The sequence below is a fragment of the Perna viridis genome, chromosome 5 (assembly GCF_037379345.1).
Source record: "Perna viridis isolate PV_CMFRI_1.1 ecotype Kerala chromosome 5, ASM3737934v1, whole genome shotgun sequence".
NCBI lineage: Eukaryota > Metazoa > Mollusca > Bivalvia > Mytilida > Mytilidae > Perna > Perna viridis.
Genome location: NC_142449.1, coordinates 11,379,716 through 11,499,367, shown reverse-complemented (window position 1 = coordinate 11,499,367; position 119,652 = coordinate 11,379,716). Strand labels below are relative to the sequence as shown.

The following is a 119,652-nucleotide window of genomic DNA, read 5'->3' as shown; positions in this document are numbered from 1 at the left end:
TAAGAGTTATATATGAAGACTATTGTAGTACTTACTTAACAACTGTTAATTAAATCATAATTACCAAGTTTAAAAATCAGAAGAATTAAAATGGTAGCAATAGAGGTGTATAAAGTTATTAATAAACAATGTCCATTATATCTACATGAACTTATTGAAATTAAAGATTAATCAATGGAACCATGGTTATCGTGGTTATCAAAACAATGTAATCCAGGGACAAAGACCACGGAAAACAGGCACGCACAACAAAGAACACAGAGCAACTAAAATCATACATACAAAGTAACAAAAGCAAATGAGCAACTCTGACTCCACTAAAAACTGAAAGCATGGACCAGGTGCGCCGGTAGGGTCAGCGTCATCTGCTCTTTTAGAAATGACAACATAGCAGATGTTCCCATGGTAAGGACAACCACCCATGGCCTACACTCTTTCAGATATGCAGAAGCCAAAATCTGGAACGAACTGTCGAATAAGATGAGGGAGGAAATGCCTTTGGATCAGTTTAAAAGTTTGATTAGTAATTGAGAGGGCAGTTCGTGTCAGTGTTCCTCCTGCAGATCTCAGTGAGTTGTAGATCATTTATTTATTTATCTTGTGTACTCTGGCTTTTATATTTGAAGGCATAACTTTTTATTTGTGTTTTAAATGCTTGAATTACTTTTAGTGTTTTATATAATAGTTATTGCATGAATGTTAGTTTATATGTTTTAACTTACAAACGTTGTGCTTAAAAACATTATTTATTCTTTGAATGATGTGCTTACTGTTTTATGTGTCTTATGTATTATGCTTGTCATATATGTATGTCGGATAAAAGCTCTACAGAGCTTATGTTGTATTGTTATATGTAAAACAGACTTTAAATAAATCTTGTATGGTTTTTATGTCAATAATAAGCATATATCGTTTTCCCTTACATCGGTTTTATTTTTGTTTTGTTTTTTTTTGTATATCAGTTTTGTTTTTTGTTTTGTTTTGTTTTTTTTTTTTTGTTTTGTTTTTTGTTTTTGTTTGTCTTTTGTTTTCTTTTAAATTTATAGTACAATAATAAAAAACGCATTTAGCTGTCATATTGATTTTTGTCCATAGAAGCATATATCCTTTTCCCTTCCAATACATTAGTCTTGCTAAAAACTATTCATCAGGCCAATAATTGCCACTTTGGTTAGTTGTGTTTATGATCAATATGGTTAAATATTATTTTAAAGACATTGACTATTCGTAGAAATGATATTACCAAAAAGTTTTGAAATAATAAAAAATATATAAAAACATTTAGACTAAACCTAGCCTCTGCTTACCAAAAGCATTGTGAACCGTCTTTAGTTTTTTTTATATATATATTGAAATCATCCTGACACTGACACAGTCAGTATTGCTGTTTATCTGCTTCAATTCCTGAATTAAAGGCTCAACAAAATCCATATCAACTTTTCTCTTTAAATTAAGAACAAAATTAAAATAAACAATGACAAAAATGGAAATGCGGAGCTTGGTATTGTGAGAACGTTTACGGAGTGATCTTGATCATCCCATCCAGATTGTACATTAATAATTCATATCAAGTCTTGTAGGCATACATTTAGATCTAGAGCATCTTTCAAGACTTGTAGAAATCCACAGTTTCAATAGATTCCAAGATAGGTTTTTTTTTTTCTTTTTTTTCTGACTCATGCTGTGCATTTAGTTTCATTAAGGTGTGCACGTTACAGTATCAGTCATCGGTAATAATTTTTTTTTAAAAATGGTGGACTGCTGTGAGTATGTCGTAATATATGCAACGCAAAAAAAAACCTGTCCTGAAATACCTGTAACTCCATTTCAACCAGCTCAGAAGTCAGACAATGCTGACCTAAATTTAACACAGGTTGTTTATCGGAATCTGCAGTAACACATATGCTTCATTCCTTATTGTACATGTAAAACTCCTCGGTGCTGAGATTGGATTGTTATTTTCCCGAGGAGTAAAAACACGTATAACACATTCCAAAATTTCCAAAATTTACATAGGATTGATTACTTTAGACGAATTACTCCCAATGTATGAAATGGAGTAGCTTTATGTTGTGTCAGAGCCTCACAATAGGATCTGCTCTCTGTGGTCATTTGAATGACACCTTCATCTATTTGATTAAACTGCTGGAGAGTTGAGCTTTTTTCCCAACCTGGGCAAATTTACATCTGTCGTTTATTGCATAGGAAAGCTATTTTCTCTTATACATTAAACCGGCTGTGTTAAATATATAAAAAATGTATTATAATATTTGTATCCTTAGTACAGTTTGGTCAGTATTTTGTTAAAGAAAAATGAAATAAAAAGTCCTGTATTTTGACGTTCACACAAAATAAATTCCATACAAAAATGCAAAGGAGAGACAAAAGTGAACACGCCTTCAATAGGAAGGCCTGAAGCTAATTGAATGAACAAATTAACTGTTTGACCAACTATGGTTGTTTCTTAGGTTGCATTCATTCATATTTTCATTCTCAGAACAAAATTGATACAAATGTATTTTGAATATCGTCCATGCATGGACTTCATATGAAAGAACTGATTTAAGATGATTATTTTAGCTCCTTATATGTCTACTTCATGCGTTTCCTATTTGTCACTTAAATTACTGGGAAATGTAAGTTTTTAGAGTCAAGTGCTTAATTTTAATTCCTGTGTGAAAAATGGTTAACTTTAAAGTGGTCAGTAACACAACAAAACGTACGATATTTTACTTAACCTAAAAAGCATATGGCAAGTTTAGCCATGTCAGGTTTCCATAATTCCATATAAAATATCTACCACTGCACTGAAATGAGCACATTTCTGAAATATAAAAAAAATGTAATGCAACTGTGACCATACTACAGGTTGTAACTTTAATTTATTTTGTAAAAAAACATACAGTTTATTTATGTCATGGAAAAATTCATTACAGAAAGTATTCTGATAGGGAAAAACCGGATTATTTCGTTTCTTTTTTTTTCGCAATATTTCAATACCTCATCATCATGTTGATATCTGTTTTATTTCATTTCTGATTGAGCTTAATTGTGAATATTATTTATGCATACCTTATAGCTATTTGTATTCATTAACATTTATATATGACTTTGCTATGTCTGTTTCTGACCTCCATATTATTGATAATGAATTTTCATAGTGTCGATAAATTTATTTCTATATACATTTTTTACATCCTGAACCTGGCGCGTCTTCCTCACGAAGTTTAAAACTTATTTTGAAGTTAGTGTCTTTTTGTTGAAATTGTATTTTAATTCAGTTATGTATTGTTCAAATCTTCTGTACGGTTTTGACTTCTGATTTTACCAATTTTGACAGGTGACAATTCCATGCTGCCTATTTGTATTGTAAAATACCGGAAATAATTAACCGTAATGGAAGCAGGGGGTTTAGCGTGCAATAAAACCTGATGGAATCCACCATTCCCATCGGAAATATGAACCGTCTAGAACCATTGCAATGGCACACTATGGCGTTTCTAACGATGGCCTTCTGTGGTGTCTAACGATGGCCCACTATGGTGTTTCTTACGTTGGCCTTAGTAATCCCAAATATATTTGTTGTAATAACTCCTACCTGTCCTTCTTTCGAAATGTACAAAAAAATTTTGTTCGTCTTGGAAAATAATGATCAGGAAATAATAACATTAACACAATACTATCTATTTGTATTTATTTTCATTGCTTTATTGGATGGTATAATTATCAAAATGATGGAATTTTTCTAACTGAGAGAAATGCTTGTTTGATCATACTTTATATAACTTAATTTTAGTAAGCCCAAGTAATGAATATTTCGCATAATTGTCGCCCACTTATATTCTGAAAAATACCATACTCTTCAAAACTTGTGAGGTTTATCTTCCAAAATATTCAATAATTTTGTATTTAATTACTGAAATACGTAAATATTAGATTTGTAATTGATAAGATAACAATCATTTATTTAATGTGTACTTTTAATTAGATTTCTGACATTAACTTGTTTTTTAACCTAATAAAGCTTCAATGTTTTGTTGAACTCATCCTAGCTCAAGGATTTCTTTGACTTTAATGCATTAAGGGTAATAACAAAATTACCTAACTGGTAAAATTCATGCAAAAGACAAAGTGTTTTCATTAATAACGACTGGCAATATGTTTAGATTTGTTTGGAAGCAAACAACCATGCAGAATAGATTAGAAGAGATAGACTTCACGGCATTGTTATATTTAGTACAGCATACCGACATACCAAGCCATGGTTAGTTAATGGGGAAAAAACCTATCTTGCCCAAATGAGAATCAACCATCTTAATTTGAATTATTTATATAACATTGATATACGGAGCAGTCCGGTATGTCTGCGCACCTAAGACTTGCAGTCTTTTATAAACATAAGCTCATGGTTAACTGTCCTTTAAAATGTCGAATACTAAATCTACATGCAATGATTTTTTTCAGGAAATCATTCTTTATAACCAGTGGCATTAGCAAATTTGATTTATTTGTTTTCTATATGACAAACATGCTGTTTTCTTGTAAACAATGAAAGTCCGGTCATTCTGCGCATGCATAGAATAAACACCTGGGTATGGATAATGAAATGATTATGAAATTTCAAATTAAGTTTTAAAAATTGTTCAGAACATTCATTGAACAAAGCAAACTGTTTTAGTTGATTTTAACCAATAAAAGTTGCAAAACAATGGGTTCGAATTGTAGTTGTTGTGATACGTTAGTGACAATGTGATTTTTAAGTGGAGCTAAATTTACGAGTTTCTTTTATTAAATGAACTGATTAGGCAGTTATAAGGTTTAATAACCAATTAATATATATCTATTGTAAATGTCTATGGTACAGTCACAAAATCAAGCTATTTATAAGATGCTCTGTGATGTAACACACAAGGGACAGTAGAAGTTATCAGTTTTAGATATGTGTTCCTCCTCGGTACAATACTTCAAATGGACCCACTTGAGACAGCAATCACACTGTGCCCAATTAACAATTTTAAGGCTTATATCCAGTCTCAGTTCATCTGGCTGACATTTTCCACACACAATGCAAGTTTCTGTACCCTCAAATTCTAGTTCATCACCATCCTCTAAAACATTTGAGTTCTTTTCAGAAGTTTTTGTTTTTGTTGACTTTGCAAGCCCCTTTCCTTTAGATTTGTTTTCTTTTGAAGACCCCTTCCTAAATTTTCCATTTGTTTTATTTTGAACTGATTTGTTTGCTTTTGACACTGCATTTGATGTTGATGGAATTTCTTTCTCAATGCTAGCATATGGTTTTTCAAATGGTTTTCTTTTCTTTTGAGCTGGTTCTTCTATCTCAGTTTGACTCAACTCATCATTTTTCTTTTCCCTCCTCTGTGTTTTATTTGATTTAGTTTTTTCCTTTTCTGTCTCCTTCTGGATCAGTAAGTCTCTGAATGTTTCTTCAGTAATTGCATAGGGAGGTACAAAAGTTGTTCTTTTCTTCTTGGGTTTCTAAGTTTGATCTGACTTTTCAAATGTTTTTACTTTTTGTGCAAACAGTACTTTGATGGACCTCATATCTGTACGTTCTTTCCTGCTAGGCTTGTTTGTTGATGACACTGAATTAATTTGTGGCACTGACCTTTTTGGCTGAACAGCCTCTGGGTTCAGTGGGAAAATCCCTGTCATACAGAAACCTGACATGATGTTTGCAACGATCATAGAACTGTTGTATTCAGTGTTAATGAATGAAGGTAGCTGATCACGTGTAATTACTGCATTAGGTTTCTCATGCATACGTTTGTGGAATTCAGTATTCAAACTTTTTTTGAATGGACTAAAGACGGACACGTCCAGGTGTTGCAACATATGAGAACTATGTGGAAGGAGAACAAATAGATGAACATTTAATTTCTTGAAAGATTCAATTATATCAATGGTGATGTGGGTAGAGTGCCCATCATACAATAGAATTAAAGGCCGTTGAGTGACATGGACAAGAAAATGGTTATTGAAAAAATCCAAGAAAATCTCAGTGTTAACCCATCCATTAGGAGATGTATTGTATTTGGTACCAGCCATTCCTTTGCTTACCAACTCATGTGTCAGACGCTGACCTTTATATATAATGTAAGGAGGTATGGTCTCACCAAGTGCGTTTAATGCAGCCACTAATGTTGTTGTTGATGACCTTCCTGAAGTAACAGCTAATACATCACGGCCACGACGAGAAAGTACTTTGGGTGGGGAATGGTGAAGAGAGATTCCAGTCTCATCAACATTCCAGATTTTTGAGGGTTGGTTTGCAAGACTGTATTCATCGAGAATACATTTCAACGCCTCAAAATACTTTGTAATATACTCAGCCTTGACATCATTTCTGACCTTTTCTCTTTTTTTAGGCTGGACCATTTTGACATTAGAATTTCGGGACAAAAAAACCATAAAACCAATGTTTAGTCGGAGCTTTGTTTCTTCCTTTTAAAGTGCACATATTAGCTGCCATTTCCATTATTTGCCATCGTGCATACCCATAACCTTTTTCTGCCATTGACACACAATGCCTTGCTAACTCAATCTCCTCTGCAGTTGTAAAAATGGTCGGACTACCCATTCTTAAGTTATCAACCCCTGTAATATTGTTTAATCGTAATATGAGTGTGCTCTCTGGGACACCATGTCTTCTAGCTGCACCTCTTATACTTTCTCCCCTAATTCTGACATCATCAAAAGCCTCTTTTAACATTTCTAAATTATAATTTGCTCTTTTTTTCTGTTGCATTGTCTAAAATTAAAAGAAATTAAAGAAACCATTTTTTTCTAAAAGTTTTTTTTTCATCAACATCAGTATTACTAACACATTGAAATCTTTCCGTTATTTACTACTTTAGAATGATGGTCTAACCAATCAGAATATAGCACTATCTAAGGTCAATGTCAAAGTAAAGCAGACGCTCTTGTGTGATGATGGCAGATAAAACTTTCGTTTATCTTTATATATGTTTAAATTTGGATATGGCAAATCATATCGTTCGGAGATTATTAAGAAAGGAACATGGTTTTGAGCTAATATTTGAAAATGTATAACAGGTAAGCGATTCTAAATCACATGTAGTGCATTGTTTACTAAGTCATCATTTCATGGGTCATTACACATAGGGAATCCCCTCTAATCCAGTCAATTTATCGACTTCTACATAATTTTAGAGATTTTTTTTAATTATTTTACTTACAAGTGGTATTGAAAGAACGAAACTTACCAAATATGTCTTGTATTCTTGATTGATATTTTGTTTTACGGATGAAAACAGGTGATTATCAATTTTCTATTTACGGATATGACGTCAGCGCAGACATACCGGATAGGCAGAGTTCGGGGAAAAGACTGTAATTGTATTTTGCTATGATTCCAAGCTGGAAAACGGGACATATATTTGAAATTTTAAAATGCGATTCAAGTGATTAAATGCCTTCCGTGTGTGGTGAACAAGTTACAGTAAATGTGTATAATTAGTTATTACATATAATAACTGAAATTTCAGTAAATATGCATGATTATTAAACCTCTCAGGATATAAATATAATTCCTAATTCTGACCAGTAATTATGTATAATAACTGATTTTCCCCCAAGTTTTCATACAAATTTACCGATCTGATTTTAGTAATTATAGAACATTATGAAATACTAGGTACCAAATATTAGATAAATCATTATTTCACTAAAATTTCTTCTTGACATTTGACAGATTTTCACTACAATCGAAGTAGAAAAAAAAATAATGAATTATAATGAACTGTCATGGACCCAACTTGACAAAGTTTATATTTGATATTTAATACTGTATCAACCCTACCATTCAACCTAAAATATGCAAGGAAAGTCATCGTCTTATTTTTATATTGCACTCCCAGTCCACGTTTTTTTTTAATTCCCAAAACAGAAAAAAAAAGTTAGCCTTGGTTAATTTTTCTTCAATTCTCTTATAAATTTAAAAATGAAAAATGATTTCTGCATAACACTTTAGCTATTATACAATTTACAATCGTATTTAAGTAATTAAATGTCATTTATTATTTACTGAAATCGTAGGTTTTAAGAGTAAAATCTCTGTTTATTAACCTATATATACTTACCTGCATCGAAACGTTTTTGCAATGTGCCCGGACCGTCTGTAGCATCTGTCCGAAATTTAAATATCCCGCCAATTACCTCCCTTGGATTACACAACTACATCCAGGTTATATCAGTTTTGTGAGGCAACTACAAATCTTATCAAGATTAGTTCAAACCCATAATAACCCAAGGCCTGAAGTGGAGGAGGGCGGGAGATGCAGGTAAGTATATATAGGTTAATGAACAGAGGTTTTAATCTTAAAACCTATGGTTTATGTCACTATATATACTTACCTGCATCGAAACTTTTTTGCAATACAAAGAATATGTAGCCTAACTGGGTTGTGGGCAGGCCTCCCTGACTACAAACATCCTGTACTGCAGACAAATAAGAAAGAAATTAGAACATATACAATATAGTATACATGTGTACAAAAAAGTTCCGTCGCATGAGAAACTACTCCATACGATAGAAAGGCATGCACCTTAAGTATAAACACTAACCTGATTAATACTTTTTTTTCAATCTGTCTGTTCTTTTAGCCGTTTCTAAGATAGCCATCTAGCAAAACGAGAATCCTTCTTCGGACATCTTTCATATAATATGATGTAAATGTACTTTCTGATTTCCAATGAGCTGTATTTATAATGTCTTGTATAGAAGCTCCATTGAAAAGAGCCCGAGAGGATGACAAGTTTCTAGTGTCATGGGCTCGCACATAAAACAGTGTTAAATTCAAATCCTCATGAATGTATTTCAGTAGAGAAACAATCCATCTAGCTAATGTATTTTTATGCAGCCTTAATGACTCCCTTTTCGTATGTCAGAAAAAGTGCATTAGTATCCTCCGACAGTCGTCTATCACTAGTTCGGTCGAAGTACATTTTCAAGGCTCTGTAAGGACAGAGCATCAAATCCTTTTCTTCTGTTGCGAAATTATTAAAGGATGGCATGTAAATAGGTCTCCATGGAATATTAAGTCTTGGAGTTTTAGAAATGAATTGCATGTTTGGTAACAAACGAATCCCATGATTTTCTAAACGAATATTACCATCTTTCACAGAAAGTGCATGTAGCTCACTAACTCTGGAAGCCGATACCAAAGCAACCACAAATATGGTTTTCCAAGTTAAAAATTTTAATTCTACATCTGCTAAAGGTTCAAAAGGGTGTTCACACAACCTCCAAAGGACAGAAGGCAGGTCCCAATTCGGAAGTAAGGGTTTTACAGTAGGATAAGTGTTGAACATGCCTTTAATCATTTTTGATAAATCTGAATTAGAACCAACTGTAGAATCTGGCCAACCTTAGTGAAAAAAACGCAATAGCAGACCTATACCCAATAATAGTAGCTATTTTAATTTTTTTTTACATTGAATAAATAAACTAAAAAATCTGCTACCTCTTCTACAGAAGCCTTATTAGAATTGATACACACCAATTTTTGAAAAAGTGTTTCCTAACTGCATATAAACGCCTGGTTGAAGCCCTTCTGGACTGATCGAAGCTTCGTTTGAAAATTTTCTTGCAGACTCTTCATTCCTGATATTTTGCATGCTGCTAGATTTAGTACTTGGGGTTTTGGATGTAAACTTTGACCCATGTTTTGACTTAGCAAATCTGGAATATTTGGCAGTTTTACGGGAATCTCTATTAGAAGTTCCAACAGTTGAGGAAACCAGGACTGATGAGGAGTCAAAGGAGCAGTCAGAATAAGAACACATTCTTCGTTCCTCACCTTCATTAGTACTTTATGAAGAAGAATAGGAGGTGGGAAAGCATACGCGAACATATTTCTCCACTGTACTGACAGGGCGTCGCTGTCTAACGCTTGGTTGTCTGAGTTAGGGCTGCAAAAAACAGGAAGTTGTTTGTTGAAGCGAGTTACAAATAGATCGACATTGGGTGTCCCCAAAATTTGAAATATTTGATTCACCACTGTCGTTTTCAAACTCCACTCCGTTATTCTTACTAGTGTGAGACTCCTGGATAATTTGTCTGTTAGGCAATTTTTCTTGCCTGGGATGTGGGCCGCAAATACTTTCACATGATTCTTTATGCACCATTGAATCATTTCCCATAGAAGAACACAAAGAGCTGGTGATTTCGTCCCCCTTCTTTGTTTATGTACGAAATTACTGTCGAGTTGTCGCACCTGATCAATACTCGTTTGTGTCGTAGCTGTAATTGAAACTCTATCAGGGCATTACAAACTGCTCTGAACTCCAAAACATTAATATGCGGTAGTTTGGACTGCTTTTACCATTGTCTTGAGACATGAAGTTGATTGAGATGAGCCCCCCTCCCCCCAATGGGAGGCATCCGTCCACAATACTACCGAGTGGGGCTCTGAATTGAGTGGCATTCCCTTGAAACAATTGTCTCTGAGCTTCCACCATTCCAGGTGCTCTAAATGTGTGAGTAAAACTAGGACCAAAAAGGCCAGAAGTTGGCTGCATGGGCGCCAGAAATACAGGAGATATAATTGAATTGGCCGCATATGAAGTCTGGCCATTGGAACAATATCTATGCATGATGTCATAAGGCCAAGCATTCTGAGAAACAAAGAAGCTGGGGCCTGATTCTTATCCGCTATTTCCTTTATAGCTTGCAGTAGCGCTAAAAACCTGTCCTCTGTAGGAACAACAATACCTTCCCTCAGATTGAACACTGCACCCAAGTAAGTTATTATCTGAGATGGAATTAATTGGGATTTCTCCACATTTATTAACAACCCTACATCTACTAGAGGATTTACTTTTTGTGACAACTGATGCTGTACTTGCATTGCAGACTGGTGTTTCAGTAAACAATCGTCCAGATACATGAAGATATGAATCTGTTGACTGCGCAAGTGGCCCCCCACAGCTGTCATCACCTTGGTAAAAATCCTTGGAGGTACTGCCAGACCAAATGGCATGGCTCGAAATTGAAAATGTTGACCCTATACCCAAAACCGGAGGTATTTGCAATGAGGAATGTAAACTGGGATATGAAGATAGTCATCCCTTAAATATATTAAGACACCCCAATCTCCCTCATTTAAAGCGAGAATTATGGAACGAAGAGTTTCCATCTTGAAATGTTCTTTTTTTTAGATACACATTCAAAGGTTTTAAATTGAGAATTGGACGTATCCCGCCGTCTTTCGTTGGAACTATGGAAAAGGTGCTGTAGAAGCCTTGCCTTCCTGGCCACATGGAACTTGTTCTATAGCCCCTTTTTCTCATAACTTTCCTACCTCTCCTAATATATCTGACATATGTGATTGATTGTGAACATGGGTTATCCTTACCCCTGTCTTTGGAGGCATATTTACAAATTGAAGACTTCATTCCTAGGATATAATTTTGAGAATCCAAGGATTTTGAGCTATCTGCTCCCATTTGTGCAATTTGTACATAACACCCTACCTGGGCTTGACCTTGATTCTTTTGTACAATGTTTATAATCATCTGTACCAATTCTACTTTTGGGAACGAAACTCCAACTGGGGGACTCCCTTTTCAGACCTATGTCTGTTGTAACCAGAACTCCCGTTTTTCTCATTTTTATTTCCACTTGTTTTGAACTTTTTGGAAACAACGTTTTCATCTTTATTAGTCTCATTATTAGAAGTTTTCCTTTTATTCTGACCAGACTTATTCATATTAGACTCAGAATTATTTTCTGGGACTTTAAATGTCTTCCTAAATGTAAGATGCTGTGTTTCTCTTGCATCACGAATATTGCATGCACTGTCATGCAAGATTTCAAAATATTTGCCACCGAACAATTTTGGACCCAAAGTTGACCGAGTTCTAACTTGTTTTCGGTACTCTTATTCTTCAAGGCCATTTCTTGTAAATGAACATCTCTTCTCGAGTTAACAGCATCAATCGACAAACGAGAAGCAACATCCGTCATTGCTCTAAAAACATGATATAAGGCCTTTGAAGCCTCAGTGCAGTCTTCCCCTTTTTCTAGCCGACTTAAGTAAGATGTAAGTAAAGTGTCATAATTAATCTCCCGTAAGAGTAATCTTGCTTCTCTACTTTTTCATTTCAGCATTATGTGCTAAAAGACTTTTATTCTTAAATCTGAAACCGTGCTTAAGAGCAACTGACTTCTTAGAGCCTTTAGGATAATTTGAAGTTGCTAAACCTTCCTCAACATTATCGTCTTAAGTTGGCACTGTACAGTATTTCTCATAATGGTCATCTTTAGCCCGATAGGCTCTAAGTGACCCCATAGTCTGAAATTCTCTATCAGCATTATGAATAGAATCTAAAATTAAACCATCTAAGGGGAGTCAAATTCTAGAAAATGATGACCTAGCTTTATTAGAGACATGGTCAGGCACATATGTTGTAAAACGCTCATTATCAGATCTACCGGAATCTAATGCATCAATATGTAAAACTGGTGCTACTTTAGACATGAACCCATACCATACCATGGTAAATTATTATTCCTATCGATTTCAGAAATATTGTCATTTAAATCAACTCTATGTGCCGGAGGACCTGTCTGGATAGATAACTGCTCCCCAAGAACAGAAGCATCCTGGGGATGTTCAGAAATTTCAGACTGTCCTGCATCTAACGATATTTGATTATTGCTTTCATCCCAAGAATTATCACCCGAATCATCATCAGAGGTAATATTTTCATATTGTGCTGATGGTGCCATCCGGTTAAATCTTTTATTTAATGCTGATGATTTAGGATCGGCATTTAGAGAGGAACTGATGTAGTCATCGTAGTATGTACATTAACTGTGTCAGAATTACCAGAAGTACCTGTAGTATTACTGACCTTGCCAGCATCCAAAATAGCTGAAACCCTTTGATCAATAAGTTTTTCTTATTTTTCCATACTTAGGTATGGATTAAACATGTTCATCCACATAAAAGGATTTCCTTGAGTTTGAGGTTGAACATTTAATATGTTGGTCATGCCAGGAAAAGGTGACCTACGGGCGCTATGTTCCCGAAAAGGAATTTGAAACCCCTTGACTAAGCCCTGTATTTCCCGAAAGGGAACTTATAATGGGCATTAAACCAGTACCTGAATTCCCCGAAAGGGGACTTTGACTGACGGCAGTAGGAGCTATAGCGCTGTCGTGACTGTTCATATCCTCGGACAAAACTCCTGCCGTATCCGACGTAACAGTCGCCGATTTCTTTCAATCATTTTCTCGATCTTTGAACGCTTTTCTGACGACCAAACTTTACAGATATGACAAGAAAATTCAGATTTACAGACTCGATGTCTGTAGCACTCCACGTGGTCGTCCAATGAGTTCATCTTGTTATCACATTTTACACATTGTTTGAAATCCGACATCGTAAAAAGATCAGTATGAAACGTATAAAATTCAACAAAATATAACAATCCAGTGACTTCTCTTCAAGAAAACACTTTGAACACTAGAAAAAATCCAAAAAACAAATCACACTGGCAAAGCTACAGACGGCATGATCGCTGCCCGAACAAAAACTGATATAACCCGGATGTAGTCGTGTAATCCAAGGGAGTGTGTAATTGGCGGGAGATTTAAATTTCGGGCAGATGCTACAGACGGTCCGGGCACATTGCAAAAAAGTTGCGATGCAGGTAAGTATATATAGTGACATAAACTTTCAGTAATTATAAACATGTAGATGATTCCTATTCATACACTTTTACTGTAACATATATATGCCACTTTGTATAATTTCAAGATCCATTCAATCATAGTTAAGTTCCTGTCTGGATGAAAATACTGGTTTATTGTCCCCAATTCCTACAGGTAGAACGGTACCATTTATTTCCCATAGACGACCATAGTAAAACTTTTGAAAAATTCACCTCTTTAAAACAATGACGGAGCTATTAACTGGCTTTTTTCCAGCCACATCTTCATTTCCCTAACTGAAATTATGAGCAAAGTCATAGCATAACCATAACCGTCTCGTTTCTTTGGTATATAAAGAGATCATGTTTGGGGTCAAAGTAACCCACCCCCACTTTTTTCTGCAAATGGCACATAAATTTGAAAAAAATCAAATTTATATAAAATGGTTTTCAAAAAATATAATGCAATTTTTACAAGTATAATAATGTTAGAGTCTGGAATTAATCAAGCATTTTGGGTATCAGCATAATTTGTCCAATCACAGTGTCCGGAGTATTTTACCCGAGTAGGGTACACGAAAGGCCAACCTAAAATAATGAGAAATAGCACCGTTTTACCTACAAGGTTCAAGTCAAAATCTCCAAGATTAATTAAAGTTTATTTTTGTCTGCAAACACGTCTTCCCCGTCCAACAAACTGTTCTGAGCAGAAATGAAGGCTATGCAGGTAAAGAAATAGTTTCCCAATTTTAGATTATTTTCAGTATGAATTTCTAGCTGTAAGTTATATTATAATATTGTTCTTGGCATCTTAATAATTATTATATAATACCTAAATCATTTTTAATGGAGTTCGTTGGCAAAGTAATTTGTGAGGATTTTTGGTAAATTTCTAAGTAAGGGGATCAAAATTTCCTAGTATTATGCACTACATATGATGTTCTTGCCACATCCCATGTTTCGTAAAATTTGGTTTAATAGTTTCAGAGAAGTTGTCTGACAATATAATTAGAGGATTTTTGGCAAATTCCTAAGTTCAAAGGGGCATAAATCCTACAAAAATTAGGTTATCAAAATTTCCTGGTAATATGCGCAACTACATATAATGTTCTTGCTACATATCAAGTTTCGAAAAATTCGGTTCAATAGTTTCAAAGGGGTTGCCCTTGAGAAAGTAAGTTATGAGAATTTTTACCAAAGTTACAAGTTCAAATGGGCATAACTCCTACAAAAAATTAGGGATCGAAATTTCCTGGTAATTTGCACTACAACTACAAATGATGTTCTTGCTACATACCAAATTTCATAAAATTTGGTTCTGTAGTTTCAGAGGAGTTGCCCTGATAAGGTAATTTAAGAGGATTTTCGGCAAATTTCTAAGTTCAAAGGGGCACTACTCCTACAAAAATCGGGGGGAATCAAAATTTCCTGGTAATATGCACAATTACAACTACATGTGATGTTCTTGAAACACACATTTCAAAATATTCAGTTCAATAGTTTCAGAGCAGTTGCGGTGACCAGGTAATTTATGAGGATTTTTTCCAAATATCTAAGTTCAAAGGAGCATAACTCCTACAAAAATTGAGGGATCAAAATTTCATGGTAATATTCACAATTTGGTTCAGTAGTTTCAGAGGAGTTGCCCTGACAAACTCAGTGACGGACAAATGGACACACAGACAAGTCAAACACAATGTCTCCTCAGCGATGTGGAGAAGAAATAATTCCAGCCTTCTTTTTGTGGTACGACACTTTGTGGTCCAATTTCGCAGAGATTCATCCATTTGTGACCTAATTAAATCTCCTATAAGCTTATATATTTCAAGGCCATGTAAAAATTCGAAACACACGAGCATTACTCATAACAAATCTCTGAACAACTTCCGTTGTACTGTACATCTTTGCATAATGAGAGGGATTCTTATACTCAACTTATTGTCTGGAAACCAGGACGACAGTATGATAACATTAAACGACAGCCAACAGTGCCATATTACATGAATAAAAAAGTCAACTCACAGGTGAATAGGTCTTAAAAGGCATTTTTTTTCCTAAAAATAAATCTGAAAATTTACCCTCAAGTGTTAATTGAGAATTTGGCGACTCAAATAGCACAAATATAAAAATCATAGAGACTAAGACCTCATGAGGCTAATCTGCACTTGTTTAACCTTAGCCCTTTGAAATTGAATCACAGTATTTATTTCAGTCAAGACAGAAAATGAAAAAAACAAAAGATCTACGCATAAAGCAACAGTTTGACGACTAGTCAACTAATTGGTATGGCTCTGTTTTCCATGTGTGGTCTTTGTCCCTGGATTACATTCTTTCGATTGCCTCAAGAATATTGGTTCCCTTGATCACTCTTTGAGAAAAGGAAAAGTAGAATTCACAATGCATGAGCATAATTCATAACAAATCCTTAAAGCAACCCCTGTTGTACATGCAATCAGAATACAACTTTCAAACATATTTTAGTAATCAGGACCAAGGTGGAGATTTCAGCATCTAAATAAACAAAAGCAATTTTGGACATAAAAAAGAATTAAAATTTTAACATATTTAATGATAAGATAAACAGCTTATATCTTAAGTCTTCTTACAGAATAATATTTGGAGTCAACTAGAATCAAAAAGTTGTCCTATTATTTAATTATAACCCTTATGAGTGGAAGAAAATCAATACGTAACAGAACTATAAAAGGCATAATTTAATATAGATAAAAAGTAAAATTCAACAAAAGTGTGTGTTTTCGTAATGTATTGTACAAAAGTCATATTTCCATGTAAAAAAATGTATGAGCATGAAAAAAGCACATGATCTTTATGAATAAAACGAAGTATGAAAGATGCTTTACTAACATAATTGAAGTTTTTCTTTTTTTTTTAAAATGAAACATGAAGATGCCATGAGCTTGTTTCATGGATTGAATGGACTTCAAGTAAGAGTCCTCAACAGTGCTGCCTGTAGGATGATTCTGACATTCCAGCACTTGTAACAAAAAGAACATATGTCTTGCGAGTCATCAAAATTTATGCTTTATATTATCTTCATCTTGTACTTCAATAACAGTGTCACTGTCCACTGACAACATAAAAACAAATTGTTCCGCATATTTTTATCTTCTGCCTCTTGGTGGACCCCTTCCTCGTCCTCTTCCACCTCTTCCTCCACGTCCTCCAAATCCACCCCCTCGACCTCCTCTCCCACGGCCACCTATTTAAGAGAAAACAAAGTTATACAGATCAATTTTACACTTTACTTTCTAGTTAGCACTTGGTTGTCCATACAATTACTTTTTGAAAACTTTTTAATCTTCATACAGTTTCAAAACATGAAGTTGAACCTTGTTAGGTTAAAAAAAATATATGTGTGTTTCCTATCACCCTTGAATTTTTAATCCAGGTAGGTAGGGAGGTTGAAACATTTTTTTAAAAAATCATTGCCTCGCTCAGAAACTTGCATGTGGAAATGGCAAATATATATCATTATATGTTGACAATTTTTAATTTTTATTGCCAGCTGGTCATGGCCAAAGCCAAGTTGTTTATCATGATCTCTGTCTTTATGACGTTTTTGACATTCATTTTTACATGGTAAAAAAAAGTTTAGAAGATTTTTTCATCAATCAAAACAGAAAAAAACAGCCAATTCAGGTACATTTTTTTAAAGGGGGTAATTTTCATCATATTCTTACAAAACTACAGGAAATTTTACAATTCTGGAGGTACCTTTCAGTGACTTAGAAGGGTAAAAGAACTTGGTACCGCCTCTTAATGAAAGGCCTTGTTAAGCATTGCTGTCTAAATTTTTTTTATTCATAATGAACATTGCGAAATATTTTAGTAAAATAAGCACTTACATTAGTTACATGTATGGTAATATTTTGGGAACAAGATCTCCAAAAATTCCAAATCCAATTTTAATGTGTCACAATTGCCAGAGGTAAGTTGTGAAGTCAAATAGATACTCAAATGTAAGTAAGATAGTACATTTTTGTTACAATAATGACATATTTCAACATAAATTTCTATATACAATTATTCTGTTCAATTCATACACCCAATCCATAGGGAATTATGACATTTCTCAATGGATTTAACAACTGACCCACTTTAATTTGAAATGAGCTGTGCAATACTAGTAAGCACTGACTGAGTTAAGTGCAGTTATTGCATAGTATATGCTGATAATTTTAAGTTAACTTCTTTTTACAAAATATAGTGAAAGTTAAACAAAAGAGTAATCAAGGGAACCAAGGTTATAGCGGTAACCAAAAGAATGTAATCCAGGGACAAAGACCAGACATGGAAAACAGACATACACAACAAAGAACATAAAGTAACTAAAATCATACATACAAAGTAACAAAAATAAATGACTCGGACTCCACTAAAAGCTGGGAGTATGGACCAGGTGCACCGGTAGGGAAAGCGTCCTCTGCTTTTCTAGAAACACCCACTGAATTGCTCATAAAAAGTCAAGTCCGGGGTAGACAAACGAGGAAAGGAAAACTATGAACCGTTGAATAAATCAGTTTTCATGGTGCTGATGGATACACCATAACGATCCACAAGTTCATGATGACGACCATAAAACTTCTGTAGTGATGACTTCAATCTTGTAGCAACATAACCCTGTTCCAGAAGCCTATTTGTTAGAGTTCTAGCGCGATACAAAAAGTCGGCGTAGTTTCAGCAAGCTCTGGCATAACGTATGAGTTGTGATATGAACACTCCACTAGCAGGAGCCGAAGGGATGTTGCCACAGATGAAAGGAAAGGTGACAATTCTGAATGAAAAGTCATCATGTTTGTCGTAAAGTTTTGTCAACAGTTTTCCTCTACCATCGATTTCTAAGTGTAGGTCAAGATATGAGGCATCTACGTGTACCATCTTTTTTGGAAAAAAAAACGATGTATAATGTTTTTAAGTCAGGATTTTAACTGAGTATGGGGAATAGAAGTATACAGTGTTGAAAAATCATAGGTTTTAATGCTATTATATTCAGATAATAGTCTTGAACTGATTGTCTCCAAAAGATTTCGAATTTTCAGGATCCACATTGAATTAATACCACTACGGGAGTAACAAAAGTTGTGGTAGGACTGCAGACCCTCTTTGACAGTTGTGAATATAGAAGTTAAAAGTATTGAAAGAGGTTTGGTGGAACATTTTGCAGATCCAGCTATGAAACATTGTTTGTACGGATTCTTTTGAAGTTTAGGAATCCAGTACATAGACAGTAAATCACAATCATCATCCTTAGTAGAGAGACCAAAAGAGGATAGCACAGATTTATGGTTTTCCACAATCTCTTCTATGGAGAGAGTGGTAGCAGTATAGGTCTTATCAGTGCTATTATTTTCTACGTCTACCTCTGAGAATAAACATTGGATATAAAACATTTTGCAGACAAAAACAATGTTGTTATGGGCTTTGTCTGCTGGTACGACAACATATTTGTCATGTATAGTAGAGAGTGTTTTTGCTACATCGGGGTCTTTGAAAACTGATGTAGCCTTGGCACTCAATGACCTACTTAAAACTTTCATTCATTTCAAAATTAAAGACCTCACGGCCTTTAACCACTCTGACAGAGAATCACGGTCTTCTTGTTCTCGTTTTATCCATTTTCTTGCATAGTCCTCGACAGCATCCATAAGAACTTTAAAAGTTATAATTCCAATTTATGGAGCGTGGTTCACGGTACTTGGGACCTTTAGAAAGGATATTACACAGAGAATCGTTTTCGATAATGGTTAAATCTCCCGTAACGACGTGACCAGAAGGACCATATTTGAATGGAGAGGTTTTGCAAGAACAGTCAGATGGTTTAGCCTTGAAGTCCTCAATCTTGAGGTTCTGCAATAGCCTTTTATAATTGAAAATTTTGGATGCAATGGGTGAAGTATAGGAATATGAAATAATTGGTATGGATTTGTCTTTGAAATATGGGGGAATTTTGTTGGTAACGTTTGTGTGATGGAGGATGTTAGCCAAATTAATTGCATCTATACCTTTGTTAACAAACGGTAGTGGAAGAAATGATCGTTGAATCAGTTATCTGATTAATTTTGTTAACTTTCTATTCCAAGAAAAACTGACAACAGAGCATGTTTTATTTCATTTATTAAATTTACTGCATGATTTTTTTAATTTTTTTTCAATATTAGTATGATTGGCACTTTTGTGCCACCGAGTCAATGTCAATGCTTGTAGATAAAAGACCTTTGTAGCTAGAGGCGTGAACTTTCAACATGAGTTAGTGTTCCATTGTACATGTTTCTGACAACCTTATTTTTTCTTTTAATTGTTGAAAGCATGTTACTAATTAGTAATTACCTCTATCCCTGCCACCTCTACCTCCCCTCCCTTTTGGTGTATCATCAATCAGTAGTGTATCAAGTGGCAGACTGTCAGGAAGTATGTAGTATCTAATGTTGTTACCACGGATACTTAGTGTATCAAGCTGTACTGGATCTTTGTTCTTCACTGTCATTTTTACAGATTTTAAATGTGTGTTCATACTGACATCAACACCTACGAAAAGATACAACACAGTTAAATTGTACTGAAAAGTAAGTTCTTAATTATGCATCAATGATTTTTTAAAATTATATTCTCAATATACATTCAATGATATAAAGACATGCTGTAAGTTTAGTTAATGCTTAACATTCAATATTTTACTGGATACCTAAACCTGAATTTTTTTTAATTGGACTGAATGAAGTTTTGATGGTCAACACTTTGTTGAAGCACTGACATTTAAGAGAAATATGATGATTATCAAAATCAAACTAGTCTTCCAGTAAATTATCATCATACTCCAGTCAAACTTCACTCGTTCGAACACAATTCAAAGTACCAAAATTTTTTAAAGCGAGCACAGCATTTTTAATGTCCACAAATCAACATAATCTTCCAAAAGCGAATGAAAAAGATCCATGAACTAACACAACTTCATAGGAAGTAAGCAATTTCTAACGATAAAGTCGAACTCTGACCGGCAACGAAAAAAATCCCGAAATATACAAATTTCAATTTCTCCAACTCCCGATAACTCTAACACATTTCAATGGTCCCTTGGAGTTCAAGCTACTGAGGTTTGACTGTAGTAGTATTTTACCTTTAATTTGCAGTCTATTTCACAGCTTAAATAGATTGGACAGGTATCTACAATCGTATCAATGTTAACTATGACCAAATTTATCAGAACAATCAAATGTCCAAAATAGGTTTTAAAGGGAGAAGAGCATAGGACTTAGATTTTCATTTACAAGGACCTTGACCATCAACCCTTTTCATTAACACTTTATTAAAGACTTCTGGTATAATTCCTAAAATGGACTAAAGATTGAAACTTCAAAACAACCAAACCTTCCACTCTTGAAAGAAAATTTGATCCACTGAACACTGATCAATTCAGTGTGTAAAAGCCTTCATGTAATTTCTCACCTGTAACTGTTCCATGGACTTGTGTTCCATTCTTCAATTCTATTGTAACCGTCTCATGTGAAAGTTTCATCAAAAACCTATAATAATTAAAAAAAAACAAAAAACATTTGAGTACATTTAATGAAAGTGGATGAAGCACATAAATGATCATGCATTATTAGAGCACAGAGTAAATGTAGTGTTCTAGGATTTTTGTTACCACAAGGAAACAACTTGCCCAAAATTTAAGTCAGTTTTCCAAACTAACTAAGTGCTACTCTGTATAAGAACAGTGTGGGAAACCACCGCTCGCCAAATACGAGTAGATGTGTAAATTGGCGAGTTTTCATTAGCTTACACTCGTCAATTTGGCGATTGTCATTTGATTGGTGAGTTCCAAGGAAAGTTAATCAGCCAACAGGTTATTTAGTTAAACATCCCTTAACATCATACATTAAAAATATGTTCCCTACATTCCAAAAAGTTTAGCCTGAATATGTCAAGTGAATTTTGGCATAATAAGCACAATTTTATTGACATATAAAGTATTGTTTACGATCTGCCATTTTAATTTCTGGTAGACAGGATGTACCAAAACCTAAGCGACGATCCCAATCTCATATTAGTCTTCAAACGAAATTATCATGGTAATTTATGATATGTTACCTTGCAAATTAGTTGTTTATTGTCAAAATAAAAATGAACAAGAAGCAAATGATAAACATTTTCTTGTTTCATAATGATGAATCTGTTGAAGTATAATTTTGTTTTTAAAATATGAGTTCAGAAATAGAGTACTTATTTTGTTACTGTAAAGTACATAAACTTCAACGGGAGGGAATATTCCAAAATGAAGAAGTTTTTGATAAATTTAAAAACTAATGAAAAGATGGCTGAAGAAAGAAAAAGAAAGGCAGAAGATAGTCAAATCCAAAAGAAAACAGTTGATAGCAGAGACAAAAAAAAAACACAAAAAAATTCAGCCAATTGAATTTCTATTTGGCTGGCAAGATCAATATTCCACTAGCCAGAATGGCAAGCTGGGGAAAAAATGGTTTCCCACACTGTAAGAATCAGGTAAAATGTGTGTAATACATTGTATGTGGCACATGAACAGTGTTCAAGGATTCCTATTTCCCGTTACCCCGGGCAAGTGAAATTTGGGTCAGGGAAAGTTAGGTACTTAGTTACATGTACACTTTCCCATGGCAAGTTGAAAACTTCATATGCTGTAAGGATTTGTTTTGTTAGGAAAGCAGTCTCTGACAGTGGGAAAATTAATTTTATATGGATTTTTCCCAAGGAAACCTCAATTTCTGAAAAATCCTAGAAAACTGGTGAAGAAAAAAAAAAAAGATTTTTGTTTGCATTATCCAAGTACATTGTATTTATACCTCATAATCTCCAGAAATATCCAACAAAGTTTTTGTAAAGTTTGTCCTTTAAGACATTGATAGGTCAAAATTAGTTGAAATCCACAATTGAAAATGGAGGGGAAATTTTCCCACACTTTTCTCCTATGTGAGCAGTCAAAATATATCTACATCACAGTGCTTCAAAATAATTCCAATAGCTTTTCAGTTGTTTCCTAGATGTACAAATATATTTGAGGCAAAAAAGAATAAATGGAGAAAAATGATGTGCCACCTGTTACCTGATTCTTACACAGAATAGTACTTTTATCATCAAAAATTAAATTTTTCTGTTTACATGTACCAGAGATGATTTTACAAGGTCAACAAACAAAGCAAAAATTTGCAAAATCAGAAGTAAATATACATTAAAAAAAGAATTGTAACAGTAAAATCCGGACTTGAAATACAAAAAATTAAGAAATCCATCCCTGAAGTACAAAGGGTACTGGATAGAGAGTGGAAAATACAAGGAATAGGCAATAATGTACTTGCTGTGTATGACATTAAAAGTACTAGGGCAGACTGAATCTTCGCAAAATGCTATTAGGCCAAAATGTCAAACATTTGTAAGACCGACAAAGACTGACAACGTCATTTTCATCAATCCTGTTATCTTTATGTTGTTTTTCCGACACAGTCGGTATAGTTTCGCTTTTTACCCTTTGACCTTAAAGACGATCTTCCACGGAAATGCAAGTCACCTGATCAAAATTCTGTTCCAGATTGGCCAAATACTGATAACTTAGTGGGGTTCGAAAAAAGGAATTGAAATTGTGTGCAATGCATTATTTCCTCATGAAAATTATAAGTAAAAAGAACAAATTTTACTGCATCGGCTATCTTTTTTTTTTAAGATAGCACTTGTTTAATTATGGCACTGTGTTGATTCAAATTGCATTTCTATATGATATTGCAGCCCCACTTAGAATCTTTCTGTTCTTATTGGAATTGTATCCAACACACCCCAGGCCCACAGACAAAAACAGTTTCATCTTCACTCGAAATTCTTGTCTCTAGGTTTGCCAGTCATGTTCATTTGTTTTCAGTCAATCGGCTGATCTGAAATTTACTGGGTCCCATCACTAGGATCAAGGAAAATGATTGTGTCCCCTGCACACTGCCTACAATTTCATTAAATTGTTTTTGACCCGAGAAAAGTTTTAACTTTTGCTTCTCATGTTTACTTTAGGGTAAACAGTGGTATCTATTTTCCAGTAGCCGACAATATTAACCTTTTCAAGTTTTCCAGTAATTTTTAATTAAAACTAAGACTCAAAAATAATTTTTTGTTGTAGTCCTTTCAATCAGAGATCTCAGAGATCGAAAAATCACCATGGCAATAGGGGTTGACCATCTTTTCTTTTTAGCCACCATCGAAAGTTTGAAGGTACCAGAAGTTTTGCATTTTTTTTTGGTTGTGCACTCATTTGCAATATGCAGTCTTTCTAAAATTTCATAAACTATGCATTTTTAATGATAAAAAATAAACTTAAATTTTGTTTAAACTTTAACCTTTAAGAATCTGAGAGAGAGAAAAATCATCATTATCAACTTTGTCAGTACACCAATCTATCCTTTCAAAGTTCTACTTCTTTTCATCTGAATAGGTACACGTTTGGTCAACTTAATGCAGGGAAATAAATACTGCTATTTTTCCTATACCAAATGGTTGAGACCATTGGTGCTTTTAAATGACGGATACATGTCTACAGAATCGAAAAAAATCCAGAAATTCTGAGATAGACCTACAGAATACTATGTGCCCACTGGGTCCACATGCCGCCCTTTTTTAGGCACCATGCTAGTTCTATAACATTAAACCATGCATTTTATGTTTATCTTTCATGTTTTCATCAGATATTTTCATTTTTTGTTTATTGTCAAAATGCGAGGTCTTATCATTGGACCTTAACTTCAAGGTGTAAAAATCAACTTTAAATTCAGACATTTTAGGAATATTTTTTCATCAAAACTATATAATTACAAGTAAAAGAAGTCAAATTTAACTCAACAAACCTTGTTTGGAAGATTATATTCCTGAATTAAAACACAAAGTGATCTGCCCTAGAAGCTGACATCTTATGTTATGGTTGGCTGCATTTTCAGATTCATATGGACAAACGAATTTTTATAATTTAAAGGTTGAAAGTTTTTTTTTTCATTCCAAACGCAATGATCACAAAAAAATTATGAAAACCTTCATTTTTTTTAAATTTTATTATACTACTTTCATACTCACTACATGATTTTCAAATATATTTTACCTTTGACAAAATGATGTGTGAATAAATTTCGTTGCGCAATTAAAAACCCTAAATATTTGCTGACCGCTATTCAGAAATGTGCTTCTCAGGACTTATCGATTCTGGTGTTCATAGAATCTTAAATGTGCTGATTTTAAAGCAAATCTGTATGTTTTTAGCGGAATTTCTGCATCTGGTGAGAAATTTAGTTTACGGCTACATCATTTAACTTTGAATTTCAATCATTCTTAAAAATTATTATTTGATATTACATTAAATCTAAACAAAAAATGAAAATATCATGAAAACATGAAAGATAAAATATGTGGTTTAATATTACAGAACTAGCGCCATGCATAAAATATTTGCACTAATAGCACAAGGGCATGGTCTTGAATGAACACTGAATGTGCTTCAATGTATATAGAGTTCATGTAAGAGGACAAGACATTTGATGCAATTGATTTTAGTAATTTTAGACATGTTATTTCTATTCCTTCTTATACATTTGTTTTTCATTTTTATTAATTATCAAAATTTGAAATGTTAGCTTCCTACATGTATTAAATGTATGAAGATGGAAGTTCCCAATTTAACATCTGTCTGCAAAAAAAAAACTTATTTGGATGACCAGAGCATACTTGTAATACTCAGACAATCAGTCTACATGTAAATAAACAGGGACTGGAACACACATTCTTTAAATATTATTGCTTTTTGTTGTATTTGATTAATTTTCATTGTATCTCCATTTATGGGGGAAATGATATTCATAAATTCATTTATATTCATAAATTTCTTTCGGCAATGATGCTTGGAATCCTTAGGCGGCGAGTTCTGACTTAGCCTTGGTTATTATGAACGGAGAAATCGGGTTTTATTCGAAGTGATAAACTTTGATCTTATTATTGCGCCTTTGAATGAATTCTGTAAAGGACAATTGTAACTGAACATCATGAATCACACAGAGTAACAGACGAAAGCGACATCCGACAAGCAAACCGGGTGACGATCAAAATGCTATGGCTAAGAGAACGCCAATCATTCTTGAAAAGACCCTTCGGACGAAAATATTGAGATCAGCATTTTAGCCAATTATCCTATTTCATCACTAACGGAAAGATGCAACATTGATTACCTTACAAGCTTCATGATTACATGGATTTGTATACCATGTACTGGAAAAAATGTAAACAATGGCGGTAATACCGGCGTATAGTAAACGTAGTTACTAGAACGCTTGAACGTTGGATATTAGGACGCATCATCATAAGCGCAACAAAGATATCAATATGAAGTATACACAACTCGGCTCAGAGAAAACTCGGCCTATAGGCCGATATCACATTAGAAATGAAATATATATATATATATATATATATATATATATCTATCTATCTATCTTTATTTCGCGTTCTATTTTACTAGTTCATGATGCTTGAATTCATGTTTTGAAATGGCATTTCTTATCCGAAACAACTATTTGGAAAAAAATGAATGTTACACCATTCATGAGCACCGTGACAAGTTGTCATACCCTTCAGTTTTTCTGAGACAAGTGCCAGTGTCTGACTCTTCAAGATAAAAAATACCGATCTATGCTCAATGCCATTCTTCCCTGTGACCCAAGAAAAGGTTGTCATGCTTTTTCATCAAAATCCTTTCAGTGGTTTTTAAAAGGCTCTCAATTTTGTGGGCATATGCTTTAGCTTTAAAATTGTACCCTCGAAATTATTTTAATTCTACTTAGAACTACAATTGGCCAGTGGCTGATCCTGGGCAGGTACAAGGGGTTAGCACCCCTTCTTTTTAATGGATAATTTTTCATTTTCACTAAAATTGACAAAAAAGGCAAATAATGCTCTAGCACCCCCTTTTCAGGGGCGGATCCAGGATTTTAGATTAGGGGACGCACAGTTAAAAAAATTTAGGTTAAATTTATTAAATATTCTTCTAGAGTGGATGCAATGTAGATATCTTTTGTGGTCGAGTTAGCGCGAAATAAAAGTTTCAACCTAAAACCGCCTAAATTTAAGGGGGCGCGCGCCCGCCACACCCCGCCTGAATCCGCCCCTGCTTTTTCTGAGGAAGCCCGACTGGCACACCTCCTTTTCAAAGTGTCTGGATCCGCCCTTGAGCTAGTTGAAAGAATTCTACGCTGAATTTCGTTTACAACAGACACAAGTATATGTACCAGGGAGAGGATCCAGAAATCGATAAAAGGGGGTTCTGAACTTGGAGGATCAGGATAGGCTATATATATATATCATGTATAATTCGTTCAATTTTGTCCAAATTTTGCACCAAATTAACAGAAATTTTCAAACAAAAGGGAAGGGGGTCCTTTTCCATGGAAACCTCCCTTCAGTTGGATGCTCCACTGTAGGCGACCAGTTTTTGAGTGCAATTTCAATTAACAGATGTATATCGATCTTCAGCGATAAAACACATTTTGTGCAGTGACGTTTTATCTCGATAATCCCAGACATCATTTGGTGACTATCTTCATCTTGCATACCCCAAAAAACTTGAGATAATGACACTGCAATCCATCGAAATTGACAATATTAAGTAAATGTGTCAACCCCTATTTATCATTTCCTTATAGGTAGTAAAATTCCACTGAGTGTTTCTGGCGTATGAAGTTGTTTTGTCTCTCAACTCATTTGCTTTTATAGTAGGTCATCATCTGCGAGTGACGTCATGATGCTTGAATGTGATTTTCGCGTTTTAGATATAATCAGCAATCTCCAGTTTACGGGTATCTATATTGGTGTCATTTTCGATTATCAGCGACGTCCAAATCATTGGCCTTCAAAATAGCACTTTATTGAAAGGTAACTATATAGACCAGTTTGCATCTTACCAACCGTATCATTTTAAGGGCTGTTGATCAATTGGTCGATTTTTTTTCTTACATTTTAATATCTACTTGTCAGCATTTATAGATCTTAATTATTACAGCTGTCAAGACACGCACTTTCACTGAGATTATTGAGGCTTAATCAAATCAAGTATATATGGCATGGACCTTTAGAAATAAACGTGTATTATATTGTTGTCTATTTGACATATATACTATACATATTCTCGTTATAAATGTGTGCCCCAATTAAGGATCTGTCATTGGGCCTGTGATGTTCCACGTTTCATAAATTGTGAAAAGGGAGCATTGTATGATTATGCTGATGATACAAATTTTTCACATTGTAGCAACAATGTAGATGATGTCATGATGAAAGAGTAATCAAGGTTATAGCAATAATCAAAAGAATGTAATCCAGGGACAAAGACCAGACATGGAAAACAGACATACACAACAAAGAACATAGAGTAACTAAAATCATACATACAAAGTAACAAAAGCAAGTGAACAATTCGGACTCCACTAAAAACTGGGAGCATGGACCAGGTGCACCGGTAGGGTAAGCGTCCTCTGCTTTTCTAGAAACACCCGCCGAGTTGCTCATAAAAAGTCAAGTCCATGGTAGACGAAAGAGGTAACAAATCAGTTTTCATGGCGCCGATAGATACACCGTTATAATATGGTTTACTGAAAATCGTATGCAATTAAACAAACCCGATAAATTTCAGGCAATTTCGATTGGCAGGAAACCCCGTGACAAAAATTCAAGTTTCATATCATAAGGGAATATGGTGGACTGCAGATCGAATTAAACTACTGTGTGTTACTTTTGGTTCTGAATAAATTTCAATTCTCATGTGACTCTCGGAATATAAAAAAGGTTTTTGTATGTTTAAACTGATCTGGAGTTGGCATGTCAGTTAACTGCTGTTCTCAGTTTGTACAATTGTGTAATTTATATTCAGTTTCTTTATTTCCATTGTATTAATGTTATTGTGCACAGTTTTTCCTAATTCTAAAGGGGGCTTGTGATCACACCAAAGTAATTTAACTCCGCCGCAATTTTTGTGCCTGTCCCAAGTTTGGAATTTCTGGCCTCTGTATGTCTTGTTTCGTTTTCACCTTTAGTTTATTTTATATGTTACTTGAGTATATAGGGGCAACTCTTTCGCTGTACATGTGTATAATGATATTTGGGGCCAGCTGCAGCCAGCCCTGCGGTATGAGGATTTCCTCGTCGTTCATTGAAGACCAATGAGTGACATTGGGCTGACATTTTCATCCCGATGGGGTTGTTGTCTCTTTGACATTTCTCGTTATATTCTCTGCAACTTAATGCTTTTGAACGCATTGAGAATAATTTGAGTAAACTGGGAAAGCTTACAATATATTATTAATTTATATTGTCGAATCTTAACTACTGCCCTTTAGTTTGGCATCTGTGTGGTGAAAATAACCCCCCAAAAAATAGAGAAAATACAAGAAAGAGTGGGCGCTATACACGTAAGTGAATGTATATGTATGATGTTTCATATAAGTGGAACACTGATACTAATGGCTTTAGAAATACTAATCCGTAAAACACTGGATTCTTTATTTGCAACTACAGTTGACAAAAACTAATGTTATAGTACTAAGAGCGATAACTAAGTCACTTTCATATCGAGCATTGTGCTTGAAAATGTAAAAGGGTTTACTTACTACAAACTAGAAATTCTTACCAAATAAATGTAAATATAAGTTTAAAATATATTCCAGATCTCATTATAACTCTTGGGAGTAATGTAATAACTATACTTCTTTATATAATCTATCAAGTCTATATCCCATTAACTCTCAAAATCAAAATGGAAAAAATAAAAAAACGTATAAAAATAACAAGAGAAGCGAACTAAGCTAATTAGTAAAACAATAAAAAGTGTAAAGTTCTCAATTCTTTACCATATGTTCGTAGTCTCTGGTTTGCTATATCTCGTGTCTATACCATATACCCATACAATGTTCTGATAAGGTCATGTGCAGAATAAAAATAAATATCAAAACTCAACGAAATGATCATGATTTAATACAAGTCTAATATGTTTAAATTTGTTTATATGTATTTAAAGATATCTAACTCATGCTGCATAAAACGTTGTATGTAACATTAGTTTTAAAGGTGTAAAGTTTAAATGGTTTAAGTAAGTTTTAAAAATAGTTTATAGTTTTAATATCATACAGAAGTGTGCCAGAATTTCCACCTGACCAATGAACCCAATGAAAATCAATATTTCCCAAAAAGTTCAACTAGGATCGCATATCATTAACATAACTAATGAGACAGTAATCAATAGCCCAAGCTACTAACCAAATCAAAACACCGAGGCACTGATAAACCAAAGATTCAATACAATAAATTTACTATACATATTATTAACCGCAATATAAAAATACATCGATGACAATACAATACGAAATTTAATCATTTCCTGCAGCATGTGGTAAGCGCCTCTATACCTATAAAAATAAACAAACTTCATGTGAAATATTAATTATTTACAGCTAATAAAACACTAATAAAAAATCTGATAGAATTAATCTACAACGGCAGTGGCGGACCCAGAGGGGGTTCAGGGGGTTGGCATCCCTCTTTTTATTGGAAAATTTGTCATTTTCATGTGTAAAATTGACAACAATGGCAAATAATGTCCCTCCTTTTCCTAAGTTACCTCTACTGGCATCCCCTCCCCCCACCCCACACACACACACACATACACTTTTCAGTGTCTGGATCTGGTCCTGAACGGAAGTTGTGTTTCATGGCATTAGAAGTCTTTAAGAAACTTCTATATGCTTAAATAATCTATTAGCTATAAAAAAAATAGTGCTTACTCTTTCAGATACATCAATAGGCTTCCAACTATCTTATACGGGAGGAAATAAGTTTTCATAATTTATTATCATAACTTGATAAGAAAATGGAATTGGAAATGGTGTGCGTGTTCTATCTGTCTCTAGAGACGGGTATTCCATGGGATTTTCCACATCATTTATCATTGGTGATTCTTTTAGATTTCATATCGATCTGCTTTGCTTATAAATACTTGCATGATAGCTAGTATTTCCAATTTGGTGTTCTTATACTGCTTTCAGTACTAATTTTAATAGAGTTTAAAATGTACCGACTTACTATAAAATTGACTTGACTTGGCTTGACTTTACCGGTATCTTGGGAAATCGCTCAACCTCTCGGAGCATGCACACGAGTTCACCCCGTTTTGTTTGGGGGGGTGGGGTGGGGAGGGGTGGGCATCCTCACAATGCCAACGAGGGTGTGTCGACTATTGTGACTCCCACGGACACAAGTTGACACAGAAGGCCTGACATTGTGATGATGTGGAGGTCTTGCTGTTCATCTAGTTTTTATTATTTTTCATTACTGAACTATAATTCAATTCCCTATACATACCCCCTTTTTATACAATGTCCGTCTTAAAGTTAACATTCTTAAAACTCAGAGGACTCAGACTACACTTTTAGCATAAAACGAAATATTTGTCACTAAATTCAATGAAGTTCAGTGTCGGATCCCCCTTTTCCTCGAAACATTTTGTTAATTTTGCATAGATTTTACATGCATGGGTATTTTTTGTCCATATACAACTGCAGCAATTGGATTAAGCACAAGTAATGAAGTCCTAAATCTCCTTGACTGCATAACTTAAATTACTTTACAACATATTATGTACACCTAACAGTACACATAATTATTTTCCACAAAACGTAGTGGGGAACATATTGTCCGAGACATTGGCTTCTGATTTTTCTTTTCAGTCATTACTATGATCATAAAACAACACTTGTGGTACTAATAAACCGAAAATAACAAATAAGCCATTATTTACTTAAACTGTTTTGACATTCCAAATTGTGTCAATTTTAGGCTATTTTTTTGGGGGGTGGATGGAATAAGGATACTTGTTTTGCATATATCTCAAAAACCTTCAATGATATAACGGTTGAAAACTTAGAACTAAGGATACCAACCAAAGCTGCACTCTTCGAAATTGAAAATTCTTGATTTGGAAAGAAAAAACACTGGTCATATTCATTTGTGTAACCCAGGTAAGGAAATTTCAATATATTTGACTATATATCCAGTTATCACATAACTATTAAAACATTTTTTTGTAAGTTGCTATCTATGAAATTTTTTTTTAATATCAGAATTGGGTACTTTCATACGCTTTGAACTTACTAAGTGGTTTTGAATATTATTCAATGTTTGGAAAACCCTAAAGACATACAGCAATATACCATAATTACACCTACCAATAGGTCTAATTATTTATGATTTTCACCATCAAAATCTAATTTGATGAAAAATGAAATAAATTGGATTTCTGTATATATGCATGTGGTTGGATAGAAAATAAGACAAGGGTCTTTGTCAATTAGGCAAGATCAGCTGGGCTAAAGCATATCTTATTCATGCCCTTAGGTTTTTTTTTCAAATATCAAGTACCATGACTCAGAAACAAAAAATATATAAATAATTTGACAAAAAGGAGGCACCCATGACATCAACATTTTCAGTTCAGTCCTAAATCTCCTTGACTGCATGACATAAATTACTTTACAACATATTATGTACACTTAACAGTTCACATAATTATTTTCCCCAAACGTAGTGGGGAACATATTCTCTCGGTTCAATTTCCTTTCAATTTAGATTTGTTAAGCCTGTTAGCATCTGAAATTATCTACACTACCGCAGGAAACTAGTCCCACTGGAATACCCGATTAAGGTTCAAATGCAGATATTAAGGTCCACTTGATAGTCATTTCTAATATGTCATATTTAATTCTATGCTATTTACGACAATAAACAATTCCAATAAACAACTTTTACAGCGAACTTAATATTAATTTGGTTTGTATTAACAAAGATCCAATTAAAAAGGTTGACTTCTAACCTTACAAGTACCTGTTTATTTCTATGCACCCACTCCTTGCTTTACCCAAATAAACTCCAATCGTTCATTATATTAAATTCAATTCGATATGTCGATATATTTAAGTTGCTTACAATTAAGTGCACTATTCTTAGACTCATAATAAACTATTTGATGTTAGCTAGAAATGAAAATATTTCGAGATTACGAATAGTCATCGTTCATAGAAATGAAAAAGGGCAATGCTGGGTGCCAGTTGGAATGGCTATCTTCATATATTTCGTGCAGGGCCTGGCTGATCCATATATTTACAAAAAAGGGCATTGGTTCCGATCAAGAAACTTATAAAAAGAAGGAGCTAGGCTCCAGGCTAATATTTGCCGTTCATTTTTGCTAAACTTTTAACAAAAGGGTGATATACCCCCCGAAACCATCCTGATCTATAACCCACTGCATCGTGTATTTTTATAGCGGTTACCGCCTCGTGACATCGGAAGCCCAGTAAAGCAAAATGAAACTTTGATTATAGACGATGGCATAGGAATTTTGATCATGGATTTCTCAGGGTTGGTGTCGGTCTGTGGTCCGGTGATATTGCTTTTTCAGTCACTAATATTGTTAGCGACTTCTTCCACTCTTAAATTCAGTACTTTATATTCGCATATGATTTGCATCATTATTTATTTTTACTCCACATAATGCTGCAGATCTGTGCCATGTTTACCACCATAGCGTCATAGTTCTTCATACGAGATAAAAAAATGTACCTTTTAAATACCATACACGTGTGTTCTACTTGTGTTTCTAGCTTAATTGTGTTAGAACGGGAAGTTTACATGAAATTATCGTTTAGCATTGAACATTACCCAGTATCCTTTTCAATCACGTGTGCTCGTTGTAAGACTTTAAGGTCATATACATTAGCAGGGCACCGATATCTAAGATTATTCATTGCCAGTTGTTCGATCTGGTTACTTATCTGGTTCCCTGGTCAATATCAATCGCTACAACATAACTCTTTAAAAATATATCATATGCATGTCTGTGCGTGTTTTCTCGATTGCATGAGGACAGGAAGCTTACTTTAGATAGCTAATGATCGGTTACCATTGAATTTATGTAATATTATCCAATTATTGTGGCTTAAGTTTGAATGATTCGACAGACAGTTTCGACCTTGAGATCTTTAAATTGAATTCTGACTTGAAAATTTAGGAACTGGAAAAGGCCAACGAGTAGTTTGTAATTCAGTTATGCAGTATATATGTTTTGTATTCATTCATATATTTAGGTGTTCCATGTAAACCAACATCGGACCTGCATGCTTCGAATCGCGAATTTTGTTTTGTGTTTATTAAATGTCCTTCGTAATCAGAATTGAGAATTTAAAAATTATTCATAGAGTTCAATAATAATCATTTACAACAATAAGCTCGTGTTTAGATATATACGTTTGAATTCTATTCCCATACTTTCCTTTTATCGCTGCTTTTATCCCACAATTTTGCAATTAAGTTGACGATTACTTGAGGCGTAAAAATTCAGGCGATCGATATAAAATGATTCAGTACATGAGTACTTTGACTATTATTACTTTCATTAGATATTTATCTCTAACTAGTACTAATTGTGTGAACATCCACAGATATCCTCTTATTCCCTTTGTCACGGACCGGATCTTCGAAAATCAGTGTAGATTTCTTCGGCTCCTTGAAAAATTATTTTAATAATATATTCACTTATATTACATTATTCGTATTTGACATTTGCAGGAGTAATTTAAAATATCATGTACGCATATGCATTTTTTCCGAATAAAGACCTGTTTCGAACACGGTAACTTTTAAAATCATATTCGATCATGATGCAGGCGCGGAATTCATACATATATAGCTTGGGTAAAACTGATTTTTTAATCATAACGTCTAGATACTTGGAACAGATTTGAAGCTGCGAAGTATAATGGGGCTATTTTTTTTATAACCCCCTCTTTTCCTTACCACACGTGACACGTGTAGTTTATTTGTGTACATATCCGGGCACTTGTCGAAATTCTGAATAAATTATGCAAACAACTAAAATATGAAATTAATTTTGATGGAACGAAATACTTTCAAATGAAGTAATATAGAATTAAAATTTTTCAAGTTTAATGCTTTTATTCATAATTCCAAATCTTTATTGAGTAATAATACTTAATTTAGTTTATTTCTACAATTAAAATGAAAAATAAATGAGAGAATAGCATAAAATTAAGATTCGTTTCAGCACTGAATTGCATTTCTTTACTTACCGCATTCAGTTCTCACAAATGGCGATAGCGTCAGGATCATTGTCGAATTTTTTTGATGCAAATTTTGCATGATTGCGAAACTTGACAGAAAATGTGCTTCGAAATCTGGTGCAATTAAACACACGACACCCAATTTTTCATAATCACTTAAGGTACAAGATTAATATTTGCGCTTTACTGTAATTTTAGTTCGATGTTGTGCAATTAACTACCCAGTTTGGAGCATTTAGCAAACAGAAAATTTAAAATAAAGATGTGTAAATGTTTTAGAACTGAAATCGATTATTATTTTTATCATTTTTAACAGGAACAATCTGTTAAAGACTGGAATAATAGCTTCTAGTCAAGGAATATGCTTGATATTTCCCCTTATGTTTATGGACATATTTAATAGTTCTTGTTGTAGGCATATATGCCTAACTATAATGTCTTCTGCAAGATCTGTAGTGTGTAATGAAGAAAGTTAGGACTCTTCAAAATTGTCAGTACCATTACCGACTTCTCCTTTCCTAGTCAAGATAATCTTGAGGTTTAATCCGATGTTAAAAATGGAAACGACCAGGCAAAATAAAAGAAGTAGATAATTTAATAAATGCAGCTGTACAGACTCCAGTATTTACAGATGATTCACCTGTTCAGTACACTACCAGTTCATGTAAAATTCAGACACTGCCTATTGTAGAGGTGATTCATGGTATAACAAACCCACTGAACAAACAATGTTTTTTTTATTATCTACAAATGCTTTATATTTTTACGTAATTATAGTCCTTTCTGTATTTAACATCTCTATATTTGAGAAAACCATACATTCATCTCAAGCTAAAAGCAATTGTGATAACTACTGCCAATAGCCAATTTCATCCACAATCTTTCATGATTTTTATCACAAAATGACAAGACAGTTTATGATATGGATCCTTGTTCTGCTGATGAACTCAACAAGATTTTGTAAGTCACATCTGAAAAATTTCTTATCACCATTTGCTTGAAGACTTTTAATTAGACCCATTTCATATTTATTTAATTAAATGCCATGTAGCTACTATACCATTGTAAGAGTAATCAAGGGAACCAAGGTTATAGCAGTAATCATAAGTACATTTATATATGATATACATGTGTTTGTTATAGAGTTGTATGCTTTATATGTATGGATTTTTTATAGTCTTTAACCAAGGAGTCCTACAGCCATTATTTGTTCTTATTTAAAGATTCAATTCAGCCCTAAATAGGACTGATGTTGTGACCCTGGCTGTGAACTCCCAAGAAGACTATCTGCTAATAACCCCTTTAGGCTAGCCAAACCATAAATTTTAGACACATTTTTTTCTGATGCAAGTTAACACTTTTTTACTGATTTTTCTGAAGCATAGGGCTTGTGACTAAAGGCAACAACTGAGAGAAAAGATTCGAAAGCACTTAGATATTTGAGGGAAGTTAAATATGCACTCAAGTAAGCACTTTAAGTCTAACCATTCATGTAGATCAATATGTATGGTAAAACTTAAACAAAGATAATACATATATGTAAGATGAAATGCATCACAGTTTCAACTGAAAAAATTATTCATGCTATTTTAATAAATAAAAAGGCATGTTGGAAGAAAGAAGGGGGTACACACGCTACTGCATCCCTCAAATATTGACTAGATAAGACACTTCTTAACTTCACTTCTTAATTTGAAAGAGTAACCAAATTATATTTTCAGTTCAGATGCATATGGTAATCGATGGATGTAGTTGAGAAAACAGGCAGGGAAAATGGTGGAACAGGTGATGCAACCGAAGAAAGTGACTCTAAGCAAGAAGTAAAGCTGACTGAACACCAAGAGAAACAATCTCTTCATGTAAATGTAACCAATCATCAACCAGTCATGCGTCAAGACTCACTCCCACTATCTCCTGGTCCAATCTCCCCTGACCCTGTACATGATTTACCTGTAGAATTACTACAAGCTGGCTGGAGAAGATTTTGGAGTAAAAGAGAACAAAGACCTTACTTTTTTAACAAACTAACAAATGAATCTTTGTGGGAAATGCCACAGCTAGGCTCTGGGGTAAGATTACTTTAAGATAAGTTGTAAAAATTGCAGTATGTTTGTTCAAGGTAAAGTTATACAGTAAAAAAATATTCAGATTGACTTATGTACATAGTGTAGTCAGCAGGGATGGGCATGATTACTTTCAAAAGTAATCTTTTATCAATCAATTACATGGTTTGTTTTCTTGTAATTGATGAATAATCCATTACACTAGTTTATCATTTGTAGTCCATTACAATCGATTACTCAAAGATGTAAACGATGGTTACTTTCAATTACATTTCTCAGAAGGCAACGAAAATTATATAATGCTCAGTATGTTTATATAGAGAAAAACATTTTTACCATTTCAAATGCCAGATCAAAGTGTAATAAAAGTCAAATATTGACAACACTTGGCCGCGGAGGGTTGTCAAAGCTAAGGGGTGGTGTTGGGAATGGACTCTCAATATCATTTTAAATGTCCCTTTCGGCGTGCATCTCAAACAGCCTCTGACAACTTAAGTCCAACTCCAACCTTCACGATGGGTTTACCAACTGGTGGACCTGGTCCGGCCGTTTCGACGGACTGGAGAAGGGGCGAAAGCGAGTCACTGGCTTAAAACCCGATAGCCTCGGGTAGATGGGGCTCATAAACCTTGGATGGTAGCCCCTCTAAGGGAAGGAAAACTCTGATGATTGATCTAAAACCTCCGCTGCCTTGCGGGTACACCCTTCGACAGGGAAAGGCTTCAGGAGACAACCTCGAGGAACTTAGTTACACTTTCCCGTGGCAAGTTGAAAACTTCTTTTGTTAGGAAAGCAGTCATTGACTGTGGGAAAGTTGATTTTATATGGATTTTTCCCGAGGAAACCTCAATTCTGAAAAATCCTAAAACACTGATTAAGTCGAGAATTATTTCCCTACAGGGATAACTAGGATCAAGAATGTTTATAAGTCTTTTAAAGTATGGATTCTGTACAAGGGAAAAAAGGTGATAATGTTCTAGCTATCATGTGCACTAATGCAACATCAGTATCTTTTAGCTGTTCATTTTTTCCAGTATTTATTTAATTTTTTGGCATACACTAGGCAAAGTATTGCTGATTGTTATTTTTAGTTTCTTTTTCATATTTAAATTGTTTATTTTGATGTTTCCTGTTATAAAGTAAGATATTTTCTTTATTTCATCTTTCAAAAAACTAAAATTAAAATTAAGCAGTCACTTCTTTTTGTAATATACAAACTATTGAAAGTCAGAAAGAAGTTTCTATCCTTTCAGACCAGTTGAAAAGTATTAAAACATGTGCCCACACTTTAATCCCATACTTTGGGAAATGTGGGTAAGGATTTTTGTACAGTATTTAAAAAGAAGTTTTCATTAAAATCCTTGATGAAAACCATATTTATGTTTATATTGTATTTTAGTTCATGAGGTAATCTTTGGATGACAAATTTTATACAATAGATTGAAGAGTGATTCTGTGCATCTTCTAAATCTCCACCTCTATCATGTACAATCTCGAGATGTTGTTCCAAGGTATAATTGGAAATTTCATTGCCGAGAATTTGAAAATTTTGAGCATATCACTCTGGGAATGGAACCAAAATTCAGCCCAAAATAAGGGTTGGAAAATCACTGCTCTGTATTTCAGACTGTATATATAACTGTTATTTTGTTTGTCACTTTCATTACATCTTGATCATTGATATCATTGAATCATTGAAACCATCTTTTTTTTCAGTCCCCAAATCTGATGACTGATCCTCTTGGTATTGGTGGTGATCATGGTGGTCCTTTACCAAATAGCCAAGATAAACGCTTAAGTCGACCAAGTGTTGATATTCCACCACAACTTCAAAATGTAGGGGAGAAAAGGAGACTCAGTGGAGACATGGAGAGTCCACCAAAGAAAGTCTTCCATGGATATAAGTATGGAAAATTTCTACATACATGTATGAAATAGTTAATGATGATCAGATTGTACATTTTAAATGTGGTACTAAAATATACATATTGAAAAGTGAAAACATCTTGTTTTTGGTCAGATTCATTTTATTCCTCAGTTCCATAGTTGGAGGTACATGTGTATAGAGTTTTAGTATGTGTATGTCCATCCATTCTTCCATTGAATCTCATATTTGGTTTTTGTTGTAGCACTTTAAAACAGGGTGTTTGCTTCTTTTCCAGATACTACCCCAACTTCTGGTAGCCACAAAAAATCATTTTTCCCAAAACATGTACATATATTGAAATGCACAAAATTTCCCTTACTTTTTTGCAAACTGAAGTAAATGTTAACTACATGTCAAGTTTAGGGCTTGTGGTTTAAGGCACAGACTAGTCCAATTGTCATGAAATTTTAGAAACTATGATATGGTTTCAGTGTCACATGAAATACTGGGTAAAGCATCTGTCTTATAAAAACGCTTTGAATATACATTTTGTTGGAAATTTTCTATTGATGAAATGATGTTTTTTTTTACAGCCCATTTTGGAATTTTGATGTTCATACGAATGTTTTATTGTTTGAAAGACCTCCATGTATTGTTGCCCCACCCCATCCTGAGATTGAGTGCCTCCGAGCTCAGCTAACAGCCAAACTAAGGCAACACTACCAAGAACTGTGCCATTCAAGAGAGGGTTTGTAGAATTGTTAAATTTCTCAACAACAAAAATCATATTAAATGCAAAAGAAAATTTACCCTTAACTTCAGTATTTTTCTTGGAAAAAAAACACATCAAATTTTGTGTATTGAGCATCTTTCCTGTGAGTAATCTTAAGTGTTGATTGTATTGTTGTAGTTTAGTTACCAAGGAAACAAGTATAAACAATCCTTAACACAGAACTTAATGTGACCATTATATATTGTTTAGGCATTGATGCTCCTCAGGAGTCTTTTAACAGATGGTTATTGGAAAGGAAGGTTATTGATAAAGGAACAGATCCTATGCTTCCATCTAACTGTATGCCTGAAGTATCACAATCCATGTACAGAGAAATTATGAATGACATCCCGGTCAAATTAATCAAACCCAAATACTCTGTTGATGTGAAAAGACAGTTGTTTAAATATGCAGAGGCAGCTCAGAAAATGATAGAAACAAGGTATTACATTAGAAAATTTTTATTATTGTAGGACATGTGGTTGTTTATACCAAAACATTGCAAATAAAAAGGAAGTTTAAGTATGAAATACTACTTAATCCAAGCTTTAGATGCATTGTACACTTTAAAGTACTGTTAAAATTTATTAAATTTTTTTTTACCAATGGAATGATTTCTACACAGGGAATTAAGCATTCATTTAACAGTTTTGAATGAATTCCTAGTGTATTAACATAATAACAGGGATGTCATTTTCCTCAGAATTTCCGTTACCTCTTTAAGAAATCTGGATTTTACCATAATATTATTAATATTACTATGTAGTTAACCAGATTTTTTAAGGTAAAATTTGGTTATTAGTTCAGGGATGTTTGGTGGCCGACTGGTCAAGCAACTGCCAAAGATTGTCCATGCAACAACTCCAGTTTTTTTTTTTTCAAATGAAAATTCCAAGTTAATACATGGCCATTTAATTGATTTTTTTTAGGATGAAATACATGTAGGTACATTATTTTTTTCATTTTCTATAATAGAGGTAATTGTTATACTTAAACTATAGAGGTAAACTATTAATCTTTAGTTAAGATTTCATTGAATACAGAGCTTACATATTTAATCTTCAGATGTGCTACACCAGAGAGCAGGAAAATAGTTAAATGGAATGTACAAGAAACTTTTACCTGGTTAAGAAAACCTGGAATGGCAGCTTACGATGACTATCTGGTAAGATCTGTTATGTCTTTACCATAAAAACTTGATTGCTTCTTTTTATTTTACGTGTTTTATTTTTTTAATTTTTTTTATTACTATGTTTACAGATATAAAGTTAATACAATCGGACTAAGATCTTTTAATAATGCATTGACTTATGTGGTAAATAGTTCATTTATAGTAACTAAGTATATTTAATTTTGCGTAATGATTATGGTTGACTTTGCACTAAAAAACTACTGTCCTTAAAATGAAAATCTTCAGTCTAGAATAATCACAGCATCAAATATTTACTCATAAATGCCAGGTTTTACATAGCCTTAAAAAATTTTGAAGGGTAATAAGCTTGACTTTTAAGAAATGGCCAAAAACAAAAAACCCTTATCCTCGTCCATCGTTTCTCAACACAGTATTCATGTAAGGAAATAAATGATTGAAGGAGGGTCAAATTGTTTTATATGCATATAAATGTGGTAGCAAGCATACAGATATAGTAAATATATTGCATGAAAAACCCATATAACCAATGGACATTTTTTTTTTCAGGAAAGATTGGCTCATTTGAAAAGACAGTGTCAACCTCACCTTACAGAGACTGCTAAGGGTTCTGTAGAAGGAATTTGTACTAAAGTGTACAATATGTGTGTAGAGGCTGTCAAAAAACTGCACGAAAAGCATTGGCAAATATTGAATGAAAACCATATTAATGGTAAAATATTTCTTGTTATTGATAAATAAGTTTTTTTTCATTGATAGTCAACTGTAATGATCAAGGCTTCCATGTACAGATAATTATACTACATATTAAAAGTAAAATAATGATTTATTATACCCACACTGAGTGACTGGGTGGTATATTGAAATCACTTCATCCAGCTGTCATTCTGTCTGACCCAAATTTGATCACAATTAACCCAACTCTAAATGAATTGATTGATTTCGAATTTGGTCTGTGGCTGTATAAAGAATTGGTATAAGTTTTGAGTGATTTTGGCTGCTCTCCTAAATAAACTCCTATTTCATGGGACTTTGCAATTTCTTCTTAAAATGTAGTGATAAAGATAATATTTTTCACAAATATCTTGCCTCCCAATGGATGGATTATTTCAAATTTTGTGTGTGGCTCTATATAGATGAAGCATACTGTGTAATTGATTTGGGGTGCTTCCTATGTGGGTAAGGTATATATGTTGATTTTATGATTATTTGATTAATTATAAAAACATGTAGTAAAATTGTATCATGAACACGTTGAATTTATAAATGACTTATAGACCATACATGTATTTGAACCATACTGTTATGATGATATTGTTGTCTTGACCTTATATGTGTATCTACATGCCCTGTACAGTCCTTTCCTTCAAAATTCTCAATGACTAGCTTGAATAATAGAGGACTGTATAGGAGTCAACAAGCCCGAAACAAGAAATGTACACATCATTTCACTAGCCCATAGATCGGGCTTCAGGCTAGTGGCTAAAGGCGAGCACTGCCTGTAGAGTCAAACTATAATGGTATGGTTAGGGTCAACAAACTTGGCCTTTCAAATATCTGGACTGTATGTATGGTTTGTTAAAATCTTTAATTTGACTCAAAGTTAGTTTCAATGAAATTATCTTTCTTAAGAATAAGGGCACATAATGAAAAAAACAAACTTGCGAAACACCAAATATCAATAAAAATCGTAAAAGATATACTTCTAAGTTCTACCTGTTATGTCTACTTCAAATTGTTTCTTACTGGTATACATCTTTCAGAGGTGCCAAAGGCTCCTGTTCCACCCAAGAGGAAAGTGTACTGTTACCCTGTGCAGATGATGGTTCCAACTCCTAGACTTCCTATTGTTGAGATGAGTAGTGAAAATGAAGTCCATACTCTGAAGTACAAGGGGGAAGTCTTCAAAATAAACAGCCCTCACTTCTACAAATTGGTATGTATTTAAAAAAGATATACAGATATCATCATTGAAGTTATTATGTATACTTTTTCTTGATATGCACACATTTTTGTCAAATAATCTCATGAAATTTCTTCTGTAAATATCTTTGCACAACATGTTTTTAATTTACAAATAAAAAAAAATGGATATAGTTTTGCAGCACATCAGGTATAATACATGTTTTAGCCAAACATAAAGGGGATCTGGAAAAAGCTTTTTAAAATTTCCATTTAATTGTGTGTGAGAATGTTATTTATCAAAATAAACATCAGTTAAAAGAATGAGTTCTTGCTGTGAATTATTTGTCCCTGTTCACTGTCAGAGCAGGAAGCCATCCTCGTTTCTTGCTGAGATGTGTTTTTTTTTTCTTTTGTTTTTTTTTTTTAGAAATTAGCATTAAATTTTGATATTGAAGAGTTGTGCACTTAAATACAAAATGATAAACGATTGATTCCTTTCTAGGGCAGTTGTTGATTAAGTATGATTGTTTACTATACACAATAAAAGAGATAACACAGATATGAAATTCAAGTGTCAGAACAATTATTTTAATTTGATCAGTGGTATTCCAGAAGAAATTATCTTGGAGGCTTTGAAGGCAATTTAATATTTACTTCTGTAGGTGGTTGTGTGTCAAGTGTATTTTATAACAGAATGATGGGAAAACTTGTTGTAGATAACAGTACCTTCAAAGACCCCTATGTAATTCTTGCTGGAACAGCCTTTATATACTATTCATTGCGATGATTCTTTGACACAAGGTTTTTGTCTTTTTTATTTAAGGTATCCAATCGTTTTGTAAAAATTTGAATGCACAACTCATATGCCAATCTGTACCTGTAGATCATCATATTCCATCGGGGCTGTCAGATAATCCAACATCCCTATTTTACTATTTTTCTATTACGCCAGTCTTGCAAAGGATTTCTGTTTTCCTTCAGGAGCAGTTATATAAACTTCATGCAAAAGATGACCCTAGATTTGATCACTATCTAGCAAGAGTTTGGTGTTTGCTGCGAAGATATCATGTAAGTTTTGTCTACTTTTTGGGGCATGTAGTGAAATGCTGTTTGTAATATACGATATACTTGTAGATCTGGTCAAGAATTGAGGAATACAAAAGTAGTTGTACAGAACTATAAACTTGCAGAAAAATTATTAAAATTTTAGTCTTGATTTAAAAATTGCTGTTGTTCTGTATAATCTGTACAGTTAGACAAGATACTTCAACATTTATCTGTTATACATTTTAATGCTTATTTGGGTAGTTTGGATTGAATGTAGTTCATACCTAATATTTTTTTTTTTAATTTTCCTGATTTTTCTCATAATTTTTGAATGAAGATCAATTGAGCCTAAATGTTTAGAGGTCATATATGATATAGAATTTACCTTCTTCCAAGAACAATTAATGATTAGTCTATAGAATTTCTTTAATAACTTGTAAAATGAATACTCAAATATTCCTGAAACTTTTTATTTAAACAAATAAGGGTCACCAAACTGGTTCCATATTATTTTTAAAAAAAACCTAAAATTCCCATAACCTTGGTACCGAACATTTCCCTGTCAGTTGTCTGCCCCTTGAAAGAGTTTTTTTTCTCTTTCTTTTTTTTTTTTAGAAAATATGTAATTTAATCATTTGTATTTGTACATGTATGAAAATAATTCAAAGATAAAGTTTATACTTCATATCGAGCACTATAGGCTAATTGAATGTACATGTATATATTTCTATATGAATTTACTAGATGACTGAAAAAGGTGCTCTGTAATAAGATAACAGATTGTTTTTTTAATTAACCTGAAATACACAATTATTAAAGTATCCTATCCAATGATTGCTATGTACATATATCATATGTTTTTGCCATATATATTTTTTTCAGACATTATTTGGAATTCATCCTTCAGAAGGATTTGGATTGCAGGGTGCTCTGTCTACGAATATTTTAGAATGTTTGCATCGAGTGTTCGGGGTGACATTTGAATGCTTTGCCTCTCCACTTAACTGTTATTTCAAACAATATTGTTCAGCATTTTGTGACACAGATTCCTACTTTGGATCAAGGGGGTAATTATTTTAATAGTTTCATTAAATTTTAGTACCATAAAATAAAGTTTGAGTTAAATTTCCAAAAATCCAAAATCTAGTAGGCCATTTTGAATATTTTGCCATCCTGTTTTTTTACCGATAAGTGACAGGTGTAACTTAATTTTTCATCAATGCCCTACTTTTCCGTATGAATTTCAAAATTATAGTAAGATAAATTTTATCAAGATAAGCTCATCCACAACTTAGAAATGTAGATACATGTATATTTTGATGACAGCCTGTCTGTTTGACCATATATAAACTTTAGAGTGGACCTCAAATAAAACAGTATTATTCATGAAAGCCTTTATTTGGTGTTCTCCATAAGATTTACAGATAGCATCCTGGTAACCCATGAATTCCAATATAGCATCTTAAATCGAAACAAAATATAGCATCACATTTGTATTGGACTCTATGGGAAGTTCTTTTCAGATATGATCCTGGTAAAAGAATATAGCATCAGGGCAATGTGATGTTATATGGCCCTTTTAATATCATTATTTAGTACAGTCGAACCTTGTTAAGGTGAAGTCGAAGGGACCATGCCAAAATGTTCAAGTTATCCGAGGTTCGAGTAATCAGAGGTCGAGGATAAGCCGGAAATACTAGTAGTTTGTTCGATGATTGTTTCTGCGTTTACATCATTTGATGTACACATACATGTACTTCATCTTACACGGCACTTCAAAATGTCTTGCGTTTCATATCGGAAAGTGATTTTTTTTTGTATGTTGTATGTCATGTTTGAAATTCAGTAAGGCACCAGGTGTTTTAGTGAAATTCCCTTTTTCATGTTTCCTACATCAAAAACGTCATTAGTTCATAACATGATGCTTTGTATGACTCTCAACAAGGAGCATCATCAAACCATGTGCTCAACATTACTACGATAAAATTTCAAATTTAGCAAAACAAATGTAGTCGTTGAAATACACTTACTATCATCTTTTTGATGTTTAGTTAAATACCATTACAATTTTTCTGTATTTTTAAATTTTTTTTTCAAAATATACAACATCACCGTTAGTGTGAATTCCAACATGTAATTTATAAAATTCATTTCTTTTCACTACAGGCAAAATTTTAAATTAATTAAATACACAAGGCAAGCCATAAAGAGTGTCAACAAATTAGTTTCAAAAGCCATGCTAATCATCGTTAAACATGCTTCGATCATGGTTTGTAATCAGCAATCAGTTTTCTTACTAATAAGTTTACTTTGAGACATCAGGGTTAATTAACCTCGAGGTCCTGTTTAGGGGACTGATTGATTACTTTGATTTGTCCATGGTTTCAATTCATCCAAGTTCAAGTCATTCAAGGTAAAATTGTATTGGAGTAAGGGGAGTTTTGGTGGGATTCGAGATATCCGAGATTTCGACTAATCCAAGTTTGACATATCGAGGATCGACTTTTGTGTTGTTTATATTAATTTCCTTATTGTCATTAATTATTTCTAAACTCAATTATGAATTAACTAATTATTCTTATTTCATCATTTCTGTATTGTAGATCAATATTAGAATTCCAACCTGTTAGTGGATCATTTGAAGCTAATCCTCCTTTCTGTGAAGAATTAATGGAAGCAATGGTTGATCATTTTGAGGTATAACATAACTGTTATCCATTGTATATGATATAAACACACAATACTAGAATTTTCAAGGAGATTTACTTGAGTGTTTGTGAAAATTTCATTTAGTAGTATGCTCCATCAGAGTGAGATATACTGTTTCTTATATATGTGGGGTTACCGGTATTCATGATATGTTGTTTTTTTCTGTATTATGTCTTTTGACTTTTGATATGGTTAGGTTGGTATGAGGATGATTTGTTCCAGAAAAAAGGCCCAGAAGGACCTTATTTAAAAGAAATGCGCTCAAACTTGAAAATAAATGCAATAAAGTGTTGAGAGTAGGTAGTTTTCTGTGAGCAAACCAAGAAACTTTTATTATAAGGTGAAAAACAGCTTATTGTGACTTGATAGTGCATTCAGTAGGTGGAATTCTAAAAAGAAACCTATTTTAGCCTGGTAAAGCAATTTCATAATCTCTTTTGAATATTATAGAGTTGTATTCCAGTTGTCTTACTGTGTTTGTTTTTAAAATAAAAGATAACATTGCATTGAATAATATGAGACAGGTTTATCCCATAATCAGTTGAAATTTTAAGCTAGAGAGGCTTTATCATAAGTTCAGTGATATCCTAGGTGCTAATAGATTTGAAACAACCTGTCTATGGGCAATTTGTTTTCATGAAGAAGATACAAACTATCATAACTGGTTCTCATTCAAAATTATTTGGCCATTCAGCCATGCTAAAACCAGAAATCCAAAGGAGTTCCACAAGATGTTGGACTGAAATCCGGCTCTCGGTGCATCTTAAATTCATATTGATTACTGTTATGAGGACTTTGTCCTCTATAAATGTAGTGATCAATTGGCTGTTTTAGAAATTGATATTTTACTTACATAGCCTACATTTTATTCTTATTTTGCTTTCTATTTTTTTTCAGTATTTATTGTCAGAATCCAATGAGCCTTTATCATTTATTGTATTTATACCAGAATGGAGAGATCCTCCCATTGAAGCCTTAATTAGGCTCGAATCTAGCAGGTAGATAAAAAAATATCAAAATGAAAGACAACTTGATTATGATAATGCTTTGTTGTTGTATTTAATCAGTGCCTTTACTGAGGGATATTGGTTCACTTAAACAAGATATTTTATTAGCATTTAAATGGCCATTCATTTGGGATTGTGTAGTGATCCAATAAAAAAATTACTGACTATTGATAAATGCATTAACAAATACACAATGAAATGTTTATTTTTATTGAAAAAGGAAGCTGTTATTTTAAGGATGGATATTGAGAATTTTGAAATTTCCATATGGTACATAAAGAGCTAGTTTTTCTGAACATTTGTTAAAACCTGGTTATATCTTTATTTCTAAAAAAAAAATGCTTACTCATAATTTTTTCTTTTTTCAGATTCAAAAGAAAACAGGTAACCTTGCCGGCCTATGATCATGAATACAGACAAGGCTTCCAACACCTTTGTTCTAAGTAAGTTTTTAGTACTCACAATAAACTGAAGTGAACTCTTCAACTGAGATCTCCTGTAAATCATCTAATTAAAGTTTCATAAGTTCATGTACACAATACTGGTACTGTTTGACATAAGCTGAAAAATTAATGGAATGAACACATTCCATAAGCTTCATTGAACCTAATTTTATGATATTTTGCATGCTGACTTCCTTGGATCATTGATAAAATCAAATAAGAAGAAAAAGCAGGGAACCATGTTTATCTCTCCTTGTTGTAAGGTGACTTTTGTAATGCAACTAAAGGACAGAAAAAAAATTTAAATTACTTTAAAGGTCATCATTTATCATTGAAAGGATTGCAGAATCACTTTCTGGTGTTATGTGTTCACTCATGAACAATGTAACTGACCATTATTGACCAACTTACTACAATATGTATAGAAATGCCCATCCTTTATGAAGCGAAAATTTCGACAACTGGTCATTACGAACCAGAAATTCCTACAGCCATGCATTGCGAATTTCAAAAACAGGGCATCAATATGGGACCATTATGAACTAAATCAAAATGGTGTACATTTCTTAAAATAAGTGACAACTTTAATTAAGAGTGACTAATAATTCAATTAATTAGATTAGGAAATTTAAAGTTGCTGAAAGATGGTACTGGGACTAAGTATTTTGAGTTATTAGGTATGTTTTATCTTGAGCTTTAAATTTACGATTTTGGGGGTGGGTATTATGGGAAAAGGCAACAAAAATGAAATCTTGAAGTGGGAGCACACACTTTTCTATACAGAAATGCTAAAGAAAAAAGGTGACTTTCGTGTTTTAGTGAATTTCAAAGACGAAATGTTCAGTCAAATCTCATTGTTTTGCATGAATCTAGGTGTTGAAATTAATATTTAAAGTACATTTCTTTTCTCTTTTTACTCACCTACTTTGTGTGCTCTGTCAAAAAGTTCCCACAGCATTTGAAAATAGCTTGATTCCAGATCAAAATGCACTTAAGCACACAGTTTTTACTTTAAAAAATGGCAAAATTTTTTGTTTTTTTTTTTCTTTTTAAATTTCCCGGGTCACATACTAGGACAGTATCAATAAACCTAAGAAAAATGACGGAAACAACCCAAATATTCCTTAAATAATGGATATCTGAAAAGTCATGGTTTTTGAGATGTCAGGTATCGGGAGACTGGTCACATGATTAATAAGCTCATGAATATTCATTTTTGGTGATCACAATTTCTCCATATAAATTATTAGGTATGTTTAATCTTGTACTTGTCTATAAATTTACGATTTTTTTTTGGGGGGGGGAGGTTATTGGAAAAGACAACAAAACCTTCATGATTTATTTTCATAAATATTTGATTCATCAAGATATGAACTTATTTTTAATTAATGTGAAATCATATGTATTGATGATATATTCTGACTATGTCCTAAAATACAGTTGGTCAATAAAAGTATCAATGCATGGCCTTTTCCAAATTGGTCCTGTAATATGTAAATTGCCTAAATCCATTACAGTCATCCTTGGCCATTATTAATACCTCAGGCATGTTACAGGGCCAATATGGAAAAGGACATACATTAATACTATATTATTAACCAGTTGGTTACATTATGGATATATTTGCAGGGTTGATATAACAACATACTGTGCATAATTTTACTTGTTAGTCCATTATAGGGTTAACTGGTCCATTATGACTTTGTTAAATATGACTTAAGGAAGACTGTAATTATCCTAGGCCACATTTTCCCATGACGGACCTTTTATATAGCTTTAGACAATTGCAGTCTTCCTCAGGCCATTGTTTCAGACCTTGGACATACAATGTATTTCTGGTCCATTATAGTAAAACGCAATACTATATTAATAATAAATAATGCTAGATTTTACAATGATTAAATGAAATTTATTTTATTTCAGGGATGAAGTGAATATGAAATCTGCACATGGGACATTGGTTATATTTTTACAAAATGATGCTGGTTATGCACGATGGGGGCCAACAGCAGAACGTGTCAAAGAACTCTTACTTGCATCAAAACCTAAAGACACTGTGTGATTCAGTGCCTACGCAACTAGGTTTCATAATGGCAGCTATTTTGTACAGAAGTAAATTGTAATTGCTAATATTGTTGGTGCTTCATAAAATAGAGAACAAGTATTTATTTAAGGCCAAAAAATAATACTCTTGTTTCCTGATACTAGCTGGGTAGGAAGGTAGGGAAATTATTTTATTTTTCAAAAATGTTTTACATTGAGATAATTGGGAAATAATCAAGACTTTAAATGTGCTTTAACCATTATTGTCATTAATTGTTCAGTGTGGGCAGAAAAAAATAGGGTAGGTATGTTAACAGGTAACAGACATATTATTTTTTTGGCCTAATACATGTTATAGTAAGATTTTGTTTTTAGAAGTCCATTGTTCTGTTAGTTTAAATGTTTTCCACATTGATATTTTTTTTACTTTTTGTTTGTCAGATGTTTAGAGTATATATTATGTTATGATCTGTTAGTTTTATTATTATGATACTTGTTTGTTAATAAAAAAAAGCCTGTTTTTATTGTGTTGATTGCATTGGTTATTTAACTTGCTTGTTTCAATTTATTCAATTTTTAGTTTATACATAGTGAAATGATAATTAAAAACTTCACTGATTTATTTTTATAAAGCAAATTTTGACTTTTAGAAATTTAAACCTTTAGAGTTAGAGATTCCTAACCAAATAACTCATTATTTTTTTGCTTCATATTGGAGATGCTTTCAATTTTATAGATGTATTTAAATTCAACAGTTAATAAGGACAATTATATCTTGTTTTTAAAAATTTTTTTTTTATATATTGATGTTCTTTTTATGAAGGGCTTATTATGTTTTATGTTAAATGCCATATCACATAATAGTAACTGATCTATCTTAATGAAAATGAAGTTGAATCATCAATGGCTCCTTACTGAGTTTTTAATTGAACTAACTGTATAATCATTTATTTTTGTGGAGATAAAATTTCATAGTTTTGTCTTTGAAACTGATTTCATGGGGATAAGTTTTCGTGGATTTTCGTTTATTTATTTTAATGGTTATGTACTTCTGATTCTCTGATTTGCCTTGTTCTTCTGAATAAACTGTTCCAACCCCAAGACATATAGGAAAGTTTTTTGTTTTCTGATTCCACTTTTTTTTTATAGCTATTTATTAATAAAAATAATTATAATACCTTTCATCTCAAGTATTTATGTTTTTTAAAACCATATTTTCTGTTACATCAGATTAAGGAATATCCAACACATACTTTACATACCATTGATGAATTTTTATTAGGTGAAAATAGTGTTTTTGTAGCACAATTTTTTTTTAAATTAAATTAAAATAATAATGTTCTTGACTGTTTTTGAATTATAAAATGTATATCCTTGTTGGTGATAGAACTTGTCTGTTTAGAGACATGCTGAGTATTGATGGTTGTTAAAAGAAAGCTTAGAAAGCCTTTTCTTTCAGAAGAAAGACATTTCAGGTTGCTTGCAGATTGTTATAGATTTGTGTATATAATATACAGAAATAGTGCTATTACTTATTACTTAAAATCCAAAGTTTTGCCTAATATTATAAATACATGTTCTTTCATCAAATAAGTGATAAATTAAATCAGAGCTTATACATAGTTAGAATGAAATTGACTAATCCATTAAGATCTTGTATTTGACTAATAAAAACTATACCAGTAATGTATCAGTACATTGTTCATATATATCTTTACAGACCAGTTTTTAATAACTCATCATTTTCATTTTTCAATCAAAATTCTATAGGCTTTGTTTATGAGGGATGTAACTATTTGTATACAAGTAATGACTTTGTTGCCGGTGCATGGCCATATTATTGTGGGTGACATCTCGACAGACTTGGATATGCCAGACGTTCTCAAACACCTGATCTAACCTGGTATCAGTGGTCCAACAATCATTTCTGAGTTATCATTCCTTCAACAATATTGAGCCTATCATATTTCAGATCCTAAAAAGAATGGGATGTGGCTGATTATATGTCCCATTGTAACAAAATAACATGCAACACGTGGGATTTTCAAGGTTTATTTTGATCAGTTTTACAATGCATGGTACTGTAAATAATCATTGACAATTGCTTATTTTATTGGTGTATTTACAGATACTTTATAATGTCTACCATAATCATGTGAAAATTACTGTCATACTCAGTCTTTTTCAACAATATTTTTTTTATAATTGAAAAATAGGGACTACAAATTAAGATACTAAAAATATTGTGGTTAATATCTGATCACATTCTTCTTTCTCATGTAGCTATTGATCATTATATTTTGATATATAATGTGAGTACCTATTATCAGTGTGTATATGATATTGAATGCTTCACTAGTTCAGCTTCTAACCATTGATGTTTCCGGCATAGTCCAACAATTTACATGCTGTCTAAATACATATATCCTGTGGTCCTTTTCACAAAAAATCGTAAGTGTAAAATTAGTCGTAAGTTATGATGTCATAGTAAATCAAAGTATTGTGATGTCATAACTTACGACTAATTTTACTTTTACGATTTTTTGTGAAAAGGACCACTGGAGCATAGTTATAGTTAAGATGAAAAAGATGATGTAAACATTTCATCGTACCTGTTAACCTTTTGAATGTTCAAAAAGGGAGATATCCCTCTTTTCAGCTATTCTAATAGTGAGATTTAGTTTGATAACCTTTTTCATCACGGAATAGAAGGAAAATTTTGCTAGAAATCAAAGTACAAAGAAAAGTCAAATAAATAAAATCTATGATGATCTTTTAAATCTACTAAGGGTTTCCAATCAAAATTTGAGTAATTTATATAACAAAAGGATTAATTATTTGTTGTTTCTCAATGATTATTATGTTACAGAAAGATTGTATTTATACCGATTTAATAAGCCTTTTAGAACATAATTTGTGCAATATTTCTGCTGGGAGGGAGATTTAGGGTGAGAGAAATTTGTGGTAGAGGGAGATTTGTGTCTCCCATATGGGAGACTTTCTCAGAGGGAGTCTCACTCCTCAAGAGGAAGGGTTAACATGTATGATTGTTTGGATGCCTCAGGCACAGTTGATTGTGCACATGTATATACAAATGTGCACATGTGTGGCTTTTGATCTCATCTAAATATTTTATATTAGTGTTTATGTGGTCAAAATGAATGTTAATTGTTAACACTTGTATATCAAAAATATATATATTGTTAATGTACAAAATAAGTATTGCAACATTTTAAATGTTTATGTGTATATATAGTTGAAATTTGTAAGTATAATTTTAAAATATGTATGTATTTTCCTGTGCAATTTCAGATTACAATCCTTGCTGACTAGAAATATTGTTTACTGCTTACAATGATGATGTAATCTTACTTGTTATTTCACTTCTAAATCAAGTTAAAGTATATTTCAGTAGAATGATCTTTATTCTCTCTATGCCACTTAGTTACTCCCTTTTCATAGATAAAAGTTAAATTCATTACAGTCAAAAAATTATCTTTCAAGTTGCTAATTATCCCCCTTTTCTACCTCCATGTCTCCCTGTTCTAACGAGAATTGGTTACCATAGAAGTGGTAAGACTTTTTTACTAATTGGTGTGTCTTTTTCTGTTTTAAGTTCATTTCAATGGAAAATTACAACTTTCTGTTTTAAAATAGTTCTATAAAGCTCCCTATTAATCAAGTAGACTCAGATTCCTTGGTACTGTAAGTGGTTGTATAAATGTTCTAAGTTGTATGGATTTTTTCTGGGGCTAACAATTCTTTATTATATACAGCTGTTTTTTTTATTTTTGTTACATTAGGAGCAGTGTTTTTGTGTATTGTTTGCTCATTCATGACACATAGTTTGTTTCATTTGATAAGGCAGCTTGTCATTCCTAGAAATCAATACCAATTTGTATGTATTCATATATTTTTACTTTGTATATTGCTTTAGGACTAATGCATGGTGAAATATCCTAGGAATAATTCCAATTGAAAATAAAATGCAATTTGTCTTAAGTTCTTTTTAAATGATTTTGGGTGTCACTTTTTACTGTTGTAATGTAGCCCATGTTGAATGCATGTAACTCCAGGTCAGCATTTCTAAGGGGAGATAATACCATTAATGTAAATGTATAACTGTGATTAAATGGTGAGGTTACCACAGCTCCAGTTTTCAGTGGGATTTCATTTCACATTGGCCCATTTTATTAGTCCCTGGCATACATTTTACTGATATCTTCATGTTTTATGTATAGTGTTTATATTGTTATGACTTGTGTCAGATTTTAAGCTTTGATAACTCTCTCAATGACAGGGCAACATATAATTTTTCAAGTTACTGACTTTGATATACTAGGCAGTCTCAGTTGTCTTGGGAATTCCTTTTCTGTCCTGAAATCCTTTTGAAGCTTAAATTGTGCCAATATTTAAAATGTCCAAATGAAGTTTGGGGACTTATTGTTTTTGCACCATTTCTGATGATAAATTGATTTTAATATTACAATGCTTTTCTTACTAAAATCAGAACAATTACACTGAATTTTGCTACAGTATTTTCCTAATATGTGCGTTGAATTATTGTTTTATTTATATTGTGTAAAGTACCATGGATAGTTTGGGATTTATTATATATAAGAATAATCAAGGGAACCAAGGTTATAAAGACATGATAAAGTCAGTGATTTGAAATTGTTATACAAATGTTTTTGATGATATTATTTTGTGCAAGATTGTTATGCTATTGAAGTTGATAACACTGAGAAATGGGAACATTCTGTAGGTATTCTTATTCTTTGATCATGTCATCCAAATAGTAATAAATTTGACTGTTACTAAAACGAGGTATTATATGGTATCTTCTGATACTTGAGACAATGGAGCTAAAAGTCTTACTACCGGTATTTTTTTGTATGAATAAAACTTTCAAAACTTATCAAGCACTTAATTTTGTTACACACCAGATATGGAAAGGTTTTGAATTCTACTCATTATGAGTGCTTGGCTCAGATTTTTGTTCAACATGATATACTGGAAAAGTTTTGTATCTTCTAACTATAGATGAAGATCTAAGAAGTTTCCCCCTGGTTGTGTTAAAAGGTACACTGTTACAGGTTTGATATCCAATTGTTTTATAGTTTAAAAAATCCACTTTGTACAACCAAACTTCAGGTCTGTGTACATTTTTAGTTTCAGAGTTGAGACTGTTTAAAACAGGTGGAGGAAGGCGGATGCGTAAGCTTTTACATTTTGCGCCATATCTTAAAAATACCTGATATACTTCAAACTTCACACAGTTGCTAGTTTTAATTGTTTGAAAGTTTGATTGCTTTTTGGTGAAACATTAATTTGACTTTCTCGAGTTATTGAATAACACTCTAAAAGTTTGGTGTTTCACATGCTCCACCATATCTTGAGAACACACTATAAACTTTACTAGTAGAGTAGTTACCTGGTATTATTATCTCAAAGACTGTATACTTTGAGAGAATATCCAATTTTTTGTTCCAAAGTGATTTAACTTTTCTGTAATTAGTCAAGGTTTTATGTGTCATGGCATATCATTTGTATCTTAAAAATCCCTTTTCAATTAGAACATTTTTTTGTTCCTTTTCTAAAGCACAGCAGCAAGTATGGTGTTTAGAATTGCCGTTTTTATCACAGATCAATTTAAGAGTGGGAAAAGACTTAAAGCTGTCAAAAAAATGCAAGACTATGAAATTTCTAACACCCTTTGGTAGATTTTACAGGTCACAATGACTTGGCAAAGTGCTCTTTTGAGAACCAAAATCATTCCCTTTGGTGCCTGACAGTTCTCGCTTGTGTTAAATTCTTTTGAATTCCTCTTCTAAAATACAAAATACCAGTGTAAAAAAAACATTTATATATTAATATAAATGCTTCATTGTCTCACTATGGTATTTACGATCATTATGAGATATACAGAAATTTGTATAGCCAGCATAAAATTAGATATCACAATGATCACTTGTAGATGGAGACTCAGTTTAATGCAATGTTACAGTGTTAATTTTGTGTGATGTTGACTATGTTTTTAATATTCATATATCATGACACTAAAACCAAATTATATGTAGTTGTTTTTGCCTCTATTTGAAAATGACATGCGTTTGATTTTTTTAATAGATATGTATTGGCACATGAATTGCATATCTCCCAGTAAAGTCCAATAATAGTGTGCAAGATAGTTAACTTCAGGTGATAAGAGGTTTAATTACCATTACCTGGTGAATTGTTTTAGGTAGTTAACTGGATGTAGGTACACATGAACTGAAATCTTATGTCTGATAGAAAAATTCAAATCTTCTCTATTGACCATATTTAAATTCATCAGGTCATGGTAATTCAGTCATATATCTCATTTACTCATTATAAAAAGCATTAACCAGGAAAATTTGGACAAGAAGGTCAGAAAATACCAGTGTTCATATAAACACTGGTCTAAGGTCTGGGACCCTCAATGTCTGATGCACTTGTCTAAAGTCTTTGACCTTCAACGTCTGATGCACTGGTCTAAAGTCTGGGACCTTCAACATCTGTTGCACTGGGACCTTCAATGTCTGATGCAAAAGTCTAAAGTCGGGGACCTTCAATGTCTGATGCACTTATCTAAGGTCTAGGACCTTCAACGTCTGATGCACTAGTCTAAAGTCTGGGACCTTCAATGTCTAATGCACTAGTCTAAGGTCTGGGACCCTCAACGTCTGATGCAATTGTCTCAGGTATGGGACATTCAATGTCTGATGCACTAGTCTAAGGTCTGGGACCTTCAATGTCTGATGCACTAGTCTAAGGTCTGGGACCCTCAACGTCTGATGCACTAGTCTAAAGTCTGGGACCTTCAACATCTGATGTCGGACCTCTGAAATATTATTTACCTGGGTCCAGGACCTAACATACCAATGTTTACTCTTATTAGAGGACCTTTCATTTAGGCTGCAAAAAAAGTCCAGGACCAAAGCATATTTGAACCCCTGAAGTGTCATTCAGTCAAAATCAACTAATAATATATAAATCCTTAATTGTTGCACATATCATACAAAATATTGATGGATGGACAGCCATTTTGGATGAATTTAACAAATGAAACAGCACCTAATTGGAAACACACAGAAATGTGATATTGAATGAGTAACTCAGATATTACTTTTGACCCGTAGAGTAGAATCACATACAGTGCAAGTTATAAAGGGAGACAATTTCACATTAGTGAGCAGTAATGACTCAACTTATATCAATGGTGTCTGCAACAAACATACCAAATGTTTACATGGAGGTCATATAAAATATCTCAAACGCAGTAAAATATTGTAATTATTTTGATCAATAATTCACAACAATATTCTATAAATAAAATATATACCATAAGACAACATTTTCATATACATCTATAGCTTTGTAATATCAATTACATTGCTGTGAAGATACCTAATTTGTGGGTGTCAATTTTAATTGTTTGTCAAAAATACTGTATTAAATGATTTTTAAATACAAATAATTCATTTTAAAGTATTAGAATTTTTTTTCCATGTAATGAAGCATTTTGATAGGAATATGAGTTTCTGGTTTAACCCTATAAAAAACTACAAAAAATGATACTTTATGAATAATAAAACTTCCACAACTACCTGATTCATTAATAAACAATGATAACAAATAAAAACTGTTAAAAGTACTTTAAAATATCTAAAATAACTGAAAAAAAGGTAAAAAGTTGGTTTCTTTTATGTTCCCAGCATACCAATGTCATACAAACTTACAGGGTGTACAAAAATCAAGTTTATTTGTTACTGGTGTCAACCTCAGAAATACATGTATAAACTTGTATATGGAAAATGGTTCATCTTTAAATTGAGATATAAAAATCAATGAAATATGAGTAAATGTAAAAGTGACATGTATTATGATCCCTCTCTTCCAATAAAACATACATGTAATAACTATACCTATCATTTTTAATACTACTTTGCTGAAATCCTGAATCCATCCCTGTACCCTGAAAAGTAAATCTAGAGGGATTTAATAATGGTTGCAAGGTAGGAAACTCACTCAAATTCTAGCCAGTCCTGAATACAATTTTTCAATATATTTACTATATGGCTATATAAATTTTTACAAAAATTAGCAAGCCCTGCTGAAAAATAGCCAGTCTCGGGCTGGCGGGCAAGCTACTGTTTTTAACTCTGACAGTTGGTCAACTACCCTGAGACTTACCTTATTAGATGTCTCAAGTAAACTTAGGCAAAAAATATGTCTATTTTCTGCTACCCAATCTACCCTAGTTTTACTGTCAACTCTAAATATTCTATGGCCAATTTGGCTCAATCACTGTTAAAGTCTAGATTGCCTTCAAATTAAATCAATGTAAAATGTTTTAGAAAAATAAAATAATTTCCCTACCTATCTACCTCGTAGCAGGAAAAAAAGACTTTTATTTTTTTTTGGCTTTAAACTTAATATAGTTCTTCCTTTTAAACTCTAAAAGTAACAATCAACAAGTGTTATATATCATACATGAAAACAAAGCATTAATGAATTAACCAAAACAGTACAAATTCAGATCACCATGATCAAAGGACATGGAGAGCAGGAATAAAATTTAAATTCTGTTATGTATTTTAACATTGAATGAAAAATGCATACATCAAATTCCTGTTGCAGCCTTTGTTGGGAGAAAATTATGCTATTAACATAAATGTACAATTAAGTGGCCCCATGTCTTTTTGGTCATTATTGCAAAAATCTGAAAATATAACCTTTGATAACATAGCCTTCCAAAATCTGATAGGTTAATCAACAATAAACATGTAAATATGACAAAACACAAATAAACACTGCATTAAAGACTTAACACAACAGTGACAAAATATTGATACATATTTTAATTTATATATCTGACTTAGAGTATACACAAAGATACTGGTAATGAATTGTTTGAATTATTTTTTAACATGGAAAATGACTATCACAGATTTGCATGATGACTACACTGAACCTGTATCAAGATGGTTCTAGGGGCAACTCTATAGTATCCTGCTTCACCAGAGTGGGAAGTTTACTTTCATCACTGCCAATGATATCACAGGACAAAGTTTTGGCTGGAATCGGTTTTGGTTTGAGACACTCAGATGAAGAGTTTGTGACTGGTGCTTTAGAAATAGGCAAGAATGAGTTTGTGACAGTACATTCACTGGTCTCCATGGTAACTGGAGGTAGAGCTTTTAGATTTGAGGTAGCATCTCTAATGTTTGTGTCAGATTCCATATAGTTTCCCTTTAACCACACATGTCTTGACCCATCTATGTAATGCCGAAAATGTCTTACAACACGACTTCCAAGGGAATCATAGGTTTCACCCATCACCTGTTTGTAAAAAGAATCAAGTTGAGAATATTCAGTTAGGAATTTTTTGTTTGACTTGATATATGCTCATGATACTTCAAATTAATCATAATAAATGAAAAAGGCTGTAAAACCAAATCATCAAGAGATTACACGGTTTTTAGAGGCTTCTGGAACAGGGTTATGTTGTTACAAGATTGAAGTCATCACTACAGAAGTTTAATGGTCGTCATCATGAACTTGTGGATCGTTATGGTGTATCCATCTGCACCATGAAAACTGATTTATTCAACGGGTCAGTTTTCCTCTCCTCGCTTGTCTACTCAGGACTTGACTTTTTATGAGCAACTCGACCGGTGTTTCTAGAAAATCAGAGGACGCTTACCCTACCGGTGCACCTAGTCCATGCTCCCAGTTTTTAGTGGAGTCCGAGTTGCTCATTTGCTTTTGTTACTTTGTATGTATGATTTTAGTAACTTTATGTTCTTTGTTGTGTATGTCTGTTTTCCATGTCGGGTTTTTGTACCTGGATTACATTCTTTTGATTACCGCTATAACCTTGGATCCCTTGATTACTCTTAGTTGTATTAAATCATATGGAAAATGGAAAGTCTAATATAACATGCTTCAAAGCTCTTTAGACAACACCCATGGTAAAAAAGTGATAAACACACGACCAACAATTCTACACATAGGCTGCGTCTTTTCAAAAATATGAAAAAACTAGTCCTATTAGAATCGAAAAAGTCATTTATGTAATTACTTAACCCCTCGATATATCTGGGTTAAACAATGCAACATAAATGGCCTGGCTGTGGTAAAACAATGATAAAATTGAGTTTCCTTGATTTATTTCTTAATCTACTAATGGCTTATTATTTCATTATTACAGGTTTTCCTTAATCCAAGTAATTAGAATGAGCAAAATTAGGTTTAAACATGTATATCCTACATTGTAAGTTTCTTGATTAATCATTTCCCATCAGAATGGATGAAGCTTACAATACCCAGTAATTGTGTACTATATGTACTGAGTTTTATACTGACATTTTATATCAAACTAAGTCAAGGGCTATAACTCACTTCAATTTCCATCTCTTGTGTGCCAATCCTCAGAGTTGCTTTATACAAATTAGTTCTTTTGGAGCCATGAACTCCTTTACTGTGGATTGTTCCAAGTAGTTCTAAGTCAAGTGTCTGTAATACCTCTTCTCTCACTGTCACTACATCACTGCCTGAATCTATCATAAATTCTGGAAAACACAAACTAATTGAATTGCCAATTGACGCAAAGTGAATTAAGTAGTCCATAAAAGCAATTGTACCCAATTACATGTGTATGTATAAAATTGAATTAAAAGCTACAAAATAACATGTGAGCACAGGCACTTTGTGCACAGATGGATCAACTTCCTCAACATCAATTATTTTTGTCTGATTTGTTAATCTGAACAAAAGTCATACTTCTGTTATATAAAGAAAATGCATTATACCAATACCTAATGAATAAATTAACTTAGGCACCAGCAATTCGGGAAAAAATGGATCTGTATCCCCCTTTTTTATTGACAACCATTAGTTCTGGTTGGTACATCTTGCTAAAAATCAAATTTTCGCCTGTTTATTGAGTTGTTCAAAAAATTTCTGGTCTTAATAGATAATTTGCTATTTACCTGCTCCTCATGAAGGTCTTTGTAAGAATGGCATATAATGGTAATCAATGTTATCTGAGGTGAATCGAAACGTTGGGCATTTTGCTTAAATTTAAAATAAGGAAGCACTTTGGACTTGGAGATAAATTGTTGTTAACAAGCAACTTCTTTACTTACCGAGTGTATGAAAATTTGACGGAGTGTTTGTTGATATTATGGTAGCATCTAAAACAAGGAAATCAAACTTGGCATCAACTAAACATTTTGGCTTTCCCCATCTGCCAAGGGCAACTGGAATTTCCGTTTTTGGTGCCAATACTGAGCGATGGTGTTTTTGTAATCTGTTCACTAGAAGAAATAAAATTTATTTTTATTAATGATTGATCTAGATATGTTTGCAGAACTTTCTGTTCATATACTATTGCAGACTAATATGTTTGCAGAGCTTTCTGTTCATATACTATTGCAGACTAATTATATGTTTTCAGAACTTTCTGTTCATATACTAGTGAAGACTACTTATGTTTTGAAGCAGCTAATCAAGAATATAAAAAAAATGAGAATTTTAAATTAATTGGGTCAAGTACAGTACTTGCTATCATATATTAATTTCTCCTATTTTTATACCAAATCTGGATGTAAAATTGAACTCTTTCAAAAGAAATCATTAATTAATATGTACTTAAATTGCTGAATTTTGAAACTTTCATTGTTGAAAGATTCAAATTGGGGTCAATGAAGAAAACCCATAAGGAATTCTGGAATTACCAGTAAGTTGAGGTTGTAAATATGAAGTACAATTTATAAGTGTAATATGTAGGACAGTCAGCATGGATATTTTACTTCCTTAAACCAAGCATAATATGGATTTACATACATGTACATGTGTATATACAAATACAAAACATGGTATGGTAGGTACATTAGACATTTGGTTTACAAATTGATTCAATACAGCCATTGAATGAACTGTATATAATACTTTATTTATTGTTCAAAGTATAACTTGATAATAAGTTATTAGAGGGTACAAATGTATTTATTTGTTTTATAAGAAATAACCTCTACAAGCTTGATAAATATACCTGCTCTCTCCAGTCTCCTTTTATGTCCAGGTAATGTAATCTCCAATTCATCATATACTTCTTCATCTGGTAAATTAAGTCTTTCTATCTCACCAAGACTAGTATAATCTCCTTCTATGAAACTGGGGTAGTAATGGTCTAACCCATTCTGCTTCAACCATTCATGTACTTTGAACTGATCACTTACTTGGAAATCACCAACTGCAACATGTTAACAATTAGATGTATATATTTCTATCATAGATTGACAATGACATAATATGTATTATATGCTACATGTATTTGGTATCTTCACAGGGAACATGTAGGCTCATTTTCCATGAGCTATAGACAAGATATCTATCATAAAAATATTTGATATCACTAAATTAAGACAAACAAGAAAAACAAAATAAAGAGTTACATATTAAACCATGTAAGGTTGAGAGACTCCATACAACTATAGGAACTATACTGACAATTTAACTCCTAAATTTGGATACAATTAAGGTAGGAGTTTGGAATTTTGTTCCTCCATTCTCTAATAAGGATGACACAATGTCATAAAATAGCTTGTGAGCCAATCTTGAACTTAGCATTACTGGACTGTTGAATATACCTGCATGTATTGTGCTTGTTCTCACAAGTCCAAACATACAAATCTAACATTGACATTAATGTAGTATTGCAGTGACCCAGTGTGTTACCTGCATCCAGAATTTGTTTTCTATGGTCAGTATCTGTAATGTACATTGCATCTAAATCCTTTGCATCCAGGTAAGCTAAATCATTCTCAGAATCGAAACCTTTGATGACAAACATGTCATAATACTGGCAAAGTCCCAGATCGCCGAGAAATGTTTGAACCCCATTCATAGTTTTTCCTGATCGATTCGTGAGTTCCAGCTGACTCTTCTCGTAATATTATATGCATGTGTATCCAATGAAGTGTGCATTTGCTGTTAAGACAGCTACCGTTGGAACTTTGATCGATTTCTCATAATATTAGCGGGCATTGATTTAATAGGTACACGATTGTCACTCTACCTGGATGACAACAAAAAAAGAACTTTAATTATTTGCATTCTGATTGGTTGGATATACACCGGACGCGGCGATCTGGCGAATCAAGTTAGAGGACATGTACCCGTTTTAGCTTGTCAGGTAATCACCTAATTCTATTTTTAGTGCCATTACCTTGGGTTATACTAAAGCTCTAATTATGTCCCGAACGCGTACTCTAACGACAGAACTATTCAAAAATGAAAATATGTTCAGCTTTATTCTATACTGAATTAGGCAGTGCAGTTGAGGCTCAGGGGTTTATTCCCACTATTCAACATGTCATTTTCATGAAATTTATATTATTTGAAAGTGGAAGTAATAAATATATTAAAGCCCTTCTGGTTGAATATTGCTAAAGAGTAATCAAGGAACCAATATTCTAGAGGAAACCAAAGAATGTAATCCAGGGGAAAAGACAAGACATGGAAAACAGACATGCACAACAAAGAACATAAAGTAACTAAAATAATACATACAAAGTAACAAAAGTAAATGAGCAACATGTATATGGTCCACCAGCAATGGCATCGCCCCAGTGATATCAATCATATCAATATTGCAAACACATTCTTCAGGGAGTTATCTCATGCCGCATAAACTTGCATACATAAGTATACATATATAACTCCGCCACATTTTTTGCGCCTATCCCAAGTCAGGAATTTAATTCTAGCCTCTGTATGTCTTGTTTCGTTTTCACTTCCAGTTTACTTTTGTGTCGTTGGAGAATATATAGAGGAAACTGAATATCGCTGTACCTGCATGCGTATAATGTTGTTTTGGGTCCATCTGCAGCCTGTCCAGTGGTGTGATGGTTTCATCGTCGTTCATTGAAGGCCAATGGATGGTCTTGATCTGACATTTTTCATTCTGGCGGGGTTGTCCCTTTGACATATTTACCATATCAATTCTCCTTATATACATACAGAATAATATATATTGAAGATCTCACGAGCTTTTTGATAATTGGAAAGCAAATGACTTAACAGTTAATGCACATCAAGTTAAACAATTGCAGTATGAGTAAAAGCAAATTACAGAATATAAGTGTATACATATGGCAAAGGTGGTGATAGTTGACAAGCACTACATGAATAGATACGCTGAAAAAACCATGAGGAAATATACTTTTGAAAATGCCAAATTTGTAAGTCCCTTAGATGGTTTGATAAGGAATTCCAAAGTCTCGATGCCTCATAGCTGAACTCTTATCCCTGTCATACCTGGTAGTTCTCACAAGGTCTTGAGTTCATGAGTTAGACCCATTAAATGGGCAAATATTGTACTAAAATGCTGTTTGATCGTTTTTAAACATTTCACTATCCACGCTCGTAAATGCTGTTTAAAACGCGTTTTTTTTTTCATTTTACCATCCACGGCCATAATTTGTAATAGAAAAAAATTGTTAAAACAGCATTTAAGCACAAATTTTGTTCATTTTAATTATAGGATCAACTCATGAACTTGTGGTAGTTTTGGGCTGAGATATATACATATATAATATATTACTATTTCAAAAAAATATCTTGAAATAAATAGCACTGAAATAAGACAAGGAATGTGCAAATTTAGAGTATGAGCACATAACCTAAAAATTGAAGCTGATAGATATAGCAGAATCTACATAGAAAGATCACTTAGATTTTGCAAGATGTACTCACTTACAGTAAAGTTGAGGATGAAACTCACTTTTTAACAGAATGTCCTTTTTACTATGAATTACGTAAAGAATTTTTACTATGAATTACGTAAAGAATTCTACTCATTTGTTAATAAACATATGCAAAAATTTTAAAGACATGGATAATATATGTAAATTAAAATGGCTACTAAGCAATGGAGATATAGCTATTATCTATAAACTTGGGCTATTCCTTGATAAATGTTTTAACCTTCGAAATCTGAAATCTCAATTTTTATATTAAAACATTATACATTATGATTACATTTATGGCATTAATATAATTCATGCTTAAACTATCCTTGGATATACACGTATACAACTGTCTTGTGATTATTGAAATTTAGTAATTGCCATTAAGGACTAAAATCCGTGAGGGTCCTTGATTAGGAATAAAGATATTCTTATTCTTATTCTGTACCTAAAATTATATGAATTTTCTTTAAAATTAATAATTTCAGGAAATCGGATTGGTATCGTCTAATATTTTGTAGGTCTCCAGTGTCAAATCCGTCGTATTTTTAATGATAATGATTTTGACAGTTCAAGTTTAGAGATCACCTTATGACGTGCCTGGATTTTCTCTCCTATTTTTGTTATATTTTGGCACGTATGTATCTTTTCCAAAATACTACATGACATTAACAGAAAATTATTTGAAAATATCTAACATAAAAGACCCATTAAAGTTCCTAAAATAGAGAAATCTAGAGGGTCCCACTATATACGGCGCAGCCTAAAACACTATAATCTATAGAAAGAATGGTTAAGATATTATTACGACAAGTTTACATATAACCTGTGTTTGATAACAGCTTACCACAATTTGTAGGAAGGATGTGACAATGGATTATACCTTGAATCCGTGGATTTCCGGGTTCTCATCCGGATTCGATTGGATTCCTTTTAGCATTCCCTTCTTGCTTGTTGGCACGATCATTTCTTCTACACATCATAGAAAATGGCAACATCTCAAACAAATGGCACATGTTCGACGTGTAAAAAAGTTGCTTTGCTTACTGGAATAACGGGACAGGTAAATTTAAAGTTTATTTATTGACAGTGTAATACTTAAAAAACTAATGGCGACCCACCTGTACTCCAGGTTGGTTTGATTAAAATTTATTTCAAGAACGAAATATCCTGGACTTTTCCAAGTTTCATATTAGTGGTCCTTTTGAAGATAATCAGAAGTCCACAATACAGTGTCAGTTTAAAGGATTGAAGGTCCAGGACGTGGATAAATGATACATCAGTTGAATAGTCCTAGGTCAGAAATTAGACTAAGATTAATCCCTTTTGGGATTCAGTGTCCAGAACCATTTTCTGATTTGGCCGTCCACTGAAGTATCACTTAACCAGTGCCCCATAATAAAAAAAAAAAAACAAAAAACTTAAAGACAGTAGGGTAAATAATTTTAAATAGTTTGTCATTTACAATATTTATTTTGCTGATAATTAAGCTACGTAAGATGGATTATTCACATTTGAAATAATTGAAACTTTCGGACAACTGAACCAATTAAATATTTTGTTAACAAAGCAATGGCATCTTCCAGGGTCTGACTGGTTTTACTGTATAAATTTGGAGATTTGACTTGTATTTGTGGAAAAGGGAAGAAAGGGTGGCTATTTATGTGTGGTTGAGCACTTTTTCTTTCGAAAGAACTACTTTTCACATTTACCATTATCTATCTTTTAGTCAAAGAATGATCTTTTCCTGAGCCTACATGTATGCGAAAGTATTGATATTTATTGCAGAAATTATCATCTTCCACAGAGCCCCACTGCATACACTTGATCATTTTCCTTGTAGAACTTTTGTGTTGGCACATGATAAAAGAAAAACACGAACATATATAAAAACAATTAAGCTTTTATTTAGGAACAATACAAATCAAAGTATTATTGAGCACTAGTCATAGGAGCCTAGGGGTACTGGGCCTCAGGCTACCACTAATATTTGAACCCTTGCTTTTAAGTTCACATTAATGACCATTGCAAACATACTCATTGCCTGCACTAATACTCCAAAGTATGAAATTGAAACCATTTGTTTGTATATTTTAACACAGGTAGTAGTTCTTGTGGTTTAACTTCAGAAAATGGAGATCTCCCACATTACTATACTTTTATGTGGGGGATTTTGTGTGAGGAACTTTTTTCACACTAAAAGCTTTAAGATACATTAAAAAACGACATAAAACTATTACATTTGTACAATACTTTTATTCAAAGGATTTTTCATGAAATGATGCACATTTTAGAGAATGTCGTAGTCACTTGGAAATCAACCAGAAAGGCTGTATAGGAAATTGTTTTAAATCTATGAGTTTTTATTTTGTTAAATTAAAAAGAAAGACGTCATGGATAATAGGTAATTTAGGAAAGATTTGTGTTTATAAGACAGGGATCAGCACTTTTTTATTATATGGTAAATTGCCTCTGAATATAGGCTTCTTACCCTTATTTCAAATCTTCAAAGAAAGATCCCATTAAAATTACCTCAGGCTTTTTTTATGTCCATAATGTTCAGTATATTCTAAAAATGCACATGAGAGACACTTTTGAAAGAAGGTACATGTACATTATGTAACAACTTCAATTAGATATTACATTTACATGTAGTTCCTTCAGAATATAATTAGAACTAAAAATAGTTATTTTTAAAAATTGCACATTTTTCTTCATTTTGCAGGATGGTTCATATCTGGCTGAGTTCTTGATAGCTAAAGGTTATGAGGTAATTAGATTAGATACATGTACACAATTTTCATATTAATTTTAAAGATTTGTCTTGATCATGTTTGTGAACATGAAAGTTTCACCAGTAAGTTGCTATAAGCAGTATGTGCAATTTTGGTAAGAATGTTTAACCAAATGACTACTTATTGACTCCTTCATCTCATACATTTATATACTTATGAGACACTTAAAAATTGACACAAAAATCACATACATGTAGTATTTCATGTAAGTCCATGCTATTTAGGTTTGATTATCCATTTATCTGATTAACTTGACATATGTTACATTTACAAGAATGTTTTTTAATTGATTTGGTATTTAATGTGAAAAAAAAATCAATATTTCATCTACAGATGTTAAGTACTTGATTTTATTACATATATAGCAGTGATTTACCAAATGTTCCTAGTTCAAAAATATTCGATAATTCACAATGTGAAATAAATTTGGTGACTTCACTCTCACACTTTCTCCCGCAACAACGTCACAACAGGAATATCAATCCAGCATTCACAACATTTAAAATTTATTTTGAAAATAGCAATGAATAATGAAGGAAATCTATAATAAGTAGGATAATTCAGAAATAATTCATGGCAATTCCATTTTGTCATAGTTTTACCAGGGGCTGGCCATTTATGTTGTATTATTTTACCCCGAAGGATAGCGAGGCAGGCCATTTATGTTGTTATTTAACCCCTCGTTATCACTCAGGATAAAATAATACAAGAAATAGCCAGCCACTGGTAAAACCGTGATAAAATAGAGTTTCCATGATTTATTTCGATTCTAATAGCACTAGTTTCTTTATATTTTTGATTAGATGCAGCCTATATATATGAGTTGCATGAAATGTTAGTCATGTGTTTATCATTTTTTCACCATTGTTGTGGTCTAAAGAGCTTTGAAACATGTCCTATTATAATCAATCGGTTTTTATGAATAACCAAAATACAATCACTCATGCCAAAAACACATAAAGATTTAACTTTTGCACTGAACGATTTTCACACACTTGTCAAATCTAGATAATCATATTTTGATTATATACTCTTTCCAATTAATTATCCTGTTAATATTCATTACTTAGGTATGAAATAGAACAATATGAACAGTGAACAGACTATGTTGTACAGTACCCGAACCGATCCATGCAACAAAAATTGCGATCGTTCATCGGTCACCAATCCGTTTCCAGTCAGTCATCAATCTGTCAAACTGATCCATAAAACCGGTGTTCGCATCATGTGACCACAAAGCGGTCACTGTATTTTACGGGGCTTTTTTTTGTTTTCTTTCTCAATTTTACACATATTTACATAATGTTATAGATTTAAACATGACTTTATACTTTTATTTTTCATTTTGTTAATTTCAAACAGATCTTACGCAATTTTACATAACAAAACTGTAATCAGATTGGTCACTGGTCATTGATCCGTCAGCAATCATTCAGTCAACGGTCATCGATCTGTCAAAACGTTGGGTGGATCGGTTCAAGGACTGTATCCGTTGTTCTACTTTATAATTGATTTTTCTTCCTCAGTACTTGAGTTTGGAAGAAGAAATTAGGGTTTGAAGGCCTTACAACATTGACATCTTGTTATCCTTCTGTCAAGTTTAATCAACTTGAACTTAGTCCCTCCATATAAGGATCATGCAAAATGTGATTCATGGGTAAAAAGCCTACATATTTTTGTTTTTGATATTTTGTTTGAAATGTCATAGTAAACAGAAATAAACATGTGGTTTTTCATATAACCCATGCTCTTGGGAGTAAAAATTATATAGAAGGCACTGTAGATTTCAAAATTAAGGGAGATAACTCTGTAAATGGTGCTCAACTACAATAGAATCTACTGTATTTTCAATGTCGATTATCTCTTAAGAGCAGGCAGATTTGAATGAATAATTACACATTTCATAGTATAGACCCATAAAACCACTTAATTACAAAAATAAAAATATATAGCCTTTTTTGTGGTGTATCACATTTTTCAGATTTTGCATGATTCTTACAAAGACAGCTATTAAAAAACTAATCATGTTAATAAAACTTGTAAAACCTAATAAAGCCCTTATTTTAATTTGTTGATTTATTGATTTAGATAACCAAGACTATTTGGGTGGGTCATTCAAGAAATATTTGTTTAAAATGTACATGTAGAATAAAATGTGCCAATACATGTAACGGTACATGTATATCATTCAGCAGGGCAAATTTATTTATAGATTTGTCTGGAGAATGGATTTCTAAAAAGCATTTTCATGGATAATGTTAATGTCTGTAAACCTTTCTATATATACTTGAAATGGTTTTAAATTTATCAGTTTGTTCTTCCTTTGCTTTCCTGTCTGTGTCCATCTGTCCATACTTTTTGTCAGTACAACTCCTCCTTAACTGCTCAAGATATTTTGATGAAATTTTATAGGAAGTTTTGGCATCATATGTAGATGTGCATCATGGAATATAATAACTGTCAGATGACAACTAAGGGAGATAATCTAACTGACTGGTTTTACATGTTAAAACCTTTTCAGTCCAACTCCTGAACTGTCAAAAGATTTTGATTAAATTTTATTGGAAGATTGGTTATTACATGTAAATTTACATGTAGGAATATTATAAAAAAAATAACTGTCAGAAGACTCTAAAGGGAAGTAATCCAACTAATAAGTTTTACATGTTAAAACTTCATCAGCAGAACTTCTCCTTAACTGCTTGAGTAATTTTCGTAAATTTTTAAAGGAAGGATGGACATCATATGTAGATATGAATGATGGAATATAATACCTGTCAGTGGACTCCAAAGAAAGATAATCCAACTTAAGGGTTTTGCATGTTACAACTCCTCCTTAATGGCTCAAGGGATTTTGATGAAATTTCATATGAAGTTCAGGCATCATATATGTAGCTGTCATATGAAGGAATATAATTTCTGTTGGATGATTCCAAAGGGAGATAATCCAACTTAATGGTTGAACATGTTAAAACCATAGTGTTCATCCCCAAAAAAATTACAAATGAACTGTCTGACTGAAAACAAGCGCACAGCCAGGAACCTGAATTTCTAGTAAATCTGAATGTCTGTGGGCCTTGGTTGCATATCTGATAATAACAGAAAGATTAATTACAATTTGAATCAGCCAAATCCCATAATAAATAAACATCTGCTCACAGTGATTTTGTTACCCTTTTATTGCAGCAGAATGTCGACTGTTTCCCATGGAGACTTTTCCCAAAATGTTGAAAAATATTTTTCCCGAAGGAAGGAAACTTCCCAATTGTTAGGCATGATTTATTGACAACCAGGTAAAGAAGCCAGTGAAATGTTGCTCGAGACTTGATTTCTCTGGCCTGGTACTTTGTTTACTTCTGAGGAATGCTATTTTGGCAAGTCGTAATATTGTGAGGTTTTCAGTTAGAATTGGCACATAATGAGTTTCTTACCCCTGTACCATTAATCCCCTCTGTTGTGAAAATATCTTGCAGCTGGAAGGACTACACGAAAAAAAAAAACAAAAAAACTCAAAACAGGTTGCCAAAGGTATTCCAAAATAGGAACATTGTTTTAAAAGGTGAATAGTGAAAATAATGATAGTTCCTCTTTAACATCAAGTGAGTTTGATGAAATACTTAAGAAATGTCTTAAATCTTTTTTGTCTATGAAGAAATAACCTTTATCTCTTGGTGCACACTAAATAATCTGCATAGCAGGTTATTTTCAAGTTTGCACCACAGGTATTGAGATTATTACAAGTAGACTGAACAAACATAAGTCATTCCTTATCTTTAATTTTAGTATCAAAATTCAACAAGTAAATCATTTAAAAAAGGTTGATGACATCATAGTTACAAAATTTGGTCTGTGAGATGATGGAAAAATTGTTTTATCCAATCAGAAAGCTAGTTACTTGTGAAATTAAATTATTAGACTATATGTGAAAATTGTCATGCAGGAACTTTAATTTCTGTTGAGAAAAGTGTACAGTCAAGCATTTGTAGTCCACCTATGAAAAAAAACAGTCTAAATGCCTAGTCCACCTACCGGGTATATGTCCCCATCTACAGTTGACCTGTGAACATTTTCATCTACTAAGTATGAGTTCAGGCATGAAGTGGCTATATTTTTTTAAAAGAAATAAATTATTTGTCACTGATTGAAATATGTTCACTGTCGATATAAAACAAAGTAATTTTGACTGTCTTCATTGAAAATATTGTCCCAGTTTGTTGAAAATATGGCAAACTTTTCTCAAAAACAAAGGGTTGGGGCTCATTTTTAAAAAAGATCAAAATCACTGACTCATATTTTTTCTTATTCCTTTGAGGTGTATACCTCTCACCCAAAAATGAACTATTAAATTTATACAAATCTGAGATTAACTTACTTGTTAGTTGAATATCTCCTGTTATCAAAAAATGACCCCTTATCATTCTGGCAAATTGGCCCCTTTTTCTGAAAATGACCCCCTGTTTTACTATCAAGGGCCCCCTTTTTTTCAATTTTCTGGAATGCGCACTGACACCTAGTACATGTAAAAGTTACTCCTCCTTAACAGTAACCAGCTGAAGATATTTTGATGAAATTTATAGGAAGTTTGGGTGTCATATGTAGATGTGCATGAAGGAACATAATAAAGGGAGATAATTGAGCTTTAAGGTTATCATTACAACTGCATCATTTGAGTGGGTGCATTCTCTTTGTGAGCTTGCTCACAGTAATTCTAAACATTTATGCTAAATTTTTATTTGTACTTTCATCATTATATCTTTTACATGTCACTGTAGGTTCATGGAATAATTAGAAGATCCAGTTCATTTAATACTAGTAGAATTGAGCACCTGTATGCTGATCCTAAGTCTCACAGAGAAGGATGTATGTATATGTAATAGTTCTTGCACATGCAGTGATCACTATACAGTTAACCCCTTGCTCAATGCCTGAAAAATTATAAAAACTTCAAAGTTTTACAAAGAAATGCAAGAAAGTCCATAGTTAACTCTGCAGTTTTGAAGCTTGCTATGTATGGCATCAGGGAAATAATGTACTTTAACAAAGTTCATAGGCCAGATACTATCAGCTTTAACAATTCTTTACATTTACTGCCTTTAGTCCAGCTAATGGCTAATTAACATTTTTCACCTTTTTAGCTCGCCTTGCTAAAGGCCATGTGAGCTATTGCCATCACTTGACGTCCGTCATCATCCATCATTGTTTACACAATGACACTAGTTGACCAGTTGGAACCAAACTTGGTATGAATGTTTCTTGGGATATCCTGCACATATCTGATGTGGGGATTTTTTATCCGTCGAAAGACATGTCCACCGTTACTAAAAATAGAACATAGGGGTCAGACAGTAGTTTTTTGCATATATCTCCAAAACCGTTAGGTTTAGCCAAACTCTTTCAATTACTGAAATGATCATCATATTAAGGCCTACAAAAGTTTTCAGGGATAAAAGTTGTCAGATGACTCATTGTAAGAGTTATTGTCCTTGAAAGATGAAATATAATGGATTTTTTTTTACAGTTTTCAGCCACTATCTTGAAAACTATAATAAATTTCAGTTGGTGAAATGATCCTTATGAGAAGTCCTAATAAAGTCTTCTTGAGTCAAAATTGACAGACATCTCCTTGTTAAATTTATTGCCTTTGAAAGACAAACTTTTAACTTGGTGAGTGATTCAGGCTCCTGGGAGTCTCTTGTTATTGTAGTGTTGTAGTAAGTTAAATAAATGATATTAACCTGTGTTTTATTATACCCCTTCTCAGCAAGTGGGTGGTATATTGGCATCACCTTGTCCGCCCATCCATCCTTCCAAATGTTGTTGCAATGACCTCGCCCCCTAATGGATGGATTGATTTCAAATTAGGGGTGTGGCTTCATGTATACAGGGCATATATCAGATGAGATTTTGGTTGCTCTACTGTACCAACTTCCTGTACGAGTGGGGATATGCCTCCCAGCATGACCATGTTATTCTTGATTTTTTTCTGAAACGGTGGTGCCTTTATTTGTTTGAAATACTTTGAATATCTTAAGTTTTCTTCTCCCTTTTGGTTCATTTATTTAAGATTTTCCTTGTAGTGTTAACTCTCCCTGGGAGTCAAAATTATGGCTGTAGGTATTTTAGCGTGGCAGCATCTTGTTTACAGAACTTGATGTTTTTTATGTAATTGGTAAACTGCTCAAAGCTGAATCATTGGTTCTAAGACATTTTTTGTCTGCTGGTACATATTTCCTGACTTCCTTTCACTTTTAAAATGAAACTAAGTCTATCAGTATCAGCATGCATTTTTTTTAATTACCTTCCAGGACTTTACTAGTAGTTTTTTCACTTGATTGCTGTTACATGTGTATCTGGTTTTCTAGGTTTTCAGCTTTTGTCTTATAAAATATGATAGGTACATGTAATCAATGAAGTGGTACTTAGAAGAAAGATATAAATCAGAACTCCTCAGCCTCTCTAGTTACACCCAAGAAAAACTCGGGGGCACTAGGCGGAAGAATCTGTATGGAATTTTGACCAATCTGATAATAAAATTTTAGTTTAACTGCTTGAAATTTTTACCATTACTTTTTTTCGTAGCTCATTTTGTACCAAAATTCTTGATTGAGTTATCATTCTTTTTGTCTTGTGATATCTGTCCAAATTTTTTAGTTCCATCTTGTAGATAGAACTACTTTGAGTTTCATATGACTACAATTCTGGTAAATTTTTTAACAAGAAATTCTCTTTACTGTATCCTAGGTTATTTTTTAGCTCACCTGGCCAAAGGCCATGTGAGCTATTGCCATCACTTGGCATCCGTTGTCGTCTGTCGTCGTCTGTTGTCGTCGTCCGTTGTCCATCATCGTCGTTAACAATTATACAAAACTCTTCTCCTCTGAAACTACTTGACTGATTAGAACCAAACTTGGTATAAATGTTCCTTTTGGTATCCTGCATAGAACTGATGTGGAGATCTTTGATTCGTCTAAAAACATGGCCGCCATTACTAAAAATAGAACATAGGGTTCAGACAGTAATTTTTCACATATATCTCCAAAATTGTTAGGTTTAACTAAATTCTTACATGGGTAAAAGCCTTCAGCATGATAAGATCTATCTCTGGTCAAATTTTGGTTTTAATTCGTGAAGCCATGTTGGAGTTGTTGCCCTTTTTCAACGATTTTTGCTATTTTAATGTTATTTCTTTCAAAAATCTTTTCCTCTAACACTGCTTGACAAACTGGAACCAAACTTGGTTTGAATGTTGCTTTGGGTATCCTGTATAGAACTGGTGTGGGGTTTTTGATTTGTCAAAAAACATGGCCGCCATTACTAAAAATAGAACAGAGGGGACAGACAGTAGTTTTTCACATAATTCTCCTAAACGGTTAGGTTTAACTAAATTTTGATATGAATGAAAGTGTTCAGTATGATAAGACCTATCTCTGGTCAAATTTTGGTTTTAATCCATTAAGCCATGTTGGAGTTATTGCCCTTTTTCAACAATTTTTGCTATTATTAATGTTACATGTATTTCTTTCAAAAATCTTCTCCTCTGACATTATTTGATCAATTGGAACCAAACATGGTACAAATGTTCCATGGTGTATCCTGCTTAGAACTGATGTGGGGATTTTGATCCGTCAAAAAACATGGCAGCCGTTACTTAAAATAGAACATACAGTGTAGGGGTCAGACAGTAGTTTTTCGCATATATCTCCAAACCCTTAAGTTTAGCCAAATTCTTTCAATAGCTGAAATGATCCTTATTATTAGGACTATGAAAGTCTTCAGGGATAAAAGTTGTCAGATGAGGTCTCACTAACTTCTTCTAAAGTTTCTATTACTTTACATGTTAAATAAGTAATTTTCATTGTTTCACTGTGAATTCCCAAGACAAATGACACCTGAAAGTTGCATACCATTCGAAGCTTGGAAAAGAAGACTTTCAAAATCATTATTCTAATGGTACGATGACCTTAGAAATTCTTCAAAAAATTTACTTGAATAAAAACAAGAGGTTCTCAGGAACCTGAATCACTTACCTTTTTGAATTTTGCCTTTCAAAGGCAATTAATTAAACAAGAAGTCGTCCAACAATTTTGACTCAAGAAGTCTTTGGTAGGGCTATCACAAGATCTTTTCAACAATTGAAAGTTTCTTTTTATCTATCTGAAAACTATAAAAAAAAAAGTCATTTTTCCCTTTTCTAGGGCAATAACTCTTACAAGGAGTCTGAAGACTTTTGTAGTCCTAATAATGTGCATCATTTCAGCTATTGAAAGAATTTGGATAAACCTAATGGTTTTGGAGATATATGTGAAAAACTACTGTCTGTACCCTATGTTATATTTTTAGTAATGGCGGCCATGTTGTTTGACCAATAAAAAATCCCCACATCAGTTCTATGCAGGATACCCCAAGGAACATTCATATCAAGTTTGGTTCTAATTATTCAAGTAGTTTCAAAGGAGAAGAGTTTTGTATAATTGTTAATGACGACAAAGGACAATGATGATGTTGGACACCAAGTGATAGCAATAGCTCATATGGCCTTTGGCCAGGTGAGCTAAAAACTGAAAATCAACATTTTTACCTTTTCTGCTAACTGACAGCATGGAGGCAAATCACTCACACATGTAAACAATATTCATTCACGTTTGTAGTAAATTACAAAAATGATTTTAAAGCACACATTCTCAGCTTTATTTTAACTACTTTTGATCAGAATACACACAAATAATGTATTTACAATGCATATTTCTAGGTTCAGTGTGTTTTTGGTACTACATAGGGGGTGGCCATTTGACCCGGAAGTGGTTAGTGAGACTTGATTCCTTGTAAGAGTTATTGCCCTTGAAATGGGAAAAATGACTTTTTTTTAAGTTTTCAGTCAATATCTTGAAAACAATGATAGATTAAAAGAAACTTTCTATTGTTGAAATGATCCTTATGATAAGCCTTACCAAAGACTTCTTGAGTCAAAATTGTTGTACAATTTCTTGTTAAAGTCATTGCCTTTGAAAGGCAAAATTCAACCAGGTGGGTGATTCAGGCTCCTGGGAGCCTCTTGTTTAGTGTAGCAGAAATGACTGAGTATATGTAGTTCCCATTGAGAAAGATATCTGAAGGACAACATCTACAAAGACAGTCTGACTTCTGTCAAGGTTTTTTTTATCTAATGTCTTTACCAGACTATACAACAAATGTGATGACTTCTCTTTCCCTATTGTCATCTTTCCTTTCATCTGTAGTGACTTCTTTTCAGTACCTGTATATGGAGTTTTCATTTGACAACTCATATGTTATGCCAGAGCTAGCCATAATTATGCTGACATTTTGTACTGTGCTTGACTTTTTACAATTAGGAATATAGAACAGGGTTATATTTCCATAAGATTGAAGTCATCACTACAGAAGTTTTATGGACATCATGAACTAGTGAATGGTTATGGTGTATCCATCTGTATTTTTGAGAAGTGATTAGTTCACTGTGTCTTTTTTTCCTGTTTCATCTACTCCAGACATTACTTTTTATGAGTAACTCAATAGGTGTTTCTATAAAAGTAGAGGATGCTTACCCTACCGGTGCACATTGTCCATACTCGTAGTTTTCACTGAAGTCCTGGTTGCTCATTTACTTTTGTTTCTTTGTACATGTTCTTTTGGTTATTCCAATTTTCTTCTGTTGTTTGTGTCATTTTTCCCTGCCTAGTCTTAACCCTTGAAATTTATTATTTTGATTTCTGTCCCTAAGGTTTAGATCAGTCAGTCATGTATTATGATAGTACATGATCAGGTTCTTGTCCTTTTATTTTCTTTTAAATGATATTTAGTTTTTTTCTTAAATTTTTGTTTTTTTTCAATTCCAAATGTTGTAAATAATAAGTTAAGTAAATTTGAAAAACAGTACTAGGGAAATACCTTTCATTACTGCAGTATATTCTTTAAAAAATGTTGTTGCTGTTGATAAGTAAATCTTACTGTCCTTAGCTGGCTAAACCCTAAATAAATGAGAATAATCAGCAAGCCTATGCATGGTTTTGAGCAGTGTTACCTTTTGCCTTATTTTAAATTTGACTGATTAATACATGTATTGATTACTTCAGGTTTTGGTTATTTGTTACATTTTATTCAAAATGTGTTATTATTGTTGACATGATTAGTATTACCCTGGGTAAACCTGTTTAGTTAATTAATGTAATGTTTGTCCCTGAGAGTCATAATTTGTCTGTTACCTTCTTGAATAATGTGTACTGAGTAGTTTAGTTAATCAGAATTGTTGACCAATTCAATTAACCGGTTATATTGACCTGCAATTTGATCAGGACTATTCTGACTAGTGAATTCTGTATTGAACAGGTTTGTAATCCATATTTTTAATCAAGATTGTGATCTGTTTTATTAATCAGGATTGTGATTCTAACATTGATCAGTATGGTGATCTATGACTTGATCATGATTGTGACCTGATCAGGATAGTGAGCTGTATATTGATCATTATGGTGACCTCTGAATTGATCAGGATTGTGATCCTGTATTGATCAGTATGGTGGTGTATGAATTGATCAGGATTGTGATCCTGTATTGATCAGTATGGTAGTGTATGAATTGATCAGGATTGTGATCCTGTATTGATCAGTATGGTGGTGTATGAATTGATCAGGATTGTGATCCTGTATTGATCATTATGGTGACCTCTGAATTGATCAGGATTGTGATCCTGTATTGATCATTATGGTGACCTCTGAATTGATCAGGATTGTGATTGTGATATATTCAGTTGATTAGGATTGTAATATGTTCAGTTTATCAGGATTTTGATCTGTATGTTGATCAGGATTGTGATTTACGTAATGATTGGGATTGTGATCCGTATATTGATCAGTATGGTGACCAATGTGTTGATCAGGAAATTTACCAATCATTTGTATGATAAAGTTGTCAAATCCATGAATTCAAGAATATAGGAGCTAATGATTTTCCCCTACACCACAAAAACTGGTACCCACAAATAAAAGTACTTTCACAGTATGTTGATCAGGATATACAATGTTCTAATAAAGAATTTCATATGATATTAACTGGTCTTTCTTTTAGCTCAAGGTTCCAAAGGAGGTAAGCATCAACAATGGGTCATTTTTTAACACTTAGAACTCATCTGAGCAAAAACCATATTTAAAATTTATCCTTTTCAACATTTAAAATGTTATTTTGCATGTAAAAGGTTAAAGTTTAACATACAATGTATTTATTATGACTTAAGGAGTGACTATCACCAGAAAAATATAATGCCAGTTCTTTGTGTTCTAAATTCACACATCCAATTTCAATTAAATGGAATAAAAAATTTAAAAACACATTTTATAACTAATTGCCAGTTTGAAACTGCATGGTTGAAACTCCGCAAAGTCCAAAGTTCTAATCTGGAACTTAAATGAAGTGTTAAAGAATGTCTAGATGAGTGATGTTTCATTTAATACAGCTTATAGTATAACCCCAAGCACTATGACAGAGAAAATAAGATCTCTGGTTAAACTTTTGTTTTGCATACATTGCTTTAAATGTAGTTTTAAGCTTGTAGAAACTGTAGTATCTCAGACTATTTAATTTTAACCTGTAGAGTCTCGTTCCCAGTTTTTAGGACAAGCAGATTTTAGATCTGATCAATCCTATCATTTAGTTTGTTTGATGTTTGTATGTCCACAGTTTTCCAAATTCCAATTGGGTATTGATATTCAAAATGATTATATCTGTATTTGATCAATTGAAATCTCATTATAAAGTTTAGAAATAAAACATATGTTTCTTTTTTCTCCACTTTTAAACTTATTTTGTATAATTCTTCTGCAGTTATTTTATATATCAATAAAATGTGTAACCATTGGTAACCATTTGTCCTAGAGGATTGAAATTGTCACTATATTCATTAGAGAAACTTATTTTGATTCATCACAGTTTTGTTACGAATTATCTTGTTGAGTTTCTCCAATTTTGTTTTTAAACTTTACATTTAAAACAATCCAAATACCAAATTACAATCAGTGAATTGTAAAGTAAAGTCATTATTTCTGATTATAAATGTTATCATATACTTCTAGTACTTAATACCAGTAAGTAATGAATTTAACTGAAATAGGGTGCAATGTTATTCATTAATGATTGATAGCTCAGCATAAAATGAGAGCATTCATGTAATTTCACATTCTGTACCATTATCAAATTGCTTTTTGGCAGCTTCCAATAATTTCTAGAACAGTATTATGTTTGTATGTGAATGTGCCACAAAAATGTTCGATAATGGAAATAAATCCAGTTCAAGAATTTTGTTAAAGTGGGTTTTGTGTGTTCCAACCCTCCTGAATTATTCCATAGATTTTTTTTTATGAAACTTTATATGAAGAGTGGGGATCATATTTAGACATGATTGAAATTTTCATTATATTCTGGAAAAGCATTAATCATCAGAAATGAATTTACATTATAAAACAGCTAAATTTGTTGCTTATTAGTTGGGTTCTAATTTTCATGGTTTTCTCAAATTACTCAAACTACAAATTTGAATTCAATGTTTATATGAAAATACTAAACTCAATTTGAAGAATAAACATATAACTAAATCCTCACAAAGATATTGACTTAATCCTCATTCCAGTCTTCACTGTTACGCAGTAGTCCAAGGCCCAAGGCTTGTCAGAATGGAGGAGGGCCTGTAAAACTACTACAGGCCAACAATCACTATATACGAATTTCTAAAAAAAAGTATTTAGGAAAGTTAGTTGTGAAGACTGTCATTCCCTCCCACATCAACTCTGAGGATGCCTCATTACCCTTTTTGTTGCCATATCCTTAAAAAAATTGTTATGCACACAATAATTTATTTATCTTATTACTTCCCTTACAGATATTTGTTTCTATTACAGCTATGCATCTACACTATGGTGACTTAACAGACAGCACTTGCTTAGTTAAGATAATCAGCGAAGTCAAACCTGATGAGATCTATAATTTAGGAGCACAGAGTCATGTAAAGGTATGTGAAATAAAAGTACCTCCCCAAACTATCAACAGACAAACACACAAAGGCAAGCAATTGTATGTGGAAATGGAAGTATCCCCTCACCAACCACCATTAGCAAACTGTCATGGTAATTTAAATTGGTGTTGTATGGAGTAATGACACCCTCCGACCAGCAAGGAATACACAAAGTAATTTGAACTCAAAATCATTACATTAAAAGCAGGTCAAGACAGGAATAGCCATTTTACAGTCAAGTTGAAAAATGCATTAAGTCGGTAAACAGGAAGTAGAAGTGCAACTGACATGAAATCGCATCCCATGACATAGGACTCCATATTGAATTTGCGTACCTAATATCTTGTGGCTGTGATTTTAGAGCTGCTGAGAAAAATGTTATAAATATTTTCAAAGCTTACATGTACCTGCCGTCCTGCCCAACTCCCATCCAAAAAATAATGTATCCTAGTGGAGTGGCATGCCAACCTGTGGGTTGTTGCTTCTGTGAGCTAGCATAATAAAAATCCAGCTAGGTATTGATGGAGTAGGACAACACAGGGTCTGTTTGATTGGGGTCTCACTAACCACTTCTAACGTTTCCATTACTTTACATGTTAAAAAAGTAATTTTCAAAGTTTCACTGTGAAGTCCCAGGACAAATGACATCTTAAAGCTGCATACCGTTGCGAAGCTTGGAAAATAAGGCTTCCAAAATCATTATGCTGATGGTACGATGATAGCAGAAATTCTTCACAAAATTTAATTGAATAAATAATACTGAAAATCTGCATTTTTACCTGTTCTGCTAACTGACAGCATGGAGGCAAATTACTCACACATGTAAACAATATTCATACACTTTTGTAGTTAATTACATATATGATTTTAAAGTACACATTCTCCGCTTTATTTTGACTACTGTTAATCATAATACACACAAATAATGCACTTACAATGCATATGTCTAGGTTCAGTGTGTTTTTGGTACTACATAGGGGGGTGGCCATTTGACCCAGAAGTGATTAGTGAGACCTGGGCAGTTGGTCTGGAATTATCTAACCTTAATCAATCTACTTATGGTTTTGTTTGATCTAACAAGATGACTGCTGGAAGCTGCTGGAGGCTACCTAAGCCTCTAACTGGCTAATTTTTAGTTTGAAACATGTTGACCTCAGTGTACTGCACAAATTGTCTACTTTTTGTGGCTAAGGTGGTTCAGTGTGCATCAGTAAGGTTATAAACATACAGACTCTTGAAACGATTTACTTTTTGTTCTACTGGATCAAATGATATAACCACATGATTTCCAATTTTCCAGTTGAGCAATTCAGGCTCTTTAGAGAATTTCGTCTGCAAATTTACTCTGTTCAAAGAGAATTCTAGAGACTATTAAAGCCCAGAATGTCACCAAGATTATGCTTTGTTTTGTATGATCTTGTGTTATTTGAATAAATGTTCCCTTCAGTTTATGTGGTACATGTTATTTATGATACAAGTTTTTAGATTTGCTTTTGTTTACTTGAAGGTATCATTTGATCTAGCAGAATATACAGCCAATGTAGATGCTGTTGGAACTTTAAGATTACTAGATGCCATTAGAACATGTGGTCTGACAGACAAAGTCAGATTTTACCAAGCCTCAACCAGTGAAATGTTTGGCAAAGTACAGGAGATTCCCCAGAAGGAAACCACTCCTTTTTATCCTAGATCACCATATGGTAAGAAATTCTAGCAATAATCTTTGTCTTATTCCTGGAGTAAATTTAAAACCTGAATACTGATAGAAGTTATATTTATAAAGCCAGCTTACTACAAAATTAGTTTTAAAAAATATCTGAATGTATATATACAGTCAAACTTCACTGGCTCCAAACTGGATGGCTGAACACCAGGGATTTCTCGAACGCAATTCAAAGTATCAAATTTTTCTCCTATATAATCAATGTAAATAAACTTGGATTTCTCTAACTTTGATCTTTCGATCGTTTGAACTGACCAGTTTGTCCATTTTGTAATAAATCTTAGAGAATAATTGTTACTTACTTGAACTTGTCAATAATTTTGTCAGCTTGGGTAATAAAAGGTGTGAAAAACCAAAACCCTATTATTAATCAAAGTGTCATTTTAGTTAATTACAGGTAATAATAAAGTCATCACTTCTTATGTAGTTTAATATAGTACTGATTGAAGTTCAAGAAGGATCATAATTTGCCATGATTAAAACATCAAAGAAAATCAGATAAAAACAAATTATTGACCAAGAGACTCGAATTCTGAAAGTTTTTTAAAAACAAACACAGCATTTTTAATGTGGACAAGTCCACATAACCTCCCGAAAGCAAATGAAAAATATACATTGAGTAACGAAACTTCATAGGCAGTTAGCAATATTTAACGATAAAGTGGAACTTGGACCAGCAACAACAAAAAAAAAATCTGGAAATCTTCAAACTTCAAATTCTCGAACTCCTGGTAACTCAAACACATTTCAGTGATCCCTTTGAGCTTGGGCTACCAAGGTATATTCATTTAAATATATTTATAAGCTACCCAGGTAAATTCATAAATACTTAGTATTAGTACTTGTTACTTTGTATCTGCAGGTGTAGCCAAACTGTATGCCTACTGGATAGTTGTCAACTACAGAGAAGCTTACAATATGTATGCTTGTAATGGCATTCTGTTTAATCATGAAAGTCCAAGAAGAGGTAAATAATGAAATCTCATTACAATAAGTTACATAGATGCTCAGTAATGATTCACATTGCTGCAGGGTGTTTCACTGACGGGCACTGCCATCTTTGTTTTCAACATGGTTAATCTGAAGCTTTTGTAGTTACCAATCATCCTTGTTTGAAGTTATAATTCAGTTTATATACAATTTAGCTATCTTGAGCAGTCATTTCGTAGACGTCAATGCCAGAGTTCAAAATGGTGTGGCTGACTTGAAATGATCAGTGCCTAAATCATCCAAACAAAAAGTCAGAAAGGTTCAAAGCCCCATATTTATACCCCCTTTTATGAGATATGTAAGTTTCAATCAGTCAGTCCATCTGTCCAACAAAACAATGTCCACTTTTCCTTTACTATTGTATAGATTCTAATGAAATTTTATGAAGTGTTATCACTATATGGAGATTTCAATATTGCCAGGAAGTTGTGTTTCTACAGTGTATGAGAAAAATATGACTATGAACTTAGGCATCACACAATGCCCAAAGGGGAGCACAACAGTCCTTTTAAGCTTGGCATGGTTGACAACTGGCATCAAATGATGCAGAATCTCAAGTACATGTGAAGTTTTCCCTACCCTTTGTTAAGTTGTGTATAGTACAATATCAGATCTACATCTCAATACTATGTACTTGGAGTTGAACCATTATGTTAGGATATAATGAAATAAAATCCTTGATATACTAGAGGTATTGCCATGTTTAGGAAGTGATTTGTTTAACAAAAATTGTTATTGATCATGAAATGTGGTATTGTATTGAATGACAGTATTACATACATTGATTACAAACAGAGGTAGATTCAATGTCTATGATATTTATCATATTATACATATGATATCAACGTTTTTTTTTATGATTTTGATTTGCAAAATATCGACATTTCCTTTAATTGGTAGCTTTTTTATTTCTCCTTAACCACCTTTTGAGTTACAATGAAATTTTTGGAGAATTTTTTTCAATAAAATTTTTTGAAAACTTTTATTATAAAATGAATTGGTTCAATTTCAAACTTAAGGGTTGAATGAAGATTTTATTTTATGTGAATATGGGACAGGATTTGTATAAAACCTTAATGATCACAGTAATTTAATCCAAGTTTCATGTCTCCACATTAATACTCCAGCTCCAATCGAGGGGTTTACTGTTTTCCCTGGTCAATCTGTCTGTTCATCCATCTATCTGTAACACTTTTTCACTGCAACTACTTGTCACAGCCATATGATATTTGTCCATAAGCTTATTATAGACCTGTGTATTTTGATTTCCAGCTTGGATGACAGCCATTTTATGTTTTATGACTTGGTATATATTTTGACCATGTACTTTAGTTCAGGTGGAGGGATATCACTAGTGAGCATTGGCTAACAGTTGTCTTGTCATTCCATAGTTTTTATTAATTAATCTGTAAATAGTGATAAAATGGATACATAAAACAGGAGTCTAATTATACTTTTATACTATCACCCAATATAATTCACAAACTATGTGTGTAAAGGAGTGGTGCAAATCTCTAAATATTCCCTCATATTTCTTCTTAAATGACCTGAACTGCATAAATTATTTCAAAATTGTGTTGAGTTACTTCCCTTTGACCATAATATACTTTGTTTTCAACGATTGCTACATATGACAAAAAAAAACAAACTAAAATTAGCCAATTTTAAAGGAACAAAAAATGAATGAATTCAATATCAGTTAAAGTGGGTTTATTAACACCTGGAAATACAAATTCATATACTACCACATATATTGCCTTCAGACTAATACTAACTGTCCTTAGGAGTCATTGTCGTATATCTTTCAATAATATTTAGATAAAATCAGAATCCTAAATGTTTCATGAGGTTTAATCTTCCTGATAATAGAAAAAATTATGAGCTTACATTTTGCTCTGTAACAAAATTATTAAAAATGGAATTATTTTGTTGTAAAATAAACCTAGCTAAGGTTTATCTAAATTAAACTTTTTTATCCTTTGTCATTAAATTTTTGACTTTTTTTTTCTTATTTTCTACTCAATGATATAGATGTTCATAGTTATTTGATGTGTTAATTATTTTATAGAGAGATGATTATTAGATAATGTACTCAAATGCCCAAATAATACACTAAACTAAGCTAGTCTTCTTAAACAAATACATGTACAAAGTCTCTTGAGACAGGGTTGAAAAACTCAAGAATTTAGTGGTGCTATTCAGTGCCTAGACCCAAGATCTGTTGAATGTAAGTGCAAATACTCCTTTCTCATGCTGTGTTTAACAAATTTGACATGTGCCACAGTATTTCTCATGCTGAGATCATATTATATTTCTACGTCTTTTTGTTGACAAATTTTGATGAATATCACCCCTTAATAAATTATTTTCTTAAATGATATTGCCATTTGGTCAGTCTTTTCTGTTATTTTTTACTTTACGACAGGAGTGAGCATAAAAAGAACAATACTTAAAATTGAATTGGAAAGCTGTACATATTTTCACACCAAATTAAAACTTTGTAAGGGAAACATTATGGCCACCTGGATTATTTTTACTTTTATTGTTGGGTGTGTTTATATAGAACCTCCATCTTGTTTTGATATGGAAACTTATCCACTTCTCTGTAATAAGGTGATGATTTGACAAGCTATTAATTTGATAATGGATCCTCAGAGGCTTTTAACCAATCACAATGCTTAGTCATGTCATGTGATATTGATTTCAAATCTGCTTTCCTTAAGTGAAAGGAAACAGTGTCTTTTCCTTGTCAAGTTAACACTGATGAAGTGTCTCTATATATGATAATATAAATTTCCTTTGATTTGTTATTCTACAGTCATCTAAATGCAGATGATACAATGAAAATCTCCAGTAGATGAATTCTGATCTGTTTTCCTATTAGATGTTTTCCTAAAACAAACATAATCAGATGTAGTCTGATACATTGTAATAGACTTGTTTCCTTTGATAATAGTATTTTTTTACTTTTAATGAACCAATATTATTTAAGATTATGCATTTTAATCTTTCTGATAAATACATTTAGTTACTGCTACAGATAACACATATACAAGTAAATAGCAGTACTAGGAAAATTTTATAAAAAATAATCATTGATTCTCTATTTTTTTTCTCATAAGATAAGGTAGAATCTGCCAAGAAAAAGTGAAAAAAATAAAGACGTAACAACAGCATAAAATATGTCCAGGAAATAACTGTGGTTGTTGGATAGCTCAAATTGATCACATTTCAGTTGAAACTAAAAATTTTCAAATATCCCTAGAACACTGAATACATATTGTGATTTCATTACTAGTTAAAAGATAAGTTCCTTTTCATGCCTTCAGTATATTTGAGTTAAGCACTAATTTAACCTAAATTATACCATATACATATACATATACTGGAACGTGTCTTATTTCAGGAGGTACATTTGTGACCAGGAAAATCACTAGAGCAGTAGCCAAGATTATCTTAGGTCAACAAGAGAGGGTCGAGTTAGGAAACTTAGATGCCAAGAGAGATTGGGGACATGCTAAAGATTACATTGAGGTATTCTAAATTCTGTATGAGGAAGCTATAATGTACATATATATATACATCAGATTTAGATCATCCTGTATTAGGTCACAGTAATCCAGGAAACATAGAGGAATATCAAGTAATAATAGGGTATATAAGTGAAAAGGGTGAATAATCAAAATATTATCACAAGTGACGAAAAACACCTAGATTTAACGAGTGTGCGGAACACATGAGTTAAATGCTCAAGCGTTCTTGGCGTGAGTGATCATATTTTGGTTATACATGATAACCAATTGATTATCCTATTTATTATATAGATTTTCTTCATAATTTATCAATATTTTCAAAGTGAATATCAAATTCTGTGATTTGCATATTGATATCAAAGTTGTGAGGGTTTGGGGGAAGAAAGTCCAGGAGTAGAATTACCAGATTTATTTCACAATGTGAATTATTGAAATTTATTACACTGGGAACATTTGATAAAATACTGCTATCTGTATGATAAAAGAAGTTACCTTTGCATTTCACTTTATTCAATTATATGACCACATGTTTTATCACACAATAAAGAATTAAATTTTTGTAGCGTGCTCATTTTGGGATATTTTACCAGTCTGTCTAAAAAGGCAAAAATATATTCTGCAAAATATTTATTCTGGACATAACTATTCAGTGTACCACCACGTAACATCTGCAAAAACTTGAGACATGAAAATTTTCTGCATACCTTTTTTTGCCTCAAATTTTACACCTGCCAAAAGAACCTGTCATTTGGTAATTTAGAATTACTGTTGAATTAAGTAAACAAATGAAGATTTTTTTTTACTATTTTTGATTTGCAGGCTATGTATCTAATGCTACAGAAAGATACACCAGAAGATTTTGTCATATCTATGGGAGAAGCTCACAGTGTGCGAGAGTTTGTAGAAAAGGCTTTCAAGGTTGTTGACATTGATATTGTGTAAGTAACAGATCACTGTAATTTGTTAGTATGCTTCTATACATTAAATCATGAAATTCTGCCCATCTTTTAAGAAGAATAGGCTGTATTTTCATCAGATGTTCTTGTGTTTGTTAATTTTGACATCATCATGGACTGACATTTGACTGATGAAATAACACATCTGCTGTAAAAAATTTGTAAATGTAAAATTAGTAGTAATTTTTTACTTCATATATTATTTTCTCTATTGATGTCATAACTTATGACCAATTTTACACTAACAATTTTTTGTAAAATGAACTGTCTGATATAAATAGTAAAGCTATTTTATATTTCAAATAAGGAATGAATGTTGGAGGACTGTTTTTCTTCACCTCAAGGGACTGGTTTCAACAAAACGTTGTACTTCATCTGTTGGTCTATATCTGTACAAAGTAAGCCCCACACTACAAAGATAATCTGTCAATTATTTTACAGGAATATACTTATTTGTATTATTTTCTCTTTTACCAGTTGGGAAGGAGAAGCAGAAAACGAGGTTGGTAAAGACAAGAAGACTGGTGTAATTAGAGTAGCTGTCAATCCTAAGTACTACCGTCCAACTGAAGTGGTGAGTAACCATAGTAACCATAGCTGACCTTCAATAACTCTTTGTATAGCTCAATAACTATTTTGTCAATCCAGTAAAATATTATTTTTAATTTGTTTTCTTCCAAATGACTAAATAAAAGGGATGACAAGTGTAAGCATTGTAAGAGTTTTGTACATGATTCTGTATGCCTGTAGTCCCAGTTTGAATTCACTCAGATTTATTTTGTCCTTTAATGAACATGAAGTTACTGAGAACACCACTACAACATTCCATTTATATCAGAGAATCTGTTTCAGAATACAGGTAGATGTCATTAGATTTTGATTGCTCTCATTCATAGACATATTTAAAATGCCCTGATCATATGCAAATAAAAAATCAAATATGTGAATGTCAGCTTCAGAATTTACATATTCTTTAGTCATTAATGTATCTCTAGGTTTGAATTATGGTACTAAAAATGAAGTTCTTTGTTATACATGTTGTATTGTTCAGTTTTTAGAAGTTTTTGTCATTTTATTTAAATAGTAGTCTCCATAACAACATATTTAAATTTCTCATAGAACAATACTGTACCAACCAGTGAAATTGACAAACCAAACAAATTGATACACAGCAATTAAAGTATTCCATTATCAAGAAGAAGAAAATATTATGAATAATTCAAATTTTCATTAAAAAATTTTAAACATGATTTCTAGGTATTCAAAATTTATTTTTAAAATTATTTACACAGGTGAAATATATGAATATGTATAAAGCACCTACAATGACGTAATATCCAACTAATGCATAATGAAAAACACATAATCTATGTTTGCTAAGCATCATTGAATACTGTTTTAACTTGTACACATTTTTTTTGTAGGAATTTTTATTAGGTGATTGTTCAAAAGCCAAGAAGGAACTGAAATGGGAACCTAAATATTCCTTTGATGTAAGTTGATCAGTAGTCAGAAAATTACACTTTAAAAAGATTCTTTAAGGATTTGAAAATGAAGGCCTAAGAAATCTTGAAAAATTAATTTTGTCTATAGAAAGCACTGCTACAATTGAATATTTTAATCTTCATTATTGACTAGGCCAATTGCTTGTTCTTCATAGAAATGATCTTTTAGAAGTTTTACTACTTTCCTTTACTGTTTTTTTTTTTCATATACCACCCTTATGGGTCTCCCATAGTTGTCATGGTAGTTTTAGACATCCAGGTGCTTTTATATGAGATCTTTATAAGGTTGTGCTTGATTGGTTAAATTTCTGCAATACATTCATATTTATGAAGGATTGCTATTTGACACCGTTCAGATGACAGACAACACCCATGTGCTACTGATTTAAGTAGATTATCTCTTGCTTTTAACCAAAGCAAAATCAATGAAAGAAAAGTTTATTTCAGACAAATATAGAGATAAAACTAATTACTCACTTAAGCAAGTCTCCTGGAATATTTTATAACCATACACTTTTGTCATTGAACAGTATAATAAGAAAGGCCGCATACTATAAACAAAAACAAAAAATACTTGACAAAAGAAGGAAATTAAAACCTTTAAAACGGTTGATTTAAATATGATAGAATTATCTTGATGCACAATTTTTAGTTTTCATTTTTTTTTGCAGGCTCTTGTGACAGAAATGGTTAATGAAGATCTCAAACTAATGAAATCCAATCCTATAGCTTAATTTAGTTTTAAGGGACAATCATTATCTGGTTTTCATACAACTGTGGGCAATTATCTTTTTTTTTGGTAGAACTGAAATGGGTTCTTGATTGATTTATTTATAAGTCGTATTTAATATTGGATCATTTACATGCAACTTGTTACCCTTTATCAGTTATTACACAGTAAGTTAGAAATGATTTTGAAATCCTGAAGAGGCTTAGTGTTATTACATTTTAGAAATCCTTGTAGCCACTAGATATTTTTTAAAGTTTTACAACAGTGATTGTTTATTACTTAAAGGATCTCCTATAACAATTGATATTGTTGGATTTTTAAACACTTGGAACTTGAAACTTTCTTTGGAAATATTTCAATGGAATAGTACATTGTGTTTTTCACTGCATAATACATGGTCTCAAACATTTATTAACATGTCTATTGTATCATGGAAGTATTAATTACACTTTCATGGTTGTATCAACAGCATTTGTTGGCAGATATTGTTGTTATAGTATGGAACCAAATTTTACAGTACTTTTGCATTTATATAATGTATTATGTAAACTATTTTTCACTTAAGTACAGTTCCTGAGTTACATACAAAACATTAATTTCCTATCATGTTAGAAAATCAAAATTCACATTTTTTTATTATCCCAATCATTGATAGATTGCTCACCGTATAGTTTTTTTAATCTGTGTTCATATTAAACATTTTTTTCCCAAACTGACTCATTAACAAAACTCTGCATCTGTAATCATCTGGGAAAAGGCCTTCATATTTTAACAACTGTGTAACTCTCTTTTCCTTATAAATGAAAGTCAGTGGATTTATTTTACACTATTTGTCCCTTTTCTTTGTTTCATACATGTATTCCCCCCCTCTTCTATTTTCATCAGTGATGCTGTGAACCAGGTTACTTTATATAACAATTGTTTTATGTTGAGAGATATTTGTGATATTGTTTTTTTAAGGTTTGTACTTTGTTTATATAAATGTAATTGATTTATATGGTTCTGTACATGGTACTAAGGCAAAATAATTTCACATGATTTTCACACGTATTGAGCAAATAAACTTTTTGACAGATTTAATGTGAAATTTGGGGAATGGAGCCTTTATGTGAAATTCATGTGAATTGTTCACATGCAATTTGTGTCAAGTGAATTTCATATGAAAATCATTTTAATTTTATGTGAAGCTCAATTAACACGACTTTCACCTGAAAAATATTTGCCTGTGTATTAGTGTGGGTTGTTTGTTGGGACCAATCATTAACATGAGGGTGATTCTATTTGTTGTAAATATTACTATTTCTTATTTATTGTTTGATAGTATATGAGCATGTTAATTAACCATGGCTTCTAACAATATTATGTCACGCAATTACACAAAAATATATTTAGAGAGATTTTTTTTTAAATGAACAAGCTCAGTAATTAAAAGATATAAAATCATTTTTCTAAAATTCAAGCTCTATTAGAACCTACTGTTATATATTTTTAGAAAATGCTAAAAATTGACAGTCTGTTTGCTGAAAATGTACTTGTGTGTTCATTAAATGGACTGTTCCATACATTTCTCTCCGCAGCACAAATCAATTAGTTTTAAGTTTATAACAAGAACAGAATTAGGAGGTTGTGCATTTCCACAAATTGGTCAAATTGTTAATCATCACATCATGGAATGTCAAAACAATTGACCAGATTTAAGTTTTGCCAACTTTCTAACAAGGTCGGAACTGCAATTTTAATGTCTTGAGTATAACGCAGAATTGTCCATGTCAGCCATTGTCACTTTTGCAATCATATATTTTTTCTGTGGGTTCGTAGATTTAGGGTTAATTAGTTTCAACTGATTCCATGGTTATTTTTGCATGCTAAATCTCTGTATGAATCTCAACAGTTTTACATGACTTGACTGCATCATTTGCCCATTTAAAATCTCAACTTTTAACACCATAACCAGAGTTCCAAAAAAAGTACTAATATAAAATATTTACTGAAGTGTTCACTGAACTAATTAATGAACGATCATGTTTAGTATGACCTTATTGACAGTGTCCTGTTTTTTTCCATTAAGTGCTAAAGCTCTAGAAAATTTTGCATGATAAATTAGATTCTTGTTTATAACTAGAGGTGTACAGTCCATGTTTTACTTCTGTATGTAAGATGATTCAAGTTGAAGGAGGTAGACCTAGTGTAAGGGACACAACTCTTGAAATCAGTGACATGTTTGTATCATATTCAATTTCACGGAAGCCTATCAAGCTTTCATTTGAAACAGAATGAAATCAATCCAAGTTACTTTGATGCTTACATTAGATTGATGTAAAATGCTGAATACAAACGTTCCAATGATTTGTAAGAGTTGCCTACCTCCTTGAATGACCAAACTAAATGCATTCAGAATTTTATCATTTGAAATATCTCAATGGTGCGTTAGCAGTTGACAGAGATAGCATTTATATTTTTTCAGATACTTTTTGAATTCTAATTGGTTTACTTCATTTATTACATTAAAAAAATAGAACGATATTATTGCACTTGCCTCTAGTTAGCAATATAGAAATAAAATATTTATGTACAAAGAAGCAGTTGACTTCAATATGAACAAAATGATATGGGTTACACCAACGCCTTCTATAGGAAACACTATTTAACAAATAAAAAGTAACAAGTTTTGAGTTGTGTTTCCCTTATTTTTGCCTGCTTATTGAATCAAGTCTCCGTATGAGCCATTGCCATAATTTGCCACTTTTGCCTCCAACCCTGTACTGTCATGATAAACCTTCTTTAGAAATCTTGTCTTGAACTAATCATTTGATTAAAATAAGATTCCTTAATTGTGCCTTCTCCCACATACTGGATTTTTTTTCAATATTTCAATGAATGATTTGTCTTAGATCTCCACATATATGAGGTGGTTCCACCCAGTTATAAAATTACCTCCTTTTAATAGTCAGAGGATTGTTTGTCCAGTTAGACAATGCAGTGAACTTAAAAAAAACGATTGTAATTGATTACATTTTTCAGAGTAATCAACAGTAATCCGTAATCGACCAACTTTTCGATTACATGTAATCATAATTTAATGGATTACAGCAAAAAATATGATGTAATCATCGATTACTTTCGATTACTTTAGAAAAATAGTTTGACAAAATAGCACTTCATTTCAGTGCATTGGATGCATTCTTTTTAATGCTCTTTTTTTACAGGTACAGATAAAATACCATGTATTAAATGACTTGAGAGTCCTGAAAAGTTGCATTTTATTAGCTTTGTTGTTCTCTTAAAGTCCCTTATGTCAACAAGATTTCCTTACAAATTAAACTTATTTCCAGCTTTTGAAACAAATGGCCTTTAATTTATGTTCAAAATAAATGTATCAAATGGCTAAAATTAATATCCCAACTACACTAAAATAAAAATGTTGATTATATTGAAATTTCTTAATACAATATTTGTTAATAAGAGTTCTTTTTATTTGTCATTCTAGTCCAAATTTTGTTTTCCCCCTTTACCTTAGGGCATTTCTGGTGCAATATTAAACTTCAGAATTTTGTTCACTCACTTACAATAGTGAGCATTTTTGTTTGGTTAAGTATTTTTAGTAGTGATTTTGAAGACATAGTGGCTGTTTGTCATGTCTTGGAGAGAACATTATGAAATTCCACCACATTCTGAAAGAACTGTTAATGTTAAATGCAAATACTGTCATGTGCTCATATATGGGAATGCCCAAACAACATCAAAATTTTCAACTCACATTATGTTATGTTACCTATTTTTTAAAACAATAAGATTGAGAAGTCATGTTGACAATGAACCAATACAATACAATAACTTCATGCATTCCACTTTGACACAGTCACACTAAACATATTTATGTAATTGTTTATAAATTTAAATAAGAGAGTAAAGAAATATAATTAAATTTAACTATATTCTTTTCTTTTAATACTGGTCAATTAATGAAAAATTTAAATTACTGACAGCAAGACTCTGTTTTGATTTCAATTATTTTTACTGATTAAGTGTCAGGTTTATATTAAATTGCCCTAGGTTACATGTTTTACTCTATTTGTAGTTCTATAACCTGTAATTAAGGAGATAGTCAAAACAAAGAAATAATTAAAACCATTTAATTTTACTTGAAATATTGACTTATAAAATTATCTGGACCAAGATTTAAAGACTTTTAAGTTATTTTTTCAGGGAAAACATCGCAATGAGCTATAGATAAATACATCTGCCAGCAATGAATCAAATAAACAACAAAATTTAATTCAGTTTGTAAACAAAGAAAAGTACAAACTATGGTCAAAATGACCCCAAACAAAAAGAAGTAACTAATGCCTTTGTCCATGTAATAGCAGGCACCTTGTCACCACTCTCTCTAGTGGAATACCGATTTTTCAGGAGTTTTGTAAATATTTGGGATCCTCGATATGAACTTCCCTCTGGAAAACAGTTATCAACAAAACATTTGGAAACAGTTTATTTAAAGGTTGATGGAAATTTCGTCCTGACAGATGTCGATTGAGTGATAATTCTTTCCACAAACTGATAATGATTAAATGCAATTCCGACTTCTGACTTTAAAGCTTTAAATGATGCTAATGTAAATTTTGTTATTTTCCACTATAAATGTGTTGAACAGCAATACTGTTGTAACTTTTTCATAGTTATTTCTTTTTATTTTGTAGAATGTAATTGACTGTAATCGAAAAGTAATGTCATTACTTTTGATAAAACAATCGATTGTAATCGATTACAAACAAAAATCAGAGTAATCGATTATTAATCGATTACACCAACATCCTTCATATAATCGATTATTAATGACTACATTTGACAGTAATTGTGCCCATCGCTGCCTGCTTGAATGTCTTCAGTCTGAATATGGTGTTTTTGTGTGAAGGATGGCCACGTAGTAGTTAAGTTATGAAATTCTAGATGACATATATTCCTTGGGATAATGGTATTAAAGGTTTCGGTTGTTACTTGTACCATGTCGCAACTCATACCATGGATTCCATGTGGTGCTTTAAGGATATTACACTACTGTGGGGGTGGGAAGCCTCCTCCAACACGTGTCTATCTGCACCAATCTTTTGATCAGCCTGTTATGTCCGTTAATGCTATTATTCAAAAGTTATATTTTATTGCATTGCTATATAAAGTGTCCTTATGTATCCTTTCATGTAAAGGAAATTGCTTCACTTCTTGTCAAGTTAACACTGATGAAGTGTCTCTATATTTGATAATATAAATTTCCTTTGATTTGTTATTCTACAGTCATCTAAATGCAGATGATACAATGAAAATCTCCAGTAGATGAATTCTGATCTGTTTTCCTATTAGATGTTTTCCTAAAACAAACATAATCAGATGTAGTCTGATACATTGTAATAGACTTGTCTTGTAAGAAGGAGATTTTTAAAGGGTGTGTGACGTTACAATAACATTCTTACAGCTTCGTTTTACCCAACATGAATGAAATATTAGATAGCTTGTCTTGTCCTGGCGCATCCATCTATAATGAATGAAAATTAAGTTGGCGTTGGTGAAACACATGACGATCAATTTTTGACAGTCGGTATAGGCAAGTTTTCCGTCCATATCAATTACCCGCAAAGTGAAAAGGCTTTCTATCTTAAACCACAATTATCTCATCGGATCAATCATGGATCTTGGGTTATTATCAAAATTTGCCAAGCACACAAACGTTTGTGGCTCGGAATCCAGACACAATTAGAAAGGTTACAACCACTGGTAGCAAATATTTTGTTATACGTGTATCCTCTGATATCACCTGTATATACCCACTCGCAAACCAAGTTAGTTTGTTTTCTAGAGTAGACATGTATTCGGACCGTATGATCCGGATCATATGCCTATATACTCTTGTGGTCGGGATCAACGTCATGTAACCACGAGTATCTTAACAAGACCGTAAGCGTTTATGTTTTGGCAAAATCAGTAAATTGACTCCAAATTTTTCATATAGATTAGTTTTTCAACGGCAATAATGTTTTAGTTGCACAAAAGCAAATAGTATTACGTTTTGTAGAACAGGCAAAAGTTAAAAATATATTTGAGTTTATCATCATGTCCGCCTGTTTCACTACTTCACCCTTAACCGTCCAATGAATATTACATAAAGGTTGTATAGCGTAAATAGATGTTTATGACGGAAGATGCTTTGAAGGAAGAATGAAAAAAACTAAAGGAATTACATCTGTAGAATCCAGGTGGAAGTGGGTGGTGTCTTTTTGTGAGACTGCTCACAATTTTTGTTAAATATGTTTACGTACTAAGTATACTGTTAATTATAGTCTATTATTAGAGTTAGCTACATACTTCGTGAAAGGAGAGATTTAAATAGGTATTCATGGCGATATTTCCGTTGGTTTTGACAACACTACTTCATCAAAATATTACATTTGATACCCAATTCAATTCACGACATTATTTTGAACCGCTATACTAATGCATCAAGTAATCATTGTAACTATACCGACTTAAAAGTGTCTTTGTATTTAGTGCATACTACCAAATACTTATAACAGTAATTTTCTAACCAAAACAATAAATATATAGATTACATTAGGTATGGGAAAATATCTGGTAAATGTATTGACTAGTGTCCTGGTTGTTTTGCCTATCAAATCTTTTTTTTTAAAAGATAAATTGAAGCACAAAATTATACTATGTCGGCAAATCAAGTGTCTAAACATTCATGTGTCGTTTTATTGTAAAGGTTGTGTTGACATTGCATACCATCTTTTTATCCTGACAAAATGAAAAATCAACTTGTTATATTATGAGAAGAAACATTGTTTTGCTGGGATAATACATATTTTTCATCTGCCAAACATTTACTAACAAAACAGGGTTAAGTTTCCTGAAATAACAGAACCGAACGACAAACCCAAACAATAATATCTGGAAAGAGTGGTATTGCAAGATTAGCTTTCAAATGTAAACAATTTTGTTTCGTATATAAATGTTCCAGGATGCAAATTTCTTTTACTTTTGTGAAGAAGGTGAAATGGTAAAATTTAGAATTATTTGTCGGATATAAATGGTGTACAAAATATAAAATCTACAGGATATACAGCTAAGATATAATCTTTATGTAATTTTGGATGGAAACATACATTTTCATTATTCGTGTATCTATAGAAATAAGTTTAAATTTCTGTTTTGATGTGATGGAAATTATTCCGTTTTCCTATATATATAAGAAGGATGATTCTTGCCGTGGGTCATTTTTTTAACATTCTTGATGATCGATATTGACTGTCTATTCGTGAGAATCAAAAGGAGGATTTTTACTATACACCCATATGTTTTTTTTTTAAATGAAGTTAAAGAGGGCTTCAAGTGACCTATTATCATTTTTGGAAATCTCAATCGGCCCTTATCATTCTTCGAGAATTGCAAGTTCATGTCAATAACTATATTGGGCGAGATCAGAATCTAGTCATGGTGATAACGAATACTTATTGTTTCGTTGCATAAAACGTGCGATTGGAAATACTTTGTTGAGATGAACACTTTAGATTTACTTTAGTGGAAAACGAGAAAATAAAGTGATTTGCCGTGCATGCATAGCTCTTGAAGAAATATTTAAATCAAACCAATTGTATTTCCTTTGCCTTGTATTTCTGAGAGATGGAGTGAACAAGTGCGACAATTTTTCGCAACAAAATATTACTTGTATACGAAATTGAAATTTTTTTAAACATTTGTCTGCGGAAAGCGATTTAAAAAATAATTCGAATTTGTACAAACATCTTTAGAATGAAAACAAAAGTAATTATAGGTGTAGTCTTAGCAATATAATTAAAATAGCAGATTAGAGTATTTTATTTTATAAACCACAACGGCTGTCTAAAAGGTTATTTTAATAATCATGTAAATCTTAGTATGAGTAACATGTTTCTTCAGCTTTAGTGTATATCCATGTATAATATAACGTTCCTGTTTAAAGATCATTTGAAATTCATTTAAGTGAAACTAACGTGATTTGGTAAAATGTAATACCGATATGTGTTGGAAGGCTTTTTTTACAATTTTCTACAAATGGTCTTAAAAAATCTTTTACGCAAAATTGTTAATCTTATAAAACATATTCTGTAAGCATGTATATACCTAAATATGTTATTCTTAAAGTGATGTACCTTAAAATCCGGATCGTTTTTAAAAAAAAATCAGGGCACATTTTTCTCAATAAAAAATCGTATCGATTTTAGTTATAGATATATACAGTTTAAGGTCCAAAATAATGTACAGTGCCCATGATTTCAACCTACAATGTATTAACATCTCGACGTTGTTAAATTTGAATGATATTTTCATAATACTTTCGTTAATTATACCTTTAAAATAAAACAAAATAGAATTGTTAACATGGGTTTTACCCGTTAGGTCCGAGAAAATTCAAAAACCACAATTTAAAACGAATTACACACGCACATAATAAACCAAATAAATAAATAGAAAGATAACAAACGCTATGCATACTTCTATTGATTAACGTTTTGAAATAGAAAAAAATGAATTTTATGTTTATTCTTTCCAAAATTTTGAATATAAGAATATAAAAATATTCATCAATAAATATACAAATGATTTTTTTTATCAACCATGGTTGCATATATCAGAAATCACTGCTTTGCTGATCAAATAAGATATAAATAAATGTAATATAAATATTTATATTGAGGCGGAAAATTGTATTTCCAGATCATTACCAAATTGATTAAACCATTTCTTTTCCCACACACAATGTATGTTTATATAATTCAGAAAACATTCGTTGCATAGTTAGTGATCATTTAAGGTTTTGTTGTCGGCTTCGTTTCACGCTTGTTGTTATATTTACTTAGTCCAAACGTCTCATTTACAGCACGGATATATTCCTGGTATTAGTCTGTTCTTTGATTTTAAAACAAGGTACAAACTCTTAGTGCAAGCGACTGCTAGTTTTTGATTGCGATAAGAAAAACAGATGGATGCCATCTTATATTGCCGTGATTGATGATGTTAGGGAGCTAGAATTCAGGTGTGAAAGAACGAATTAATTTTGTGCACATTAAGAAAAACTGAGTTGAATTCCGTCCGTATATTGTTCAATTTAATAGATTCTGCAGGTTTATCACAAATTGACAGATAACCTGTTTATTTAAACTCTAGAAATAAATCACTTGTTGAAGTACTTTTTAATATACATCTACGACAAATGTCTTGAGTTTCTAATTTCACAATTTCTTTGACACGGTATAGTAAATTGTATTTTATAGCCAGCGAAAGACAAAACATATTAAGTTGTAATTTAGAAAAATACACTTTATCGGACAAAGTAAAAGAAAAATATTGTTTTAATCAGTTGTATATATATATATTTGCTTTAATTATATATCACGTTTTTATTTTTGTTCGATGTTGATTGGATTAGGAGAACCAATGTCTTTATATAAGAAAACATAACGTTGTTAAAACAAATACTACTGGTTTTTTTTTCAGAACTGTGGCACAAAATTGATGCCTTTTGTAAATGTCAAAGCTACTTTTTTAATGTAAAATCTTTTTAACAATGATAGACGAGGGTCGATATACACATAAAGTTATCTGTACTGTATACTTATAATGATACTTGAGAGACAATTATGGATAATAGTGCTTCAACTCGTGCATTATAAAATGCATGGAAACGATAATCTCAGTGAGTATTTTGTGCATCATTATACTTTTCCCATCTTAATCAATGCACTAGCGTAAGGATTAAGGTTTTCGAAAATAGCTTTCCCCATAGACATGCATGCATTCTTTTAATTAAAGTACGAAAGGCTTGGACATGTTTATTATTTTATATCTCGGGTTAACAACAGAGACATAATGATCTGTCATCTACTTTGCTTATTAGGAGAAGTGTAAAAATGTCACTTATATTATAATGCTCAACACAGCCATTTATTTTTCTCTTAAAAGGTTTATGACGGGTTCATTGTTAACACTGTTTGTTTAAGCCTTTTTATTATAACTATTACACTGAGTGCAAACTACATAGTAAAATGAACAAATTACAATAAAAATTTCTTTTGCATTTTTCTCCATAATATCGTGGCCGACTAAATTCATCAGTTGCAATTTTCGTATATAATTGTCATGTAAAAATGCGAGAGTTTGAAGAGTTAATTTGTCGAGCTATGTATATTTACACAACAAGAAAAACACGAAAGGTTTATAAACATGATAAACTGTACTTTATGTGAAAACAATGCACGAAATCAACATAAATACAAACTCAACCACAATGATTATATTGCAGAAGAACCCATAAAATGTGTACAAATCAGCTATTATTAAATTGATTCCATATACATATAAAAACTACTTTGTTAAAATAGTTCCAAAATATAATTGTTCAGTACATAGATAGATCATAATTCATATAAATAAAGATAAACGAGAAACTGATGGGAAAAAAATAAGACTTTTGTAATTCTTTATAAGATGTTTATATAAAAGATCATGAAGCTGCTAATTAAAGTAACCGGTAGTACTTCTGATGTAAAGTATATGCCACATACGGTAAGTACTACCAATTTTGTTGTTTTTTTTAAGTCCATTCTGCTTATCAACGTTAAAGAAAGACAGAAACATAAGATGAAAAAAACTTTTAAAAAAATCTAAATAAAACCCCAAAATAAACGACACGATCCACATGGGTTGATCACTCTTACGAACAGAGGGCACAATCGGCGTATGACTAGTTTCTTCCAAGAAAGGGATAGATTGTCAGGTTTCTCCAGGAAAAATATACATGAATACAGAATTTTAAAACTGACATTAATTATTGATATTCGATAAATTACAAGATTTTATTTTTATTTGTTTAATCGACTTTTATTTCCTTTTGAGTTTTTCAACGACATCAAAATCTCCCGAAATTTTACCTCACGACATTAAATAAAGGACAGAACAATATAAACGTTTGTAATTCCACTTTAAGTTTTTGAAAGTAGAGAAATAGTTTAAAGAAAAAATGAAGAACAATACAATTTAGCCTTAAAAATCTTGTACTAAAATATTATATTTTACTTAAAACTTTCCGTTCATCAACAAAAAGGCTTGGGTCGATGACTTAACCATAACTAAATGGTGAGGAAGAAATGAGTATCTGTCATCATCTATCAATTACTGTGCAATTAACTGTTAAATTAGAGTATGCAAAATGAGTTTTCACTTTTGACTAAGAAGTATACTAATTAAATTCATGATTTCAGCCAATACACAAACGTCTTGCATTTATGACAACATAGGTGTTATTTGTCGTTTTATATGATAACAATTTCAAAAGGAAAAGTTTATGGTGTGCTTATAAGCCCAATACAGCAAAATGTGTGTGTTGTTATCCTAACGTATGCCGTAACAGGTTAAGATATCATAGTTCATATGCATATTTAACTTTTTTCTAGATTGAGCGACATACATATATACTACACGCACTGGACATTAAATCGGAAGAAATACAATGGAGACATGATGAGAGAGAGAGTAATTTAGGGAATCATGATTCTAGCGGAAATCAAAAGATTGGAATCCAGGGATAAAGACAGAGAAAACAGACATACATAACAAAGAACATGAAATTTACAAAAATAATAAGTACTAAGCAATAAAAGTAAATAATCAACTCGGAAAGAGGAACAGAATATCCATAGTACGGGACAACGACTAGACAAAAATTATACCCCACCTGCGACATCAGAGAAAATAGACCAGATGCTCCGGTAGGGTATGTGCCTTTTTCTACACACACCCTCCTAGTTACTTATATGATGTCATGAAGTAAGGTTAAACTATACAACTATAAATCTGCTATCAAAGTGGCAATAGCCATACAATTTGATAGTTTATAATGTTGATGTGAGTAGTTTTTAAATTGCACTATTGGCCTATTAATAAACAAATGTTCATGCAAAAAACTGAGAGTTATCCTTCTTACAAAAGTAATTTTTTTTTTGGTGCGTGAACTGTCGTTGTTGTATGGTTTCGTATTGATGAATGAACGTCAACAAGAACTATACATATGATAGAGTAATCAAGGGAACCAAGGTTATAGCGGTAATCAAAAGAATGTAATCCAGGGACAAAGACCAGACATGGAAAACGGACATACACAACAAAGAACATAAAGTAACTAAAATCATACATACAAAGTAACAAAAGTAAATGAGCAACTCGGACTCCACTAAAAACTGGGAGCATGGACCAGGTGCACCGGTAGGGTAAGTGTCCTCTGCTTTTCTAGAAACACCCGCCAAGTTGCTCATAAAAAGTCAAGTCCGGGGTAGACAAACGAGGAAAGGAAAACTATGACCCGTTGAATAAATCAGTTTTCATGGTGCTAACGGATACACCATATATTATGTTAAGCATTATGTTATATGAAATGACATCGAGTAAATCAATGTCAATTAAGAATTTTTTCTTTAACATTTTCAAAACATTTGATAATTCCTGACGTTGAACCGATTTGCATTCAAGTATGAGTAAGTTGAATTATGCCCCACTTTCAATATTTTATCTTATAAATGCGAAAGTTTATAATGCGTTTGTCTTCCAATGACTATCAAATTGTTGCGTTTTCTGCCCTTTTTTTTTATTTTTTTGCTTTACGAAGTACTTTGAATTGTCTTTTTTTTTTCCGGTGTACCTCTGATTTGCCTATGACTCCGTAAGTGTTTAGTTCATTTTGTTATTTCGTTTTAACACTAGACTTTTGACGTTTACGAGATAGTACTATCAGTTTGACAATTCTCTCTTTATAAATAAACGAATTATTAATGTTTTAGAGAACCAGTATTCTTCCAACAAAATAAACATTTTAACCACAACATTACACTTACGCCCATCACTATATCTGTACACTAGTAATGTCATTTAGGAAATGTTTTTTGCAAATTATACAAAAGAATTAGAACTAGTTATCACAATTTCCATTCCAACTTGAACATTAATTAATGCAGAACATATCTATTACACGGTGCCTACTTTTTTGCCATCATGCAAAATCATATATATATATATTCTCTATTAGTTAATTGTGTTTAAAACGATGTAAAAGTAATAATTCTTTTAAATTATTCTCAAATGATTTTTTATGTAAACATTAGAATAGTAAACTTTCAAGGGGAGATGATTGGCAAACTTTTAATTCCAAGGGGAGATAATTGGAAGAAAGATTTCAGTTCTTTCAATATTGCAAGAAAAAGAGTTCGGTGACCTCCAATTTTCGTTTTGAAATATGAAATAATGTCAGTTAAGTGTTCTTTATATAAACATATAAGAAATTTTATCCAGAAGTTTCACAGAAATTTGCGAAATATTGAAAATTCCCTACAGAATCCATATAAAATTAAGTGAAATATTAGCTATTATCTCAGAATCAAGTTCCGTGACCTATGTTTTTTACATTGATGTTCTAAAATATGTTCAGTCGGGGTCTTCTTGAAAATGGGAACTGGGAAAATCGATCTCCTAAAAATATAACGTATGATCTACCCTAAGATTTTTTTTCAGTGGAATCAAGCATATTTTGAAATGACAAATAAGAATGCTCAACAATTTTTTAAAGACACCTTGCTTTTGTTGAAATGTCATCGAAATATTTTATTTTATTATATATATAAACATCACGTCACAACTTTGATACAAATACGCCAATCACAGAATTTTAAATTCATGTTGAAAATATCGATAGATTATGAAGAAAATCTATATAACAAACAGGATAATCAATTGCTTATCGTGAATAACCAAAATATGATCACTCGTGCCAATAACGCTTGAGGATTTAACACTCGTTAAATCTAGGTGTTCTTCTGCACTCGTGATAATATTTTGGTTATTCATTTTTTCCAATTAATTGTCCTATTAGTATCATCCAAATGGCAGGTCATAAGTTCATTTTATTGAGTATTATTATATTCTGTCAATTAAAATTACCAAGATAAACGAAACTCCAAACCGAGCTTGGTGAATTCGGTATTTGCATGGCCTAAAATTATTTAATATCCTATCATTTTATTAGATGAAGCATACTATTGATACGATTGATTTAGATACGCAAATGTTTATTTCTTTGTGTGTTTGTTCGTTCTGTTCTGTCACGAGTTTGTTTGACTAGACTTTCTTTTTAAATATTGGGTATGTGTAAGAGCATAAAAAATGTTTAATCGGTTGAAACATATATATATATTTTATTTTGAATTTTTTACGTGTTATTGTTTACTATCACCCGTCCGTTTGTTCAGCTGGCAACACTTTTGGCGTTCACCTTGAAAAGAATTAATAGATTTTGTTTTGTTATATGGTATGGGTGTAAAAACAAAAAAAAAAAAAAAATTAGGAAAATATTGGATTAAAATAATTATTTTTTATACATGTATATTACCGCAAATTAAAGTCGTCACTCCAAAATTTCTACTTCATGATCCACAGTGTAAGCTATAACTAAGTTCTAGTTTCCAGTTAAACAACCTACATCCGTTCTCTTTTACTTGACCTTCGGAATGCATCACGGACGGTGCCCCACAAGAAGCAGGAATTCCTCACTCTGTAATCCGTAATCTTATATCTTATCAAAAACGAACCTTAACAATTTGAAAAAAAAATCGACGGAATTGACTTTCAAAAAATTATACTTAATATCACGTATTTAAGGATTTAAAAGATGTTTAATTTTTATACCGTGAAAATTCTGTTTATTAAAATCAATTCGTACAGTTAATAAAATTTCCATTTTTTAAAGCTTCCGAACCGTATATTTGCGCTACTTAAAAAAGAACATTTAATGTTCATACGACAAAAAACGTAATTCCATTCAGATAAGTATCATTTTGTAAGTTAGAAAATAAATGTTACGTTACTTATTTGCTATCTACCTAATCATATTTGTATGAATTGGGCGTGTTCGCACAAAATTTTATTCTTAAAGTGCATATAACAATATTTTTCTCCAATAAAATTTTGTTTTGTATTTGCAGTCATAAACATATAGTATAAAAAAATGTAGAAAATTACGCGTTTGATTTTCTATTTTTCCGGCATTGTCATTATTCTGTGCCAGTAAATTTAGTAAATAAAAAATCAAAATATTGTTTGGTCCAATGAACTTTAACCATTGACAACAAAACGATGCATAAATGTCTGTCTATTAGTGATAAAACATTTGTCTGTTCAGTTTCACCGTTATTTCCAGACACTTAATTTTCTCAATTAAGCATAGACAAAAAGAAAACAGTGTACAAAAAGGCATTACATTCCTTTAATTTCAGATTAGGTTATAAAACATTGAGAACACACAAAGAGAATAGCGCATTGAACAGTGATTATATAAAACGAAGGTGAACATAATTCTTGGAAATTTACATTTTGCCTCTTTTCTTCAATCTTTCTCAATATTATCAAGTTTTCAAAATTGCAGCCGAATCTTTTCTTTCTGTATATTTGCATTTTATTTTATCAACCGTTAACGGGTGTAGTACTTTTTTTTCTCTCACATATTATTTAAATTTAAATTAATGATTATTTTCAGTCAATTACGTTATTGTGCTATCCAGCATAACGTTCTGCCTGTTTTGTTCAGGTTATTGCTAGCGGCTATCAAATTGAAGTTTGTTTCCAAAAAATGTCAACTTTTAGAGGTTGCAAAAATCTGAAATTCAAGTTCAAACTCAAAATGAGACTTTTTAAATTAAAGTCGAAATGTTGACTTTAAAACTATTCGTATGTTCCTTACACGCTATCGTAGATTCACGCTGTTTTACGCAGCCTGGGGATTACAAATTCTATCATATGAATTTAATTATTCCATACTTGTAAAATGTGTTTCAACATTTTGAGTACAATATCCTTAATTGACCAGTGGCACTTCAATCTTTCATGAGGATTTGAAAAGTGATATTTGTAATATTTAATCTAATTAGTTGTGGCGTATTTGACCCGTGTTTACTTTAAATAATCCGCCTTTGGAGTGTTGATATTTAGTATTTAGTTTTCAACTCGGAACTTTTGATGTTGGATGAACATCAAACAGAGACAAATTTTAAAGTTAATCTTCAGATGTTCCTTTTTTGTGATGAAAAAATTATTTTCGTTTGAATCATACTTAATAAGTTGAAAACAAATGTTTACATTAAGTATAAGAATGATTTTTGCAACAAATAGGAACAGCGGCACATTTCATTTTTCCATAATTTATCAAAATATTTCTAGTTCCTTAATTCTTTTTTCGAACATCTCGCATTCCGGCAAAGGTCAAATAGTGTGAACATGTAAAATTTGTAACGGGTTTAAATTTATATTTTTCATATACTATGCCTACTTGAAAGATTTGCTTTTCTACAAATATAGCAGATTTTTTAAAATATTTTTTTTTTGGAAATAAACGCCTAGAAATTTTCATCAATAATTATGATTTTCTTCTGGAACGGTCTAAGCATTTTTGATCACAAAAATCGTATTCAGGGGTGGCGATCGTTTAGCTCGGAGTCCACCTGCGTGGAGTAAGGAACATTTACTGTACTGCGATAAAAGGCAACGCATGCAAATAATTTATTAACCTTATTTTCTGCTTGTTATACTTATGCCTTTAGCTCATTGTCTTGTTTTATTTTATCAACTTTAATGATAGTGTGAGGGAAGTGACTGTTCTGTAATTACTGGTAGTTTCTGGGATTAATGATAACTGAATGATGTTTCCAAAACTATGAATGAAAGAGTAGTCAAGGGAATAAAGGGCTTTACAAGTGTCCAGACCATATACATTTATTAGTTTTACGACAGATTTTATTTGGCTTAACATTATTTACCCGTGCCTTACATATTTTCAATTATTAGGTTATACATGACAAATGATCATCATTGATCACAGATGCACTTCGTCTTTTTTTCTAATCTTGACTTTCAACAATCAAAGAGGCGGATGTCTTGCTAGAAGCCGACGTTGCTGGTCCAAAATTCATCCCAGTTTTTAGTAGAGTTCGTGCTTTTCTGTTGTGTATGTACTTGAATTGTTTAGATGTCACATTGAGCGTCTTGTTTTTCGCCTGTTGTCTCTTCGGGTGTTCATGTTTTGCTTTTTAGGAGGTGTTTTTGTTTTTGTTTTTTTTATTCTTCTCCTTCCTTTTAGACCTTCGATATTTGTATTTAATCTTATCATAGATTGATGATTACTTTAAGTTTTGACACATAGCGAAAGGATTAATTTGCACACGAGCTAGAGCTAGTATATCAATAAATAAGCTTTAAAAACTAAAGATGACAGCATTGCAGCAAATACTCCAAAGCGCATTGATAGCTAGAGAAAAGTTTTTTTTTGTTTTTTTTTTTTGATTATTTGTTTTGATTTGTTTGGTTTTTTTTTTTTTTGGTTTTTTTTTGGTTTTTTTTTTGTTTTTTGGTTTGTTTTTTGTTTGTTTGTTTGTTTGTTTGTTTGTTTGTTTTTGTTTTGTTTTCTATATTTTAATTTTGTTTCATAGAGATAGAATGAAATATAATACTTATTGATACCTATTCAACAGAAATTCTTCTGTTAAATACTGGGAAACAGATAATTTGAAGGAATTCATAATTCCTTATATAATATATCACAACCACGCTTATTTTGTTGTTAGTTGCTGCTGCTGTTAAAATATTTGCATTACAAACATTCTATCCTTCAAATCAAAATATGTCATTATCATCACTGATATTATTCTTCTTTTGTTCTATCCAGATATACTTTGGACGAATGCTTGCCTTATTTTTAATTCGAGTTAAATTAAATTGCATGCGTAAAATACTTAAATTTTCTAAATTATCAATTGACCAATGCTGTGTATAATCTAAAAAAAAAATCTTGTATTTTCCCTGTTACACGTTTTATATTCTTCGAATATTTAATTGAATACACTGCGTAATTGTCATATTTCACACTGCCAGTTCATTTGAACAGAACATTGATACAACACATGTGTAAACATAAGAATAAACACCGTTGAAGGGAAAGGAAAGATATGTTTAGTTTTCTATCAATTAGTCATGTTTTGATATTTACATTGCCATTTTATAACACTAATTTCTATTTCAATCCGATTTAGAATGAGTTTCGTGTACCATTTTATAATTGTTTCCTCTATGGCATCGACAATACCCATTCAGAAGGGAAACAATTGGTGATATTTGTCCTTCGCTGGTCAGTTGTGAAAGGGTTTTTGAAATCAAAACACCAAAAATTTAATTTAAACGTAAATGCAAACAAGGTTCTTTTAAACATGGCAATTCTTGTTGCCAAAGGTGGGCTTTGGTAGGGAAAATAAACATAACATATGTCTATATTCCACAAAAATTTTTCTTCTCTTTATTTATCTGCAAATAAATAGTAAAGTAACATTTGTGTTAAATAAACTGTATGACACTACTCAAATAGGACTAATGGTTCGCGTAAGTTTAGATTTATTCAATTTCCTGGGGACAGGTCCATGGAATAACCATGTTGCAATAACGGAATTATCAATGCAATGGCTTTTTATAAGGTAGTAGGCAATTTTGAAATATCTTTTATGAGCAGCTCGGTGGGTGTTTCTAAAAAGCAGAGGACGCTCCCCCTACCGGTGCACCTGGTTCATGTTCCCACTTTTTAGTGAAGTCCGAGTTGCCCATTTACTTTTGTTACCTTGTATGCATTATTTTAGTTACTTTATGTTCTTTGTTGTGTATGTCTGTTTTCCATGTCTGGTCTTTGTCCCTGGATTACATTCTTTCCATTTCCGCTAGAATCTTGGTTCCCTTGATTATACTCTTTAATGAACATAAGAGTATATCAACATTAGTTTATCTATATCCGTTCCATTTCATAAACAATTGTTTACGAAGGTGTTAATGATGCAAACTTTTTTCCAATTCAAACAAGATGCTGACAATCAACTTCAAATGACAAATGTATACATTATACTCAATACAAAATTAAATTTAAAAAGTATGCAAAATACTGTACATGTAGTAGTATGAAGACCTGGATGACTTGTTATAATTTATAAAATAGCTAAAGTTTCAAGTAATTAAATAATGCCTGCAAGCACAAAAAGACCCTGAAAATGAAATCAAAATACGCAAATAAAAAAAATGACTGAGTACAGTTAGTTACATGTTGCTGTAAGATTAAAGTCATTACTATAAAAGGTGTATGGTCGTCATTATGAACTCGTTGATCCTTACGATTCGTTCAACTTGTTATATTTTTCCTTTCCTCTTTCGTCTACCCGGACTTAGCAACTCGGTGAGTGTTTCCAGAAAAGCAGAGTACGCTTACCCTACCGCTGCACCAGGTCAATGTTTCAAGTTTTTAGTGGAGTCCGAGTTCCTCATTTGTCTTTTGTTGCTTTGTACGTGCTGTTTTAGTTCTTTGTTATTTGTGTCTGTTTCCCACGTCTGGTCTGTGTCCCGACATTGTTCCAACTACAAAGCCTTGACAAACAAGAAGCTACCATTACTAGTACAGTTCAATAGCAGGTCCCATCTCATTGGGATTTGTCGTAATGAATAAGCTGACATTCTAGAAAAACATGGTGCCAGACAACAACAGGAGGAAAATCCAGTCTGCCTTGCAGAGATGAAGACCATAATCAAGTCTCTGTGCTGTATACCAAGACAGTTACCACCATCTGTCAAGACTTGAACAAACTGTCGTCTTCAGACTAAGGACAGGAACCAATAGACTAAATAAACATCTAAACAGAGTGAAGAAGGTAGTATCTCCCCCAATGTGTCCCTGTATTGAGGCATAACAAGATACAACACACATTCTACTGAAATGCAAGAATCATCAGGCGTTAAGACAACAGATATGGCCATTACCAACAACTATCCAGGAAAAGCTATTTGGAACAGTGGATGATATACAAAAGATCATTAGATTTGTAGAGGAATTAAGTAGCAGTTTTCAAAAAATCAGACAGAAGGTGATTCATGCATATCAAAAACTCATCGAATTCAGTTTAATTTCTTATTTGGATATTGATTAATCTCCTCTTGTTTATTTGGATATTAATAGGAGGGTTGCAGGGTCGGGGAAATTTGGACTAATTCAGAAACAGTTCCTGATCACATAACAAGTTTTAGTTTTTCATTTGGTTTTTGCGCTTTTTAGATAAAATTTATATAGATTGTACATGAAATTTGCACTTTTACTCGTTCTTGATTTTATTTAATTTGGTTGGTTTTAGTGCGATATCAACGTGCAGATCTGAATACAGGAATGATTATTGTTATGTGAATGTGTAGCATATGTAGACTGAGAAAGCATCATTTGTTTGGTGGGTTTTTGTACACCATGAATCACTTTACCATTGGCAGTATTTTAATTTTATGTGGACAGGTACTTAAGCAGAAATATCCAAATGTAAAGGTAAACGAAGAGGAGAAGAAAAGGTTTCTGGATTATTCATTTGCTTTCCGATAGAATCATGGTTCCCTTGATTACTGTAACAAAGAAATGAAGCTTTTTAGAAATTGTATGACTACAAACATTCTAAAATACCGCAGACCTCTCTGATCGCTGTTTGCAATATTTATGTTAACTGTTCCCATGCTCCCTCAACAATTGTACAATGTATTGATTTATTAAGTAATGTATTTTTCTGCCTTTGTTCAACTTGGGTTATATCAGAATAAATGTACAAAATACTTTGGAATTGATTCTCGACCTATAGGGTTGTATTATAACGTATGAAAAGTAACATAAATTGCTTAAATACAATAGATAAGCAAATAAAAGTGAATATTTGATTTTTTTATATTTTTTTCTTTGGCTTTTTGAGACTGAATGTAAGCAAACTGGTGACACAAAATGCATAAATTACTGCCAGTTAAGTATCCTTACAATTCTATTATTTAAATCCGGGTTAGAGTTTATTTATCATGAAAATCGTGCAATAATTGGGATAATGTACGGATCCATTTTTCTTTTAAAACTGGAAACCGAATTCAAATATATTAAGAAAATCAAGACATCGGAAGGACTTCTACAAAATTAATTTTATTCCCGCTGCACATGATTCATGTTTATTAGCCCGAAAACATAAATCATATAGATTTTGGATTGAAATAACTAGGTATATATAGAGACTGAACAATTGGAGATTTTAATTATAAAACAAACTATAGTAAAAATCTTTTCTTTTTGCGGAGGGTGCTAGGATGTTTATCAAACCTCCAAATTTCGACTTTTAAGCGAAACATAAAACAAACAGAGATAAGTATTCAAATTTATGCATGGCTAACTCATTTACCTGGTCCATACTCTCAGTTTTTAATGGAGTCCGAGTTGCTCATTTGCTTTTGTTACTTTGTATGTTTGATTTTAGTTACTTTATGTTCTTTGTTGTGTATGTCTGTTTTCCATGTCTGGTCTTTGTCCCTGGATTACATTCTTTTAATTACCGCTATAACCTTGGTTCCCTTGATTACTCTTGAATAAGTTTGTTTGTCTTAGCTTTGTCCAAGATTATTAAAATCAAAACAGCATTTTTAGGGTAATGGAGGGACCAAAGATTCGAGTTGAAATCAAAAGAAATATTCTAAGGATAAAGACTAGACAGAGAAAATTAGCCTTTTAAATCACTTGCAAAGTTATATAAATAGAAACTGCAAAGCAAACGCTTAACCTATGGTGAGAATGAATTATGATTTTTAAAACATTTACAATCAATAACATGTACAACTTATGGTGTACAAAAGCCCTGCACAGGTTCATCGATTTTTATTGTATATTCAAGAAATGAAAATTATCGACGATATAAATTCTTGAACAAAAAAGCTTATAGGAGCAATGAGTACAAACAGCAGAACGTTTGCTTTATACCTATAAATCATGAGTTATCTTTAAAAAAAATACGAGCAATTTTCCTATGAAGTATGCTGTTATAAAAGTCACGCAATCTGAAATACAAAACTAAAAATTGCAACAGAAAAAAAAATCAACTTTCCATGGACTAGTCGTTGCAGCATCTCTGATTATTCTTCATCATTTCCGTAAAAAAATATGCACTCATGAATAATCGAAGTAAGCAATAAATAAGAAAAGATCTTTCGAACCATACGATTTAATGTCAAAACATCTAAATGATCAGCCCCTCTCTTTAGGTGTCCAGTGTGTATATCTATTTCAATATTTCAAGAACATTAGTAAGAACATCAGACATTCCTAAAGATTTACTCAGTTATTTATACACGTGTTGTGGGTCTTTGATTTAGATGACATATAATAGGGCTGTTTTGTTTAATGCTTAATTTTCTTCATAAATATTATTCTCAAATGTTTAGCGTATACAGATGATTTGTTCTGTTACAACGGTTCATCGCTTTTAAGTAAATTTAAATCTACTTTCAATATTTTCAAATTATCTTAATTAATTTAAAAGAAAAATCAAATAACATTTAGAAGAAATTTAAATGTTTTTGAAATGGAAGCTTCATTAAGCTTGGCACACGAAATTCATGGGCGTTGGGGGTGTATATTTAGCCCGGAGCATTCAAGAATTATAATCTTTTTATCTCCCACTTCGTAATCTCACAGCTTACAATAATATTCTCATTATTTTTTTTCTCGATCATTTCTTGTGAAGCTTAAGTAAGACTAGACGAAGAAAGACTAAATCTCGCCACATGTGCCCGCAATCTCGCCTGCTTTCAACTATAAAGAAATCAGAATCTAAGGTGACAGTTTATTTGGGTCATCTTTTTGTGATATCTAAATGTTATATTATTAGTACGGCATTGTATATATGTATATATCATATATTTAGATTAAAATATAAGTTGTTCTTTTTTTGTATATGTATTATAAGGGGTTGTTTAAGCCCTATATCGTTTCCCCTATAGTGCATGCCCTATATCTCATCCCTAGACTTATATTGCATACCCTATATCACACACCTGACCTATATCGCATACCCCATATCACACACCTAGACCTATATCGCATACCCTATATCGCACCCCTTCACGGACAATACTTGAAGTATGGTTAAATACATGATATATTGAACATGACAAGTCAAAATTTGTATCACATGCTGTATCAACCTTCCACCTTTATAACCACGCAGGCCGGTTGGGATGATATAGGTGTCCCGGGTTGATACAGCATGTGATAGAGATTTTGACAATTTATATTCAGTATCTATATTTAAGGAGAGGAAGAAGAAAACAAATGAGCAGTAACTTCCATCTAGGTAATTACGTCAAAAACTTTCATACATCCGGTAAATGGACGATTGTTATTTGGTATTCCGCTGTCTGTCCGTCCGTTCGTCCGTTGACACTTCTCGCCATAGATTTAAAAAAAACGCTTTCAATGATTTTAAAGTTTGTTTTGGTTTAATGTATTTATGGAAGGAAGATTCCTGACATAAAAGTTTTCAATTTTATCTGATTTTCTGATGTTTCCGGTGTTTTGAGACTTAAATATTTATATAATAAAACAAGCACAGATGTATTATGTGCAGCAAAAATATTTTTTTCTTGAAAACCAGAAATTCAATTTAGAATACTTTGGGGCTTGACATTCCACAAAAAAAAACTGACGAACACAAATACAGCAATACTTAATGTTTTTTTTTATTTGATCATGTTCAGTACTGTATACTGGTATTTTTGTTTTCTTGGTTATCATTGTAACTTGATTTTTATAAATTATAGCTTCAGTACTGATACACGTGATTTATAAATATTTATGTATGGTCTTGAATATCGCTTTGCTGCAACATCTCTGTTTGAAACTGTTGCAAAGACTAGAACAAGCAACCACACAAGAAAGGTGATGACACTTGTCTTTGATTGACAAACGTCGTTTCTTGTATCCGGCCCGGTTTATTTCAAACTTCCATGCATTGCGGAAGTGGTAGGTAAAAAGTTCTTCTTTGCGTAATATTAAACAGTAATACTTTTATCGAAGACCACACAAAGACCTAATTTCTCTTTCGACACGTATTAAATTAAGAAACATGCGTTAGGTAACGACGTACCGCCAGCGTGTCAGAAACGAATCGAATCCTACAAGATAAATATTTTTTGCTATTGAAAAATAAACAAGACATTTCTTTTCATGTTAGAAAGCACTATTTTATTGAGTTTTTAGAGATTACTAATAAATAACGACTTTACCGCCACTTGAAAATGTTGTTACATGGCCGTATACTGTTATTGTTAGATCTAAAACAGAACAATCTATAATTTAGAGAGTTCAAATCTGTGTTTATATATCGTGCTGACATTCAATGATTATTTGTTCGGGATAAGTTATCTAATCATTTGTAAGTAAAAGACATAAACAGTATTGTTTGAATATACACATTCAATCTCATACACCTGTCTTTCAAAACATATGTTGTGAAATCTCGTATAATCTCATATAATATCTTGTCAGTACGAAGTAGATGGAACATTCGAGAACTCACCTTTAAATGCTATTGGAAACCGAAGAAATGGAAAATACTATATCATAACTCAATTTTTTTTTTTGACAATGTACTGCAGAAGTTTCAATTTATCTCAACTTCAATGTAAAGAAGACGATGTCAAAACTGCTTTCAAAATGTAGATTTTTAAATAAACGATGAGATGTTCGTTCGAGTCAGTAATAATGCGTTGATTTTATTCCGATTTTACTACAACGCTTTCCAGACAAAGAAAAGGCATCTTCTCGTCTTCCGAGCGTCATGTTTTAAAACAATTTATTGGTCATAAGCGAGTGCTATTTTAAAATTTCCATTAGTCTTTTATTGAACTAGTCAGTTACCCTGCATATTTTCCTGACCGTCCATTTAAAAGAACTGTTAACAAGAAAAATATATTTGCAGAACTAGTATCACTGAAATTACAAAATGCATGGTCGATTTTTCAAAACCACTTTATGGTAACCAAGAAATAGTTGATTTTTTTAGTTTTAGTTTCAATATTTTCAAAGCAGATATTGTACGAAAAGTTGAGCTTACAGTACAAATTTTTAAACTTGTTTTATGCTGAAAACGCGAGCTTCATCATACTGACTTCGAATTAGGGTATTAATTATCCAAAAATATATTTCATTTCTATTACCGTAACGAAAAATATTTATTGATTGCAACTATATTAAAAAGAAAAAGAAATAAAATAATGATTGATTGATTGTTGTGGTTTAAGGTTACAGACCACCAATTCAACCAATGAGCATTTGGAACGTACGCAAAAATAGTCCTACGCAGAAATTACCCCTGTTCCTCATAGTGCTGTGAAAAAAGTTCTCATCTTATTTAAAAAATTTAAACAGTTTCTGAAAGGAAAAACATTTCTGTACATTTTATAGGTGCATTTTGCTTCTTGTGGTGTGAAGCCTAATCTCCATAATGATTTTTAAATATACCCCTATCTTGTGAAAACACTGGGATTTCCCATGCTATTTATAGACCCTTCACTTCCGGTGACCAGTACTGCACTGCAAGTCTGCTAACCCCACATGCCATTCTGAGGATTGTGAGCTGACATATGTAGAATCATGCTGATATATAGTCCTCTGCAGGTTAAAGTTAAGGTAAAGTCCAGAGAAGCCATTGAATATTGTGAAATTAGCATAGAAGCCTATGGAAAGTGGAATTAGTGGTTTTTAGCCTTAAGTTGAAGCCATGGCAAAATGAAAAGTTTTTTGAAATAGCTTTAAACTACTTGAAGATCTTGTTAACTTTGCCATGAGAGGAATACACTACAAAAATCCTTCAAAATATGCATTTTTTTAAGTTATAGGTCCAAATTATTGAAAATTGGTCTTTTTGGCTGATTTTTATGTCCTATCTTGTAAAAAGTGTAGAAAATTTAGTAAAAATATCAAATATTAAACTTTGAGGGCTATATTTACCTAAATATGGTGGTAATAAGCACTTGAAATCAAGTTTTGTGTAGATTTGAGCAAAAATTAGGTTAGAAATGAGGAAAAACTCACTTTCATTACTGCGGTTAAGGCCATATCAGCATTCCCCTATGGCAACATGGAAAATCCGTTATTGAGTACTTTTTTTGCTTTAGGTGCCCTTTACTGGTCATGTTTTAATGTGAAAACACTGTATTTACAAATTTAAAGCCAAATATATCACCTTTTGTGAAAATTTAAAGATTTAGGATTTTTGACATGTGATCAAGAAAAAGGGGGAGGCATGTCAGAAATAATTTTTTAAAAATAGACCAATTTCTCAGAAAATGATTACTTTTAAAACTATTTCTTCATTAATATTGTTAAAAAACAAGTTGTGATTGATATTTTTTATTTGAAAAGTCAGAAATAGTTCTTTGCAAATATTTAATTCATTTAAGTATGGTAGAATATGGTCACTTTTTTGCTCGCCCAACTTGGTTACCCTATATTTAAAAATCAAATATTTAAAAAAGTGCTTGTCACATTTCACTGAAACTTTGCAAATGCATTCAGTATGTGTGTAGGAAGATACCTGTATAGTTATTTATTTTTTCTAAGACAAAAAGTGACTCTTTAGGTTACAGACCACCAATTCAACCAATGAGCATTTGGAACGTACGCAAAAATAGTCCTACGCAGAAATTACCCCTGTTCCTCATAGTGCTGTGAAAAAAGTTCTCATCTTATTTAAAAAATTTAAACAGTTTCTGAAAGGAAAAACATTTCTGTACATTTTATAGGTGCATTTTGCTTCTTGTGGTGTGAAGCCTAATCTCCATAATGATTTTTAAATATACCCCTATCTTGTGAAAACACTGGGATTTCCCATGCTATTTATAGACCCTTCACTTCCGGTGACCAGTACTGCACTGCAAGTCTGCTAACCCCACATGCCATTCTGAGGATTGTGAGCTGACATATGTAGAATCATGCTGATATATAGTCCTCTGCAGGTTAAAGTTAAGGTAAAGTCCAGAGAAGCCATTGAATATTGTGAAATTAGCATAGAAGCCTATGGAAAGTGGAATTAGTGGTTTTTAGCCTTAAGTTGAAGCCATGGCAAAATGAAAAGTTTTTTGAAATAGCTTTAAACTACTTGAAGATCTTGTTAACTTTGCCATGAGAGGAATACACTACAAAAATCCTTCAAAATATGCATTTTTTTAAGTTATAGGTCCAAATTATTGAAAATTGGTCTTTTTGGCTGATTTTTATGTCCTATCTTGTAAAAAGTGTAGAAAATTTAGTAAAAATATCAAATATTAAACTTTGAGGGCTATATTTACCTAAATATGGTGGTAATAAGCACTTGAAATCAAGTTTTGTGTAGATTTGAGCAAAAATTAGGTTAGAAATGAGGAAAAACTCACTTTCATTACTGCGGTTAAGGCCATATCAGCATTCCCCTATGGCAACATGGAAAATCCGTTATTGAGTACTTTTTTTGCTTTAGGTGCCCTTTACTGGTCATGTTTTAATGTGAAAACACTGTATTTACAAATTTAAAGCCAAATATATCACCTTTTGTGAAAATTTAAAGATTTAGGATTTTTGACATGTGATCAAGAAAAAGGGGGAGGCATGTCAGAAATAATTTTTTAAAAATAGACCAATTTCTCAGAAAATGATTACTTTTAAAACTATTTCTTCATTAATATTGTTAAAAAACAAGTTGTGATTGATATTTTTTATTTGAAAAGTCAGAAAAAGTTCTTTGCAAATATTTAATGCATTTAAGTATGGTAGAATATTGTCACTTTTTTGCTCGCACAACTTGGTTACCCTATATTTAAAAATCAAATATTTAGAAAAGTGCTTGTCACATTTCACTGAAACTTTGCAAATGCATTCAGTATGTGTGTAGGAAGATACCTGTATAGTTATTTATTTTTTCTAAGACAAAAAGTGACTCTTTAGGTTACAGACCACCAATTCAACCAATGAGCATTTGGAACGTACGCAAAAATAGTCCTACGCAGAAATTACCCCTGTTCCTCATAGTGCTGTGAAAAAAGTTCTCATCTTATTTAAAAAATTTAAACAGTTTCTGAAAGGAAAAACATTTCTGTACATTTTATAGGTGCATTTTGCTTCTTGTGGTGTGAAGCCTAATCTCCATAATGATTTTTAAATATACCCCTATCTTGTGAAAACACTGGGATTTCCCATGCTATTTATAGACCCTTCACTTCCGGTGACCAGTACTGCACTGCAAGTCTGCTAACCCCACATGCCATTCTGAGGATTGTGAGCTGACATATGTAGAATCATGCTGATATATAGTCCTCTGCAGGTTAAAGTTAAGGTAAAGTCCAGAGAAGCCATTGAATATTGTGAAATTAGCATAGAAGCCTATGGAAAGTGGAATTAGTGGTTTTTAGCCTTAAGTTGAAGCCATGGCAAAATGAAAAGTTTTTTGAAATAGCTTTAAACTACTTGAAGATCTTGTTAACTTTGCCATGAGAGGAATACACTACAAAAATCCTTCAAAATATGCATTTTTTTAAGTTATAGGTCCAAATTATTGAAAATTGGTCTTTTTGGCTGATTTTTATGTCCTATCTTGTAAAAAGTGTAGAAAATTTAGTAAAAATATCAAATATTAAACTTTGAGGGCTATATTTACCTAAATATGGTGGTAATAAGCACTTGAAATCAAGTTTTGTGTAGATTTGAGCAAAAATTAGGTTAGAAATGAGGAAAAACTCACTTTCATTACTGCGGTTAAGGCCATATCAGCATTCCCCTATGGCAACATGGAAAATCCGTTATTGAGTACTTTTTTTGCTTTAGGTGCCCTTTACTGGTCATGTTTTAATGTGAAAACACTGTATTTACAAATTTAAAGCCAAATATATCACCTTTTGTGAAAATTTAAAGATTTAGGATTTTTGACATGTGATCAAGAAAAAGGGGGAGGCATGTCAGAAATAATTTTTTAAAAATAGACCAATTTCTCAGAAAATGATTACTTTTAAAACTATTTCTTCATTAATATTGTTAAAAAACAAGTTGTGATTGATATTTTTTATTTGAAAAGTCAGAAAAAGTTCTTTGCAAATATTTAATGCATTTAAGTATGGTAGAATATTGTCACTTTTTTGCTCGCACAACTTGGTTACCCTATATTTAAAAATCAAATATTTAGAAAAGTGCTTGTCACATTTCACTGAAACTTTGCAAATGCATTCAGTATGTGTGTAGGAAGATACCTGTATAGTTATTTATTTTTTCTAAGACAAAAAGTGACTCTTTAGGTTACAGACCACCAATTCAACCAATGAGCATTTGGAACGTACGCAAAAATAGTCCTACGCAGAAATTACCCCTGTTCCTCATAGTGCTGTGAAAAAAGTTCTCATCTTATTTAAAAAATTTAAACAGTTTCTGAAAGGAAAAACATTTCTGTACATTTTATAGGTGCATTTTGCTTCTTGTGGTGTGAAGCCTAATCTCCATAATGATTTTTAAATATACCCCTATCTTGTGAAAACACTGGGATTTCCCATGCTATTTATAGACCCTTCACTTCCGGTGACCAGTACTGCACTGCAAGTCTGCTAACCCCACATGCCATTCTGAGGATTGTGAGCTGACATATGTAGAATCATGCTGATATATAGTCCTCTGCAGGTTAAAGTTAAGGTAAAGTCCAGAGAAGCCATTGAATATTGTGAAATTAGCATAGAAGCCTATGGAAAGTGGAATTAGTGGTTTTTAGCCTTAACGCCGGAGCAGCA

At 32.3% G+C, this 119,652-nt stretch overlaps 5 protein-coding genes across 9 annotated transcripts; 3 read left to right on the top strand and 2 right to left on the bottom strand.

The window, feature by feature from the left end:
- Positions 1–6,953: 6,953 nt before the first annotated feature.
- Positions 6,954–53,301, top strand: LOC148616024 (mRNA (2'-O-methyladenosine-N(6)-)-methyltransferase-like). Of its 4 annotated transcripts, none has more exons than XM_088582650.1 (14): positions 6,954–7,074; positions 36,605–36,952; positions 38,663–38,850; positions 39,407–39,561; positions 39,796–40,027; positions 40,651–40,750; positions 41,285–41,447; positions 42,499–42,671; positions 43,622–43,708; positions 44,570–44,754; positions 46,291–46,384; positions 47,294–47,394; positions 47,772–47,846; positions 49,770–53,301. In XM_088582650.1, the coding sequence occupies exons 2-14, from the start codon at positions 36,626–36,628 to the stop codon at positions 49,906–49,908; spliced, it is 2,019 nt and encodes a 672-aa protein (XP_088438776.1). In that variant the 5' UTR covers positions 6,954–7,074; positions 36,605–36,625; the 3' UTR covers positions 49,909–53,301. The 4 variants fall into 4 exon arrangements, with proteins under 4 accessions (XP_088438776.1, XP_088438777.1, XP_088438775.1 ...); XM_088582651.1 differs by lacking the exon at positions 6,954–7,074 and adding an exon at positions 20,216–20,282; XM_088582649.1 differs by lacking the exon at positions 6,954–7,074 and adding an exon at positions 34,891–35,044.
- LOC148616025 (small nuclear ribonucleoprotein Sm D1-like) lies at positions 16,247–26,066 on the bottom strand. The gene is made up of 4 exons (XM_088582653.1): positions 25,938–26,066; positions 21,163–21,239; positions 20,047–20,244; positions 16,247–16,918 (listed from the first exon to the last, which is right to left on the bottom strand). Exons 1-4 carry the CDS (start codon positions 25,949–25,951, stop codon positions 16,821–16,823), a joined length of 387 nt encoding a protein of 128 aa, XP_088438779.1. The 5' UTR covers positions 25,952–26,066; the 3' UTR covers positions 16,247–16,820.
- A 3,887-nt stretch (positions 53,302–57,188) lies between the features above and the next one.
- On the bottom strand, positions 57,189–63,009 carry LOC148616023 (uncharacterized). Its single transcript, XM_088582648.1, has 5 exons — positions 62,658–63,009; positions 61,972–62,172; positions 61,064–61,234; positions 60,318–60,487; positions 57,189–59,255 (listed from the first exon to the last, which is right to left on the bottom strand). The coding sequence occupies exons 1-5, from the start codon at positions 62,824–62,826 to the stop codon at positions 58,893–58,895; spliced, it is 1,074 nt and encodes a 357-aa protein (XP_088438774.1). The 5' UTR covers positions 62,827–63,009; the 3' UTR covers positions 57,189–58,892.
- Positions 63,010–65,577: 2,568 nt separating this feature from the next.
- LOC148616022 (GDP-mannose 4,6 dehydratase-like) lies at positions 65,578–92,591 on the top strand. 2 transcript variants are annotated; one of them, XM_088582645.1, is made up of 12 exons: positions 65,578–65,732; positions 67,395–67,439; positions 72,237–72,324; positions 78,547–78,564; positions 80,370–80,479; positions 81,990–82,182; positions 83,068–83,172; positions 86,602–86,729; positions 87,548–87,666; positions 88,162–88,258; positions 89,109–89,177; positions 89,861–92,591. In XM_088582645.1, the coding sequence occupies exons 1-12, from the start codon at positions 65,658–65,660 to the stop codon at positions 89,921–89,923; spliced, it is 1,110 nt and encodes a 369-aa protein (XP_088438771.1). In that variant the 5' UTR covers positions 65,578–65,657; the 3' UTR covers positions 89,924–92,591. The 2 variants fall into 2 exon arrangements, with proteins under 2 accessions (XP_088438771.1, XP_088438773.1); XM_088582647.1 differs by lacking the exon at positions 78,547–78,564.
- An 847-nt stretch (positions 92,592–93,438) lies between these two features.
- On the top strand, positions 93,439–94,554 carry LOC148616021 (uncharacterized). Its single transcript, XM_088581710.1, has 2 exons — positions 93,439–93,777; positions 94,219–94,554. The coding sequence occupies exons 1-2, from the start codon at positions 93,554–93,556 to the stop codon at positions 94,451–94,453; spliced, it is 459 nt and encodes a 152-aa protein (XP_088437836.1). The 5' UTR covers positions 93,439–93,553; the 3' UTR covers positions 94,454–94,554.
- Positions 94,555–119,652: the final 25,098 nt, after the last annotated feature.

Excerpts from the sequence above, each read along its gene's own strand:
- LOC148616022 (XM_088582645.1), top strand. The coding sequence starts at position 65,658 with ATGGCAACATCTCAAACAAATGGCACATGTTCGACGTGTAAAAAAGTT. Across the intron at positions 80,480-81,989 it reads GAGCACAGAGTCATGTAAAG|GTATCATTTGATCTAGCAGA; the intron begins GTATGTGAAATA and ends GTTTACTTGAAG. Across the intron at positions 86,730-87,547 it reads ATGCTAAAGATTACATTGAG|GCTATGTATCTAATGCTACA; the intron begins GTATTCTAAATT and ends TTTGATTTGCAG.
- LOC148616023 (XM_088582648.1), bottom strand. The coding sequence starts at position 62,826 with ATGAATGGGGTTCAAACATTTCTCGGCGATCTGGGACTTTGCCAGTAT. Across the intron at positions 60,488-61,063 it reads GTCAAATTTTCATACACTCG|AATTTATGATAGATTCAGGC; the intron begins GTAAGTAAAGAA and ends TGTGTTTTCCAG. Across the intron at positions 59,256-60,317 it reads CACAAGAGATGGAAATTGAA|GTGATGGGTGAAACCTATGA; the intron begins GTGAGTTATAGC and ends TTTTACAAACAG.
- LOC148616021 (XM_088581710.1), top strand. The coding sequence starts at position 93,554 with ATGTCTTGGAGAGAACATTATGAAATTCCACCACATTCTGAAAGAACT. Across the intron at positions 93,778-94,218 it reads ATGCATTCCACTTTGACACA|TACAAACTATGGTCAAAATG; the intron begins GTCACACTAAAC and ends AACAAAGAAAAG.
- LOC148616025 (XM_088582653.1), bottom strand. Across the intron at positions 20,245-21,162 it reads AGTCCATGGAACAGTTACAG|GTGTTGATGTCAGTATGAAC; the intron begins GTGAGAAATTAC and ends ATCTTTTCGTAG. Across the intron at positions 16,919-20,046 it reads TAGAGGTGGCAGGGATAGAG|GTGGCCGTGGGAGAGGAGGT; the intron begins GTAATTACTAAT and ends TCTCTTAAATAG.
- LOC148616024 (XM_088582650.1), top strand. The coding sequence starts at position 36,626 with ATGGATGTAGTTGAGAAAACAGGCAGGGAAAATGGTGGAACAGGTGAT. Across the intron at positions 36,953-38,662 it reads TGCCACAGCTAGGCTCTGGG|TCCCCAAATCTGATGACTGA; the intron begins GTAAGATTACTT and ends CTTTTTTTTCAG. Across the intron at positions 43,709-44,569 it reads GTTTGCTGCGAAGATATCAT|ACATTATTTGGAATTCATCC; the intron begins GTAAGTTTTGTC and ends TATTTTTTTCAG.